Raw genomic sequence first — 129,993 nt, forward strand, 5'->3', positions numbered from 1 at the left:
AGTTAAATTACTAAACTTTTTACGCTATGATGTTACAATTTCATATACCTATTTAACTAGGGTGGAAAAATAAAAATTTTTTGAACAAAAATAAAATACTGTGAAATAAAAACTATCGTGAAACGTACTGTATTGTAAATCTTTCATCACCGTCATTATCATCGTAATTAATTGTTCACTGCTGAACATAGGCCTTTACCTTAAACGGAAATTTACCAGTTGTTACCATGTTTAGCAGGCGGATTGGCAACCGCAGTTAGGCTTTTGGTGATGTTTTAATAGAGACGCTGCTGCCTATGCCTCGATCATTAAGTTTCCTTAGTTGCCTTTTACGACAATCACGAGAAAGGAAGAGGAATACACAACACCCGAGTCCTCAGGAATGGCAACGCATGGGGGGTATCATGGGCGAAACAGTATACACTGTTATGTCTATGGTGCTGCTTATGTCTATAGGGGACGGTTACCATTTACCATCAGGTGGACCGTCAGCTTGTTTGCCATTCTAAGTTGTATAAAAAAAGTGGCCTATTCTATGTCGGGACCACACGGCAATTGTAATTGTTTATATTGGTTTTGTTTACGTATTTACATCGAGATTGTCCAACTAGTTTCGGATTCGACAGAAGACACAGTAGTATCTTCTGTCTTGATACAGCCGTAAACCGTGCTCATGAACAGTGGCTTCCATCGAGTAAGCGCAATCCCGAAAGTAATACGTAAAACCGATATAAATTATTGAAAAAAATAATGAAGTATAATATAATGATTTAAATAGGATAGATAGAATGATTTAAAATTTACTACAAAAAAAAAGCTACTTCCATGGTAGCAATATTATTTTTATTAATATTAAAGTACACGCATTCGATAATAAAAAACTTTTTTATAGCATGAAAGTAGCAAGCAAGTATACAGTCATAGGCCTTTTCGGCTACACTATAAACGCCAGCAACATTATTATTAAAATTGTTTCAAAATTGAATACAAAATTTCATGTACATATTACACAATATTTTCTCCAAAGACACAAAATAGTACGGGTGAATTGAGACGGACACGAAAAAAATCCCCAAATTTTCTTCGAATAAAATATTTGGCTCTGAACCATTCTGGAAATATTTTGTTAAGGGAATGTAGTATTATTTCCATATAAAATCCCTCGCCGATTTGAAATTAATGAACTTGAAAAATTCTTAGATGAAATTTCATGGTACATAGTTATATAAAACGATATCCTCTTAGCTTTACTTATACAAAATAGTTTTTCGTTATTCTCTTTGTCGATATACCTATATGAATATGTTTTAAAGGGAAAAGTTTTTCCAAGGTTCTGCGAATCACTTTGTGCTATGTTCATAACTACTTTAACTATTTCCGGTAGCTTCACCCACGCAGACTTATATTCCTCGTTCCTATGAAAGTTTCCAAAAATCCTTTTTAGATACTTATTTATTTGGGGTATAATCGAATCGCAGTACAAAGTTGTATCTCAAGATTCGAATAGTAATAACACCAAATAAAGTTGTCATGTATGTACGAGTATGTTTGTTTTTATGTATTTATTCTGTTTTGACCATACTACAAAAAATTTTTGGTACAAAAGGTGGAATTAATGCAATATGCTCGTAGTATTCTCTCTTAGTTAACTTTTGTTGCAATAAAATTCATTTATTCATTTATTCAATTAATTCATTCATTTGGCAAAACAGAAATGTAACTATGTAATGAAAAATTAAAAATTGTAGGTAGATAATCATTAATTAAGTAGATAAAGATTAAACAATTAATAGATAAACAATTACAGACATATACATACTTACAAATTATATAACACACACAACGGAGAACTATTGCATGTTATGATCATATGAATATACTTACATGAATACATTAAACAAATATTACTTACATATACAAATATATATCATAAAATCATACATACAAATATAAATATACATACACACATGATTATATACTATAATACCAATAAGGTACCTAAAGAAATCTAAGATGATGTTACAATTATAAAAAAAACTTAACAATTTACTCAGATAAAAAATTTCCCAAAACAAAATAGTAATAAAGTAAAATAATTTCAGTAAAATACCGAAGATATGTCTAAAAATACTAAGCTTTAATGAAACACGTAATTGTAGTAAATAGAACCAAAATTGCCGAAGCATTGCAATATGTAACCTTCTTACAAGCGGAAAACAAATGAGAAAAACCCGTCGAAAGGTTGGTGAAATAAAAAAAACCGCACGCTCCGTTATTTGACCCAAAACCTCTGAGGGATTACCGGACAGTATTAATTTCCTTCCCCCACAACTCAGACTCTTGGAAATTGAATCAGTGCAGATAAGATCGTCTTTTTTTCCATTACAAAGTGGTGACGAGCAACTCTCCGATCCGAAAGATTAAAATTTAATAGGGCCTTCATAATAATTCCGAAGTACAAGGTGAAACCAGAATATATAATATAACCATAAAATAAAGACACTGTTAAAATTTATTATTATTATTTTTTTCAGTAGTATTTCGCGGCTCACTTTTGGCCACAACAGAATATCAGTGTTTTGCTCTTTTTAGGGCAAAGCAAAAAGCTGAGTTGCGGCCATTTTGTATTACTGTGGCACACGCATGAAGAAAAAATTTTTACTAATTTTATGCATTCTGATTTTATTTTTGTTTGTTTTTTTTTTATTTTATTTTTTGTACACGTATCTTTTTTTATCTTTTTTCACTTTGCATTTGTGTCTGTTGCTGTTTGTGTGCTGTAAGTAATGCAAATAAATTATTTATCTATCTATCTATCTAAAATAAGGTAATTTTTATGTAGATAAAAAATTAATCTGTGTGACCAATGACACAGATTATCTGAATCTCAAATTTAAATAATAATTTACTATATAATAGTAATTTACAACATTATTTAGTAACTTATTAATAAGAGTGGACACATAAATTCGTATTCTTAATTGAAATATATAATGTTAGTATTTTTTGTTCAGAAAAATGTGTTTGTCAAAAATAAGTATATATATATAAAAATCTCGTGTCACTGTGTTTATGATCGAAATCCTTCAAAACGGTTTGACCGGTTTTTATGAAATTTTTTATATATATTTGGTAGGTATGAGAATACGTCATATATTTCATACCGCTAGTCTCTATCTAAAAAAAATATTTGTATGTTTGGCAGATCAACGTTTGCCGGGTCAGCAAGTTTTTATATAAAAAAACCAGAGGGAGACTGTACAAAAGTCGAATGCTTGGGTACCTCTGTCCCATTCGTGTTTCTACCGTGAAACAGTTGAGTTTGCATGGCTGTGTTTCAGTTTGAAGGGTAGGATATGGCGTGAATTTACAGGATATAGAGGAATAACACCTGAGTCCTAAGGAATGGTAACGCATGGGGGGGTATCATGGGCGAAACAGTATACTCTGTTATGTCTATGGTACTGCTCATATCTATGTTATAGGCGACGGTTACCACTTTCCTGTGGGCTGTCAGCTTGTTTGCCATTCTGAGTTGTATAAAAAAAATACTATTAGTTGTATAATTTAAATAGTTTCTATTACAAGCTGTATTTAGTTTAGACGACACTGTATAAAATCTTAAGCAGTATTGATTTCTTTATATTTCTTAAATATATATTTAGCAATAGGCCCCGGCTTAAGACGACTAGATAGAATTTTTGAAAATAACATATAGCATATGTTACTCGCTGGCAACGTGGTTTTATAGGTGAAAGAATTTTTAAAATCGCTTGAGTACTTTTTCGGTTCATTCATTACAAACAAATAAACCGTCCCCTCTATAATATTAATATTGTAGATTAATAAGGAATGTTTATCTGATGTAAAATAAACCTCGGTACATATCAATTGATTAATACTTACAGGTAAGCAATTTACAAAGCTTGTACGTTACACAAGAACATATGTTTTCACAGATATTTAATATCGGTCGGGTTTTTGTTGATATATCGATGAAAATTACTTTCGGAGACCGGTAGAAAAACCGTAACCCAGAAAATGAAAAGTAGACACACGTAAATATGGTTGTTTAAATATAAATAAGTATGTTTGAATGTATTTTTTTTTTATTTAACCACCGTATTCACAAGGGAAATCACCGATTTTAACAGAAAAAACAGAAAACAAAAATGTTTATTGCTGTGCTGTAATTGTACCGACTGGTTTTGGATTAAATATTTTTTCAATAGATTCGAATAAAGTAATTTATTGTAAAAATTAAGAGAGAAAGAGAAAGAGAGAAAACTATATAAATTTCTCTCTTTCTTTATAGAATAAACATAATATTTACATAAATCAATTTGAATGCAAAATATTTAAAAATCGCTACCTTTTTATGATTTAAATTCTCGAGTTCGAAATGTTGTTTTTTGTCGTGAAGAACTACCAAGAAATTCGACAGTAGATATACAATTTATAAATTTTGATTTCTATTATTTACAATATTTCTCGCCAAATCTTTGACAGAATAGATGACGAGAAATAAGTGCCTATGAATAAAGTAAGTACATATATTATACTAAGTCTATGGAAATAACTCGCTTTGTTCTTTGGTTACTAGTTTACTATATCTCATAATATATAGATGTTTACTAAATAAGTATATTCCATAATTATGTTAACTAACTAGCTATTTTATTTGTAGAACTAGCGGCCCGTCCCGGCGTCGCACGGGTGGACTTATTTTACATTTTAAAAAGTGGTCATTAAGGCTGCAGACGCGACGGAAGCTTAAAAATGGAGTAACTTCTTCCGTTTTCCCAACATTTCCTTTTACTGCTCTGCTCCTATTCATCGTAGCGTAATGAAAAGTACTATAACCTGCTCAGGAGTATGAAGAATAATTGTACCAAGTTTCGTTAAAATCCGTCGAGTAGTTTTTGTTTCTATAACGAACATACAGACAGACAGACAAAAATTTTACTGATTGCATTTTTAGCATCAGTATCGATCACTAATCACCCCCTGATAGTTATTTTGGAAATATATTTCATGTACAGAATTGACCTCTCTACAGATTTATTATAAGTATAGATAAGAAAAGTATCCTATATGTTTATCTAAGATATATTCTATGTACCAAATTGAATTCAAATTCATACAATCATTAAGCAAGTAATTAAGCGTAATGGAATAACAAACAATCATACAAATAAATAACTATATTATTATCTGAACCTTTAAATATGTTTATACACATATTTGCACCTATTGTTAATGGAATTAACCATATTATCTAGAAAATTTTTGTTTGCGCGCCATAATGGACTCTTTACCGTCCATGCTGCTAGATTGTAGAATTAGAGAGTCAATCTATTAATTAAAAAAAAAAATAGACTTAAAAACATCCTCTATCTTTATAAACATATTTATTCGTATGTGTTTATATGTATATATATAATTATGTCTATGTATGAATGTGTGTAAATATAATGTTATAAACTTAAGTTTGTCTGGTTTTTTGTCACAGTATTGTACACCTCTCTACCCATTAAAATTGATGCTCTTTTCCACTTTGGATTTGCTCGAAGAGAACTCCTGGAGAGTTAAGCTCGCTTTTGTACATTTGCTTGCCTCTGTTATATTTTTGTTAATTTTTAGTGTGTACAATAATGTATAAGTAAATAATAAATTAATAAATAAATAATGCATTTATATAAAAATAAATTAAAAGCATGTCATGAATATACAATAGTCACGTTTTAGTATTTTTATTGTTGGTTTATTACGAACCAATTTCACGATATAGTTATTAATTAAAATACATATTTTGTTAAGTATAATAATACGTGTATAGTTTACAATTAAAAAATAGTTATATATAAAATATGTAAAATTCACAAAATCCTTTCATATATGTTGTGTTTGCGACTTTGTCGTGTAACAGGAATATACTCGTATTTATTGGCCGGGATAAAAAGCAGCCTGTATCCTTCTCCATGCCAAATACTAACATGTAGTCAAAATCTCGTGACAATTGGTTGAACCATCATGGTGTAAAATGTAACAAACAAATAAAAAAATATCCTGCAATCTATACAGATAGGGTTCATAATCACTTGGCATCAGGTGACTGTAAAGTTAATGTATCGTGACAGTATAAAAAAAAAAATAATGAAACACGCTTTCACTTCCTACCAACATTATAAACGTAAAAATTTTTAATAATGGAATAACAATCGTCCCCGTATTGTATATACAATGCTTAAAAAAGTCCGAACGAATTTGATTTAAATTTGGCGGACAGATATCTTAGACTAGCTGCATCCTGTGGTATCGCCTGCGTGAATCAGTACATTAAGTATCCTATATGCTAAAGGATATATCCTACCAATATACTAAATTTCATATTACATTTACATCCTTACCAATGTTATAAAATTATAAAATTATACCAGAGGGAGACTTTGTACAAAAGTCGATTGCTTGGGTACCTCTGTCCCATTCGTGTTTCAACCGTGAAGCAGTTGTGTTTGCATAACTGTGTTTCGGTTTGAAGGATGGGATATGGCGTGAATTTACTGGGTACGGAGGAATAACACCTGAGTCCTCAGGAATGGCAATGCATGGGGGGTGTCATGGGCGAAACAGTATACTCTATTATGTCCATGGTACTGCTCATGTCTATAGGCGACGGTTACTACTTTCCATCAGGTGGGCCGTCAGCTTGTTTGCCATTCTAAGTAGTATAAAAAAAAAAAAAAAATAGTATAAATAAGTAAGAATAATTTTATATCCATATTCATAATTAATAAAAGAAAAATAATTTACTTCAAGTCTCAATAATGTGTCCCAGTGGGACAATTTGGAATGAACAAATGGATAATGATGCACATTAAGGGTAAAAACAAATTATAATTTGAAACAAAACATAAAATCGTATAACAGTGAATGACTGCTTTGAATTTAAATAAAAATACTCTATTTCTTATAATCTGTGACTATTTCGTTTAAATTGATTTACGTGCGATAAATTAGCAAATAATCAAACAAAAAAATACATTGAACAATCATTAGATCATCAAAATTGATATAAATCAGTAAGATATATTATTATTATTATTATTATTACAATCCGATGCAGGAGATTTATGAAAATTTTATTCTAAATATTTTTTATAAGAATTAATCCTAAAAATTATTAATGTTATATGAACAAATTTAATAGATATCTTGGATAAATTAAAGATAATACAATTAGACTCACCAAATCCAAGCGTAGAAGGAGATTCGAAATACGAACTTAGATCGCGACCGTAGGGCGGGCGGCAGAACGAACGGCACGCCCGCACCGCTCGATAGACCGAGAACGTCTGCCGCCCAGGCGCCCACTGGCAACTTGCATTCGTAGACAGTCTGCCGCCCGCCTTAACGCGGCAATATTTAGGATTATCAAGCAATTTCTGCTATTTTTAAGCCACTTCCAAAAGAGGAAGCTTCGCAATTCGTCTACATATTTAACCGACTTCAAAAAAGGATGAGGTTCTAAATGTGATTGCAATATTTTTTATATGTTTGTTATCTTCTATTATTTATAAATCTATTTGGCTTTTTTTTCTAAAATTGGAATTAATTTTCGATTGCTCACAAAGAAATTTTACGAAAATCGGTTGAGTTGTTCAGTTTTTTAAATCAAAGTAACTGGTTATGTCTGTTATATCTATAGTATCGTTTACGTCAATAGATGACGGTTACCACTTGCCATCTGATGGGCCGTCAGGTTCTTTGGCATTCTAAGTTGCATAAAAAAAGAATCATGATTATCGGCACTTGGTGGAACTTTATACGCATATTGATATTATTAGAAAAAACAAACATTTTGGTACGCAATTACGTCACCAATTCTGAATCAAACTCCAAATATTTTTTTTAAAATCATCATCATCATCATATCGGCCATTAACTGTCTACTGTTGAACATAGGGCTCCCCCATAAGGGAAGGATTTAGCAGTAGTTGGCCACACTTGGCAGACGAATTGGCAATCAGAGTTAGGCTTTAGTGAAGTTTAGAAATAGGGACGGTGCTGCCCATCCCTCGACTACTAAGTTCTCTTAGTACCGCTTACGATACCCACGGGAAAGGATATTTATATATAGCCTATTCTATGCTAGGACCACACGGCGAACGCGGTTTTTGTTTGTACGTACAATGCAACAAACTGATAATTGCGAAAGTAACTAATTAATTGTAGACATACTACATTTTTTTTATACCACTGAGGTGGCAAACAAGTATATCGTATGGCCCACTTGATGGTAAGTGGTTACCATAGCCTATGAACGCCTGCAATACCAGTGGTATTACGCGCGCGTTGCCGACCCTGAAGAAACCTCTACTCCTCTTTTGAAGAACCCCATGCTGTAGTCTCTTGGGAAAACCTCAGCAGGGAAGCTCATTCCATAGCCTGATAATCAACATATTTTCAATCTAATGTTTTTATAAACATTCATATGTAAACATACTGTGTGTTGACATAAACAATTTGAATGCACGAATTCACAATTAGAATTATACTTACAGAAAATAGGGCGCCTTATTGCATACGGAATTTAATTAAATAGCAAGCAGGACTTATCCGAAACTTATTGACGCCATAAAGAAGTGAATCGAATGGGATGTGTAAAACTTCGCAAATATTGTACAGAATTAAATACTTGTTTGCATTTTGAAATAAACTTTCTAAACGGTCCAATAGAATAATAAAAAAATTACAGCGCCCCCAAAGTTTTTAATTTTTTATTTCATTCTTTAATAGTCTTTAAAAATATAATTAAACATTAAGTCCAACAAAAAACGACACCAAATATGACAAAACGAGTTATATTGATATAAAAACTAATATAGTAATCCGATTTTAGTAAAATTTCTATGGGATCGATCTGTAAATTTATCCTTTAAGAAAAATAAATTATTTTCCAAATCGGTTTAGAACTGAAGAAGTTATGAGGTTACAAACATAAACAAAAGACAATCGAATTGAATACTTTCTTTTTTTCGAAGTCTATTGAAAAGTAATATATTATTAGAGAAGTAAATATTTTTTAATAGAAGGATTTTTTTAAGTGCCAACAACCAGTATGACATTTTATGCTTCTTATTTATAAAAATTACAAAAATGCCATACAGTCATACCTCCATTTATTATTTAGAGCCTATAATTACGCGGGCCACAGTTAGTCAATCAATAAATGTATATATACCGGAATTTTTTAATTTTTATCTACTAAGAACAAAAAAGGCAAAGAATATTTTTTTGCATTTTATTATTTCCTTCGGCCTTGTACCGTTATATACATTATGTTTGATATACAAATTCCTACCTTATTTCATTTGACATCACATATCATTACAAATCCATAACAGATGAATAGACAACGTTCCAATAATTTTACGGAACCCTAAAAGATCCTGAAATTGTAGCTTGTGACATTTTTTCGTATCATCGTAATTAAGTAGGTACAATAAAACTGTCCTTGGAAGCAAGGACCGTATCACAAGCGGTACAGCCATTGTCCTCCTATCTTTGATCGTTATTATTGTCACTTTTTCTTTTGAATTTTTTTTTTATATAACGTAGATGAAGAATCGTTTGAATAGATATTGTTAAGGACTGGCACTGTTAAATATTAGGGGGAGGAAATATTCACACCCATTAGACCGGGTTGCGGCCATTTGAGCATTTCCTTACACGGAAAAATATTATATTTTCACATTTAAAATATTTAATAACTCTTTTTTAATGATTTTACTGTAACTTCAGAAAAATGTCTGTTGGGAAGAAACTACAAGAACCTGATGATAATGGAATGGTAACCCCGCCTGCGCTACCGGTATATGCTGGCTGGACACCAGTGAGGGATGATAGGTGATAATGAAAAAGCAGGTGATGTAAAAAATATAATGTAGAATTATGTAAATTTCTCATATTGTTCATAATTTGCACGCCGCCATAGAGGCAGAATGTATATGGGAAATGTAAACCTCTTCCATCTAAAACCAGTTACATTCTAGCAAAATAAATCCATTTCATTTCACTTCACTTCACTTCGCTTCGCTTCACTTTGCTTCACTTCGCTTCACTTCACTTTACTTCATTTCATTTCATTTCAGGTCAGTTAGCCCATCGTGATGAATACATCTGGAATTCAGCACGATGGTTTCCAGGGGAAACCACGTAGAGTTCGACCTGATAGGGTATAGTGTTTGCAATGGGACTGGTAGCCCATATTATTAACAATCCTTTCCCCCCTCTCAACGGATAGTTAATACCTCGGCATAATGCTAAGTAGGAGTTCTACTTTGTATTCACTGAAGTATATGTATTGTTAAATGTTTAATAAAGTTTTTTTTCATAAGAAGTCATAACAATTGTTTTCACTTTCATTCATATCAGCCGTTAACAGTCCACTGTTATTTTTTTAATGGATGATAATGAAATGGTAACCCCGCTTGCGCTATCAGTATACACTGACGGGGCATCAATGAGAAATGATAGATGAAAATGAAAACAGGTCCGTTGGCTCATAGTGACATATTAAAAAATAAACTAATCACAATGATTTCCAGGAGGAACCGCGAGAAGGTCAACCTGATAGAATAGAAATTTAAAAAGAAAAAGAAAAATAGATATTTTTCGTTCTTAAAATAAAGCATTTTGTTTGTGTTACTGAGCTTATCGCGTGAAATTAAAAAAAAATATGTTTCACTTATCCCACTTGTCCTTAGTGGTAACTAACTAAGCCAATGATAGGTATTGTCCACGTGACCCAGATAATTACGTAAAATTACAGGACAATTCGCTGAATTGACTTGCTAAAACGCTAAGCGATAACAAATGAACAACTCATGATAATAATACAATTTTATAAAAAAAAAATGGTTATGAATAAAGAGATAGTGGATATACAAATATTTGTTTTAAAACTTAAGTTCCTTTTTTTAAGAATGGAACGAGATTAGATTAGTCGCTACTTTTGACACCCAAGGAAAGAAAGAGATGACCTATCCTGTGCCGGGACCACACAGCCAATAATCATCAAAAATATAAAACAATAATTGTGAAAGTATAGTGTTTATTGTCTTTATAATGAGAAAAAAAAAATGTTATAAGTAACTACTGTGTGCGGTTAGTAAGTATTTTATCTTCCCCAAAACCTTATCGGCCTAGCATTCAGATAATCCCTGCAAATTAACAAACTCTCTACAAACGAGCTTCACGAATCCCCAACCATCCCGAAATGTCAGGGATTAGTAAATGAAGAGAGCAATTTAAATATTGTTAATCCCACTGAATTATTTCAAACTTTGCTTTCTGTTTGTATTTATTTTATTTATTTTTAGCGTTTCATTTCAGTGATATTACTCTTATGACCTTAGATTATATTTATGACGTATTTGTAACTATAACAAAATATAACAAAAATTGTGGAACAAACGGACGCGTTTTAATTTGTTTGAGCAATAATTAGCTGAAACAATAATAATTATTATTATTATATCGGCCGTTACTTGCCCCTCCTCCTCCTTTCCATTCCCACATAAGTCGCTTATTCCTCTTATTTATCAATTTCCTTTACCCATTTTCCGTAGATGGCGGAAACCATCCAACAAATGCATTCCCAAAGAGGCTTGACGACAGGCAGGCGGCCGGTCGTAAGACTATAAGCCAAATCTTTTTGTAATATAAATAAAAAAACAATTATAAGTGGCTGGGTGGGTATTTATTTATTTATAAAGAAAAAAAATATTGAAAAGCAGTTATAGCAATATTTTAAAATTATATAACTTGTATAGTGATATGGTAATAAAATAATTAAACAGCCCCCAATTTCGTCTCTGTTTAATAATAAATTGATTGCCTAAATATGTTCGCCAAACATATTTTCAAATTTTATAGCATTTTTTTATACTTATAATTTTCGCCACTTTTCTCATCTATTTCGCATTTTTTATTAAAGCAAAGCAATATTTTAAAATTAAAAGCAAGTTTTTTCAAATTTTTTATTACAAAAAAGAGCAAAATTTTAAAGTAAAATTTGTATGAGATTTTATGTTCTCAATAATAATAAGATGCCTTAGATTATCTTTCAAAAAAAGCGTTCACGCTCACTTTTTATCTTTATCCGAGCAGTAAGTGCTTTATATTATTCCCAAATTTGTGTATAATATAGTATATATCATATATGTGTAAGTATATTTGTTATTCATATATATCTATTCGTTTATATATGTAATTTTAGTATGTATGTATATCAATAATTAGTAGTACCGCATTCGAGTATTCTGACACTTCCCTATGGTTGACTGGGAGAGAATACTTTTAGCATCAAGTCCGTCATGTACACATATTTGTACTAATGAATAAACAGTATAAATAGTATATACGAGTATTCTCAGTATTTATTTCTCACAGGCTTACATTTTTAAAGACATTTTTAAAACACCAATTCACGCAAGTAGGAACAAGGTAAAGTATTAGGTAACAAGGTAAATTTAGGTACTTATGACATAATTTTCGCTCTAACTATGAACAAAACTTTGCTGACCACTTCTCATCATATTTTTAACCTTATCGCAATGCTGTAAAGTCCACGTGTCGAGTCCTTTATGGCTGGCCCTAATACTCACCTGGAACCTAACTCTATAGTCTTAGGCAAGTAAACATAGGCCTTCATTAACTACGAGTACACCGCATTACAATGAACATTGCCCTTAATTTCTTTGATCTTTGTTAAAGTTTGTTTCTATAGTTCTCTATTTACTTCGGTAGTAAGTTTTTTTTATTGATGGGTTTTTTTTCAATTAGTGAAAATGGTATGGTAACCCCGCCTGCGCTAACGGGGTACGCTGGTGGAGTATCAGTGAAGGGTGATAGATAAGAATGAAAATAGGCCAGTTAGCCCATCATGATGAATTCGTCAGGAATTAACCATGATAGTTTCTAGGGAGAACCGCGAGGAGGTCGACCTGGTTGGGTATATTTCTAGCAATGGGATTCTCAGTCTCTATTACTAACAATCCCTTTCCCCCCTCATTGATAGGTTTGGAGTTCCTACCTGGTAACCTACCTGGTATCCGCTGGATATTCTCATCTTATAAAAATTACACATACCACATGGGATGGTAATAGATAAAAATTTAATCGGTTTTTTCCAACCTCCTTCATGAAGAAGGAGGCCCTCAATTCAACTAATTTGAGAACCTCCTTTTTTTGAAGTCGGTCAGAATACAACCGTATTAAGATTTTTTTCTTACGTTTTTTTTATTATTACTTCATGACTATGTCAGTTCTAAACCTAGTAACTAGCCTGCGCTATCGGTATAAGGTATATCGGGTACTGGCAGGGCTTCGGTGAGCTATCGGATGATAGATGAGAATTAAGTAAGTCAAATAATCATGACGAATTCAACAATAAATTAGCTACGATGATTCCAAGGGAGACCGCGTGGAAGTCGACCGTATACGTATATTGCTAATAATGGAACAGTTTTCTAACTGTTTCATTAGTAACGAAGACTAGCCAACAAGGAAAACCAACAAAAACTTTTATTTTTTTATTATAAAATATTCAAGCTTTTCGATTTCTTTTTAACTAGCTTTCTGCCCACTGTTTTGTATGCGTGGATTTCACAAATAAAGCCAATGAAATAGACTACTCTTAGATAGCGTATCCAACTTAAACATACATCAGTTTTTAAGTTACACTTTAGAAATACAACTGCGAAAACTGTATTTAATTTTGTACAGTATTTTTCAAGTCATACCAGAACAAACAACAAACATACAGACAAATAAAAATTTTAAGAATTATTATTTTAGTTTCTATTCCTCTTATAATGTTATAATTTTTTTTCTTCCATGTATAGACATTGTCTAGTTACAATTTTATTATATTAGGTAGTAAGTAGTAAGATAAAAGACAGTCGATATGAATACTAGCTAGATATCCAGATAAAGAGTTGTTGCATACAAAAATCAACGAATTAATTTCAATGACATAGCCAATAAACTAACATACAAAAATAGGGGGAAAGGGATTGTTAGTAATGGAGACTGAGAATCCCATTGCTAGCAATATACCCAACCAGGTCACCTCCTCGCGGTTCCCCCTGGAAACTATCATGGTTAATTCCTGATGAATTCATCATGATGGGTTAACTGGCCTGTTTTCATTCTCATCTATCACCCTTCACTGGTGCCCCGCCAGCGTATCCCGTTAGCGCAGGCGGAGTCATCATACCATTTTCACCAATCAAAAAAAAAACATAGAAAAATATTTTAGTACGAGTTAGAATTTAGTTGTTCGTTTCTTAACAATCGTTTATTTTGAACAAAAGATTTGAAAGAATCTTTGTCTGACGCGCGTGACTAAATTTAGATAGGTAAAGGTAAATATTGCCCTGAATAGAGTTATTTATCTAAAGATAGTAAGTACTTACTGACTGGAAAATTTTTATATTTCAAATGGAGAACATTTGCATTTCAATTAAATTGTACTGGCCAATTCGAAGAAAGCATAGAAAAGAAGCAAAACTCGCGGCTTTTACGTCAATGGTCAATAAAAATTTTAGTTTTTACTTTTATTATTAAAATTTTGTCTCCTTATGGAGACTTTAATAATTATATAAATCTACAATAAGATTCCTCAGACGGTTTTCAATGCGCAATGAGCAGTGAAATTTTGGAATCGTGCTATCATTTGTACGTGCTATCAAGAAACGTCATTATCCATTCTTGGGATTGTCCTGACGGGTGGTTGAATCAATTTCGAGGGCCGAGTAAGTGCTAGTTACGTATCTACTTTATAAAAAATAATAAAAATATTTATTATTTAAGTAAACTTAATTATAAGCATTTTGAATAGTCAGTCCTAGTTCAGAATGCAATCTGTTCAGTAGTTTTTGTGTGAAAGAGTAACAAATATATACGAGGACTAACAATATCATTGCTAGCTACCACGACTCCACGATCTTCACATGGTATTTTCTGGAAAAATTAGTTAGTTAAAAAACTAATTAATTTCTGGTGAATTTGCCATGATAGGCCAACTAGTTTGATATTATCCTCGTCCATTGTCTCTCATTGGTACCCTGTAAGCAGAAACTCTATTGCTATTTGTTATAACATTGTATCGTAAAGACTATTCATTTACAGACCAAAATCAGACGTCACGATGTTTCAGGTGGAATTTCCTATCATCGATATTAGCTCGCATATTGGAGAAATAGGTACGAATAAGTAGCTCACATAATTTTATTAAGTAATGCGGTCATAAAAATAGCAATAAATCTATAAAATATTTTTTTTTTTATACAACTTAGATTGGCAAACAAACTGACGGCCCACCTGATGAAAGTAGTAACCGTCGCCTGTAGACATGAGCAGTACCATGGACATAACAAAGTATACTGTTTCAGCCATGATGCCTCCCATGCGTTGCCATTCCTGAGGATTCAGGTGTTATTCCTCTGCACCCTTTAAATTCACGCCCTATCCCACTCTTCAAACCGATACACACCCATGCAAACACATCTGCATCACGGTAGAAACACGATAGGGACAGAAGTACCCAAGCAATCAAGTTTTGTACAGAGTCTCCCTCTGTGCAGCTGTATTTAATTGAAACAGGTATAACTATAGGAATGATCATGTACAGAGTTTAATGCATGTCTACGCGGGTTCTATACGATTAGTGAACCTTGTAAATCATGCATATTTTTTTATAATGTTGGTCATTGTGTTGTTTTGACATTACGAAGTATGACATTTGATTGATGACATTGCTTTTTGCTTACTGTCGTATTTAAAAATGGCTGCTATTGGAATGTGTGAAACTCCTGGTTGTAAATCAATTGCACAGTTGCAGTGTCCGACTTGTATAAAAATCGGTATACAAGGGTCGTTTTTCTGTAATCAAGATTGTTTTAAGAAGTCTTGGAAGACCCATAAAATAATACATTCATTGGCGAGTGAGTTGATTTTAGGTTATGTTGCGGTCTTAAGTTACAAATTGTATTACTTAATTTTTTTATTGTTATAGAGGGTGAGAGTACAGATGGGTCTAACGTGGAGTATAATCCATGGCCGTCATACTGTTTTACGGGGAAGCTAAGACCTTTTCCTGCTGGGCCAAAGCGCACTGTGCCTTCTCATATCGGTCGGCCTGACTATGCCGATCATCCAACTGGTTTTCCCGCCTCTGAAAATGCAGTAAAGGGTTCTGGCCTGATCAAAGTGCTTGATGATGAAGAAATTGAAGGGATGCGTGTAGCGTGCCGCCTTGGGCGAGAAGTACTGGATGAAGCTGCAAAGTATTGCATTTCATTTGTTTAAATAGTTACTATAAAACATCCTTAAATTATCTTAAGAGTTTATTACTTAAAAGACAATACGAACATGATACAGATATTTTGAAATATTATATTCAACTTATTTTATTACTTAACAAGTTTAAAAAAATGGTATTATTTTGATTTCTACAGAATATTATGTGACAATCAAAATACTAAATTAGCAATAAGCAACAGTTAACGGCTGATATGATGTGATAATCATCTAAACATCTGTGCATTGTTTTTTTATATTTATTTATATTTTTACACAGGCTTTCATATTAATCATAGGGTAATTTTTCTCAGTGAAATAAAATTAAGTGAAAATTGAAAATAATATAAGCATTTTAATATTTAACTAACTCTCATGTTTTAGAAAATAATGATAACAAACCATCAAATTATTGTGATTGACTGAGCTGAGTCTTATCCTCACATTGGATTGTAATTTGATGAAATGTAGGCATATCGAGTGTCACCCTCCTAACATCAATTATAATCAACAAAAACATTTGACTATCCCACTAAAAATTACAGTCATAAACATATTTTTTTCAATACATGTAAAAAAATATTGAAATTCTGTTTGTTGATTAAAATACAATTGATTTTATGTTTTCAGGGTGTGTGATGTGGGAGTAACTACAGATGAAATTGATCGTGTAGTGCACGAGGCATGCATTGAACGGGAGTGCTACCCTAGCCCCCTGAACTATCACAACTTCCCCAACAGCTGCTGTACATCAGTCAATGAAGTTATATGCCATGGGATACCGGATTTACGTCCATTACAGGTCTGTACTTTAAATTCATAATTGAAGTTGCAATAATTCCACTAATATTATAAATATGAAAGTTTGTAAAGACGTGTATTGTTACTTATTTACTCTTATACTATTAAATGGTTTTTGGATGAAATTTACTACATAGATTGGTAAAACCCTAACTTAGCACATATGATATTTTTTATAATGATTCATGCAGGCAAAATTGCAGGATAAAGTCCTAAATAACTGATATTTGCCAGGCTGTATCCAAATTGAAAAGAAAACCATTGTGGTGAAATGCTTTTAAATTAATTACAATATGCCAACTGATCTGATTTCTTTCTCTCATTATCCACTAGTAATCTGTGGTAATAATAATAAAAGAATTATCAAAATCTAGTAAAATTTGTTCATGTATATATGATGCTGTGTTGTCCTGGCATAGAATGGGCCACTCCTTCATTTTTCATGGATGTTGTAAGAGCCTATTAAGTATTTAATTGGTGAGGTATGGGTAGCAATGGATACTTAACAGTTGGAGAGATATTGTTGATATATGATACACAAATACTTTTGAAAAATGTAATATAAGATGTAATGTATTAAAAATTACTTAAAATATAAACCATAATTTTACATGATAATTTGACATAAAGAATATTGTAATTTGGAAAATGTTTGGACTTTATAATTGTAATATAATGTAAACTTAAAACCATTTTAACATTTGCATACCTCTGCGGGGTGCTGTATGTTATGTACCTGTATATGTATGTAACTTCTTATTGTACCATGTAGCAAGCGAATAAATATGATTTGGTTTGAGATACTTTGAATGTCTGATGATGTAGACTAATATATTTTTCCTTGGCATTCATTTTATTGTCATTATAGAAATTAAAAAAAATTTTGCAGGATGGCGATATCTGCAATGTGGATGTCACCGTCTACCACAGAGGCTTCCATGGTGATCTCAATGAAACATTCTTTGTTGGCAATGTCCCTGAGACCAGCAAGAAACTTGTTCAAATTACATATGAGTGCTTACAAAAAGCTATTGATATTGTGAAGCCTGGTGAGAAATACAGGGAAATTGGTAATGTTATTCAAAAACATGCTCAAGCTAACGGATTCAGTGTGGTGAGATCATACTGTGGTCATGGGATACATAGGCTGTTCCATACTGCACCAAATGTACCACATTATGCTAGTGAGTATAATTTTAAATAACTTTTCTTTCTTATACACCATTTGTAAGAAGTCATCGATAAAATATAAAAATACAATGTGTCACCTGTCATTCCTTTTCAAGATGTTATAAGTGGTGACTGAGGAATTAAAGAGTGAGAATATATCAGTGCAAGAAAAGAACATATAGCTATTAACCGTTCACTATTGAACATAGATATCTCCCTTGAGGGGTTTTGCCAGTAGTTGTGTTTATAGGTTGGTAACCACAGTAAGGTTTTAGTCATGTTTTAAAAAAGATACTGTTGCCCATCCTTCGAGGCTTAAATTCCCTACATCGCCTCTTACTACATCTCTGGAAAGGAAGGAGAATAATCCATCTTGTATGAGGAAAATTATTCATTCAGTTTTCGTAAATTATAATGTTAGATTTCTAATTGTCAGGACTATGTTGTTATTTCTAATATATTAAGTATCCTAAAATAATGCAATACTAAATGTATCGGTAATAAATTATTTAAAAAAATATGATGTTTTATAGAAAACAAAGCAGTTGGCATAATGAAACCCGGCCATTGTTTCACCATCGAGCCCATGATCAACGAAGGGGGCTGGCGTGATGAACAGTGGCCAGACCACTGGACCGCCGTCACTAGCGATGGCTCACGGTCAGCTCAGGTATGCATTTTTGTTTATTCTATGATACTCTGGGTAACAAATTCTTTTTAGTACCTATGGAACTACATGCAGCTGGAATTTTTTAGAATTAACAAATGACACGTCATTCTCACTCTTTGTCTTCCAAATTTTCCGTAAAAGTATCTAAAATGTTGACTGGGGTGTAAGGTACCACCATGCAAAATTTCATTTAAATTGATTAAATATTAAAACAAAAAGTTTGAAAAAAGAACTGGATGTGTTTTATTTCACTTCTAAAATCCCACTAATAACATTTGACTCTACAATTTTATTATTTGTATAGATAAGGTGAAAAATTACCATCAATAGTTTCGGAACAATGCTTTTAAGCATTATATTGAATAGTACACAACAGGACTTTGAATTTTTCTAAGTCAACTTTTTCTTAACCAAACTGATTTGGGCCCTTCTGGAAGAATTGTTTAAAAAACTGCTAGGATGGAATTATTTTATAAATATAGCTGGGTAGTATATTACTTGGGGGGAAAGGGATTGTTAGTAATGGAGACTGAGAATCCAATTGCTAGCAATATACCCAACCAGGTCGACCTCCTCGCGGTTCCCCCTGGAAACTATCATCATCATCATCAATATATCTGGAACAAATCATGAATTCATCAGGGTAATTCCTGATGAATTCATCATGATGGGCTCACTGGCCTGTTTTCATTCTCATCTATCACCCTTTACTGGTGTTCCGCCCCTGTTCTGTAACCCCGCCTGCGCTAACAGGCGGAGTTACCATACCATTTTCACTTCTTTAAAAAAAAAAAGTATATTACTTACTATTCACGTGTCGCCATCTAGTGTCACATTCTGATTTTTCTACAAAAGGGGGATTTTATATGTTGGTAGTTCTTAGTAAAACAAAGACTTGATTCAAAATTGGCAAAGTCACAATATATAGTTGTTGGCATATTTAAGATTATTTTTGAGAAAGTGTGTAACCACAGTACAGTAGTGTGTACTTTTAGACTTAACTCCAGAATTCTTTGTTAATGTTACCTCTAAGATTTTGCTGTGGTCCCGGCATAGAATGGGCCTTCCTTTCCCAGAGTGTCGTAAGCAGCAGGGCAGCAGTGTTCCTCTTAAAACATAGCCAAAGCTTAACTGCAATTACTAACTTGTCTGCCAAGCGTGGCAACTACTGGCTAAAGCCCCTTATGTGGGAGACCAATCTTCAGCAGTGGACAGTTAACGGTTTGATGAAATTGGGATATAGATCTTGTTTTTTGTAAAAACTCTTTTTTTGAAATTGGTGTTTCACTAAAACCCATTATAACAATTTGAAAAACTTTTTTTATGCAACTTAGAATGGCAAACAAGCTGACGACCCACCTGATGGAAAGTGGTAACTGTCGCCTATAGACATGAATAGTACTATGAACATAACAGAGTATACTGTTTCGCCCATGATACCTTCCATGCGTTGCCATTCTTGAGGACTCAGGTGTTATTCCTCTGTACCCTATAAATTTACTATTAGTTATAAGATTCACTATTAAATATAAGAAAATTAAATATAAGAATAAATATATTTCAACAATTTCTGAACTATTTATTTCTATTACAGTTTGAACAAACGTTGCTAGTAACGGAGACTGGCTGCGATATACTGACGAAGCGAACTGCCGGCCTGCCCTGGTTCTTCGATCAACTTGAAAAACTAAAGTCCAAGTCTTAGTTGATCCGCTTTCAATCCACTGAGGTGATTTTTTAGATTGTCTCGTAATTGTAACGCACAATTGTCTGCCCTCTTACTTTTTTTATTAAGTACCTATATTTATAATTTATAATACTGTCACATAATGAATTATATTGTAGTATTTTTCCTTTGGTTACTTGTCACTACATTTTAGAGATGAAAAGAAGAAGTGATACATTTTTTTTTGAATTTTATTATTAATTTTTCATCTCTAAGATGTAAAACCCACTAGAGAAATAATTACAATACACCAGTACAAGAGTGAAAAAAAAAAATTGGCATTACTAGATTTACAATTACACAAAATATTGTTAAACTTACTGATATATTAGTCAACATGTGATAATATATAAAAATATATTACTATCTAATAGTGTAGTAATATATTATATTATTTAGGTCATGGCAAAATTAAATTTTTTTAGAATTTTAGCAACAAATTTTTGAAGAATAAAATTAATTTATACCAGTATTGTTTTTGAAAGATTGTTTTAAATATTTTATAAAGCCAAAGAAATGGGTCACTTAATATTCATATTGTATCATTAATTAAAATTTTCACTTAGTGCAATATACAATATAAATTGTGCATAATATGTATTGTTATAGATTTAGAATTATTTTCCTAAAATTAATAATAATACATCTCAGTGGGTGTCCTAGTTTTTAAATTAATATATTTATTATGTGTATATATATATACAATATTAATAAAGCTAGTAGGGTTTTATAAATTTGTAATTTTCACATTTGAAATTAATAGTTCATAAAGTGAATAGATAAGGAACTTGTTTTTTTAAGTATTAATCTTTACTAGCAAATTGCTGTAATTGTCGATTTGTTTTTACATTTATACAATTGAACGCTTACCATAAAATTAGAACAAATATGGCATTATTTTTAAATGCGAACTTGACTATTGTGAGTGATGATAGCTCGATTTAACAATAATATTGTGTCAAAATTGATTCAATTTCCATTTGTATTTGGTTCAATGTATAGTAATATATTAATTTTAAATTATTAACTGAGCTGCGAAGTGGATTTTGGGACGTATCAATATAAAAAATAATATGCACCATACCTCTGTACATATTACATGAGCGCTATCGAATCGCAAATTCTGCGGGACATATATTTATATACATCTGTTACGCTTGTCTCCTATTAGGGTAAACAGAAGCAATGGAACGCCAAATGCTTCAAGCAAACCTGTTTCGCTTCTTTCACATTCATCAATCTTTTCATTCAATTTTAATTAGGCCCTTCTTCAGCATGCGGCCTATTTGATCGAGGGCGGCCCCTACCCACATCTTACAATCACATCATAAATCTCTTTCGTAATTCTTCTTTCATCCATCCTCTCTAAATGGCCAAATCCAGCAACATCAACATCCCTTTTCATTTTTTGTCACTACATCGTCTTTCACTTCACACTTCTCTCTAATCATACTGTTTCTTACTCTATCTTTTAATATAATATCACACATACTTCTCAGAGCTCTCATCTCTACAGCATTTATTTTACTTTCATGGTTCCTCTGCTATACCCACGATTCTCAGGTATGGACATGACTGTTGGTGTCAGTACTCCCTGAATTTATGACAAGGCGAGCTTTGTACCGTTCCCGCTTTCACTCTCCTTTCATTATCTGTCTTACGCTTTCCATCCCTCATAACCCAACATAATCCAAATATAGAAACTCACTCACTTTTGCTCCACTTTTTCATCTCCTATCTTTATCTGGCGTGCCATTAAACTTCATTCATCCCTCTTAAAAACCATTACCTTCGTCTTCTTCACATTTATTTTCATACCTTTTCTTGCATGCGTTATGCATGCAATTATGGGGAATCTATACTATGAATGCTAAATTATTGATAAATATACTGCAATTCAAATTGAGAATTATCATTATGTAACAAATTGTAAAAGTATTCAATACTATTGATTGAGAAAAAATATGTTCCCTATATAATATATCTCGTCGGAATCGAAAGTTTTACCGTAGTAAACGATTTCCTACATGGCTCAGATACTAATTTATTACCGTACTGTGTTATTAAAATTCTATACACAAGAAATTGTTTAGACATATAAATTGTTGCTTGCTGCACTGCCATTGCAAATTTAAAAATATACCATGTATTTCGTAATACAGTTTTATAATAATGTATAGGTTTCATTTATTTGGCTCAATTTTTTTTTTTAATCCCTTAAAAACCATGACTGTATAACTAAGTTATTGAACTGTATTAAAATTAAATTAATTTTGTAAATGGTTATAAGAATATAAATCAATAGTAAATAAAAACTTTATTACATTTATATATTTCTTTTATTATAATAATTATTACTAAAAATAACAATTTGGCATTTTATACTAACATACTAAATTGCTAAATGCACTTATAAAATGTAATCTAATTATAGAAAATAGAGAAAAAATATTTACATTTGAATCTCAATGAATAATATCAATTTTATGCTACGTAAATCAAAGAACAAATGAAATAGATTAATCAAATCATATTATATCTCTTTATACACCCAGCACAGATTTTAATTTGAAGTTCATCCAAAATAAATGAGTATTTCATATACTATTTTTATCATTATTGTATCAGTTATTGCCTGTCCATTGCTAAACATACGCCTCCCCTTATTGGGGGATTTGGCATTTAGTATCCACGCTTGGTGGGCGGATTAGCGTGTAAAGAGGAATGGTACTGCTCATCCCTCGATCATTTATTTCTTTTAGTTGCCTCTTACCACCCCCGCTGGAAAACAAGGTGGCCCATTCTATGCCGGGACCACACGGCAAACCTTGTGATGAAGCATCACCAAAGGCCTGACTGCGATTTAAAACCAGCCCGTTAATCATGACTACTACTTGCAAAACCAATAGGGGGAGGCTATGTTCAGCAGTGGATAGTTTACGGCTAGTATATAGTACGTTTGTATCAGATTTATACTTTGGACCTCTACACATTATTTACATTTTTCAAAATGCTTTCCTATAACTTTTTAATATTTAGAATTTAAGTACAGAAGAAACGACTTTATTTAATTTTTCTTTTCATTAAACAAAGTTTTATTTCCATGCGTGTCTGATATATTGGTTTGGTGAAATACGGATAATGGAGTTCCATTTTTTTTTTTTATGAACAAGCATGCCTTTCGCCTGATATTAAGTGATTACTGCTGCCCATTTGTCTCCGCTACATAAGAAATATTGCAGGCCATCCCTTTAAGAAGGAATGTGCTCTAGAAGCTTTTAGAACTTTGGCTGTGTCTAGAAGAACATGTCTACAGGAATGTACGGTGGAAGATCGCCGCACTTCCTCGTCGGGATGGAACTAGCTTGTGGCAGACAGTGATAAAATACAACAGCTGGTATTAATCTAAATAATTCCCATTCACACTCAAAGAGACGTGACATCTCTACACATTGCCAGGAAATTTATACAATAATTAGAATCACTATCAATTAATTACAAGAACCTAAAACTATTCTTCATATTCTTCAAAGAGTGGTATGTAATCATCACTTCTAGATCTAAGTTTGAGTCCAAAATTTGTCACATAATTAGGCTCTTGAGTTTTATCAATTGCTTTAACTGTGGCAGCTTTCCAATCATTGACACTGTCCTGTTTTCGTGATATAATTTCATTAACATTCTTTATGTTAGCCAATTTAGATGCTATTATTTCTTTCTGAAAATTTATAATACAAATATTTAATAATGCTTTTTAGACAAACAAGACGTAAATAGTAATACAAAGCTTTTAATAATTGAAATACAAAATTTGCACTTACCTGCAAAGGGTTGTTCATGTAACTGGCGTATATTCTCAGAACTGGTTCACCAGTTTTATCGTCAAATGTCAATTTGCTTTTTGGAGGTATTTTTGCTTTTACAACAGTGAATTTTTGTGGAGTATTTGCAGCTGGTGTCGTATTTTTGTTTTCTTCTACTGCAAATAGACGTAAAGGAGCTCTTTTTGAAATAAGACTATTCTTCTGTTTATTAAAGTCGTGGTCTTCACTTATAGTAGCTTCTACCAATTGTCCTGCATAAACGGCTCCTTCTTGTGTTACTTTTGGTTCTTTATCACTTGTTCTCAATAATGTATAAGCAATGTTAACAGAATCTGCTGTTTTTGTAAACGGAATACCCAAGAGAGGTTTTACTTCACTATGATTATTTTGATTTTCTGATTTCTGTACAAAGTACGCTTTTAAATCTGGATTGATAGTGGTTGTAGTTACGTTCTCTACTTGTGTAGTCTGTTCTTGTGGTTTCTCTACTTGTACTAAAGCAGCAGCTGCTCTCACGTCATTTATTGCCGAATAAAACCCTTTAGCGACAGATTCGCCAACACTTTGTCCAATTTGAGCATAATAAATAGGAGTCGTGTTTTGTACTGCTTGTGGTTCCTTAGTTTCAATGACGTATTTAATTGTTGTAGTTCCTGGTTGTGATTCGGCCGCTACCATTTCGAAACTTACATTTTGGGGTTCCGTAGCTGATATAACTTCGATTTGATTTTCTGTTACGTTACTGACTACAAGAGCTTGAGGAACTAAAGTTACTATAGAACCTTCTTGCGTTTCTCTTTGTACAATATGTTTGGATGGTTCGAACGACGTTGGCGTCTGCTTAGTTATTTCTTCTTGTTCTAACAAATAAAGTGGCGATGGAGTTTCAGTTTGCACTTGTAATGGAATTGGTGATTGTGGAAGATCGGCAGCGTACGGAATAAATTCCACAGACGGGAATCTTTGCATAAGTTGACTTTGCAATTTCTGCAAGAACATTGGATCTGGCTGGTATAACACTTGCGGGGGTATTACTATTCCTTCCGCACCATTGTTAGTAAGGTCTTGTTGTGATGGGATACTGTTAAATCCCTGTAATGGAAAATATTTTGAAAGTTTTATATTCACCCATATTTTACAAACTTATTACAAGATATTAACATATCGGGAAATCATTACGTACAAGAACAATAATATGTGTCTTTTATTAGGTTATTAAGATAGTGATATAATGTTCTGTATTTCGCTATTTGGGGTCAGCTCTACTAATCGGATACTTATATACTTTGTGTAACGTACTTACGTTCATAATCTAAGCTGTATAAAACATATCAGTCATATACCTAGAAGGATTTATATTGAGTGTGTTACGTTCACCACAACATCCAACAAATGCTTCTAACTATGGGGTAGTTAGAAGTATTTGTTTGGGATCATAGTTGTAAACTTTTTTCAACATACCTGTATTGTAAATTGATGAGGTAATCCTATCGCAGACTGAGGTATCGGAGATTGTGGTAGAGCAACAGCGGGTAGACCATAGTCTGATGCAAACTGTAGGGCTACCCCATTCCTCACTAATCCCTGAATTTCTGGTTGGGTTAACGACTGAAACAGATTATATATGCAGATTGGGTGTGATATTCTTATTAACTGTCTTTATAATCATGGAGCTTTTCGTTTTGACTGTATTCTTATGTATATTACGATATATTTTAGCAAAGTTTTTAACAAACTAATTGAATTGTATGTAATTAATTTTACGATGATTTAATATAATTTTTTTATCATAATGAAAAAGATTCCTTAGAATTTATCACTGATAAAGTCAAATCGGCTGAAAATAGTTGTCATTGTCTCTTAAAAATTTATTTGTAATTCATATAACATGTTGTAATTAAAATCGACTTTCCATCAAAAACAATTATTATGTAAGTTTACTTACCGTTGCTTTAGAAAATCCCACGGGAAATTCAATTTTTGGACTCATTTGATACATGGGTGGGTCTACGGGTTTTTCTGTAACTTCGTACACAGGTTTAGACTGTAACAATAATTACGTTAACAAAAATAATAATAAATATAAGAATCTGAATTGACAATGTATAGGGATGAAAGGTTCTTAAATGATGATCCCATACAAGTAAACACAATGTAGGACGACCTTCCATTTGCTAAAGAAACAACCTCAAGACTTACTTGAGGTCCATATTGCAAGAAGAGAGTAGATGCAGGTAGCATAGGACAGTTCTCTGTTGCTTTTAAAATCCCTTACGCGTCTATTATGTCTTAGCGGGAATTTAAAATTATCACTGATTAACGCATTGGTGACGACGTCTAATGGCCTCATTATTAAAGCAATATTTTAGTTTAACCTCCATACGGTTTTCTTTTTACCTTTTTATTAATTCCTAATACATTCATCAATATAATCTAATTCACCTAACTTCATCTTCACCTACCATCTCTTACTAGTACCCTATCAGCGTAAGCTGACACCATACTATATTAGCCATTAACTGTCCACTGCTGAACATAGCCTCCTATTGGGGGTTTTCGCCAATAGTTGCCACGCTTGGCAGGTGCAGTCGGGCTTGGTAATGTTTAAGAACAAACTGCTGCTCATATCTCGAGCGTTAAGTTCCCTTAGTCGCCTCTTACGACATCTACGGAAAAGGAATTGCCTCATTTAATTCCGAGACCATACATCAGGTAAACTGATAGCTCAAGCGTTATCAATTCAAAAATAACTCACCTGATCTGGAGATTTATGGTTTATCAAACCATCAGACGCTTCAATGACCACAATAGGTTTCTCCGACAGGCTAAGGTTCGGTGCTGGTATGGTGTGGATAGCACCTGCCGGTCATAATATTCTGAAACAACTTGCGCCCGCCCACAGCGTAGAAAGATGTCACAATGTAATATTTAAAATAATAAAGGAGTTTTTAGTACGTCTGTATTTTAAAACACTTCTAAAAAGAGATTCCTAATTCGCTAATTCTGAATAGATTTGAATATTTTTTTACGAAAAGTCGATAGGAACTATTGCCATGTGAACTTGTGTCACGATTAAAGTACCGAACTTTTTTTTACAAAGCAAACTAATTATAGGTCTGTCCGGAAAGTTCGTTAATGGAATGCGAGAAAGAGGAGTGGGGAGGCCAGGTAAGCGCAGGACCCCTTCCTTATGTCCCTAACAATGCTTCAGTTCTGGTCTGACCGCCGTGCGGTGCGAACTGGCTTGTCACGCCATCTGTGAAGTTACCTCTTAACGAAACCCCGTCGGCATGGAGCCCGCTTCCGTTGAAGAGCAGCGCGTCGTAATATATTAAGACACGGGGAAACGAACAAAAAAATCGAAAACCAAATTCAAGATTGAGTTTTTTTCGATGTTCGATTGTCCATCAAGATTCCAGGCCAGACAGTTGATGGAAAATTCTACGTCGATGTTTAAATGTCGTAATTTGACAATTGCCCACACCTCTCTTGTTGTCCGTGAGTTTTTGAGTAAAAATTCCATTACGGTGACCGAAAAGATTGATGTTCCCAAAAACCAAATTGGTACTTCGGGGGCGGCATTTGGGGGACATAAATGAGATAAAAAAAGCTACGACGGGGCAGCTGAGAAACCTACAACCAGAGGACTTTCAAGGAGACTTCTCACAGTGGAAACGGCGTTGGCACAAGTGCATTATGTCACAGGGGGAGTACTTTGAAGGGGATAAAATTGATTTACCTGAATAATTGTAAAATAAAATTTTTAAAAAACTTTTATACGTACTTTCCGGACAAACCTCGTATTTAATAGATCTGCATATATTACAAATCGACCATTGATTAGCCGATTACGATTCGCTTTTAAATGTTTATTGTTACTAAATATTATAATTAGGTATCTATATCACCACTCCATTTAAAGGTTGCCTGGAAGAGACTGTTTTTAGCGATAAGACCGTCCATTGTTTTCTCACTGTGATCGTTTCTTGTAATTGTTTGGTATTTACAAGAAGTTTAGTATTGTAATTTTTTGAGGGAAATATGTCTATGTATATTTTTTAGGAAGTCAAGTATTGAATACTCTAGACTAGATGATCGATGAGTTTATATTTTCTAAAATCAAATTTACTAATATGAAAATTGTAAGTGACATCTTATCATTGCTTGTGGGCGGAGCAAACAGTCTATCTGTGCACAAAAAAAGAGAAAAAAGAAACAATAAACAGATTACCATATTGTAAAATAAAAATATATGTTATATTATTCGTATTAAATAGAAATGACAGAAGATAATGAAATACCTACAAGTTCTTATTTAAGTAAAGCGTGCCATAATTTGAATTTGTTCCATTTTACTGGTAGATTAAAATGATTCATATGATTTCGATTATATATAAGTAATTTAGGTGTAAAGATAAAAATAATAGAAGTGCGACGGTGCACAATAGTTAGTCAACCTGTACCACCATCAGTGTGTAGCGCTGGGGTAGCGGATGCTGCCCGTATGAACTCGTATTCCGGGGTCACGGGCGTTATCGGAGGCAACTTCGCTGTGGTCTTCCACGGGCTGCTGGTAAATACTTTGCGGGGAACTGTTTGGTAGTGTTTTACTGCGTATCTGAAATGATCATCTCATTTCATTTAACAGTTAAGCATGAGTTAAGTTAGCCCCCCTTTTATCCACAAAATATATAGCAATGGAGACGAAGTCAGGTGGCATGATTTTATTATAATCTATTATTTGTTTCTGGTACTCCATCAGGGTATATGGCACAGGCGGATTTACCATTTCATCTTCATCTTTAATAACGAAAACAAAGTATATGAAGATAGAAACTTTAAAACTATTCTTTTTCAAAATTGAGACTGGCTGATCGTTAAAAATGGCGGCAAATATTATTTCTAGTGTGGCAAAACGCCAAATTGGGCACTTGTCTATTGACAATATTGTTGGAATATTTAAAGGTTATTGAAAAAAGTTACCATCATTACCGTAACAACCCACTAACATCCCAGCACTGGGCACAAATCTCACACTTAAGAAGAGGATTTGTTGTCCTACTGCGATCACTTGATCCGTGTATTGTTAGTCAAATACCTGTAACACGGTATTAGGCTTTATTTTGCCTTTTCCTTATCTTATTTTATGACATATTCCTCTGATTACTTTTTACAATATCCAAGGCCAGAAAAGGATTGATTTCTTACTCTGCCAAAATACCAACCAACAGAAACCAAAAGTGAACCTACATACAGAAAACGTATTTCTACCTGTGCGGTGGATTTCTGTAGATCACATAGGGTACTCTGTGTGAAGCTGCCTGAACGAGCCGTGGATGCGTCCATGGTCTGGACAGCGTCACTCCTGGTCTGAAGGGTACTACTGGTCCCCGGATCCTGTTTACATTCGCCATACGGCTGATATATGCCGCTTGTGTAAGCGAGCATAACGTGAGGTAGACGAACTGAAACTAAAAAGAAAAAAATTAACTCTATGGAATTTTTGAAAGATATTCTTAATCAATGGGATTCAAAAAGGATAATATCTCAAATCGACTACATATTTTGTGATTTTTATGTTTACTCTAACTAAGAATCAATTTAGTTCAAGTTGATTTTATGGTGCTTACTAAAAAGCTTTAATTTCCTATTTCAATTTTGACACCTCCTGATGAGGGCCATATAAATTTAGTCAATATTGAAATCAACAATTTTTACAAGATTTTTTTATAATTTTATATTTATCATCTTATCGGCATAAATGGCTGTATGTGAACTTAACCGGTCCAACCTGAGGCTCCAACCTTACTGCGAGAAAACGGTTCTTGGTAAACATTGCAGCGATAGTTTAGCATTATTTACAAATTGCTGAACGATGTTCGAGAGGCGACTGGACGACAAATTATAGTTTATTAAGCACGCTAAGTATGGTGAGTATCTGTACAACTTTACGTGCCGCTTTGAACACCTATCATTTAGCATCGTTTTCGAAATAGACACGTAACCTGTGATGACCTGTGAAATAGCTTATTTTCATTTTACTTAATTGCTTATATCATTTCAATCATAATTATTCTCCACTACTAATTGTGATTAGGCTTCCTTTTGGGGAACTACTATAAAGAATATTCCTGAGTCACCTGAAACCTTGCAACACTTTTTATGTCATTCCTTCATTTAGTGGTAGGTCGTCCTACACTGAAGTTCCTTGCATGGGTTCGCTACTCTTGCACAGTTCTTTGGTTGACAATTCTTAAAGAAATAGGGCTGGTTATTGCTGCTTAAACTTGATTATCGACCACTTTAAATCTTCTGCGGATATCATTATTTCAGATCCTGCTACGCAGAATAACTCCAATCATTGCTCTCTCCGTACTGTATTACACTTTAATTATTTAGCTAATATAGGCACTTAGATGCCTGTATATAGGTAATTTTACTCTTTACTTGATTCTACTTGATTTTTTAAACAGTTTCACTTTCGACGCATTTAGAGAGACCGGTCTTTGTTTTAATTATTCCGATCATGCGACTAAACCTGGCGTAAAATGTCGCAGTGAAACACATGGTGACGGTCGAGTGCGGACGAAAACGAGTTAGGTATAAACCGTATCGTACTATGTACTGAAGCTTCATACCGTTTAGTACCTCCGTGCCTCTGATCTAATATACTGATGGTTGGAAGAGATTGTTAACATTTAGAAGAAAAAGCGGTTTCTATAAGAAATACCAGAGGGAGACTTTGTACAAAATTCGATTGCTTGGGTACCTCTGTCCCATTCGTGTTTCAACCGTGAAGCACTTGTGTTTGCATGGCTGTGTTTCGGTTTGAAGGATGGGATATGGCGTGAATTTACTGGGTACAGAGGAATAACACCTGAGTCGTCAGGAATGGCAACGCATGGGGGGTATCATGGGTGAAACAGTATACTCTGTTATGTCCATGGTACTGCTCACGTTTATAGGCAACGGCTACCACTTTCCATCAGGTGGGCTGTCAGCTTGTTTGCCATTCTAAGTTGTTTAAAAAAAAAAATTACTAGCCATCCGTCCTGACCCCGCACAGGTGTTAAACCTATTATGCTATTATGCCTATCGTACCTTTGCCGTGTGGTCCCAGCATAGAATGGGCCACTCCTTCCTTTCTCATGGATGTCGTAAGAGGCGACAAATGGAACTTAATAACCTAAGAATGGATAGCAACGTCCCTCTTAAAACATCACCAAAGCTTAACTTCAGTTGCCAACCCATGGCCAAGCGTAGTAGCTACAGGAAAAACTCCTCTTATGGGAAAGGACAGTGTTCACCAGTGGATAGTTAACGGTTTATTCGACGATGATGAATGATAATTTGACTAGACTTGTGTTATTATTTCAAATTTATAATTTCATTTTAATTAAAACCAAACGTTAACATGTATTTTGTTAATAAACTACAATTTTCACGGTCAATTTAATACTAATTGTATTTTTGTTGTTTACAACACTAATAAAATTATCGGTATTTTCCAATAGCGTTCAAATTATGACGTGGCAGAGCACTGACTTATGTTCACGCAAAGATGATTAATTAAATGTGCAAGTCAGTATAAGTAAAAGTAGTTGGTACATGCAAAATCTATTTACAATATCACATTAGATTAGGTACAAATTTATTTAATCACAATTAGGTTTGTAAAGCTCTTAATATCTATACAAATTTATATATATTGTTGTCAAAATTTAAAGTAGGCAAATAGTTGAGTTTTCACTACGTTTACTTATTTTTGTTTTGAGAATGCAAAATTTTCGATCCTGAATATTAAGGTATTGTTTGTTTGCCATACTTTTTTTTATGCAGCTTGCATGAAAAAATTTTATATAATTAGAATTCATTTGTTTACTAGAAGAATGTACATTTTAATAGGTATTACATTATAAGAAAATTAGTCCAATCTTACTCTGCCAAACTGTAGGTGTACAAATATTGAAGCTTATTTATACAAAAAATAAAAATAATCTCATTAGAACTAGACATACATATATCAATAATATTTTGGTACTTTTTTTATACTTTTTTATTATAATTAGAACTTTTTGTATACTTTTTTATTATAATTAGAACTAGGTAGTTATTTTCTTTTCGTTCAGTTTATTTAGATATTTGTTTATAGTTTATTATTTATCAAAAAATTTGCATATGCAACTCGAAATGCTTACATCGGTAGTTAGTTTTGTTTACGCCAAATTTTAGTTTTAAATTATAATGTAAGACTGGGTAACTGTTTTGAGGAACTTCTATTACCATTAACCGTTTGAAAATATGACTTGCCATGCGTCAAAATATGAGAGACATTAGTAGAACTGTTAACTTTATATTACATATGTTCTATCTAGTAGACAGCGGAATAGTAAATGGAAAGATACAAAAGTACACGCATATTGTATACATTACGGGCAATAAATAAAGCAGAACGTTAACGGTGCTCCTCAGTCTAATTGCTGAGGTCCGCTAGAAAACCATCACACACATATCTCGTTGTTACTTGGAAAATTTGCAGTTGGAATGTTAACAAAAGCCGACTGCAAATTAGACAAGATTAATATGGAACCAACTGTAAATGTGCGTTTTCCGTATTGATTCTACAATTACTATTTTTGTTCGAATACTATTTTACGGTTTATTCGAATAGATGACAAAAATAATATAAGGCTTCTGCAAAAAAAAAAAAAAAAATAATAATAATCGTGAAAAAATGATTGTGAGACTTGCTCATCGAAGTACATCCTATGTCTATTGCAATAAAAGTGACAAAAAATGGCAAAGTCCAAAATTAGCGAAAATATCTCGTTATAGATACGAGACTTTACTGGCACAAAGAATATAGATAAATTTAATACTTTTTTCTTTTCAATGTCTCTTAAAACTACTACAAAATTGAAAATCTTCTCTTTGCAACGGATTAAAAAAAGGAGAAGGTCCTACAGAAATTTTATGAAACAAATGTCAGTAATATAGTTTTTAAATGAAAAATAACTAGTTTTATCACGATTAAAGATTGTTTTTAACTGACGTCAATAAGACGAAGGTTTTCAATTAGCTTGTTTTATTATGTTTGTTACATTATAACTTCGTATATTGTAGACCAATTAGGAAAATTCTTATTTCATCTGAAGGGATAAACAGTTTAGTTGCATAGAAATTTTATCAAAATCGGTTCAATAATTTAGTTTGTAAATCAAAATAACTGGTTTTGCTACAAATGAACTCTGTTTTTTTGTTGGAAACAATACATTTTATTTGTGAAACATTATGTTAAATTATTTAAAATTAAAAAATATAATATAAAGAGAAAATATTATTTATATCACAGATAGGTACCTATATCAATTTAGTCCTCTTTAAATCAAATGATTAATGTTTTCCTCGAGTAGTTAATGTTGACCACATTCAAGATCTGAGGATGTGGTCAGCATGTGAACATACAGTACTATAATTAAAACGTCACTGGTATCTATAATGAATAACACAGGTAACATGAGGCTAGTCCGAAGGTGTGCTCAGTATCCAGCCAGACCGGTCTATCTACGTTTCACATTGTGTGCTAAAAAGGCAATAGTAGCGCACACACGAGAGATAGGTGTATGTTTTGTAAACTTTTATTTATCTTCACTTGTCCGTTAGTATGTTTAGGATAAAGCAAGTAAATATTAGACAATTACTTGGCCTTATTATTAATATATACTCTTATATTTGATTGATTTCATACACTTTTTTTTAAGAAAAGAAATCGACATCTCTTAAGTATACAATGCCAGTGCCAATTTTACTAACATAATAAAATTGTCTGTACATTACAAATATTTACATACGTTTTGGCATCAAACAAAAACTACTACACTAAATTGAATGCAGTTTTAACAGTTGAGTCTCTGAAAATCTAACATTAAATCTGCAAGTCAACTCTTGAATTCAATATCAATCTAATCTATTGCCAAGGACAATTTTATACTGCACTCATGAAACAATGGTTAAGGGAATTAAGTTATAATTGGGATCGGTTACAATAGTTTGCATTGGCAAATTACACTAATATAGGTACATCTAGGGGGAAAGGGATTGTTAGTAATAGAGACTGAGAATCCCATTGTTAGCAATATACACAACCAGGTCGACCTCCTCGCGGTTCTCTCTGGAAACTATCATGGTTAATTCCTGATGAATTCATCATGATGTAGCCCATGGCCTGTTTTCATTCTCATCAATCACCCTTCACATATATATATATATATATATTATATATATATATATATATATATATATATATATATATATATATATATATATATATATATATATATATATATATATATATATATATATATATATATATATATATATATATATATATGCTAGTATTGCAATTTGAGAATGCGAAACATCTCAATTTCAATGTCAATTTATTGGAATTTATTTCAAGAGTAATTCCATTAATATATTCATAATACACACTTCCAAAATCCACACGTATGTACATAGTTACGGGTAAAAGCTAGTGTTATATATAATAAGTAATAATAATTATTATAATAATTGTTATTCTATGAAATAATTGAAAATTGTCTATAATGTATTAAATAATAAAAAATATTTAAATTGAATTATTGATGTTTAGAAATAAGAAGAAAACACCTGTCATATCTAAATTATTTAAAATTATTGTCTTTCATATACATATTGTTATTCAACCATCGATAAATATAGATGTGGGTGTTTTAAAAAAAAATTAAGTAATACCTAATTTAACGCGTCAAATTGCATATACAGTTCACTAATCCTATATTATACAAAACTAAGATTCCAAATTTCTAAAATTATAAACACCAGTGTCCTATAGGCGTTTAGATAAAAATAAATATAGTAAATCCGCAAATGCTAATACAACTAGATAAATATTAGAATAAGAAATGGGTCTGGTATGCAATCAAGGACTTCGAACGGCCTTGGATATGATAGACTATCTTGAAGTGTCGATATGCATATTAACTTTCCCTTACAACTTCTCAGAATGGTCAGGCACACTAATAGGTACGATATCTTGTTTTGCTATAAATACCTAGTAGGTACCTCCATACTATTTAGACCAATGTTTCTCATCTTACTTCCACTTTGAAAATATCGAAGAAGACGAGGTAGATGTTATAAAATAATAATGAACTCAATACTTCCTACGCCACTGTGTTAGGTTGACTGGAAGAAATCTCTCTTAGAGATAAGTTCGCCTTTGCTTACTTTGTTACTAATTTGTTATTATTACAGTATGTTTTAGTGCAATAAAAATATATATATATACTTAGCAGTAGTACTCTGCATATTAGTCAGTGAAAAGGAATTGTTCATATGCTATCAGGTCGACCTCCACGCGGACTCCTCTAGAACGCATCATAGTTAATTCTTATTGAATTCCTTACGTGGTGGGCTGAATAATCTGTTTTTATTCTAATCCATCATCTCTTACTGGTGCCCCGCCTATACCGATAGCAGGAGTTACCATTTTATTTCCACCCATTAATAAAAAAAAAAAATATCTGTAATGATAGCATATCAGAAGTAGTATGGCATCGCTGCATAGAACCTTATAAACATATTGATGCCATGCTACCCCTACATTGCAGGTAGTTTTTGGTGTTGCTCACATTTAAAGGTAAATAAATAGAAAAAAAGTAGTGTTTTTACAAAAATACCACTTTAAAATAAGCATACAATAAATCGAATCCATAGAAAATACTGCGATTATTACACACACAGAGTACTTACTTCTGTAATGTGATAGACATGTTTATTTATTAGTAAGAAAATACTCATTAATTACTTAACTATAATAAATATAATTTATGCTAGTAAAGGACTAAGCAACTAAACGAATAGACTAAACAAATATATATATAGGTTGGTAAATACCAACCTATATTTATTTTTTAAGTCTATTAAGTTATACTTAAAAATTATTTGAAACATGCAGTTCATAGCACAATGGGTACTTAGCATCAATTCGTTGGAGCGATATACTACCTAGAGTTAACGATCTTTTTCAAATTGCTGTAGTATAAATATATTTTTATATTCATTGTTATTAGTTAATATTATTATTTATTTATTTAAATTTTTCTTTAATTATAGTATTACATAATTACAGACAATTTTACCCACGGATTATATATATTTGCAAAGATTTATTCTATAGCTTATAAATTATAATTTATATGTGGACATTTATTTGAAATAGATAACTTACCTTCATCATATTGTAATTCTTGTAATATTCAAGCCGTGTACACGAAAACAAACACGATCACAAATATAATTTCACATTATCCACCAAATTATAAAGTCCGAAACAAACGTATATGTAAACAGAACAAACGTGGACTAGAATTCGCGCCAAAAAATCTATGTTTTATTTTAAATATTTGAATTTCGAACAAGTAACTTTTTAATACAATCGATAGAAGATCGAGTGCTGATGCACAGCCGTCAGCGGTGTACTTGAAGTGAGAAACGAAATAGGTCACTCCGCTGTTTATATCAACTCCCACTTGCCGAGAATTGAATGCGAAATTTAATCGATTTTAAACTCTATTACAAATTTCTTTTTCAATATTTCTGGCGTTATATATACTATAACATTATTTTAAAGTTCGTATGATACAAAACAAATAATAAATACTTAGACTACGACAATCAAAGTAAACATAAAGTCATACTTAGAAGCTTATCTATATTATTATTATTTTTGTTCGTTAATCGATTACTTTATTCGATTTTTAAATTAAGATTTTACTTTATTACAAATATAGTAAATACTATTTTCAAAGGACTTCAAAAACAAGGAGGTTCTCAATTCGCTTGTATTTTTTTTTTCTGTTTATTACTTCAAAATTCCGTCAGTTGTAAATCGATTAGAAAAATTCTTTTTTATCTGCAGAGATATACTTACAACGAAATCTTTGACTTTGATTTGGGCCGTTTGATTGGGGCCGTAGATATTTTATCAAAATCGACTCAGTATTTTAGTTTTAAATCAAAATAACTCGTTTTGCCACAATTGATGTCGGTTTTTTTTTTGTGGAAACAATTATAATTATTTTTATTATATTCTTTTTTTTCTTTAAGTAAAAATAATTAAGTATTGTGAGTGAGCGAATGTAAGTATTATATGTGTAAGAACAATATACCTGCAAACAATATATAAATTCAAATAGCTCGATGAATAATTGCATCACTTAAGGTTAATAACCAACGTCCAGTCGTAGCTCTAAAGATGCATTAGGTAGTGAGAGCGGTGCAGTTTTTCAACAAAGTCACCGACTCTTGCGCACGCGACTTATAATGATTTGCTGAGCATGACAATATTTATCCAATATTCATGTTTATTTCGGTATACATAATTTCAATTCTTACCATTTTTAACGAATATAATTTTAAATGGTTTATATTACTGAAGTCATGAATTTTTATGGACGGAAAAATTACATTTGACAGCGACAATTTTATTAACTGTTCAAACAGTAATGAAATATATTTATAACAGTTTTTTATGAGGTAGTTAGATGCATCTGTGGATGTTGCATTCGGCATGTCCACATTTCGCCGAAAATATTAGTATTCAACGCAATAATGGGCAAACCAGAGGGAGACTTTGTACAAAAGTCGATTGCTTGGGTACCTCTGTCCCATTTGTGTTTCAACCGTGAAGCAGTTGTGTTTGCATGGCTGTGTTTCGGTTTCAAGGGTGGGATATGGCGTGAATTTACAGGGTACAGAGGAATAACATCTGAGTCCTCAGGAATGGCAACGCATAGGGGGTATCATGGGCGAAACAGTATACTCTGTTATGTCCATGGTACTGCTCATGTCTATAGGCGACGGTTACCACTTTCCATCAGGTGGGCCGTCAGCTTGTTTGCCATTCTAAGTTGTATAAAAAAAACCAAAGGGGGAGGGGAGGGATTGTTAGTAATACGGACTACCAGCTCTATTACTAGCGATGCACCCTGTAAGATCAACCTCCCCGCGGTCCTTTTTTCATGTGTATTCGTCATGATAGACTAATTGACCTGTCTTTTCAATCTCGCCTATCATCTCTTACTGGTGCTCCGTCAGTGTATACCACATATATAAAAAAACGGGCTAACCAACGACCATTGATTAATTTGGTTTGTTAACAGTATTTTCTATCACTGAAGTTTAAGTTAGTAAATTAAAAAATATAAAGTCATATGACGTAATTTATAACTTAACTTGTTGTCATAAATGCTCTTAATCTAGTTGTTATTTTTGTGGTACATTCTATGATACTGCTTATGTCTAAGGTTGGCAACATTGTTAATTTGATATCTTGTAAATTTTCAACAAGTTTCAAATCCGTAATCCTATATTAAATTCAATTTCTGTTAAAAGTGTTTATTAATTATAAAGGAAAGTTATTAAAACGTACAAAGCACATTTCAATGTTCGGCAATATAATATTCATCTAAAATCTGACATCAAAAGAAAATTTCTATCTCAATAATATAAAACCATGGAAACCATAAACACCTAACCATGGAAGTGGACGCTTCCTGGTGTGTTGAGGCTCATTACGCTCACTTTCCAATCAATGATTGAAGTCTTAGATCTGTCATTAGGTGCTCGTAGGTTGCTGACCTGTGAGGTGCGTGGGTGAGTTGGAGTGAGTATTGTATCAAAGGTAATAGTATAAAATTAAGTACATCAATATGTACTTGGTATTTTTTTTTTATAATGAAATAGTAACCCCACCCGCGCTATCGTTATACACCGGCGAGGTACCAGTGACGGATGATAGATGAGGATGAAACAGATCAGTTAGCCCATCGTTACGAATTCAACGAGAATTGTTCACGATGGTTTCCAGGGGCAACCACGTGGGAGTTGACCTGATAGGGCATATTGCTAGCAATGGGGCTGTCAAACTCCATTGCTAACAATCCCTTCCCCCGTACTTAATATTTATACTATAAAACTTATATATAAATATTAGTATCCTTTTATAGAAGTAACTTTTAACCGCGTAACTAGGATATGTTTACTGGCCGGTGAATATAAATAACAAATAAAGTTATTTTTTAGTATTTTATATATTTATCTTAATGGCAGTACTCAAAATAGTAATTTTGGTATTTATGTTATTGCAACACTTTTTCGCTCGTTTACATTTTTTGTGCAATTTATTAAAAATCACAATGAAATTATACTACTTCGAAGTGCAAGAATCGTTTTTTATTCCTACAACCGGGATAAAAAGTAGCATATATCCTTCTCCATTCCATGTTATACGTGTATACCAGGTTTCATAGTGATTGGTTAAGCCGTTAAGGTGTTATAAGGTAACAAATATAAAACACATATTTAATATTGTTTGCAACAAAATATTTTCCTATAACTCGAAAATGATAAAATATTTTCTAATACTACTAGTACGAAGCCTTTAAAATAAAAGACCAGAAAAAAAAATAGTTTGACGTGCGTAAAAAAAACTAACCCCCTTATTCACAAAAACTAAAACCCAAACTAAAATGTCACTAAAAGTCAAACAGCAGCTGCCAATCCGCCTGCTAAGCGTGGTAACTATTAGCAAATTTCCCCCAATTGTAAACTGCCATAAGGAACAGAGCCGTTCCTTATGATAGTCTATGGGTGAGGCCTATATTCAGTAGTGAACAGATAACGGCTGAGATGATGATGATGATGCTAAATAGAGACATTACGAGCTAATGAAATATATACTAATGCATAATATCACCAAAGGGAGACTTTGTACAAAAGTCGATTGCTTGGGTACTTCTGTCCCATTCGTGTTTCTACCGTGAAGCAGTTGTTTGCATGGCTGTTTCGGTTTAAAGGGTGAGATATAGCAGTGAATTTACAGGGTACATACATAGGAATAACACCTGAGTCCTTAGGAATGGCAACGTATGGAGGGTTCTGTTATGTCCATGGTCTATAAGCGACGGTTACCACTTTCGTTTAGGTGGGTCGTCAGCTTGTTTGCTATTCTAAGTTACATAAAAAAATATTTATTTTTAATTAATTTAATTACTAGAAGTAATATATTTATGATGGCCTCATTATTGTGAATTTGTTCTGTTTCCTAAATTCACACGATCGATATTTAAACCCGGAACTTTATTATAATGTAAAATAGTGTGCCAACAGTTAGCCATAGACTTGTTCACTGAATGTGAATTAGTTTTAAAAAAATATTTGCTGTTTTACCATTAAAAAGTTAAACCTGCGATAGACAGGTATTCAATAGATACATGTTTAAATGTCTTACTACAAGAGCTTGTCTAATATCTATTTGTGTGTAAATAAAAAGAAATCTGTATTTTTTAAAATAAATTGTATTTAAAGTATTGAATTTTATTACAATAATTTATAAACTTTAATAGATAAAAATACATATAAATATTGGGGCCGATTCTGGGGTTCTTTATCTCTGAACTTATCTCTTAATCTATAATTTTAATTTACAATTTTATGGACGAATATAAACTAAAATTATAATACATTTGACATAAATGTATTAGAAAATCAGTTCATATTGGTCCTTGCAATAAAGATTTTGCTGTAATATCAAATTGAAGTTGTAAATTTAGAGATATTTGGAAATAGATATTGAAAATAGCTCATCAAAATTTACTCCATTATTACACCGACTAATAATATTTACTTAGGTAGAGTTTTGTTAAACACTGTTCAGTAAAGCAGAGTCTAAAATTATTTTTGTGGTAAGACCGTTTGGTGTTTTAATGTTTTCAAATAAGCTGCGGTATTCTAGAGTGGCATAGGTACGATTTCACAGTCAAGTAGCCCGTGGGCGTTTCTTAGAAGAATTTCCTTCCGCAATTAAACCTTTTTTTTTTTACTTTAAATTTGTGGATAGATAGTTTTTATTGCACAAAAAAAAATTACAGAATAAAACTTATAAAAATTACAAGAAATAGATCGCATAGAGAAAGCGATGGGCGTCTTTTTATTAAAATTTCTTTTAGGTAAAAAAAATACAGCATTTTTTTATTTCTTTTTTATTGTAACATTGGAACAAACGAGCATGCGGCTCATCTGATGGTAAGTGATTACTTCCGATCGTAGGCACTAGCAACGTTAGAGATACTGCAGGTGTTGCAGACTTTTTAGGAAAAAATATACTCTTTTCTTGAAGGTTGCAATGTCGTATCTATTCGAAAATACTGCTGCTGGAGGTTGGTTTCTATTTACAAAATCCACACATACGAAGTTGAGGGTAAAATCTAGCTATAAACAAGTACAATGATGAGAAATGAATAGCTATACCTAAAGTACAAGAGGTGGTTTTATTGCTATGCAACATCTTCCAGGCAACTTTTCAATAAAAGAAAATATACAATTCATTTATATAAATACACATACAATATTTTTTTTAGGTAAATACATCCAATAGTTACGATGTGTTAGAAGAAAGAAAGAACGAAAGAAAGAAAACATTTATTGACAATGTTACAGCATAGAGAAACAATAAAACACTCTATAGTTCTAATAACAATAATTTTAAATATATATTGTACCTACTACATGGAGAGACGGGTTATTAGCAAAAAGGTAGAACTAGAAAGCAAAGATAGAACTTAGATACCTGCTGGTAAAATTTGTTGTGTCTATATTTTAATGTAATAACTACCTGTTTAACTTACGTGTAATTTGGTCGAGTAATCTCGACTACTTTTAGGACCATTCGGGACCTTAATCTCGAGCGGCTATGACGCGAGCGCTCGAGAGCTTTCTCGACAAAATTACACAAATTAAACCGCTATTTATAATTTTAGATACTAGCTGTTTGTTTTTGTTATCTTCTATCCGGAATCTAAAAAAAAAATACAAATCTGAATACATGTTTTAAGTAAATACAATTAGACAAATAATGCTACCAATAAAGGATACACTCGATACCTCAACATCGCTGTATTTGAGATATGATAATGAGTAATTGCCTTAACTTTTTTTGCAGGCGCTTTCTTTTTTTTTATTATAAGGGCTTGTAACTTCTTCGTGTATATCAGCTCTATCGTACCCTAAACTGATTTCTCAGATAAAGTTTGATCTACTTTCCCTAGTCACGAAAAGAGACAAATTAATGGGTATCATTAATTCACAGAGATGTTAAATTACTGATTTTGGTTCAGCTAATATAGTGTGAGTAGTCCGAATAATATATAAATAAAATAAAATAAAATAAAATTAGATAACGACGGAAGCAGGCGAAGAAAAAAACAATAGCGTATATATATTGTCATTGACAAAAAATAAAAATAAAAAATGCAAAGAGGTTTCACAACATACACCCCACCTTGCGCATACGCATTACTACAGCGCAATAACAAAATACAAAATTATATGTCAAGTCGATGAGGAAGTTTCACAGGACGACCAGAACGTGTAATCTTGGCTGGACAATTTTCAACCTCAACTTTAGAATCAATAACTTTATCATTTGATCCCGATGGCCGTGGAAACTGAATATCCTCTAATTGTGACACCTCTAGAGGGTATAAACGTTGCAAAGGTCGAAGACGTTCGCCTTTAGCCGTTTTAATACGAGCTACCCTACCAACGTTATCAACACCAGGACATATCTGTAAAATGAGACCCAAGGGCCAATTTACGCGTTTTAAATCATCTGAACCAATAAGTACAATATCTCCAGGTTTCAGATTGTTCTTATTTTTGCCATACTTTTGCGTTAATAACGATAAATATTCTGATCTAAATCTTTGTTTTAAATCCCTATTGATTTTTTCAATATAACGATAACGAGTAGCAAGATTAGATGAATAAGCTTGGTCTAAATCACTTGTATAAGTACTGCCTACCTTAAGAAACATTGCAGGAGTAAGAGCTGTAAAATTTTCAGTGCTGTCTGCTATGTAAGTTAAAGGACGTGAATTAATAAGTGCTTCTGTTTCGCACAGTATAGTCATCAATTCTTTTTCTAATAGAGCAGCTTTACCTAAAACTCTTCTCAGAATTTCTTTAATAGTACGAATCATTCGCTCCCACCATCCACCCCACCATGGCGCTTGTGGTGGAATAAAGTGCCATGATATCTTTTGAACTGAGGTTTTGAAAGAAACGTCGTCCCAATTAATTGAATTTAAGACATTATTCGCTCCTCGAAAATTAGTAGCGTTATCGCTGTATATAATCCTAGGCCTACCTCTTCGTGCAATAAAACGTCTTAACGTCAACAGGAACTCTTCAGTACTAACTGAAGAGCATATTTCCAGGTGTAAGGCTCTGTAAGTAGCACAAGTAAAGACTACTATCCAGCGCTTCTGATTAGATTTGAGATATACTGGTCCTGCTAGATCTATACCCGTTACTTCAAATGGTACTCCACAAGTTACACGTTCTGCAGGTAATGGAGCGAAAGGTACAGTACTAGCCTTAGCATTATATCGTTTACATATAATACAATCTCGTACAACATTTTTTGCTAACCTTCTGACACCAACTATCCAATACTCTTCTCGTAAGTTATTTATAAGAGTTTGTGTTCCAGCGTGAAGACTATGAACATGTTTATATCGAACGAGTCGCCTCACTATTACATTTGTGCTAGGCAGTAATATCGGAGTTATAAAACTCTCAGTGTCACCACTTAGTGTCAATCTAGTTTTTACACGAATAATATCTTGACTATCTTGAAAAATATCCATTTTGAGTCTTAATTTTATCTCATCAAAACTTTCATAAGACTCCTTTTGTATTATTGACATCAATCGAGTTTCTGCTCTTTCATACTCTTCAGCAGTAATATCTTTATAACTTCTATACTGTCGATAGAACTTGGAAAATCTCAAGCACCATGCAACGGTTCTAACAATTTTTGAATACTTCCCAAAATGAAGAAGTCTGTCAGAAAATTTGGTACCTTCTTGCACAGTTAAACAGCTTTTCTTTACTTCCTTGTTGACTTCATTTTCATCTGGAGTAACATCAGAATTGGGCCACGCTGATTGTGAATTATGAAGCCAAGCTGGACCCTCCCACCATCGACTTTTCAATAAATTTTGAGCATTGCATCCTCTTGATGGAAGATCAGCTGGGTTAAGTTCACCAGGTACATGACGCCAAGCATCGCTGTTACTTCTTTCTGTAATCTCTTTCACTCTATTGTGAACAAAAACATTTAGACCTGATTGCCGTCTTATCCATGCTAACACAATGCTAGAATCAGTCCAGTAATATTCTTTGCAATTCAGTTGCAATGAAAATTTGGCTTCTGTAGCCAATCGTGTGGCTAACAAAGCTGCAATTAATTCAAGTCTCGGCATTGTAACTGGTTTCAATGGAGTAACTCTACTTTTAGCAAGAACAAGCTGTACTGTTACCATATTATCATGTTCCGATCGCAGAAAGACGCATCCAGAATAAGCGTATTGGCTTGCATCACTAAAAACATGAATGGTGTTATTGCTACCAGATAAATTTGATACACTCAATCTTCTTGGAATACGACATTTTTCGATAGCATTTACATGATGAAGCCATTCTTTTGCTGATTTTCCCAATTCTAAGGTAAGTTCTTTGTCCCAGTCCATAGACTTTTCCCAGCACTTTTGTATTAATAGTTTCGGTATCAGTGTGGTAGGACAGAGAAACCCGATTGGATCGAAAATACTTTGCGCCATTGATAACAATGTCCTTTTTGTAAGCTTATCTGTAACTTGTTTGAAAAAAGGAACTTTACAATAGAGTTCATCATTTTGAGCATCCCAAGTAACTCCTAATACAGAGGTATCTGCTTGATTTTTATCTAAAGTAGGGCCAGTCACCCAACATCTTAATTCAAACTTGCCTTCGTTCATTATGTGCAAAGCTTCATTCATGAATTTTTTCATTTCAGATTCATTGTTAACACTGACTACACAATTATCAACATAAAAGCTCTTTCTCAATTGACTGGCAGTATCGCCTACATATTTCTCGAGGTGGTATAGAATAGTAGCTGATAGAAGGTATGGACTCGTTTTAACACCAAAAACTACACGACGGTGTCTAAAAACTTTTAATTTTCTATCTGAGCTGCTAGGGTTGTCCCACCATAAAAATTTGAGAAACTTGCGATCATTTGGATGGATAGATATTTGTAAAAAGGCCTTTTTTATATCGGCGATAATACCTATCTTGCCTTTTCTAAATTGAATAAGTAATTTTGGTATTAATTCTATAAGATTGCTTCCTTTTTCTAGACAAGAATTAAGACTGACACCTTCTTTAGTCGTAGCAGATGCATCAAACACAGGGCGAATTTTAGTCGTAAGGCTAGATTCTTTAACAACAGCGTGATGAGGCAAATAATGTCCGGTTTGAATATTATCACCCATAACCTCCTCAATTATGTTACTATTTAACCATTCGTTGAACACCTCATCATAAGCGTTCAATAAGCCTAATTTTTTAAGCTTATTAGTAGTTGAGTGAAGACGTTTTATTGCTAAATTAAAGTTAGAAGATAAAATGTCTGCTGTATCCTTCCATGGTAAACTAATTTCATACCTATTCTCACCATTTATGTTTACAGTTTCTCTAAAAAAATTCTCAACTTCTTCCTCACGCTTCCGAGAACTTTTAACCTGCGCCTCATCTTTTATACCTATTGATTCAAGTTTCCACAGGTCATCAATATCAAATGAACAAGCGTGTATTGAAGTAAAATTACAATACGTACCAGAAGTAGGTCCCTGAATTACCCAACCAAATTTTGTCTCGATCGCCACCAAATTGTCACTTACATGTTCTGATCGCCCAGTGTACAACGAACCTAAAACATCAGAACCAATTAATAAAGAAATCTCTGTCACTTCATTAATACAATCAGTGATGTCAATACCTTTATCCTGTAGTTGTGACAAAAGTGAGCCTGACTTTATCTTTGGCAAATTATCGCATATTTTCCTCTGCTCAAGTGCCTCTATTTGAATTTCATACTTACTATTGAGGCTTTTGCAATTTAATATAAATAATCTATGATTTTTTAATTTAGTCACTACTCCGCCGAACAAATTGTGCCTTAAGTGTTCATTACCTGTAGGTTTAATATTCAATTTCTCGATTGCATCTGACCTCATAAAAGAGCGTTGAGCACCTGAATCCAAAAGGGCTCTCACTGTAATGGTTTTCTCTTTGTATACTAAATTTAGTTTGACAGTTTGCAATAAAACTGTACTCGGTTTTATAGACTGTTTAAGTACTTGATCTTCTGCCTTCTTTGAAATCTTAGGTAATTCGGCACACATAATGGGATAATGTCTTTTTTCACAAACAATGCATTTGGGATATTTTCTACATTTTTTTGCATGATGTCCAATTTTTAGACATATCAAACATGTATTCTTCTTTTTCAGAAAATCTTTCTTTTCTTCTAAATCCCATTTAATAGGCCTTTTACATTCAGAACTATTATGCGTGGGTTTATCGCACCATACACATTTTCTTATTTCATTTTTAGTATGCACGACATTTTTCTCTTTGTTTCTGACAGCTGTACTTAAAAAACTTGCTGACGGAATTACAGGATTTGGATCCACGCTAGAAAAACCTCCTCGTGATAAATTAATTTTTTCTTCAGATTCAACTTCCTTACGAACAAAATGTAACAATTGTGTCAGCTGACTCTTTTCTTTATCGTTAGTCGCGACGTTCGTCTGACATCTGTTCCATGCGCGTAATATGTCTTCCGGCAGTGCAGATTCCACCATTGGAAATAAAAAGGCGGCATACTTATCTTGCGTCACGCCGAGAGATTCTAAAGCAAGAATCTGAGTCATTAGTTTATCATATAGGATACGAGTGGCCATCTTAGAATTATCGTTTCTTTGAACGATTGTTAACTTTAAGAGTTCTCTAACGTAATATTCTATTATAAGTTCATCTTTTCCATACCTTTGTTTGAGCTGTTGCATTACCTTTGGGTAGTTTTCTGCTGAGGGTGGAAAACTTTCCACTAACTCCCTGGCGTTACAACCTTTCTCAATACTTTGTAGGAGATATTGAAATTTATCTTCATCATCTATGTCGCTGTCGCAGTCAATCTTCTTGAACTGTGTCCAGAATGGAATCCAACTTTTTATCTCTTCGTTCAATAAAGTAAGCTGTAACTTCGGAAGACGAAAGTGGCGACGATGCCTTTGGGAAGTCTCTCCACTCTCACTATCTGCTTTAATTACAGTATCAGAGGCCGAAGAGCGGGCTACCGCAAGACTGCAGTTCTCGCTGACTTTGTGTTTCAACAAATAGAATTTACTGGTGTAAGCCTCGGACAGTTCTAAATCATCATCAAAAAAATTTTCGTCCCGTTCCTCCATGTTCAACCACAAATCCATTAATTTGTTTTGGAGGAATGTTAATTCGTCGAAAATTTTGGTGATATTTAATATTTCCGCGCTCATACCTGTTTTATCATTCTTCTCTAGAAAATCTTCTATACGTTTAGCACACATAGTAAAACGACGACGTACTACTTTTCTTTGTAATAATGCCTGTTCCATTTTTACGCTGATCACGGTCGCCAAAATGTGAGTAGTCCGAATAATATATAAATAAAATAAAATAAAATAAAATTAGATAACGACGGAAGCAGGCGAAGAAAAAAACAATAGCGTATATATATTGTCATTGACAAAAAATAAAAATAAAAAATACAAAGAGGTTTCACAACAATAGATTGAATAAGATCTATATTTAATTTATTTAGGTTAGGCGCTTTCTTAGAATACAATATTGACATTGTTCGAAATATCCTTATTAATTGGTGTATAAATTATAATTTAAATTGTGAAAATAAATAAAACGCCATAATGGAATTCTCTCATCTTAATTTTTTGTATTTGTCATTATAACTTTACTCTTTTAAAGCTCGAATAGTATTATAAACAATTCAAAAAGATATATCGTGAAAAATTTGTGGCAAGAATAATTTTATTTGTATATTAAATTTATAACTAGACGATGCCTATGCGTGGGCGATATTTGGGAAAAAAGTATATGAAGAGTCTTAATAAGACCAATAGACGTTAAAACAATATTTTATAGAAAATTCTTCTATCTGTTTTTACGTTTGTTCCAGCTTCACGCAACAAACTATTGTACGTAATTATCTGCAACTTATATTATATTAGTACAGGGGCATAACGTCTAAGTCCTCAGGAATAGCAACGCAGGATATCATGGGCAACAGAGTATAAATTCATATCTATAGGCAACGGTTACCCTTGCCGTTTAGTGAGCCATCAGCTTGTTTGACGTTTTAATTTGTATAAAAAAAAGTATATTTCAAATATTTCCAAGAACTACAAACAAATTACAAAGACTCTAACAGCCAACTCTGGCCTCGTATTACATTTTAATTGTTTTTAATTCAATTCACGTTTTTTAAGGAAAGTAGTTTCATTTTGAAGGTAATATTTATTGCTGTGATCTCCTATGAATACGGGAGCAGGCTAACTTAACTAGTTTAATAATATACAATAAGGACGGATATATTATCGTTCCTTCATTGTCTTCGTTGGAAGCCCATAAACTAACTAGCTGGCTTATTATTTTGAAATAAAAAATAATCCATTTAATCCCATTTCTACTATTTGGTAGGTAGTATACTATGTACAAATAAAAAACAAAACTTATTACATTATTTACTAGTTTTTGATGCGATGTAAATATTTATAAATTTACTAACTTGAACTCACAACTTCGTTCGCACGACCACGATATGTTCACTGATCAAGATAAAAAGTAGCCTATATATGTACTTCTTCATTCCTTATGATCAAAGTGGCCTATGTACTTCTCCATTGGATATAACCAAAATAGCCTATGTACTTATCCGTAAATTTCTTACAGATTGATTCAGCCATTAAGATGCTAAAAGTTAAAAAACAAACTCACTTTTATTATATTTAAGAAGGATTTTTGGAAATATCTTAGATCCAAGAGAACACCAATTAAACGATATTTAAATAATAAACACAAATTATTTCTGATATTTTAATAATTTGAAAACCATTTCACATAATTTATTTACACAATTTAGATAGGTACACAACTTTATTACAATCTAAGTAAAAAATTTATAAATAATAACTAACTATTACTGAGCAATATTTACAGATTTTTATTATGATAAAATTTATTATCTTAAATCAATTATTTATTACTTTATTGTTTTAATTCTGACAATTTTTTTTTTATTATTATTTAATATATACTTTTCAATTACATGTTTTTTCATTAAAATGAAAATTAAATAAGCTCACAATTATTTTCCATAATGGGGTAGTCAGGAACTATTATAAATTGTTTTTGATTTGGTGAACTTAACACTAAACATAGAATACTTTATGTACCTATTAATTTTACAACAATTTTACAATTTTTTTCTAATTAATTAGTCATGTATAATGCACATAAATGGTAAAAAAAATGTATCTATTTATTTATTAACTTATTAATGAAACATGAATTTATTTCACTTACACAAAGTCATACTACTACATATTAGAATAGGTCTTTCATATAAAAACAATATAATATACAAAATAAATTATTGAGTTGAAGTCACGTATTTTAATTTTATTTTTATAATTTTTCTATTTTTTTTTAATGTCGTCACTCGACTTTCTGATCTCTAATTACCTCAGTCTTTATTATACATATTTACATTTAACTATTTAAAATTGCAACTCGCCATCACATAACTGGGTATATAGTATCAATTTATTTTAAAATTTACAAATATCTCAAATTTTACATTTTTTTTTATAAAAATACAAAATATAACATTATTTGTAACGATTATTAAAAAATTTTTGGTTATAATATTATATTATATAGATTAAAATAAAATCTCCTAAACTACATTTTTCAAAGAGCTATTTAAAAAAAAACAGTTACATATGTATACTTATAACATGTATATATAAAAGGAAATGGGTTTTCTTTAAAAAAATAATAATAAGTATATTATAATTAAAAGATACAATAAGAGGAAAATAAATTAAAGATTTTAAAACTATTTCACGAAATAATTTTCTATTAGCTTTAAAACCAACAAAAAATTCGAGGCACCAATTAATTGGACAGTTTTATTAATACTTACAAGGCATGGTATAATATGGATATCCTCTGAACATTGATTGCGTAAATAAAACATTATTTACCCACTTCGATATCGCACATACCAACTGGATATCTATATTTCAATGAGATTCTTTATTTCGATATTGTACATTGGATAGCCGGTATTTGAAATATCCGTTACTGGGCCAATATATAGATATTGTAACTACAATAGATCTACAGATACTGCTATATATTATCCACACCTAATTCTTACTGTCTAAAACTACAATCAAGTGATATACATTATAAACTGTACTTTTGATTGTTTTGTATTTCCTATTCTCTACATCACTGAGTTAGTCGGCAGGAGATTCTATACTCTATTCTATGCGTAGTAGTGTTGCAAGTCTTCTGAGTCCAATACGGTGCCATGGACAGGAAATTCTGAAATATATAAACATATGTTAATTTAGTTAATTATTATTATATATTTATTTCTTTTAAACCGTTTAATAATATTTATTTTAAGCTACAGTGATATTATCTTTGATTCGTGCAGTTTCTACTCAAGATAGTGAAATGCAGTAAGTAGTCTATATTTGGTTTAATCTAATTTTCAGAATACTTATTTTAACATCTGACAAGTAATACTAAATCTATCCATAGGTCAATTAATTCTAAACATTCTAAACAAAAAATCAACTTTCTATATTAATTTGACCATACTTAATATTTAAAATGTCAATCTAATTAATAGAAATTATATATATAAAGTGAAAGTAGATAATATGTTATTAGAATACACTATATAAAATAATTATAGATATATATTACAAAGAGTACATAATTCTTTACTATGTACGGATATGTTGTATCTAAAAGTAAAACTACTTAGAAGTAGTTAATTTAGAAGTATCTATTTCTTACTACTTCATGCAATAATTAATATATAAACAAAAAAATATATGTTTTAGGTATTATATATATAAGACATAAAATCAAACTACATATTACTGTACAGTTATATACATGTTTAGTGTTAGTTATGTGCAGTTACAGTCTTTTTAGTCAAAGTCGCCCGGAATTAATACCATTTGCAATACAGTAGGTATCTCCCTCTCGCTTAAGTGTTACATAAATAAACGAGAGGTGAAATATTATTTATGGTACTTCCAAGGAACACAAGCGTCAGTCAGTTCATCATCCGTCAACCTACCTTCAGTCAGTTATCGGTCAGTCGATTTCAAACTTGAACAATTCTGTTTCCGCGAAGATAGTATTTAGCGTCTTTGCTTCTGTTGTTGTTATTTGTTGTTGTATTAGTCTTTGTTGTAGTTTTAGTGGTCGTTGTTGTGACAGTACTACTTATAGTGGTACTCTTGGTAGTAGTACTACTTGTAGGGGTACTAGTTGTGGTAAGAGTATCGGAGGGAAGGAACTCAGCTGGGAGCACGCCAATTTCGTCATCAGTAACTACAGAAGTAGGAAATAGAGGGACTTGGCCCTTTTTTATCATTTCCTTATATTTTTCCAGTCCTGTAAAAGTGGGAAGGTCCTCGGAAGACCTGTGAATATGTTCATTCATGTACATTGCCAATTTATTAAGATTCCGCTTGATCTTTTGGATCTTAGCAGGAGTTAAACCCTGTTGGACTTTATGGGCTACATGTGGAGTGATTGACTTTTTGGAAGCCACTTGCTCGAAAGGTGGATGTGGGTTTCGAGGGTCATAATCGGAGTAAGCGTCAGCCATCGCTGGCTCGCCATAAGAATTAACTGCTCCCCACGTCATCGGCTTGAAAGGAGGGACTGGTTGAGGTGGAGGCGGTGGATGGTGGACCAGGGAGTTGTCATTTGCCGCATATTCTGGTGCAGCTGAGGAAAAAACGTTTTTGATCGCACTATAAACTTTGTGGAGAATCGACGGCGGTGGCTCCAGCGGTGTGTGTCCAATACTTGGGGCTTCTTGGGTCTGACTTGGTACGGCATCACCCAGGGGCGTCAGTAATAATACTCCAGCGTGCACCCCATTCAGTTTATCTCGTCCTGTCTCAAAAAGTTTTCGAATCTTAGTCAATAAGTCGGTCTAATTTTATACTACATAATTATCATAAATGTTGTGTGAATATTTATCCCGTTTCTACAATTTTTTTTTTCTCTAAATACAATTGTTAGTCGATTCTGTAGCTACGGTCCGTGTCTGTATTAGTTGTATGAGTAATATTTGTTTTTGTATTGATATAATACCTATCCTGCGAAAGAATATGGGTATAGTCTGGTACACCTTGAAACCTAGAATGAAGTTGAAAAAAAAAATTAAATTAAATTTAAGCGATATCAATTTGTAAATTATTGTATATGCACATTTCAAATTATAGAATATTAAATAAAATTATGTTTATCAGTTAAATAGTTTTAAATAAAATACTATACATAAATAGATGCCATTTTGGAAATAAGCAAAATAATGTCCATTAAAACATGTTGTAAATAATACACATTTTAATTGGGTTGACTGTAGTACATGGAAGTGATGAAAAACTCATATTAATAATAATAATTAAGTACCGTAAAATCACACTAATTGTATTATTTCTTGATCCTCGAACTAGGACACTCTCTGGTTTGAAAAATCAGTCAACAAACATCTAGGAACACAACCCTGAACCAGTTTAGAAATTTTCATTTTCTCGATTATGCTAACCTAGAGTTGATTTTTTTTTAATATTCTAAGACGAAAGAAAAAATAAGCAGGGCATTTATGGATACTGATACAGATATATACTCGATATAGATACTCAATTAAGGACTTGTTAAACTAAAAAATAATTCCACTTTATAAGCACAAAAATAATATTTTGTTAATTGTATTTGAAAAGATGTTACCATAAATATAAAAATTTTGCATGCCATTGTTTTGGCAAAACAGTCCTGTTCCTAACATATTATTACTAACATCTGTATACCGTGTTTTTCAGAAAATAAATTATATTATTATTATTATTATACCTGAATCTGAATATTTACTCTTACCGTTGTATGCCGTTTAGCCGTAGTTACGTTACATATTCAAGAGCACCGCTTGCTTTTATTATAGCAATTGTATAATTAAAACATTTGTATAAATTACCTATCCGTTAAAATACATACCCACTGACCTACTTCGTTTCTAATGTCTACGCAGTGGAGTTACATAAAATCGATGCATCGAAACGGTTTTGTAACAAAATTGAATGATAGACCAAAAGTGCCAGTTCAAACAGCACCTTTCACGGACTCCTCTTTTGCACGGTAAATAAGTAGTTGGGTAAGCATTATGCAATAAGCAGTCACACTTCCTAGTTCAATGTTATATTCGAAATAAATTAATTTGAGTATTTATTGATAGTTGCTCAACCGTAGTTGATTGGCCCAGTGAATTGGGCAGAGGGTGAAATGAACACATCCGTAGAAGAACCAAAGTGACCTATTTAGTCCAAAGGATAAATAAATTGAAATGGTAATGCATAGTGGTCATATAACTTCAAGAACTGTGCATTAATTCGAAAGAATGATGTTAAAATAATAATGGGATGGTAACCCCACCTACTTCTCACTTACACCTCCTCCTCACAGCGTATACTTATCGGTATACGCAGACGGACCAGTGAGGAATGATATAGGCGAGGACGAAAGTAGATCAGCTGGCCTATCACGACGAAATCGTCAAGATTTAACGATGATGGTTTTTTGAAGAAATCGCATGATGGATCTCTTAGGGTATATTGCTAGTAATGAGAACTAAACTCTTAATTACTAACAGTTCCTGCCCGTTATCGACCCTGATTAGGCAATCTCCATATAGAACGAGCCCCGTCTTTCTAAATGGGACTGACTACCTTCAATCCTTATGGCAATGTATGGAGGACGCCTATGTTTAAATGAAGGAAAATGAAAATTTACGTTCTTTTTTTTTCATATTATGTTTAAAATATTTAAAATCAATAGAGTTGAGAATCTTCTCAAAATCTGGTATAATATTTGACAGTCAACACCAATTTATTTATAATTTACAAACTTTAGTTAATTTGTAAAACATAAAGAAACTGCACACTTTTATGTAACTGCTCATTATATTTTTTAATTATTTGCTTTTTAAATAACACTTTCAAAATTAACTATTCAGTACTTTTTTTTTTCAGAAACGTCCGCATACATTTATTTTATATTTACATTGTGAAGTTACAAAACAATACGTTTTACATTTTTACATAACTAATATTAATTTTTAGTGACATTTCGTTGTTTCCACTTTCACAGAAACCAAGACACTACAAATAATACATATTTGTACGATATGCCTACTTAATATTTATTTGTCGGAAGTCAACACTTTATGTGGTTACTCTCGCATATAAAAACTTGTAACATTTCAAAGATGACTGGCAAATTATATAAAATATTGAGTGCGTAAACTATAATGTAATTGTAACAGGTAATTTGATGCTACCCACATTTAATTATGTTACACAAAAAGTATCCCGTGTGGTCCCGGCATCGAATAGGCCACCCCTTCCTTTCCCGTGGTTGTCGTAAAAGGCGACTAAGGGAGGGCGAGAAATAGGCAGCAGTGTACCTCTTAAAACATCTCTAAAGCCTAACTGCGGTTGCCAATCCGCCTGCCAAGCGTGGCAACTACTGGTAAACCCCCCAAAGAGGAGGCTTATGTTCAGCAGCGGACAATTATAGGCTGATATGTTGATGACGATGAAAAGTATCTTAAATATTGTAAACTTGAGTACATGTGTTTATATTTAATATTGTAATGTCTTTTATAAATAATTTAGTCAAAAGAAATTATTTAACTATTTACTAAGATGTATCTCCTCACCAGAGGGAGACTTTGTACAAAAGTCATTTGCTTGGGTACCTCTGTCCCATTTGTATTTCTACCGTTAAACAGTTGTGTTTACATGGTTGTGTATCGGTTTGAAGGTTGGGATATGGCAGTGCATTTACAGGGTACACAGGAATTTCCTCAGTCTTCAGAAATGGCAACACATGGCGGGTGTCATGGGCGAAACAGTATACTTTGTTGTGTCCATGGCTATAGGTCATGTCTATAGGCGAAGGTTACCTCTTTCCATCAGGTGGGCCGTCAGCTTGTTTGCCATTCTAAGTTGCATAAAAAATCTCATGGCTCGGCCTAGTTCAGTGGCTAGCAGATTTAACTAAATATAATTTATTTATTAAATACAGTTATTATTAAAAAAAAAATGTAAACTTAGGTGCACTAAGTCTATAAATAAGTAGTAATTATGAAGCTGATTGCTAAGTGAACTCGTTAAACAGTTTATGTAAATTTCTATTAAAAAAAGAGGTAATGGGTTCCGCGCGAGAGAATCCGTGGCATATTAGTCTAGTTAAAAATTACCTGTGAATACCCTACTGAATTAATTCTTACTAATATTATAAATGTGAAAGTGTTTTTTTGTTTTTTTATACAACTTAGATTGGCAAACAAGTTGACGGCCCACCTGATGGAAAGTGGTAACCGTTGCCTATAGACATGAGCAGTACCATGGACATAACAGAGTATACTGTTTCGCACATGATACCCCCCATGCGTTGCCATTCCTGAGGACTTAGGTGTTATTCCTCTGTACCCAATAAATTCACGCCATATCTCATCCTTCAAACCGAAACACAGCCATGTAAACACAACTGCTTCACGGTTGAAACACGAATGGGACAGAGGTACCCAAGCAATCGACTTTTGTACAAAGTCTCCTTCTGGTGTTTGTTGTTGTTTGCTTGTTTGGTGCTGGTTTGTTTGTTTATTACCTTATAGCGCCTTAACAGCTTAATCAATTACTATAAAATTTAATATTTTCGTCCTATGTGAGACACAGGTTATCTAAGTAACTAGGTTTTTTATTCCAGTTAGCAAACATATCTCGGTCACGTGAACGAAGTCGCGGGTAAAATCTAATTACCTGTAAGTTAATAATTTACTAACAGCAATGTCGAACTTCATGTAAAAGATTTGTAAAACATGTACATGGTTTGAGATCGTATGAACACGCACATTCGTACTGCGCTTCTGTACTCCTAAAAACATACAGAGATTCAAGGGTGTAGAGAAAGCAATGCTAAAGTATTATGGTATTTTTATAATAACACCATCGTGAGCGAACACAGAAACTATGTGGTCCATGAATGCAATCAACGGAAAAGAGAATGTTCAATGAACGCGTCTGATTTACGATCATATAAAAGTCACACCGAATAATTTGATGTCTATTCCATCTGATTTCGATTTAATCTCAATTCGATTGCATTAGACAGTTAATTCACACACGTATTTTATAAACTTATGTGGTTTACCAAAGGATTTTCCATTATGTAGTCGCGTTAAATGTTTATATAACAAAGGCATGTTCCATAAGGGGTGGGGGAGTGTTCTTAGTTGACCCTGCTGCCCACCTATTGACCATTAAGTACTCTTTTTAAGGAAATGTTCAATCACAGAAATAGGACTAAATAATTATAAGTCGAAAAACAACAAAAAGTTCTGAGTATCTTATACTCAAAACTTTTTGTCGTTTTTATAATTTTTTTTAATTTACTAAATTTTTATCTACTACAAGTATATTTTACTAGCTGTATAACAAAGCTTTATCTGCGTGATATATTCTATATATTACATAACTTGTGTATCAATATAAATAGATACATCTATAACTATTTAACCACAACAATATAGGGGGAAAAGGGATTGTTAGTAATGGAGACTGAGAATTCCATTGCTAGCAATATACCCAACCAGGTCGACCTCCTCACGGTTCCCCCTGGAAACTATCATGGTTAATTTCTGATGAATTCATCATGATGGGCTAACTGGCCTGTTTTCATTCTCATCTATCACTCATCACTGGTGCTCCGCCAGCGTATGCCGTTAGCGCAGGCGGGTTTACCATACCATTTTCACCCATAAAAAAAACCACAACAATATTCAATATTTTTGACCGCATAATTTTGTTTCTATGTTTCCAAAGGTTGCCAAGGAGAGAATGCTATATACTATTAAGTTCACTTTTTGTACCTAACTTTTTTCTGTGATGTGGTCAAAAAGAATAAATAAATAAAAGAACTAGTAAATAAAGTATACTACGTGCTAAGTTAGACTAAGACTTACTCGGGTACCTAATTTGGTTCAAATCTATCGATTAGTTACTTCGTGAAAAAGTAACAAATATCCATCCATCTATCCTTCTGAATTTTTATATATATATATATATATATATATATATATATATATATATATATATATATATATATATATATATATATATATATATATATATATATACATACATACTTATATATTATAATAATATAAATAATAATAATATTATAATTAATAATAACAACTTGGATAGAATCTTAATTCTATATACCGATAATAATATCTGATTCACCTGTATAGGTTTATAAAATGAGCAATGTATTCTGCTAGCAAAATTCAAAGATGTAACGACTTCTAAGCAATTATTATGTAATGTACAAGTATTGATAAGTTGGAATACAATAATTGCCTTTACTTCCCATGACTAACTGGATGAGTCCTCATAGCAACGCCACTGTCGCGTAATATTGGTCACGTCACGTGACGTTCGCTTCGTATGTCACACTGACGTATTATTAACAGCCTACTGATATTATGACACAATTATAAGAAAACGTTTGTTGCTATCTAACAGTTCTGTCGGTTTTTGTTTCTACCTAAAGGGTGTAAACAGTGGTACAACATAATTTGTATTGTGGCATAGTCTATGTTAATATAATAAAGAGGAAAGTTGTTTTTTTTTTTTATAACACAGGTGGCAAACGAACGAACCTAATGGTAAGTGACTATCGCCGCCTATGATCACCCGCAATACTAGAGGCATTGCAGGTGCGCTGCCGGCCTTTTGATTTGATTTGTTTGTATGTGTTTGTAATACATAAATTCAATGACTACTAAACCGATTTTAAAAATTATTTCGCCTACATGCTACATTATCAACAAGTAACACACTACTTACTAATACGTAATTACTCCTCTCCATCCAAAGGTTGCCTGGAAGAGATCGCTTTTAGCGATAAGGTCGCCCTTTGTTTTCTCATTGTGATTATTTCTTGTAATTATTTATATTTATAATAAGTTTACTATTATAATCTTTTGGAGGAAACAATAAAGAGTATCTATCTATCTATCTAATACAGGCTATATATTAGTTAAAAGAAATATAGAAATCCCTATGAAAATAAAATAATAATACAACCAAAAGTAGGTAGACTCTGACAAAGGAAAAGGGATTGTTAATAATGGGGAATAGCCCCTTATTGATAGCAATATACCCATTTAAGTCGACCTTCATGTGGTATCCGAAACCATTGTAGTTAATTCTGAAAAAAATCATCACTATGGGCCAACTAACTAACTTTCATTAGCATCTGTCATCCCGTAGTAATGCCCTGCCGGCATATACCGATAGCGCAAGCGGGCTTTCCTTATTCACACATTAAAAAAAAAACAATTATGACACATTAGTCTAACAAAGGATTTAAGTTATATAGTAGGCAGCTTGATAATAGTAGTCTAGGATTCTCGTGCCATAGGGAAAGACCCGTGTCTTAGTAAGACAACGGGATATGACGACTAGGAAAACTAAATTAGGTCCCGATTCCATTAAATGATTTTTTTTTATACGACTTAGAATGGCAACCAAGCTGATGGCCCACCTGATGGAAAGTGGTAACCGTCGCTTATAGACATGAGCAGTATCATGGACATAACAGTACACACACATACTGTTTCGCCCATGATACCCCCCATGCGTTGTCATTCCTGAGGACTCAGGTGTTATTCCTCTGTACCCTGTAAATTCACGCCATATCCCACCCTTCAAACCGAAACACAGCCATGCAGACACTCCTGGGGATGTTTGCCTGCCCTGGGGAATTTTCCCGTAGTTGTCACGCTTGGCAGGTGAATTGGTAACCGCAGTTAGGCTTTAGAGACGTTTTAAGAGCGACGCTTCCACCCATACCTCCCTTAGTCGACTTTTACGACACCCATGGGAAAGGAAGGTGTGACCTATTCTACGCCGAGACGACACGGCAGCATAATAAATGTAATGATACAGTAAGTGAAACGATAGTAAGGCGGTCTTATTGCTGAAATCATTTTTTTCAAGACAATCTTAGGCTCACGGACTAATTGTTCTACAATTAGGCATGATTATATTGTATAATTAAGCAAGTTTGGAATAACATAAAAGTTACCTACTGAAATAAAACAACTATTACCTGTTACTTAAAAAAAAACTTATATATTTTTCTGTTATATTTTTAACTACCTGTATCCCCCGGTTACACCCGTGGTCATATCATAGCCTCACGAAATGAGCTATCAAACGCAAAAAGAATTTTTCAAATACAACTGGTAGTTCCAAAGATTAGCATGTTCAAACGAACGGATTTTTCTGCTTTATTATATTAGTATTAGCTTTGATCCGCGACTTCATGCATATGACCGGAATATGTACTTGGGATAAAAAAATATATAAGCTTTCTCTTTCTTGATCCCATATACTAAATGTATACTAGGGGGGAAAGGGATTGTTAATAATGGAGACTGAGAATCCTATTGCTAGCAATATATCCAACCAGGTCGACCTCCTCGCAGTTCTCCCTGGAAACTATCATGGTTAATTCCTGATGAATTCATCATGATGGGCTAACTGGCCTGTTTTCATTCTCATCTATCACCCTTCACTGGTGCTCCGCCAGCGTATCCCGTTAGCGCAGGCGGGGTTACCATACCATTTTCACCCACCAAAAAAAAAATTTATACTAAAGTACATCATCATCATCATATCAGCCTTTAACTGTCCACTGCTTTATCAGTAGTTACCAGGTTTGGCAGACGGATTGGCAACCGCAATTAGGCTTTTAGAGATGTTTTAAGAAAAACGCTGCTACGCAGCCCTCGCCCTCCTTAGTCGCCTCTTACGACACCCACGAGAAAGGAAAAGGTAGCCCATTCTATGCTGGGACCGCACAGTGACTACACGGTAATTTATGTGATTCATTATGTAATACCAAATTACATAACGATTGATTATTAAGCCCTTAAAGCGCGAAAAGGTAACAAACAAACACACTTTCACATTTATAATATTAAGGATAGATTAGTGTGATAAAAAGAAACAAAATACATTAAAAAAGATCAAAAATAAATGTAATAAAATTCCTATAGATACCGATATGAAAATAATATAATTTGGTAGTAATTAATTTTCTAAATACAGTCTTTTCAAGTAGCAAGTTGACATCCGCGATTCAAATAAGACGTCAGTTTTAAATCAATTGAGCGTCGGCGCTTAAAAATCGACGTTAATACGACGAATAATTGCTACCTGGGTTAGCAACCTAATTCTAATTTCAAACAACCTCGTCAAGCTTCATATATGTATTTTACTAGTCATTACGTACGTATGTTTGCACGTATTATCTCGGGGATTGTGAACAAGTCCAACCGGTTCTGTGACATAATACACTTTCACTAAACTCCGCGATTATTGGTATAAAGGGAAGATTGTTGTGTAGAGCTATTTTCATTTTTGATTGCTTTACTGCGAATTCGAATATATGTAATGATAAAATTTTAAATCTGTTAATATTATGTCGATGATATTTACTCTCACCATTGACATAACTATACATACTGGAGAGAAAAGATTATTAATAACGTAGCCTTACATCCTCACTGTACCCTATCAGATCGACCTCCATGTGGAAGTCAAAGGAGAAGAAAATCATCGTGGTTAATTCCTGAATCCATTACGATGAGCTAATTGTCTAGCCTTTATCCTCACCTATCATTTGTCACTGGTGACCCGCCAGCATATACCAATAGCGTGGGCGGGGTTACCATTTCACCATCACTCATTAAACAATTCATACATAATCCTTTTGGTATTACTTTTTCCAATTTATATTTCATTTATATTAAATTAATTATTTAATTAAATATTAAAAATTATCTTTAATTAAATATTTTAACTGGATCGGCGAGATCTTTAGTCATGAGCGGCCGTGATGCGAACGGAACTCTGGCGGATGATCCCGAAACTAATCGAATATTCTCTATTTAATAATACACGTAAGTTAATTCTGTTATTCTTACATTAAAATGTAATGTGTTAGGAAGCTTTTAACAATAAAAATGTTATTACTTATTTGTATGTACAGAGTACAGGAAGTGCTAAAAAGACATGGATGGACTGGGTGAAAGATGATATGGCCAGAATGGGAGTGAACATGAATGAAAGAAAAATGAATCAAATAACAATTGGGATAAGGGTAGGTAAATGATCATTTCTATGTATACAGTAATTTATTACAATAAATCCAATAATACTGAATGTATATAGAACTATTGTCGGTTCTGATTCCATTCTTTGTATGTAGTGTATGAGTAGAACGTTAAAGGTTTAAATCTTTTATAAAATTATATATCGTTGATGCCATAATAAAGGTTTTCCTTTTTTATATCTATTTTTGTTTTTATTTTGATTGTCATTCCGAATCGTATCTGGTACAAAGGATATCTAATAATTTTTTCTCGAACTGCATTGGGTTGGCTGGAAGAGATCTTTTTTAAAGATAAGCTCATCCTTGCTAACAAGTTGTTACACTTATCGTTGTATCTTTTGTTTAAATGCAATTAGAAATATATATATTATATATCTCTGGCAATATAAAATGCTGGAAGCGTTATGCGGATCTTAATATCGGAGTACAGGACGAAAAGTTAATTTTTAACTATCAATGTAATTAATTAATTTTTTCGTTGAAATAATATTGTCACATGTATTAATTTTACTATTTAATTAATTTATTTTAAATATTATTTATCTTCCTAAAATGGTAAAATTCTAACTATATAATATCTGTACATGGTATATATTAAAGAAAAAAAAATATATATGAGGGGTCTTAATAAGAACTATAGAAGCCAAAGCAATAATTTTTAGAAATTGTGTTTATGTCTGTATGTTTGTTCCGGTATCAACGCATAAACTCCTACATTAAGTTGCTTGCGGTTTATACAATTGTATTTCTGAAGGACTAACTTACAAATACCATGCTATTATACTATATTATACATACATACAGATAAATTTATTACTTATTTATTATTATTACCATTATTTACTCAATGTATGTCGAATACTTGTATTCATTAATAAATTTATATACTGATACAATAGTCAATTCTACCCTGTTATAATTATCTAAGACAACACATAAACTAAAACAACTAACAATAGCATCATCATCATCATCGTAATCAGCTTTTAACTGTCCACTGCTGAATATAAGCCTCCCTCAAAATAATCACATGCGACCTGATATTTGATATATAAATGTAACGTTTTGCAATTTAAAATTGTACACCGTTTGACAAACGGAAATTATAAGGTAAACAGTAAAACATGTAGCAAACAGTTTAGACGTCATAGCGGTTTCGTCATCGAAAAATTATCGTTTCCACAGAAGAGGAAAGTGGACATTTATGCAAATAGGTTTTTGGACATGCATTGAAGACCTTGTGAACTTACCGCCAAACTGGGACATGCGAAGTGAAATCGGAATAATAAAAACTTTATAAAAAAAAGGATATAAGTATTCATAAATGAGATGAAATAGAATGAGATAGGAAAATGAAGGCGCTGAATTCAGCAACAAATCCAACACATTAATATTAGCTCTAAGATTTTACTATATCGTTCCAGCATAGAATGGTCCTTCTTTTCCCAGAGTGTCGTAAGAAGCAGGGCATAATAATGGCGGGGCAATAACAAGCAGGAATAATAAACGTGTTCCAAATTCAAAATAATGAAAAATTCGAAAAAAAGAAAAGTTTTTATATAACAGTATTTATGGCCAGACTAGTTATATTTTTACGAATTTAAGAATTCATAAGGAAGACAATCGAATAAGCTAAAAGACAATCTAACTACAAATAATGTAAAATAAAAGATGATTATTAAAATCATCTTTTATCAATTAATGATAAACGTGTAAAAGCAATAGAAATATAAAAATAAACGAAGAAACTAAAGGAAACCCATAAGATATTTAAAGATAAATCCTGTGAAAAGGAGAAATAATATGAAAAATAAAAGTCTAGACGACAGAAATAATGGATGGTTGGACTTTAGTTCCTTACCAGAGGACATCAACTAAATCGAAATATCTCGTTATGAGTTTCATTGACGGTGCTGGCGGTGGTTCAGAATAATCATCGTCAGTAGTTACAGATGACATGACTATTGCTTCTGGAAAATAAATAGATATAAATATTATAATACGTTCATTGACCTTATTTCAATTGTATTGTTTACTTGAATGTAGTATATGGAATGATAACACTTTTTTATTTAAATTATACCTATCTCAAATTTGTTATTGGAATAAGAAATTTTGAAAATATTGTTTGAGAAATAAGGTACATGGCATTTTATTTGTTCCAATTTCCGCTAAGCTGTTTTATCACATTTTTTATGTTTAGACACTTGACAGTTTTCAAATTAAAGTTTTGATAGTGTTTCGATACGGTATTTTTATTTAGGTCTTAATCCATATATAAAAATAAATACATTGCTGCTTCAAGGCAAGACAATAAATTCATAAAGCGTTTCTACCTATAACCATATGTCTTCCATTCTACTGCATATTTATCCATACTAGTGCTCATATCCTACTTAATCTTCTTAAATTTAAATTTGCATGTAAAGATGTATGTATCTTACACACGTAATTTAATTGCTGCTAAATAGATTTAATTGGAATGCCATGATTTAATATGTTCAGGATATTACAACTAATGAAACATATTTTAATTTAAAAGTTCGCGAGTTCATAACTCCAAGAAACTCTAGACCATTCCATATATGTATACTTATTTATTTACATGTAAGTATTATTTTTATGGGTGATAATGGAATGTCCACCCGCGCTATCGGTATACACCGACGGGGCACCAATGAAGGATGATAGGTGAGGATGAAGCAGGTCAGTTAGCCCATCATGACGAATTCAACAAGAATTGTTCACAATGGTTTCCAGGGGGAACCACGTGGAGGTTGATCTAATAGGGCATATTGCTAGCAATGGGGCTGTCAAACTCCATTTCCAACAATCCCTTTCCCCTCTACATGTAAGTATTACAACTACATTACTCTTACACAAGTAATGTTACCATTACATACTCTTGTATAAAATAAAAACTATATAATTTCTTCTCAGGTATAGTCCTAATATAGTCACTGATTTCAATCACTTTGAAACAATACTAATATAGGTTCGAAAAATTCGAATATATAGTCTAGATTTAAACTTGAGATCTACAAACCGAAATCTTGGAACTCTCGAAGTATCGTCCAATTGTCTGTAGTTTGCTTAAACTACATAACGCTATTGTTATTTCAAGTTAGTTATGAGCCTCATTTCTTACGTCATAGCCATTTGGCCTGGAGATAAAATCACAACTTTCCACTAGTATTTATTGTTAACTGACAATTTAAAAAAGGAGAAGTTATATGTTTGGCACGTATGTTTTTATAGTTTTTTTTATATGATACATAAAAAGATATATCGATTTCTAGGCCGTTTTGAATACAATTTTTTTTATTAATACAAGTTACTTTCAAAATGGTTTTATGCTAATTTTGGTAATCTTAAAATCGGTCTCTTTATCTAAATAACTGCGTCCGTGACTTAGTTTGGGTAGGCGGTCCCTCTAGACAAAAGGCAGACGAGTTACAAGCCTACTGGTCAGTGCAAGACATCGGACCTTGTTATCTCGTCCAATTTTTTACATGCAGTAGTAACAATATACTTATCGGTAAACACATTTTTCATTTATTTAAGAATGTCAGAGTAGTCTATAATCGTTTATTTAATTTTCCGAGACATTAAATTTGAAACATGATTTTCTAAAGTTATCTCACAAATTTTAGGATTAGGTAAATGGTATTTTCCTTGTATTACGCGCATGTGTGCAATTATGATACCTAATATGCTTATTACCTATATATAATTAATTACACGACTGTCCAAATAAGGAGTGTAATATTTATAGGTTGGATGTACTCGTATATGTGGGCTTCTTATTCCACCATAATTTTCGAAATGCCTAAACAGATTTGGATATTCTTTAATGGCTGAATCATTCCTTCGAATGTTAACCCCGTCTACGCTATCAGTAAACACTGGTAGAGCAGAAATGAGAAATGATAAGTGAGAATGGAACGCAAGTTTGTTGTCACAATATGACGAATTCAACAAGAATTAACCATGATGGTTTCCAGGGGGAACCACATAGAAATCGATGTAATAAATATCCTATTAGTCACCTAATAGGTCGACTTTCTACTACTGCTAACTGTTTTCCCATCGAGTCGATAAAAAGAATGGGATTTTTATACCCCATTACTAACAATCCCTTTCCCCCAGATTTGGGTGTGTGAGATATCGTTAGAATGTTTACATTATCTCGAGTGAAACTGCTTATATTTTTCACAAGGAGTCACAAGTAGTGGATAAATATATATACGATGTATTTCAAAGATACGTATTACCGGATACTATAAACAGGAAAATCCTACATCGCACTGAAGCAATCACTCCCCAATCTGTGTCATCTTTAAAAACATATAATAATTTATACTGAACTAGTTCACAGCTCCGTTAGTTCCTTTTACCGATTGTGTAAGCTCAAAGGCGCGTATTACGTTACCGGCGCTTTGGTTCCGGCGCACATCCAAATGTTTTGGGAACTTTAACCTCGCGTTGCGTCACGGTCCGTCCCACTTTTGGGGCCTATTCATTTACTGTCTCTACTTACATAAAAACTTGCATATTTTACTATTACAAATTATTTACATGTTGACATTATTCTCTCCGTGTGGTAACAATACAACGTGCCACTAAAAATTATACAGGGTGAAATCGAAAGCTTTAACATAATTTAAAAAAAAATGTTCATCAACGAAATTGAAGATTTGTCTAATAATGAGAAAAAAGTTGAGCCTCCCACATTAATTTCCCAGATGACCGTGCTGTATTAGAAGATATATGAAGCTTAACATTTTTGTAATTTAATAAATCACATTTTTTTTTTGGGATAAATATATAATACATATATTCCAGAGGGAGACTTTGTACAAAAGTCGATTGCTTGGACACCTCTGTCCCATTCCTGTTTCTACCGTGAAGCAGTTGTGTTTGCATGGCTGTGTTTCGGTTTGAAAGATGGGATATAGCGTGAATTTACAGGGTACAGAGGAATAACATCTGAGTTTTCAGGAATGGCAACGCATGGGGGGTATCATGGGCGAAACAGTATGTGTTACTGTTATGTCCATGGTACTGCTCATGTCTATAGGCGACGGTTACCACTTTCCATCAGGTGGGCCGTCAGCTTGTTTGCTATTCTAAGTTGTATAAAAAAAAACTTACCCTCATATATCATTTCAGTTCATTTTGATGAAACTTTGTTATATCCTTTACTACCAACTAGTTGTAAAATAATTATAATCAAAGCCATTATTCAACAAAATTACAATTAATAAACCGCGATTAAAATATAGTAACAACCTACAAATATAAAAAAAATAAAACATTTACAATTATGTTGAACAAAAATATTTTAATTGTTCTACACATTTTAAATGTGTGCTTGGGCATTGTTAAATTTATCATAAAAACCATTCACATGAAACAATAGAATTGTTAAAAAGAGAGTAATATTTCATTTGAAATTATCACTAATGGTAACCCACAATTAAAATATTAAATAATATTTTAATTGTGAGTTTAATATTTGAATAATTATAATATTCATTATTCACTTACTAAATTATCTACGTTTAAACAATAAAATATATTTATAACGAACGATAATGAACGTAGTGTTAGGTACATTAAGTTCATTTTTGTTTGTTTATTCCTTACTAATATAGTGTATACCTTGTACATTATGTATTACTTGTATATTATGAAATATACATCCTTATATAATATAATGCAGGTAAAAGTGAAAGGATTGTTAGTATTTGTAATTGGATCTAGCGATCCTATTGCTAGTTATGTACCCTATGGTATCCTATCTCTACGCGGTTTTTTCTCCCCACCTCCGTTCCTGTAAACTATCATGCTTAACTCCTAGTAAAAAGAGAAGAAGATTGATAGTAATGGGTACAAACAACTCCACCACTAGAAATATACCTTATCAGATCGATTTCCACGTTTTTCTTCCGGAAAAAACATCGTGGTTAATTCTTGTCGAATTCATGACGATGGACTAACTGACCTGCCTTTATTCTTGCTTATCATCTATTACTGGTGCCCCACTAGCATATACCGATAGCGCAGGCAAGGTTACCATTCCATTAACATTCATTTAAAAAAAACTCCTAGTGTAATCGTCACAATGGGTTAACTGATATAACTCCATCGTTATCTCTATCATCTCTCACTGGTGTGTCGCCAGCGTTATACCAACAGCACAGATATGATTGCCACTCCATTCTCATCCGTAAAAAATGTGACAACCAGCCCGTAAAATAACAACATTGGTTACGTAACACATTCAATTCATTCTTGTTTTATGACGTTATTGATATTACGTTATATGGACATGTTTTTGTAACAAACTAATTTACACTATATGACCACCTATATTGTTACGGAACTAATAGAAAATTGTCTATAATAATAACAATAATACGTAATAGTTGAGTGTATGTCACATTTCCTAACAAGTGTCGATGAATAGAGTACTTACACTTATTTAATTAGGAAACAATGAGTATTATTTAATGGACATTCATATATAATTTATGTACAAAATTGGACAATCATATACTACGTAAATGTATAGTATATTAAGTTACCATGTAGTTCTGGTATAAAATGGACCATCCTTTTCTTTCCTATGCATGCTGTAAGAGGCGACTAAGGGAACTTAATGATCGAGGGATGGGCAGTAACATCCCTTTTAAAATATCAACTAAAGCCTAACTGTGATTGCCAACCCGCCTGCCAAGCGTGGCAATAACTGACAAAACCCTCTTTTATGGGGAGACCTATGTTCAACAGTGGACAATTAACAGCTGATATGATGATGGAGCTATGTAAATCGTAATCATCATGCTAGTGAACGAATGCTGCTTATGGGGACTAGTCTGCTCGTTTGCTTGTTTATATTCCATTTAATAATACATATCAATAGAATTTAATTCTAATTGTCGCAGTACCCATGAAAATGCAAAATTATCTTGTACACGATAATGGGAGACCTATGTCCTATGGTGGGCAGATAATGGCTGAAATGATGATTGATAACAATCTAGAACCTAGAAGTACAATCGTAAAATGTTAATGATTTAAAAAAGATTTGTAACCAAGTCCATTTGAATGACGATTACTTCTATTCGGTTCTATGATTATTTAGATATATTTATACCTCTATCCGCTATAGAATGTCCGACATATATGTGTGACGCGGGAACCATTTCATCACTATCTTTGGTGTCATAGTTTATTTACTTGATCGTTTTTTTTTAAAATAAAATATAATATATATATATATATATATATATATATATATATATATGATTGTGTGCATTATATGTGACGACTCATTATTGATATACTTACAAATGTTGCTATGTAAGTGTGATGTAACACATATGTTGAAATTGTATGTTTAATTACAAATATGTCTTAGTAATAATACACAAATAATAGATATTATGTGCGTATTTTTATTAACTGATTTATATTGATTGTTACAGTGAAAAAAAAAAACAATTTTTTTTTATTACCTGCACAGACAAGTGATAATTTGTCTGCGGACTAATTTATCTCTATATTTGTCTCTTCTTTATAATTTTTTAACCTCTTAAAAAAAACAATGCCGCGTAAATTGCAGTCACGTCATGACAAAACCCACAAAATAGCTAAACGCATGCGCGTTGTTGAAATACACAGCCTCACACATTATCATTTCCCAGCCCTTATCCCATCTATTTGTGGTCGACGTAATATATTTGTCCCTTTCATTCATAGCCATATTATATTTGAGAGTTTTTTAGGCACAGTCAGATTTATATCTTTTAGGTCTTTCTCTGCCTTTATCTTTATCCACATTTACGCTTAATTAAAACGTTCTCTTAGAATTTATAATACAACTCACCGGGAGACGAGTCCATAGAACTTTTTTTATTTAATAAACAAGCTAACCGCAGGATGGATAGACCGTTTTCTACAGATGAAAGAATACTCAAAGATCACAGAATACTCTGTAACGCCATGATATTCTCACGTGTTTCGATTCCTGAGGACTATGGTGTTACCCCTCGGCACCCTATAATATCACTGCCATAATTATCCCACTTTTTAAACTGAATCACAGTCATACCAGTACAGCTACATCATGACAGAAATACGAGTGAGACAAAGATATCCAGCAGACAACTTATTATACAGTCTTCCTCTGGTGACTGGTGTGACACGACAACGTTATTATTATCGTATTTTGACACTTACCGTCCAAATGAGCTGGATATTTGTGTGCAGCGAACCCTGTCGGCGCGGCGGGGCCGGTGTGCGTGAAGTGCGCAGGCGCGGTGGGTGCACCGTATCCAGTTGGGGGGCCGTACTCAACGTGCGCGGGCGGCGCGGGTGGTGGACCGTACACGTGTCCTGCTGAATATTATTAAATAAATAAATACCATTTCACATATTGCACAGCGCCATCTAGCCCCAAAATATGTAAGTAAAGATTGCAGAATAGATTATATGCCGGCTGAAAACCCTGTGACCCGGAGGTCGTCGCCTCCGGAGTAGAAGTCGGCGTAATGGGGTACGCCCCGAGGCCTCTACCTCGCCCGCCCACACATCATCCGACGGGCAAGAGAAGACCGTGTTGTTGTTGTTAGAATAGATTAAAAAAGTATTTATTATATACGAGTATATTTTACATAGGAATACAAAATAAAAAATATTTATTGACTATTTAACATTACATACCCTTCAGTGAATACCAAATGGGACTAGGCATATAATGTAGTTTTTATTAATACCCATATTTTCAGTAGGGCCATCGAACATGAAACAGCGTAAAATATGATAAAGAAATGCGAAAGAAATTATTTCAAATACATATATGCATAGTATTCTATATATCTCTAAAGTGTGCTATATATTGTGCTTTGGCTACTAAACACCTGACAGAAATATCTATATGAAATCAATTGGAAATTGATTCGGAATTGGCAAGGTAACCGCGTAACACAGTTACAAAAAAAAAATGTAGTCAACTTCCTTTTGAAAGTCTATTAATTAAAATAATAAATAATCCTGATAAAAATAATATAAAGATTAATATAATTTACATAAATAATACTTTTTTATATGTCATGGTTTTATTATAAAAATATGTCTTATTAGAACTTTATATTTATGAATAACATAGTATATCTAAAAAATTTAGGTTACAGATACTGTAAATATTTTAGAAAAATTTAAACCGCTATTTCAAATTTTATATTAGATACCTAGAAATTATAAAGGTAAATTATATAGGTATCATAAAATGTTCATATCGACTAATAAACAGTTTATATTATTTGTAATCGCCGTTTATATTATTTTCTATCCTTTGAACACACTGTATCGACATAATTTCAACAGAAATATATTACTTATTAATCAGTAATTACTAAATCTTTAGAGAGATTCAATGACGGTCTATGAATTAAACATAGTAAACTTTATGACAGGACTTTGGTTTCTCGCAAAGGAAGTGAATAATATAATAGTAAAGTAATTTTATTGCAACTAATTAATATTAAGTAATTCAAAAGAGCTCAAAATGTCACCATTATCATTTTTGTTTAATGATTCAGAGCAAAGACAAAAAAAAAATACTTTATACAACTATATAGCAATATTTGGCTTTTTAGATGTTCCCTGCATTTTAAATATATTAGCTAACATAACGAGTCGCCCTAAATGCACCATTAGACGTATTTGGTAGCTATATTTGGCGCCCAACGTGGGACTAGTCCAATCTCGTGCTCCGTTGATAAATCGAATGACTAACTTACGACTTATTCACGAAGCGAGCTGGCATTCTAATAGTACGTTTAGGGCGACACGTTTTACTACTAAATCTTTTAATAACCCATTATAGGTGCATATTATTGCTAATAGTGGAGTCTAATGACATTGTTTATATGTACTGTATTACTTATAAGCCTTTTTTAATTCGACTTTCCTCCTGGAAACCGTCATGATGTTTTGCTAATGATTTTTGCACGATGGATCGATTAACAAGCTTTTACTCTCACCTATAATTCCTTACTTAACCAACCAATATCCACTAATAATGTATATCGATTTACCATTTATTTGAATAATAACGATGATTTAAAAGTACTCGTAAACAAGGTTATAAATTTTAAAGATGATTTCAATCTATTAAAAAAAACGGTGGAAATACACTGTCAACTGGTAATATTATATAGCAGCCCTTTTATTCTTATCTCGTCATCAAATGAAGAATTGTCCACAAAGATCTCTTATTTATTAGCAAAAAATATTAAGTTGGTATATTTCCCTTTTTTCCCATGGCTGTCATAAGAGGCGATTAAGGAAATGGTCAAGAGATGGACAACAGAGTTCTTTAAAATACACTAAATAAAACCTAACTACGGTTTCCAATCTGCATGCAAAGCATGGCACCTACAGGCAAAACCCCTCAATAGGGTCTATGCCAGCAATTGATAATTGATACATCTGATAAATAAAAGATGATTAAGTTGGTAGATACTTACAAGGTTTCTTTTCAACCAATGCAGCCGAGCTGACGATTTTCTTGCCAAGGTGACTAACAGCGTCGCCCTTGACCGATATCACCTTTCCCAGGGTGCTCGCTAGAGCTCCACCGCCCTTTATGAGTTGACCTTTCAAGATGGTCACACCTCCAGTGATCGCCTTCACTGCTTGGAATAATGTATATAGGATAGACTTCTTCAGCCCCCAGTAGTCATATTTTTCTTCATGCTGCGGAGAAATTATTATAATATAAAATATTTTATTTTATTTATTCTATTATATTAATTTTATTATAATTACAGTAGTCTATACGTTATGCTGGACATACACACAAATATACACATATATAGATAAACAGACACATAGATATGGCTCTTGTAATGATCTCTCACAACAATTTTTCTTAATTCTCATGTACAGACATCGGCAAGTTACAGTTTTATTATATTAGTATGATTATTTACTACAGCAAATAGTAAAATATAAATAGTGTACCAATAACTCTCTGTACGAGAAAAATATATTAGTATATTATTAGTACAATATTATATATTTTAAAAATGATGTAATTAATTTGATTGTATGAACTCATTTGTTAATTTAAGTGTAGTTTGGTACAGAATTTTATTTCGAGGTTTTCCTTTCTTATACAGTGTATTACCTTTGTTCTTTTAATCACTTCTAACCATATTATAGGGATAAAATTATAATAAAATAGGTAATTGGCCTGTGGTTACAAAATATTGTGTAATTGTATGTCTTTTCAGATATTTATTAGGTGGCTAAGAGTGTGACTCAAACCTTTTGAAATGTTAGACATACCTCCCAGACTTTACACAACAGTTTTAAAATATTTAGTCTAATGAAGCATTTAGCATATTCTAGACATTGCGAAAATAAAAAGACATTGGATTCGTATGTCTTTAGCATAAAAATAGCAGAAGGTAATGAAGAAATGTCTCATATTTTGTTTGAAGGCTTGTATTTAACTCTTCTCTCTATCCAAAATTTGCTTAGAATAAATCACTTTTAACCTTAAATTTTGTCCTTTTGATTACAATGACTTAAAATAGTTTTAAAATCAAGTTTCTATGAACTTTCAAGTTTCATTGATTAATCCTGATCACCGCCTATCATTAAATATATTTGTCATTAAAATTAATGCAAAGAATTCAAATAATTAATCACTATGGTTTAACAAGTTGATGCAATTTTACAAAATGTTTATTCATTTCACATTAAGTATAAGTGTTTATGTTTATTTAGTTAAAATCTTGCAAGAGAAATTTAAATTTGACTTACATAAACATACATAGGAAAATAAAATACGAATCATCGATCTTCAAAAACCGAATTAGTATAAAATAAAAGGTAGGTTTTAGAAGCATTTGAAGGCCCTCTAGGACCAGAAGTTCGAAGCGAGCCGCACCTTAGTTAGATCTCTACTACTTTTTACTTATGGAACTGTGGATAAGACAATAGACTGAGTAGTAAAATTGGAAATAAAAATATCCGCAGAAGAATGAGAGTAAACGACACAGTTCCAAGTATTAGAAAGATAATTATATAAGTATAGTTTAAATAATACTGATGGTGAAAAAAGAGCTTTAAATTAATCTATATAGACAAATACAATGTAAGATGAACTCTACAATAGTGGTTAGGCATAGATTTTTTATATGGTCTTGGATATGTTGCAGAGAATCAGTAAATTCGAATGGCTTATAACTGTGGGGGAAAGAAGGTTGTAAGAAGGTATAGACTGGTACAGAAACATTGTGTCTTAGGATAGTAATATAATTAAAAAAAAAATTAAAGAAAAAAAAAAGATAAATAATATGACAGCTAAATTAACGTAAAAAAATGTTCAAAATATAAAAAAGAGAACGATTATAAAGGTACGTTGTGCTCAAGGCCGTTACTTCAATGGAAGAGAATTCAAGCAGTAGACAAGTAACAGCTAAATTGATGATGATCATTTCCATTTAATATATTTATTTATAATACTTACATAAGTATATTAAATTTCCGTTACGTAAATCTGATAACGGAAATTATTCAAAGACCCTTGTAATATTTGATGCATACTATTAATCAAGTTACAAAGAATATCGTAATTATTAAAATTTTGTTTAACGTAAAAAAACATGTTTTTAAATTTAGAAATACGACTATTCTGGCAATTTTTTTTTTTTTTTTTGCTTCTTAAATAAAGACATACAGACGTCATATTGAATTCTTTTTTCAAAATATTAGTAGCCAGTATTACTCAGGATGATACAAGAATTCTAATGATACCCAATAAATACATGCAAATCTATTCAAGCATTTAGAAGTTATATTGAAATAAAAAGAGAGTGAAGAGACTCGCTGAAAATCTTAGTGAGTGGCAAGAGCTCCACCGACAAGAGGGCTGCTCTAACTCGTGAATAGGATAGATAGATAAATTTAAATAAAGAGCTTTCAGCACAGCACAGTTTTGGGCAGTCATATATAGTCTATTCCAATAGTACTTAATGAAGCGATAATCAAGTTTTGTCGAAGTTATCACAAGAACATTTTGAGACAATTATAGTCTGAATCAACTATTAGATTTTTTATTTGTACCAACTACTGTTGGACATCAACAAACTAACATATGGTCTATTAACTAATTAATATATTTAAATTATTAATAAATTCTATCAAAATATACTGCAATAAAATGTTCTTATATAAAAGTCTTACCGGTTCATATGAATATCCGTGGTCGTGACTGTCGTGACCTGTTTTGCTGGACGCTGACGCGATCAGGGTAGCAGCACCGGCAGAAGCTTGTCCCAGCAGACCAATCTTGCCTTGCAAACTTGATGCTGATGATGCTTTAGACACCACTGACGTTAGCGCTTGAGCTGATGATCTCTTCGTTCTAGTTAAAATATATTTATTAGCTAATTAAAATAATTGACATAATAAAAAACATCACGCTCCTTTTATTGGCAGTCAGGTAAAAATAAAACAGATAATAATTAAAATGCTTAAATAGATAAAATAGGATGAAATAGATAAATATATGTAAACTAATAATATTAAAGACTAAAGATTTGGTTTTTTGGTTGTAACACTTAAAAATACTACACCAATTTTTAAAATTCTTTTTACCTACAGAGAGTTTATGGAAATGTAATAGTGACCCTACTATATATATATATATATATATATATATACTGGCGAGGTACCAGTGAGGGGTGGTAGGTGAAAATGAAAGCAGGAATGAAGTACGATGGTTTTCAAGGGAAACCGTCGTTAACCTAACGGGATACTTCCCCATCCCTTGCCACCCATTATCAGCTAAATTATCAGCCAGTAATTTAAGCTATTTTTTTTTAAAGTGAAACATATCTTCCCGTGCGAAGCCTGGGCTAGTAGTTTATACTGTAAAGTACTCGTAATAAATTTACCTCATAATTTCTTCAGCCGCTAACCCCTCCGCTAATATTTCTAATTGTTGCGGTGACATCCTGCTGATGGCTGCCATGTCTATGATGTCCAGAACTAGCGGCGCAGGTTGCTGCACTGGCGCCGCTATCGATGTAGACAGACAGAAGACGAACGCCCAGACCTGGTAGACAAATAAAAAAATAATTATAGCAAAATATATACAAAAAACCTATATGAATAAGTTAACCTCTCTCATATTTTTATGTATTATCAATGCATACAATAAGGTATAAATAAATAATCTAAAAAAAATATTTTAAAAGTATAAATTATGGTAAAGATACCATGAACGTCAAGGTGTATATTTATAATATTCGTGATTCTGTTATTGCAATGTAAAGGTGATGGTTATAACTTTCCATACGACCCGCCATCAGCTTGTTTACCATTTCAAGTCTCATAAAAAACTCAATTTTTTTTTATACATTAGAAAGTGAAATAAATGTTTATATAAAGTCACTTTTCAACTTAACCTAAGCATATTAATTATATTCAGCGAATATTCATTTATGTAAAAATATTACAGTAAAAATAGTAATTTTACTCACGTTGGTATTTAAAATTGTATAAACAAATTAAAATTTTTTAGAAGTACTCTTAATAATAAGGATTTTAGTTTTTCGCAGGGCAAAATTAGGAAATGAAATGGCAGAAGCTTTTTATTATAAATAACTTAGGAATACGATGATATGGATTCGACCCCGACACAATCTCCTTTCTATGCTCGCTAATCGCTAATTAATTAAAAACACAAAAAAAAAAAAACCACGGGTATTATCTTTAATTTATGACTATAATTCGTCATAGTCATAGAATACTGAGGGATCTGACAAATATTACATATTAAGATCCGTCAGTATTCTACGACTACGACGAAATATATGAAAAAGATTCAAAACCATTTAATTCTTTATACCAGTTTCTTCGGAAATTATTTTGGAAAATGAATGAAAATTATTTAAAAACATTTAATTATATATTTACCGGTGATAGTTTTGGGCAATATCAAATTTTGAATATAGCATATAATACTAAACATTTTCCTGTGATGTGATCAATAAAAAATAAATAAATAATACTCAGTAGAGTTTATATTATGTAAATGTTATGACAGCATTTTTTGTATGTAAATATTAAAAAAAAAATCATATACAGTTTCAGACACAATGTACATTGTTTTTGTGAATAAATTACTAAATGACTAAAAATCCTTAATAATATTATAAATTTGAAACACACTTTCAAATTTATATTTATTTGCTTGTTTGTTACCTCTTAACGCTTAAAGGGCGTAACCAATCACTATGAAATTTGGTACACACGTCATATTATATATGGGATGGAGAAAGATATAGGCTTCTTTTTATCTCGATTAGTATACATATCCCAGTCAAAGCGGATCGGTTAAAAGCTACTATGATAAAGCTTAACAACTAAATTTTATTGAAATTTGGAATCATCAAACGATGTGAATCACTTACTTCTATTTTAGTCTGTTGATTTCTCTTCTTTTATATTTTGTTTGTTTGATAATATCCTACCAATTCTTTATAATCTAGATTATCGTTATAAATGTGAAAGTGAGTTTGTTTGTTGGCTCTTGGCATTTTAATTAAACCTTTTAAAATTTGGCATACACATACCTAGTATTCGTAATGGAAAAATACATCGATTACTGTTAACTGGGTCATGCGAAGTCACGGGCATAGCTCGTATTTACTAATGCAAAATATTTGATTGTAACGTGTGAATAACTAAATGAAATTTTGTACAAAAACTGTATTAATATTAATACATATAATGACCTAGACGCATTTTATAGGAACTGGTTTGAGATGGCGTTGAACAGGAAGTTTTTGAAGGACATTGGAAAAATTTTTGGCCAGCAGTGGGGCATTATGGGGTAATAATAAAATAATAAAATAAATATGAAAGCGAGTTTGTTTGTTACCTCTCAGCGGTCCACGACACCAATCTTTATGAATTTTGTTTTACACAATAAACGTAATATTTTAATAGTATTTAGAATGAAAGAATACGTTTAATTTCAATTAACTTTTATATAGTTATATTCTGGTCACAGACGAAGTAATTTGTCATCCGACTTTAAATAAAAAGGGGATTCTCAATTCAGTTATATATATATTTTTTTTATATTTGTTACCTCAGAATTCCATCATTTATAAACCAATTTAAAAATTATTTTTTTATCTGAAAGAATGTATGTAGGTACCGTCAGATTGGTCCCATAAAAATTTTATCTAAATCGATTGTGTACTTTTTTATTTTTAATTCGAATAATCGCATTTCAGTCGGTGCTTTTATTTAAATAATATTTTAAATTATTTAATTACTAAAATCTAAATAAACAAAAAATACGTATTAGCGTGTTAACAAATAATATATATTTTTTTACAGACACTGTGTAGACATATACAAGTAGGTCACATACATAAAAATCGAATGATGAATTGGAAATATAGCTGCAGTAGCGAACAACATGCAAGTGGAGCCTTGGCAGTGAAAAGCGAAAGTTTTTATGCGCGCGCGCAGTGTGACGTCACCCACGCCGGCGCACCACTTCCGTGGATGCGGTCGCTGCTAAGCGAATGATCTATTAGTGGCACCACAGATAATGCTATACTAGTGAGGTACTGAGTATTATATTATTATCCATTATGTAATGTATTTTAAGCGTATACTCCAATACTAGAATTATATTGTTCTTTTTTACTGCGCTCGATGTGTGAACGTACTGTTTGTGGGCTACTTGTTTATTGTCTATTATTTATTAATATTAGGTAACGTTTTAAATATTGTTTTTATTGTATAATAAATTATCTTAATTGTAAGTGTTATTATCTATTAAAGACTAATAAATAGTTTTTTTGAATACATTAAAAGGAAGTGCGTTGATAATTTTACTCAGCACCTCTTTAGCACGTGCTTCTTGTGCACGGATTTGACATTTTCAATTTTGGAATGACCATCATAGTTCGATTAAGATTGTTAAGGTAAGAAAAAATTCTTATATAGAATGACATTTATTTCTTTTTAGAATGCTTATGATCACGTGATGTATGTATTTAGAAATGTTTCTGTTGTACATTTTGTTTAAAATTAACCTTTTTACAGACGATGACATTTGTAGACATTGTCCGGCTCGAAGGACCACTTATTGTGTTTATAAAATGTTCTGGTTCTTGTTATTTATTTATTATTTATTAATTATATTATTTGTAAGTAAAAATTGCCGTTTGTTGACGTGAAGTATTGTATATATTTTTTGTTCTATTTCAATTGTTTATCAATTTTCTTTTTTATAAAAAAACTACAAATGTCATCGTATGTAAAAAGGTTAATTTTAAACACATTTAAAATAATGTATAATTACATATTAACTTAATTACAGAATATTGTTTGTTAGGATTTATGTGAAGATAGAAAAATAAGCAGTGGAGAGTAGTAGTATATTAAGAAATGTAAGATAAACCACAAATATATAATAGATCAACAGAAATCGGCACATTAAAAAAAAAACATAAATTAATAAAAAGAAATATATAAGAGTAGTCCTCATTTCGGGCTTGGTCCTATTAATTACGTTTGAACCTAAATGGTCACGTACAATGTGGTTTCAGTGAAATTTTCTCCCACGAACACTCAAGCTGTGAAATGAGCTCCCTGCCGAGGTTTACCCTAGAAAGTACAACATGGGGTTATTCAAAAAGGGTATATTAAGGTTTTTTCAGTAATGGCTACGTGCATGTGATACCCCTGGTGTTACAGACGTCCTTAGGCTACATTGACTGTTTATCATCAGACGGGGTGTATGCTTGTTTGCTAACTTTGAGATATAAAAAAAAAAACATTCGAAACCCAGTCTCAGAACATTACAGTTCCTAAATTGAATTCTCCTAAAAGTAATAATAAAAAAAAAAATACAACCCATGTAAGTAAATAATAACAAATTTCATTAGTTACTTTATATGATATGTCAAAAGTAGCGTTTATAATTGAGAGCAGTGATGTTAGAAATCGTTTAGTTTCGATTCCATGTAGATTCTATAAACCGGTTTTGTATTAACTAATTTAAACGGAAATCGAAAGAATGGGAGAAATTTCACGGCTATTTTTAACGGTAAATTTTGATTTGTGTGTATTCGAATATTTATCTTAGACAATCAATATACATAGATATGAAAAACAACTATAGATTCCAATACAAAAGTCATATCGAAAAATATTTCGATAAGATTAAAAGAATTAATGAAATTAATAATTATTGTAGTAAAGGAAATGAGAGACATTCATTATTTTATCTTTAGTATAAAACTTCGTGTTTGTCTCGACGTTTTTATCCAACTTGAAAGTAAACAAACAATTTGAAGCGATTCACAGAAAGTTTTATTTTACTTTTAATTTTCACAAAATTATTATAAATTACTATGTAATTTGGCTGAATGCGCTTTATTTTCGACATTATTTTATTTAGTGTTCGATCGTGAATCTTGGGTTTTTTATATCGATGTTTTAATGTTACGGTCTAATTTAATTTAATTGTTGCTTCTTGAAATTTTTCTATAATAACTTTATTACATGAGTGTAAAAAAGTGTGCTGTTTTTAACGTTTATATTATGAATTCTCATATAGGTAATATGTATAATAATAATAATTTATTCAACAAAAAGTACAGATGCTTATAAAAAATACATATTTTCAATACTTATTGGTTCACAGTAAATATCTCTGGTCTCCATGTTAGTTAGTGTTATAAAGGTTAAGCTACCATACTTCATAACTAATTTTCTTATATAAGTTTATATATTTTTTAATAAACACACAATATACACTTAAAGGTTAAACTACAAAGGAAAAAACAATAATACTATTACAAAATATAGATAACAATAATAATAGATATATTATACGTATGTATGTAAAGGAGTATCTCTTAACGATGAAAGCACATGATAGATTTTAATCATTTTAATGATCTTGTGGTCACTGTCTAATGGTAATTATGTTCTTGGATATCTACTTAAGAATACCGTGTTCATATATACATATATCTATCAGTCAGTTTTCTACTATCCATAACATTAGCCTTGCTCAGTTTGTAACTAGTTAATACTATACTAGCTACTTGATAGGAATTTTATTACGATATAGAAAAATGTGTGTTTTTTTTAATGGATGATAATGGAATGGTAACCCCACCCGCGCTATCGATATACACCGGCGGGGCACCAGTGAAGGATGATAGGTGAGCATGAAGTAGGTCAGTTAGCCCGTCGTGACGAATTCAACAAGAATTGTTCACGATGGTTTCCAGGGGGAACCACGTGGAGGTCGACTTAATAAGGCATATTGCTAGCAATGGAACTGTCAAACTCTATTGCTAACAATCCCTTTTCCCCCAGAAAAATGGTATTATTTATAAAATAAATAGCCAACATGAATTTATCAAAAATAATTAGCCGACATAGGGCAACTGCAAGACGCTGTAATCCCGGCATAGATCCCCTTCATTTCTCGTAGATATCATAAGAAGCGACTAGGGGAATCTGATAGTCGAAAGATGACCAGCAGTATGCTTCTTTAAACATCATCGAGGCCCAACTGCGGTTGCTAATCCACTTTCCAACACGTGGCTACTACTGGCAACCCCCCCCCCCCCTCCCTATGAGAGAAGCCTATGGTCAGCAGTGGACAATCAACAGCTGATATGGTATGATAGGGCAACTAATTATATAAAACTTGTTTATTGTTCCCAAACTGGCTTCACTCCAAGCCATATTCTGAATCACCCTATACGAAATGAAACCTAGCTTTATCTGGTCCATTTAGTTGTATTGGTCATCTCTTTCCTCTCTTACCTTCTGCCTCTCATTAATGTCGTATAAGATGGCTCGATATTTGGCCTCTTCTGTTCTTTATTATTTTAATTAATTTTCTTCTCTCGTTCAGTGTCGATTTAGACATAATTAATTATTTGAAAATGCACTAAAATTAACACAAATATGTAACCAAACTGTATTGGCATCTGTATCTGAAAGGAGCGTCCAATAATTACGTACGAGCACGTAGAATGCACTTATTTGATGTTCCGTTAAGAAGAACAGAGTTGGCAAAGCAAGGTCCCCTCTCTCTTGCATTAAAACTGCTCTATAATGTTTTGAGCCCGTATCCACAACTAGACGTATTTGCCTCCAACTCGCTGGAGTTTCGTCGGATGGCCATTGAGTGTTTGTGTTCACATAATTAAAATGTAAAATGTTATTTCTATTATTATTATATATTATTTATAGTTATACAGTATATATTATAGTACTGATGCTTTCCTGGGTGAGCGTATTGGGAGACTTGAAAGCTCATCCAGTACCTCAAATAAATAAATAAATAAATAAATAATAAGAAAGCAGTTATGCACATTGACGTAATAGTAGTTTTTGTTCGCGGATTCAATGTAGTGACTATTTTGTAACGTAGAACCGTTTTGAATAATGTATTATTGTAGGCATACTACGTAACATTTCAGAATTTTGATTATGTAGTCAGCACATTTTTTAATGGGTGAAAATGGAATAATAACCGCGCCTGCGTTATTGGTATACGCTGGCGAAGTACCAGTGTACGATAGATGAAGGTGAAGCCAGGTGAGTTGGCTCATCATGACAAATTCCACAAAAATTATTGGTTTCCAGAAAGTACCGTGTGGAAGTCTACCTGGTAGAGTATATTGCTAGCAATGGGCCTTTTAGGTCCCAATACTAAAAATCCCTCTTCTCATTAATTATGTGGTTAGAGTTCGTTAACGACTGAAGGTTGTGACTAAGTATGAACACAGATGCCGGGTGATCCCAGTATAGAACGGGCCACTCTTTTCTTTCCTGTGGCTGTCGTAAAACGTCACTAATGGAATTGCGCACTGCTAATATCATAAATTGATATAACAAATAAAATTTTATATACTAAGCCGCCTTAAGAACAAAACTTGAATTCCACCAAAGCGATCCAGCATCATAATTTATGAATATTATAAATGCAAAAGTTTGTAAGAATTAACCACTAATTTGGTAAATGAGTAAATTATATTGTAACTTAGCACATAGGATACTTTGAATGTATATATATATATATATATATATATATATATATATATATATATAATAATGAAATATTGTATAATTTAAACCGCCATCGAATATCACTGCACATCCTATCTATATCTATCTATAGCATCAAGTCAACACTTTTGTTTAAAATTTTATTATCCAATAAAGTTTAAATAAATACTTTATATACTGATTCCTGTGAACATTGCCACGGTACACGGTACAGCTAGTATTTAACGTTGCACGGTATTACTCACGTCTACAGATGACGGTCGCCACTTTCCATCCGATATCCGTTTATCGTTGAGGTTTCACAATGAAGGTCGTGCAATATTTGCCAAGTACCACACTTATAAAATCATAGTACTTATTATATTCATTCATAATTGTATTTTTGCCGGAATTACAAAACCTCAAGGGTTTAACAATATCCGTCACACGTCGAAACTCGTGTAAAAAAATGACCACATATAACACAAAAGCAAGAAGTGCAGTGTGCCGTGAAATTATGTGTTGGAACTGAGAATATTGATCGCTTCCGTTTTTCAATAAGAACGCTTGCTTATTACTATGGTAAACATTGTTATTGTTTAGAAATAGTTTTTTTTTTTTATAGAGTAGGCAATAATAGACTTCAAACTGTAGAATACTAACATAACATAAATGACTATGTAGTATTAAACAACTGCATAGTCATCCTAGCAGTTTCTTTAGGCTATATTTTATTTAAAAAAAAATATAAAGGTACCTATCGACCTGTGCAAATCCGGGGCGATTCGTTAGTTCGGTTATGTAATAATAAAAAAATATGAGCGGTAAAGGAAGCACCCGAACGGCCAATGTGACTTAACCGGATCTTGGTCTCAATATGATCAAGTACCTGCAACTTTCTTTCGTTTTCCATTCCAGTTTAACTGTCTATTACATACATATTATAGACAGTATGTGATCTGCTAATATGAGCAAATGAAAAATACGTAAGTCGATATATATTAAATCTAATGACACGTCCTGACCTCAAGCAGGTATCTATTTTAGGTATATTTTTTTAATAAAATACAACCTAAGTCACACGATTGAAATTACATAACTTATTTTAAACAAAATGGCCATGTGGTCCCGGCATAGAATAGGCTATCTCTCTCTTTTCCGTGGATGTCGCAAGAGGGGACTGTGCAACAGCGTCCCTATTAAATTATCTCCAAAGTCTAACTGCGGTTGCCAAGCGTGACAATTACTGGCAAACTCCCAAGGGGGGGTTTTATGTTTAGCAGTGGACAGTTTATATGATGATTTATTATAAATACAATCAATTTGAGGAAAATATTTCTTTGGAAAAACAATGGGCGACCTTATAGTTAGGAGCGATTTTTTCCAGGCAACCTTTCCATGAAGAAGAATAATATAGTTAAATAAAAAGTTTTTTTTTTTCTTACATTAGTAAGAAGCAAACTCATTTTCAAATTTATACATTTTTTTTTATACAACTTAGAATTGCAAACAAGCTGACGGCCCACCTGATGGAAAGTGGTAACCGTCGCCTATAGACATGAGCAGAACCATGGACATAACAGAGTATACTGTTTCGGCTATAATATGCGTACCCCTTCCTGAGGACTCAGATGTTATTCCTCTGTACCCAGTAAATTCACGCCATATCCCACCCTTCATCGAAACACAGCCATGCAAACACAACTGCTTCACGGTTGAAACACGAATGGGACAGAGGTACAAAAAATCGACTTTTGTACAAAGTCTCTCTCTGGTAAAATAAATATTATAGTAAGGATTTCAGTTAGAACCACGTTAAATGAGTTTCTAATATCCTTAAATGTCACAATTTGATTAAACTATCAAATAAAATTTGTAATTTTAGAGAATGGTGTTCCTAATCGACCTCAATACCTTCTTATGCTTCTACTTTTAGCAAATACCTATTATTATAGTAACCTACATTTTTTTCGAAAAATAAAAAAGCCTCATAAATGCATATGTAAAAAAACCAAGGACTATATTTTTTTATACCATGGATATAGCAAACAAACAACAAATCACTGTAGCCTAATTTTAATAATAAATAAAAAAAACATGTTACCTAATCATAATAACCTTTCACAATTAGATAATTACACGAACGTAAAGCTGATTCTGATATATGAACACTTGCTTATCTTCACTAATAATTTAGGTTAATAGAACACAATAAAAAATATATATATAAACTCTGCTAACTTCATTATATAATCATAATGAACTTTGCTATGATTTCACTACATCGATAATTTAAGACTTTTTTTTATATTTAGAAAGGCAAACAAGCAGAAGGCCTACCTGATGCAACGTAATAACCCTCGGTGTCGTGTGTCAGGAAGAACAATAAAACAGTATGTACGTCACGTTAACTGTATATTTGAACTAATAAAAATAGGTATAAAAAAAAGAAAAAGTATAATATAGAAATACCTAATCTTATTATTCTATAAACGTAGACGATGTATGGATGGATATTTGTTACTCTTTCACGCAAAAACTACTGAATAGATTTAAATGAAATTTGATACACGAGTAGATTTTATCCTAACTTAGCGCATTAGCATATCGTTATATCAATCGTTAGCGTATTTATCATCATCAAGGAAGATTATATGCCATTATCGTTATCTATCAAAAGGGGGGGTTTTGCCAGTAATTGCTACCCTTAGCATGCGGATTGGCAACCGCAGTTTTTTTTTAATGGATGAAAATGGATTGGTAACCCCGCCCGCGCTATTGGTATACACCGGCGGTGGTATACACCAGTGGAAGATGATAGGTGAGATTAAATGCAGGTCAGTTGGCTCACTATGATGAATTTGACAAGAATTAAACATGATGGTTTTCAGGGTGAACTGCGTAGAGATCGACCTGAGAGGATATATTGCTACTAATAGGGTTATTAGACCCTATTACTAACGATCTCTTTCCCCCCCTGGCAACCGCAGTTAGGCTTTGGTAATGTTTTAAGTGGGACGCTGCTGTCCATCCCTCGACCATTGAGTTTCCTTAATTTTCTCTTAGTACATAGGATATTTTATATACTGATTTATGCAGGTAAAGCTGTGAAATACAGCTAGTAGTAAAAGTATTAAAAAAAACATATGTAAAAACCAACACAGACAATTGATATAAAAAAGCTATAAACTGGTACAAAAATCCGTAGGGCGGGGCGACTTTCTATCGATAACCAGTGGACGCGACACGGCAATGTCAATAGATACGTCAAATGTTTATAATTTAGACATACGGTGGTATTCAGAAAGCAAAACGGATTCACTTTCGATTGTTGTATTACGTTGTTGCCGGTCGTGTCAACGGCCATGCTGTAACAAAATGTAACGATACAGGTTCAACGAGAACAGTAGGATGGTATGTGTGTCAATTGTCAGGTTTTGTATGTCAAACGAAGGCGGCACGTTGAATGATTAATAATGACAATTGCCAAGAATTACGTTGTCGCGATCTTCTGCCAATAAATAAAAGAAATGGTTATTAGAATAGGAGTTTTATTTAATTCCGGTACCATTAGTATGCGTGTAACTGCCAACATTACAGGGACACAAGTGGGACAGCAGCGTTCTTCTTAAAACATCACCAAAGCCTAACTACGTTTGCCAATCCGCCCGTAGTGGTAAAACCCCAAAAATAGTGGGAAAATAGGGAGAGACCTATGTTTAACAGTGGACAGTAACAGCTGATATCATCATTCTTACTACTAGAAGTTGTGGAACTTGGAATTTACTAATAGTAGCAAAATTAAACAAAATAATTCTATTCAAATAAGAAGTGATATGAACTTCCACAAGATAACACCTAATTCAGAAAATAAAAGAAATGCTCACGACTATAATCCGCAACGTGGTAGTCAACTATTGTCATTATGATGAACAGACATTCGACATGCTCATATTTTGCCGTGTATATTAGAATCCAACGTAATAGTTGATGAGTGTATTGCTATTACTCGGATTAATTTGTTTTGTTATCAGTATTTTTATTGCTAAAGAAATATTTGAATTATTAGATTAAAACACAAACTATTTGTTCTTAGCCTGATTCAAATTACAACTCATGATCTTTGCGGTATATACCACTGGGCGACGAGTGCCACAACGCTCTCTCCTGGTCACGGCACGCTTAAAGATATTAAATACAAATGGAGACAACTTAGAAAAGATATTCGTGAGAATCTTCATTTATGATTAAAATTGAATGCATTAGATAGTTAAGGTAATTTATTTAGAGAATTAAATTTTTTCAGAAAAAAATATTAAAAAAAAAAGTCTAATGCTGTTTATCCATGTAAAGTTTATTTAATAATTAATTAGAATAAAAAAAAACAAGAAAGCAATAAAAAAATAGAAACGTTTACAATTTTTTATATTTAACTTTTTAAATATATTCCATATTTAAATAGTTAAAGATAAAAAAAATCTTTGAGATCACTACCAGCTGTAGGGTACCTAAGAGACTTGCTGCATTTCCACGCTGAATAGTAATTTATTTTAATAATTTGTATTTTTTTTAATATTTAGTTACAATAGATTGTTACTTCGTAATAGTGACATATTAAAAAGATATAAAATTTTGCATATTTGATTATAATACCTATGTGAATGGTCAGGAAGAGGGCACTTTAGATTGTAATAAAACTGTATGTTGGTAAAGTTTCTTAACATGAAATTATCTTCATTAACACATAAATATTATATATTGGTTAAGTAAACACTAATTAACAAGTATAAGATAATTACAGTATTAGGCAGTAAATGCGAAATATTATTTTTGATAATTTATTATATATGTAGGTACTAAAATTGCTAAATTTGAAAGTATCATTTAAAATTATATACTTGATAATTATGGCAAGGGAACGTAATGGTCGAGGGATAGGTAATAGCGTCCCGCTTACAACACTACCAAAGCCTAATTGCGGTTGCCAGCCCCCTCCCATTCTCATGGTAAAATACAAATACCAGGGCAGTTTATGGGGAATGACATATGTTAAAATGTTGATTTTTTTTGTGGATGTTAATGGAATGGTAACCTTGCCTGCGCTAACGGTATACGCTGGCAAGGCACCAGTGAGAGATGACAGGTGAGAATGAAAAGGCCGGTCAGTTAGCCTATCGTAACATATTCGTTTGGAATAGAACACAATAGTTTCCAGGGGGAACCGCGAGGAGGTTGATCTGACAAGGTGTATTGCTAGCAATGGGGCTACTAAGCTCGAGATAGACGCTTATTAGGTAGTTAATATAAAACGTTATTTTTTTAGATTTTTGTAATGTGGAACTAGTGACGCCAAATGTGCCATTAAATGGGTATATATGTATAAGATGTTATACCCGTATATTTTTGTGACTTGATGATGTATGGGATTAACACAAAACATCCATTCACACAAATGTTTGTATTCTCTTTTTATTACTACTATTGCCTTTTTTTATGTATTCTAAATAGTAGTAAAAATATATTTAAGTGTATTAGTTGCCTAGAATTTATTATATGTACAAGCTTTACTTAGTTTGTAAGCAGATATGACTACATAACATATGCTGGACTATTTATTTAATTAAGAATAGTTAAGCGATTTCGACCGCTTGAATATAGTATGCTATATGCACCCGTCTACCAAATTTCATTTAAATCCATTCTGTAGTTTTTACGTGAAGAAATAATAGACATTAATCCATTTATTTTAACAAAATTTTGCATTTGTACAATTTATAAGATATGAAATTTAATGGGTATAGTGAATGAAGGATATATATTATAAAATACTGACTACAAATCCTGGCTTGTCTTGGGTAAATTAATTCGTGTAATCCAGTATTAACTATAGTTTATAACAAGTTTTATTTAAATCCAATTAGTTACTCGTATTTAAGCTTGACTGACAAAAACTGTCATCAATATTAATACTCGTAATTTTATAACATCAGTAGAATCGAATAATATATGATTATATATTCGTACATTAGAACAACCGTTATTAGATATTTTTATTTTTATACGTACTAACTTTAATATCCCATTAGTTTGTTCGCTTCCAGTTAGAGTTATGGAAAATTTTATGTATGTATCATAATTGTTTTATGCAAATCTTTTCAGCAATTTACGCGTAATTAAATAACAATAATTTTTCATATCATAACGTATAATTAAAAATAAAATTTATATATATATATATATATATATAATAATCAATTTAGTATGATAATAAGGAACATTAGCAATGATATGGATATAGTGCTTATTACACTTAGAGACTCTAGTATTACATTTACGAGATAATGTCTTGAAGTAACTGCTTAGTGTTTAAATATTGCAAGGTCTGTAGAGCTTTTAACAAAAACGTTGCCCGTTTTACTTAAGTACCGCGACTAATGTTCAATTGTTATTGAAAAGGAGAACTAATTCTTAACAATGTATTGAGAAATATATTTTACATGACATTTAAAAATTTTAAAACAGATTTGAAAAATACACATTTCAATCATATGCCATCTAAAATCCATATAAATTTCTATTTGTAGAATAATTTAACTTACTATTTTCAACAATAATTTCTGATGCTGTAGAAACTTTTCTCTTCACTGTACATGTTAAAACTTGTAAAATATTTTGTTTAGTTTAGAAACTTAACAGCATTAATAAATAGGTAATCACTAGAATCTAATAATAAAAATAAATGTAATATCTATTTAGATATTTGAATATAATAACTACTCATTTAACTTAAATGTAATATAGTCGAGAAAGCTCGACTAGTTTCGGGACCATTCGGGACCTTTGATGTGGAGCGGCTATGACGCCATCGTATATATGTAGATATTATAAAAATATTATTTATACAATTAAATATTCATGTTAAAAATATGAAATCTATAAATTAAAGTAATACTATTGATACATTGATAAAAATGCATATCTTCTGCTTACAATGCACAGTCATTAAAATCATTTCTCGCTTAACTTTTTTACAATTAATTCACACCGTTTTATGTGTTGCATTGTTCTTTAGTGAAACTTGCTTTTATTTTCATCGTGCAATAATTATATATGTATAGAAATAACCATCTTATGTAATAGACATAATGATATTGTATAAGGAATATTTGTTTACAAAATGTAAAGACTATATATTATTTAATTTAAATCAAAAATTATGTCATCCTATTATATAAAATATATATAATTTATAAATAATAAACGAACTTCAGTTTCATATTTATAATATAAAGAATAGAAACTATCAGATTAGGTCAAAATATGTAGTTTGGCCTAATCTGGTTAATTTAACGAAAATAAATATATATATATATATAATATATATATATATATATATATATATATATATATATATATATATATATATATATATATATAATGATGTCAATAATTACCTATACATTAATTATACATGGATGGTATAAACTTTATTATATTTAACTAAATTTGTTTACCTGATATTAAAAAAGTATATATTAAGTTCTATTATACTTGGATATCTAGTTTGCAGTATTATTTAATGTTAATAACCTAACAAAATTCATAGTACCAAAAGCTCAACACATCTTTTAGTTTTTCAAAAAGAAGGAGGTTCTCATTTTTTTTATATTTGTTACTTCTAAATTCCGACAGATATAAACCGATTTGGATAATTCTTTTTTTTATCTAAAAAGCAATACTTACAGATTGGTCCTATAAAGATTTTATGAAAATCAATAGTTTAGTTTTTAGATCAAAATACCTGGTTTTGACACATTGAAGTTGTTTTTTTTTTTGTGAGACACAGTCCTTAGTTATTTATTAAATACTTATATAATAGTCTTATTAATAGATAAATAGTTACATAAATTTAATGTAGTAAAAGTATATAAGCAATTGTAAAAGTGAATTTCAACAGTTTTACTGCAAATAAAAAAGCAACTTAGCATATAAATAGTCTTCTTTTACATTTTTTTAAATAGATTTTAAAAGTTACTTCCGTGAGCTTTGATCATGTCTTTATATGTTTGTTTATATTAATAAGTGAAAGTTGTTTTATTTAGGTATTACTACTTAAATATATTAATATCTATATGCTAAAAAATATTAGCAAATTTCTTAAAGAATAAAAAAAAAACTTGAATCATATTTTATTATTATTTATTAGTTTAAATATAATTTATGCTTATATGATGAACTGCACCCACCTTCATGTTGCGTATATTCATCCTGCACGAACAGTAAGAGCGAAAGTCACTTAACACTTGCACTGACACAACACAACTACTTTCTCACTATCGACAACACATATATCGACAGGTTCCCGTCCCAAAACGCGGTCTCACTACGTGTCCAACGAATTTTGCAGCGGCTTTCTACAGCGCGGACGGTGCGTGCGTCTTTAGCTATTGCACTGTCACTCTCACCGGCGACGGTGGTGTTTTCTTTTATTTAAGCTTCAAATCCCCGCTCCGGCGATTGTGTATTATCGCATAACATCAGGTGTTATCGTGGCGTTATTTGGAACAAACGGAATTCTGAATTTAAATGTATTTCGTATCAGGATATAAAATTCCGTGGCGGATTGAGTAGCTAACTGAGTACGGCCCAGGTTGATCGATGCTAGAAAAATTGTACATAAGTTAATTTTATATTTGTCGGTTTAGATTGGTTCCTATGACTCGGCCACTTCCTTAGTAATTGATAAAAAAGCTTGTTAATACAGCTAGAGGCGATATTTGGAGGCAGCCGAAGTAGTAAGTAATTAATTCTTCATAATAAGGAAATTAAGATTCGGCGTTAGCGGACAATGAACTCAAAAAATAATTTGCTTCCTTAATACGTTTCACCCAGGTAAAAAAATAAATAATGTCTATGATATATTGGAAACAGATACCAATAGCAGGAACTTTTAACAGACGGTAGCAAAATCTAAGACAAACCCCTTGTGATACTCGAACAGTAAAAGCTAACTTAAGGAATCTAAAATGAACCTCAAGTCTAAATGTACAGCAGTACCGAACTAATGGGGGATTGAAGAGGGCGAGTCGCCCGGACCACTGGTCCTGAGGGGGCTCCAATTGCCTCCATTTTTCTCATACACATGTATATTCTATGTATGTTTATTTGTCTAATTTAAATTTCACTTGCAAGATTTGAACTAAATAAACATAAACACTTATAAACACAAATGTGTACTGATAAATAATGGTATAAAATTCCATCGAATTGCTTAAGCTGGGGGCTTCATTCGACTTTGCCGCCCCGGGCCTATGGCTGGCTTAGTCCGCCACTGATGTACAGACTTCCAATTTGAACTATTCGTCATTTTAGAAGTAACGGTGATGGCTTAGAAACAACCGCACACAAATCCAACCAACATTGAATTCGTCAAGATGGGCTTACTGACCTGCCTTTACGTCCTCACCTATTAACTCTCACTGGTGCCCCGCCAGTGTATACCGATAGCGCAGGCGGGGTTACCATTTCATTTACATTCATTAAAAATCCAACCAACATGATGAGTGACTTTAGGATCCAGCCTAAAAATATTAACCCTTCAAGAAATATTTTTCCAACAATACTAAAATATGTTTACTAATTGTATACAATAACATGCTTAGTTCTTAACGGAAGAGGTAAACAAATTACCAATAAAGATTATAGGTATATCGCTTGTTTACATGCATACACCTCTTACTTAATTAATTTTCGTAATTTGCCTAATACATTTTACCGCTAATAAACATCTTAATGATTTCATCACTTGACCGTTGCATTAAGGTGCTGTAAGTTATTTAACCGTATCCGTATCCTCTCGCGTATTCACGAATGCGCAAGAGTTTACGGTCGGATTTTCCGTACTTAAATGGAACACAAAGTTACTAAACTGAACACATTAAGTTCAAAGTCCGGTTAACCGCGACTTGGATATATCCACGGTGGTTACCTTAAATTTTTATTAGTATTATCACTGGTGGACTAGGGGATTGAGGGGGGAAGGACAGCGCGTCCCGGGGCTTTCATATGTTACCATTTTCCTCATCCATATCCATATTCTATATAAAAATACATAGAATACATAAGTCTAATTCAAATTTCACTTAATATTCAAGATTTTAACTAAATAAAACATAAACATACACATAAATATGAAATTACATCAACGCCTTAAACTCGGGTCCGCATTCAACTTTGCCGTCCCGGACCTCTGATGGGCTTAGTCAACATTAGTAATTAAACCAAGCCAAGCCGCCTGCCAAGCGTGGCAATTGTTGGCAAAACCCCCTCATGGGGGAAGCCTAAGTTCAACAGTGTACAGTTAACGGCTGATATGATGATGATTAAATATGCCTGATGTTTTTATTTAGGACACAGGTCGATTAATCATAATGGAATATATATATATTCTAAAATAAATAAATCGTCTCCTCTTAGATGAGCTTGCACCAGTCCTTTCTTACATTTTAAATTATTCTCTGACTATAAAAGGTTCGTTCCCTGCTGCTAGACAAAAAAAATGTCCTTCCTCTTACTAAAACCGATAATCTCACGTCCCTCTTCGAATCCATTACCAGAGGGAGACTTTGTACAAAAGTTGATTGCTTGGGTACCTCTGTCCCATTCGTGTTTCAACCGTGAAGCAGCTGTGTTTGCATGACTGTGTTTCGATTTGAAGGGTGGGATATGGCGTGAATTTACTGGGTACAGAGGAATAACACCTGAATCCTCAGGAATGGCAACACATGGGGGGTATCATGGGCGAAACAGTATACCCTGTTATGTCCATGGTACTGCTCATATCTTTAGGCGACGGTTACCACTTTCCATCAGGTGGGCCGTCAGCTTGTTTGCCATTCTAAGTTGTATAAAAAAAAACCTATATACCGTCATCTTATCTCTTTTAAAAGTGAACTTCTTGCTCTTTTAGTCTAGTTTTTGTACAGCTCATAGTATTGTCACTGCACTATTAAAAGTTACTGAGGATATTAGTTTCGCTAAGGATAGGAAACAGCTATGTATTCTCACTTTACGCGATTTTAGTAGTGCCTTTAATTCAATACATTTTGATATTCTTCTCGTATCCTTGACTCACTTAATATATTTCCACTGGTAATAGCATGGTTTCATTCTTATCTTGTAAGACGTATGCAGTGTGTTCGGTCAGGGGAAACCAACTCCGACTGGTGTGCTCTTGTCGCCGGCATTCTACAGGGTGGCGATTTGTCTCCATTTCTCTTTTCTATTTTCATTAAATCCTTATCAGAACATTTGTCATCCACTTCCATTTTTGCGCTGATGACTTGCAGCTGTACGGTGTTTTTGACATTTATGATATCGGTACTGCTGTAGACTTGAATAATCATGGTCTGGTAAATATTAATGGATTTATTATGGTTGATTTAGTATGAATGAAACATAATGATTTATTAGTGAATCAAACAAAATCACAAGTTATTATTATGGAAAGCAGATACATGACTTTTTTATTAGACAGTATGACTATCCCACCTGTGGTATATAAGGGAACAATAATATCTTACGCAATTGTCGTTAAAATCTGGACATACTTTTTGACAAAAATACCTCTTACATAAACCAGATAAGTAAAAAAGAACTTGCAACTGTTCACTCACTCAGGCGTCTACAAAATTGTTTACCTATAAAAACAAAGGCCAATTTAGCCCAAACATTATTATTTCCTCTTATGGATTATGCAGATAAAAGTTTACAAGATTTATATTTTGTTTGATAAACCTAAATATCTAATAGAGTTATTATTTAAAAGTCGTTATATGGTAAATATTATTATTATTTATAATACAAGATTTATGTATTCACTTTGTTAATGGTTTACGTAAATTTGGCCATGTTTCTAAATATCTAATAGAATTTAAATGTTTACCCTTACGTTTTCGATTAAATGTCCATATACTGACGCTTGTTTACAATATCTTGCATAATCCCTCCACTTCTTGTTATCTCTACGAGCGTTATATGGTAAATATTATTATTATTTATAATATTCAAGAGACAAATCACTTCGTCCACAGATACGATTACTTCTAAAAACTCCAACACATCATATTCAGGCTTTTAGTTTACACATAACACAGTTATATCCATGTTTACAAGCACTTTTATATCGTGATTTCATTTTTTAATCTACTTTTAGATGGAGAATTCGAAAGGCACTATTTACATGTCATAATTATTAGTCAATCTGTAAAAATAATGAAAGCAAACAATACTAGCATCTATCCTGCATGGCATAAGATGTAAATTCAACAGTTACTCTTAAATCTCTGTTAAAACCTTAAATCTTTTTAATTCTCTTTAATCTCTTAAAACCACCAACAAATGCATTCCCAACCTGCGTCTGTAGTTGAACGAAAAACCTATTTGGATAACTGACAAGTTGCATAAGGATTATTTTTTCAAAAATTTTACTGAGTGCTGGGAGTATGGATATAGGTCTATAATTTATTGGGTCACTCCTATCTCCAGATTTAAAAAGCGGTATGATTTTACTAATTTTCATTACGAAATTTACCTTCATCTATACATTTATTGAAAATAAAAGCAAGAGAGGGCGCAATAATTTCCATTATACTATCCAGTATTTTAACAGATATACCCCATAGATCCTCTGTTTTTTTATTATTAAGCTGTTTGAATATTTTCATTATTTCTACTGATGATGTATGTCTAAAGTTAAATACAGCTGATGACTTGCTAACATTGTCTGTTAGTAAAGTTTCAGCAGCAGACGGGGAAGATTTTAGAGCCTGTGTCGTAAAACTAAAAACCAAATCTTTTTGTAATATACATAATAAAAACATATTACTTTTCCGTCGACCCCTTTTATTTTAAATAATAATTGGGACCTTTTTAAATATTTTCGAATAAGATTTTACATGTTCATGGAAGATGGATATATACTCTTAAATCTCTGTTAAAACATGATACACAGTGAAAATTTACGTATGTTCAATTAAATTAAAAATATGTTTACGAGCACATTATAAGACCTAGTATGGTAACAGGGATAAATTAAATTATATATATTAAAAGTAATGTTTATGTATTATATGTGCATTTCTTATGTGTATATTATATTTATATTGTGTATTGCCTTAATGTGTTACTATAATTGTCACATATTCTTCACTACATCTGCCCTTCATATGCTTTCTGTTTTTACCCAATGGTTAGCTGGTAGAGAATGCCATATTAAGCTCGCCATTTGTACAAAATTTTATTGTGCAATAAAGAATAAATAAATAAAATAAAATAAATAGCCCCAGTGTTACCAAAACACCCAGTCAAGTCCCTGAAATAATCACCGTAAATTCCTGATGAAACGAATCAACGAAACATGAATCAACTGACTGATTTGACGTACAACTCTCAAATGGAAACCAATAGCGTTGTTGGGTTTACCATAGTATTTTCATTCATAATAAGACATGTATTTATTATTGTATTTTTATTTATTGAACAGTGAATTTACAGAGTATAATACCCGAAGAAGAATAATACCCGAGTCCTCAAGAATAGCAACGCATGAGGGGCGAAACAGTATACTCTGTTATGTCCATGGTACTGCTCATGTCTATAGGCGACGGTTACCACTTACCATCAGGTGGGTCGTCAGCTTGTTTGGCATTCTAAGTTGCACAAAAAAAATATTTGTTTATTTATAGAATAACATTGGAGTCATTATCATTATCATCATCATATAGGGGGCTGCCAAGCGTGGCTACTGCCAAGCGTGGCAACTGCCATGCTTGGCAGTAGCCACGCTAGTAGTTGTTACTAGCAAAAATCTCCTTGGTTAAGTTCTGCAGTGGACAGTTAAAAGCTGATATGATGATGATGATGAGATATTTAAAAAGTCGTTAATGAATAAATAAGAATATATTGCGCGCAACAAAATAACTTATTTTAGTAGTTGAATTATTAAGTTATCAGTCTTACTGTCCACTGCTGAACATTGGCCTTCCCCTTGGAGGATTTTACCAGTAGTTTCTACGCTTGGCAGGCGGATTGGCAACCGCAATTAGGTTTTGATGATATTTTAAGAGTTGGTTGTTGGTGCCCATCCCTGGATCATTAAATTCCCTTAGTCGCATCTTACGACACGCACGGGAAAGGAAGGGGTGGCCTATCCTATGCACAAACCACACAGCAATATAAAATATTAAGTATTTAATATACTCGTATGTAGATAATAAAATAATAATTGATAATTCGTAATGAATATTTAAATTATTACGCTTTATTTTTATTAAACAATTACAATTTACAACGTAATTATCAATTCATTTTTATTTATTTATTTAAATCCATCATTATTTCTACTCTATTACAAAAGCTGTGGTTATTATGTAAATTTATTATACAATATAATATGTTGCTAAGGAAATAAAATAATCTGTGACGAAATGTTACGCAAATAATAAAAACCAATTAAGTGTCATCCTGAAAACATATATCAGGTAATTTGTACCTACTGCAATAATAAATTTATTGTAAAATCGTATATATATATTGTGGTGGGTTGAGCTGACGTCATTATACAATTATAAAGTACAAAGCGTGCTCGAGTTTGTTGTTGCAATAAATTATTAAATTTAATATAAATTGGGACTTCGTAAAGTGACGAATCAGTGGAATCGATCAAGATGTCTCGTGAACTAATCGTATTATATGTAAGTTTTATCATTTTAAGTGTACCTACATGTGCCAGAGAGATTTACGCCGCGTCCAAACTATCCTTTCCTATTCCCATAGGATCTTCCATAACCCTATAACAAAATTATTATACAACATAAACTAATACTACATAATGATCGTAGTGAAAACACTCTTCTTCGAAACCCCAGTCTCCTAACTATTTAAGGAGTAAATTCCAGTATCTTTTTGTAACTCGCGAACGTAACCTTCGTTCCAATAATACTCTCCAATTATCTTTCCCCTCTCACCGTACTGGTTACGCTTCAAACGCTTTTCTCCTACATTCTTCACGACTCTGGAACGCGCTTCCTGATGCCATTAAGAGACTACCGACTAAACCGTCTTTCAAAAAAAGCGTTCACTCTCACTTTTTATCTTTATCCGAGCAGTAAGTGCTTTATATTATTCTTAATTTCGTGCATAATATAGTATGTATCATATATGTGTAACTATATTTGTTATTCATATATATATTTATTCGTTTATATATGTAATTTTACTATGTATGTATATTAATAATTAGTAGTACCGCATTCGAGTATTCTGACACTTCCCTATGGTTGACTGGGAGAGAATGCTTTTAGCATTAAGTCCGCCATGTACACATATTTGTACTAATGAATAAATAAATAAATAAAAAATAAAATAATAATTAAAAATAATATTTAAATTGAAGTATCTTTAAAATATCAAATTTATAAGTCAAACATCATCGTTTTCATTTAACAACAATCAATTCGGTCATCAATTCCGCAGCGTCCCTCTTAAAACATTTATAAAAGCCTAATTGCGGTTGCCAACCCGCCTGCCAAGGTAATTACTAGCAAAACTCCTCTTATGGGGGAAGCTTATGTTCAGCAGTGGACAGTTAAGGGCTGAAATAATAATAATAATAATAAATATTATTTTTTGCTGACGTACTGGCAGCCACAAAGTGTATATTTTTTTTTTATATATATTTTTTTTTATTTTGTATTTTACTAGAGACCCTTCTCGACTTCGCACTTTATAAATAAATATCATTTAATTTTTATTTCAATAAAAGTCTATTTTTTTTTATATTTATAAACTTTTGTTAAAATGGACGTACTTATTCTATTTTTTGGTCAATTCTGACACCACCATGTTATTTCTTAAATATTTAAAAGAAACAGTGAAATATAAAATACAAAATAAAAAGAAATATGAAAAGGTATACAATGTGTAGTTACCTGTATGTCAACGATAATAATAATAGTATAAAATAGCTTCTCTCATGAATTCATTCCGATTCCAGTAAATCTGTGGTAATGAAGTACCTAATATTTTTTTTTCAGATCGTATTGTTAGTTGCTGTCTCAGTTCACGGTAGACCTAAGAGCTACGTCTACAAAAATGGTATAATATTCTTTAAAATAATTAATTTCATTTTTGTGAGTTAGGATAAAAAATACCTATTTTATATCTCTGTATATTCCTCTTTCTGTGTACTTAATGTCATTCAAATCATCCGCTTGAACAACAATTATTCAATCATTAAATATTGAGACATTTTACCAAACTTTCCTATTTATAATTTTACTAATTTATAATATATATATACAATTATTGCACGATAACAAAACAAACACAAGAAAGAGAGAGAGAGAGAGGGAAAGAAAAAACAAAAGATCTTAAAAATATAAATAAAAAATATGAATATATTACAAGTTACTTTCATTATTCAATTACGTCATTTATTTTATTCCATTATGTTACAGCAACTATGCCAGAAAATTGCCAGAGGAATTATTGCTTCGACAAGAGTGATGAATATCCTTCTGCAGATGTAATAAATAGCATAGTGAACGATTTCGTAAGTACCTACTTTATTTGCTTAATAACTAAAAAATTTAATTATTTATCGCTACCAAAATTCTTTCATCTCTTTTACTGTGTATGTCTGTATTGTGTGTATGTTTGTATTGTTATTTGTGTGCTGTAAGTAATGCAAATAAATTATCTATCTATCTATCTAATAGTATACTAGTGGAATATGGATAAACAGCACCATGCTACTATGCCGTCTGGTCTTTATTTAATGACATATAAACAGGATCCTTACCGTGGGTATCGAGGAGCGACTACTTTATAGTCGCGGGATGGGCTGGTGTCCCTTTTTTAACGAGTGGCGGTCTTTTACTGCGACACTTTCTTACACACCATTCTTTGGAATCAACTTCCAGCAGCAGTATTTCCGAACCGATACGACAACATAACCTTCAAGGAGTATATTCCTTTTTAAAAGGCCGGCAGCACACCTGCAATGCCGCTGGTGTTGTGGGTGATCATGGGCGGCGGTAGTGTTACCATCAGGTGAGCCGCATATCGTTTGGCCCCTGTGTTGTAAAAAAAAAAAAAAAAATCATCAAAAGTCCAACTACGGTTGCCAACTTGTCCGCCAAGCCTGGCAACTACTGTCAAACCCCCACTTTTGGCGAAGGCCTATGTCCACTAGTGGACAGTTAACAGCTGATACGATGATATGATGATGGGAGTAGAGCTCCCAAACATTCGTCACTTGATTCCTCACAGCACAGAGTATTCCAACTTGAGGACTAGGCGATTGGTGTGATTGTCTAGCAAATTTTGTTTTTATACCACTTAGAATGGCAAACAAGTTGAGGACCCACCTGATGGAAAGTGGTAACCGTCGCCTATAGACATGAGCAGTACCATGGACATAACATATAACATAACATATTATTACATATTATTAATAAATAATATAATAAAAGTTTCAATCTTTTCAGAACATCACTGTACATAGTGCATACTTTAAACAACGCATAGGCTTTTGTAGCAGTGAAAATTCTGATTGCGAATTAGATTCACACGTAAGTACCTCTTTTTCTCACTCCAACGAGATTATGTTTGTTATATCCTTAGATTATATAGATAGAGTGTCTCCATATAAATGCTTCGAAAAAGCGGGTCAACTTTTTCATACAGTTTTGCGTCATAAATAATTATGAGTGATTCCTTTATAACTCCTAAATTTATTTTGTCTTATATATTCTGCAGCTTTGTAATGCGCAAAAAATCCAATTTATTTATTAAATAATTGAATATAGATACATCAAGATATATTGTGTGCGTAAGTATATAGAATATTAATAAAAAAAAACGTGTCAGCCAGCTAATTTGATAATTAGCTAACAAAAAGTTGACCCATTTATGTAGCTTGATGCTCTATCTATATAATCTAAGATTATATCATACCACTAGTTGAGCGGATAAACTTTATTTTGCCCCATTTTTTAACCGACTTCAAAATAAAGGAAATTGTCAATTTGGTAGCATCTCTTTTTTATGTTTGTTACCTCATAACTTCGTAAATTCTAAACCAATATGGAAATTTTATCAAAATCGGTTCAGTAGTTTAGTTTTTAGATCAAAATTACTGATTTTGTTACAATTGAAGTCTGTTTTAATCTTTAATTGTTTTTAAAGTTTACATTTGATAGAACGGTGAAGTCAGAGTGTAATGATTTATAAAGATGCTTATCGTCACCAATTAGTCTGAGTAATGTCTGAGAATTATATATTTGATGTCTAAATCATTGATACTGGATGCCATATTTATTAAACATATTCTCGAATTTATATTACATAAAGAAAATTGTTCTTAATTCAAATTGAACAACCATTTCCACTTAGGAAATTTTTTTATCGATTTACTTGCAACATTAAAAATTGTCGTGTTATATTTCGTTTTTAAAAAAAATAATGGTCAGTTAAAAGTTATCTTTGGTTTACTTACATTATATATGTATAGTACATATACTAAAAATTAAAGGTATATAAAATTTCAGAACGAACCCATATATGAAATAATAGACGAGGCCGGAAATATTCGATATGTTGTACAAGCAGAGAAATTGAAACAACTCATCAATATTATTGAATGCATGTGAGTATTATATTAAATTTAGTGAAATTTTAAATACACAATCGGGATATACAGCATACGAGTACAAAAATACACAGCATTGCACCACATCGTGTTCACGACGTAGTGCAATCCACGTCGAAACGTCGACAATAAAGAAGTAGGCATGTGGGTACTATTTACCTGCAAAAGTTTTTACGTCGCGTTAAGCCCCGAGTGTGTGTTTAAATTTTTTTTTCAACACGGAGGCAAATGAGTACGCGGCTTACCTGATGGTAAATGACTACCCCCGCCCATGATCACCCACAACACCAACGGCATTGCAGGTGTGCTGCCGGCCTTTTAAAAAGGAATATGCCTCTTTTCTTGAAGGTTATATTATTTAAAATAAGTATAAACAATGCGAAAGTTGAAAATAAAATTAACTATTAGTGAAATTTGTTTAGTAATTTTTTTTTAAAAGAGTTCTTCTATCATTATTTATTAGTTTCTATTCTTGACTTTACCGGGAAATGTTTACTGACCGGGATAAAAAGATATATGGGAAAATGTCTGTATATCGCATTTCATGATGATTGTTTGAGCTGTTAAAACTCTAAAAGATTACAAACGAACTCGCTTTCATCTTTATAATATTAGTAATAACTAACAAGAATTTTATTGTTCTATACTTATATGTCAACTTACTCCAAAGTAAAGTAAGTTCATAAAAAATCTCAATTCAATTGTATTTTTTTTTTGTTTATAACCTCAGAACTCCAGAACAGTTTATTGGCTCAGAATTTATAGATTATTTGGATTTTTTTTTATCTAATAAATTTATTGGATAATAAATTGAAAGGATATTGCTTTTATATCAGTCGAATAGAAATTTTATTAAAATCAATTCGCTAGTTCAATTTTTAAATCAAATTAACTGATTTTGCCACGCTTGTGGTTTTTTTTTTCGCGGAAAAAATCTACTTGTAATAAAAATGTTATCACTGTGAAAACTTTGTATACTCAATTTGTTAAAATAAATTCTATCTATATAAAAATAAATTCCGTTTTTTTCTCACAGACGCCCTGGTCGTCTGACAAGTGATGACGATGCACTCCACTTCAGCGCAACCGACCTGAGTAAATTGTCCTGTGAAGAAACGTACATAGAATACGAATTCTTGGTATTCACACAAAATGGCGGAATCGAAAATGCTAAAGTCAAAGATGGCTTACCAGTGTGTTGTTCTTGTAGATATATAGGAAACAATAGTTAATTATATAAATATCTGTTAGATATGTTATTGTAAAAATAATAGGGAAATAAATGAATACTCCAAAGTAAAATATAGAGTGTTTGTATAATGCCAAAGACAATATGGTTTTATGTTACTAGAAAACCTACTCGAAATCAAAAAAATAGGTTAGGTTAGGTTAGATTTGATGAAAGGCCAAAAAATATGTTTTTTTTTTTATAAATTTCTTACATTTTTACTTTTTTGCTAAATAATGATATCGTTTTTGTCATGTTTAATTCTGTAATAATTATTTGACATACAATTTAATTATTTTTATTGATATTTTTACATTTTATTATTATTATTGACATTGTTTTTATTGTTATAAGTTATTATTACTTTAATTTTATATTGTACATGCCGATATGGTAGAATGTGGAATAATGGACATGTAAATAATATTTTCATCTAATATATGTACCCATATTCGTGCAATAAATGATTTGAATTTGAAAATTTGTAAAATTGACTATACTTGTGAAACATTGTGTCTTGATAATCCCTTTATGGACTCTCGCGATACAAGTTCGCCTAGTGCGGGGTCCAATGTACTTCTATCGTATATTCCTTATGTTTAATAAATAAATAAAATTTTTAACTCATGTTGGAAAACCGTAAGATTTACTGGTAAAATTTATTTATTTATTTAACACTTTATTGCACCAATATTATTGGTAAGTCCAATTTGCAGAATTTTCAATAAACATAATATAGTATATAAAACCAAAGACTTACCAATGTACGAGCTTTTACAGTGACATATATACTGCATTATTATTACACAATAATTAATTTAATTTAAATTAATTTAATTAAGTTACTTATTAATGCCTCATAATATAAATGCACCCAATATGATGGGCAATGTGCAACTCAATATAATTTAAATGTAATTATATTTTAAATTGTTTCTATTTATTTTATTTAAAAAATCAATCGTTGCACATTACATCTAGTAATAATTATATTTAGTATAAATATGTATGTATGTATGTATATATGTGTATGTGTGTGATGTGTATACATATATGTACATTGTTAATAGATAATAATGTACATTTCATGTAATAACAATTGTAAACTCTTTGTATTTTGTCTCTTAAAATATTTTGTATTTAATTTATTAAAAATTATATAAATAATGATTATATAGGTATAACAGAGTGCAACAATATACACCTAAAGACTTTTAGATGAATAATACATAAGCCACTGTACATTTGATACGTCCTAATTCGCGCAAGCTTCTCACAACTTTTAAACATAACTAGTAATACCTAAGCTCTATATTATAATAAATATTATTGCATATCAACATTGGTTTTTTATTGATACTGTGCAGGAATCAAACCCGCAACCGTTGATAGGGAAGCAGTGTGTTAAGCTGCAAGATGACAAAGGTCGCCAATTGATAATTAAATAGTATGGTTTTCCTTATAATTTTTAACAATTTTTAAATAATTGTACTAATTAGGTATTATTATAATTAAGTTATATTAATTATAATATGAATTATATTATTTTAAGTTGTATTAGGTAATCATCATCTTCCTACCCTTATCCCAATTATTATTTGAGGTCGGCGTAATGTTTTCCTCTTCCATACTTTTCTATCTCCAGTCATTTCCGCATTCACTTCCATTCTGGCCATATCGTCTTTCACGTCTTCATCCATCCATGTTTTTTTAGGTCTTTCTCTGCTCTTATAGCCATCTACATTCATTCTTAATACTTTTTTTAAAAATAGTATTAGGTAATATTTAAATATATTATACATTTTAAAATAAACACAAATAATTATATTTTTTTTTTCTAAGACGATATTATCCATAAGTTGCTTAGTTGATAATATTATTCTTATTTAGTTTAATTCCGCTACCATTAGTATGCATACGATTGCGAACATTTAAAGGATTACTAGTATTATTATTACTAGAAATTGAACAACCTTTCATATTAGCCATCAATCCCCGACCGCCATTCCATCCACGCATATTTTGCGGCACGTGTTTCACCTCTAAACGAGGTAACTTCGGCAAATTGATAGATCGCTAATCGGAGCCTAGTGTTTATTATTCGTATCGCCGATCTGTTAATACGATAAGCATGTATGGTAATTACACATAATAATTGTAGCGGAATTAAACAAAATAATACTAAACCACTAACTAGTGATATGGACTTTCGCAAAATAATACCTAATTCAGTAAAAAAAATCTATAATGGTAACCGCTGACTGTATATCGTTTCAGATAAAAAAAGGTTTTTCTAAATCTGTTTATAAAAAAATACATCTAAATAAGATCGTCCTCCTGTTTTTGAAGTCGGCTAAAAAGATTTTTTTGTGGAACTTAGAATGGCAAACAAGCTGACGGCCCACCTGATGGAAAGTGGTAACTGTCGCCTATAGACATGAGCAGTACCATGGACATAACAGAATATACTGTTTCGCCCATGATATCCCCCATGCGTTGCCATTCCTAAGATTTATAAATCAGATAAAATTACGTGCAATAGACCCCCGACCCGTGTCTATAAAAAAATCAATATCATCAGTCAATCAAATGTCATTCAACTTGTTTTATACTTATTACATTATATGCTTTTTCTTGACTGTTCGTATCAAAAATGGAAGAACGGCTACTTTATAGATTTTAATTCAGTTCTGTCTATCATAGATCAAGAAAAAAGCATATACGTAGCTCTACCTACTAGATTAGTTACGGAAAGCATTGTTTTGAGCATATAAGTATGTAGTCAAATCCAATACATATAAATGTATATATTTATAATGCTTACAATGACAAACAAGCTAACGGTCCGCCTCATGAAAAGTTGTAACGTTCGCCTAATGGTGTGGAGAACAGTATGAGCATCACAGATTATTCTGTGACAACCATGAAACACCTTTTACGTTACCTTTCCATACCCTGGAATTCTACTGCTATAGCACCTCAAACCGAAACACTGTCATGCATGGCATGCTTTACAGCAGAAAAAAGGTATCTAAGCAGACTTTTGTATAATCATTCTCCGATAATTGTAGTATATTGATGTACATTTCGAACAGTTTGGGCTGTTTAGGCCAATTAACTAGCGGTAACATAAGGCAAAAATGTAAAAAAAATTGCTGCAAATCTAAAACCTGGTATGGTTGTTTATTGACTTGATCCCACTTTCTTAGGTGGAGTTTTTTTACGAAGTCATCTTAACCTAATAAATAACTATGCCAAGTTTCAAGTTTGCGACAATTTTTTCCACTTTCTATCTATTTTTTTTTGTACTAGTTACATCATATGAAGAATGTAATAAACACGAGCAATGTGATAATATTGCATGCAATAAACATAATGCAAACAATTTTGTATGTAAACAGTGCATGTAGACGACAAATGCCTCGCTAATTTGTCACACCGATGTGAACTTAATGCTTATAAATATAAGAATCAAAATGGATGATGTTCATTGTATTACAAAAGTGTTGTGCTAAAACAATTTTTTAGTTCAAGTCCTTATCTTCACATTATAATGACATAATTTGACATTTTTCTACGCAACGCCTGTGTGTAGTCTGTAATTAAATTATATTTGCCATTTAATATATATTTTTCGCAATATTGTCTAAGTGCAATATGAAATCATCAATCATAGAAATAGCATCTGGATCAGATCTATCTAAATCAATGTATGAAACTACCTATCAATACATTTACCATTTTAGAGTTCCCAACTTATATAGCATAATATTCTGCTTGTTTGTTTGTTTAAAACAAGAATACAGAGATAAATACATGAGACATCTGTCTTATCTATTTAATTTGTTCTGTCCTTAGATTTTCATTTACATTCTTTATTTATTTACCTAAAAGAAGAGGTTTTGATTGGCATGTTTTTTCTACATCTATATATACTTATATTTTACTCAATAATTCTGGATTTGTTAGTTATTTTTAAAAAATGTAAAATACAAATAGCTTTATTTTGTTTAAAAAATGGTATAAAGGATGGTATATAATATTTAAATATTGTTCACATTTTTCACCAGAATCTGGCGTACAAAATTTATTTAATTATGCTACTATACTATGGTAATACTATTTTACTTATATCGTCATATTATATAAATGTCAACATATATACGTATTAATAATAAATTATACAGATTACAAATTACAATCATTTTACAAATTACAAAGAGAAAAAAAAGAGAAAAAAAATTCATAGAGTATAAACTTAATTATTTATAGCATAGGGACAATATGGAAACGGTAATTGTTTTAAAAAATAATAGGATATAATAAAACCTAACAGAGCATAATCTAATAATGAGATGCAACATTTAGAATTTAAAAAAAAAATATCATGTTCCAAATTTAAATACAAAAAAAAGAATACAATAAAAGAATTATTCTAAAAAAAATATTTTAGAATAGGCACTAAAAATATAAAGAAAATAAAAAAAAAGTTTTAAATAAACTATTGTTTTAGTTAATTGGTTTTATTGACTCATTCATAATTTGTGTACCATTAATTTAGTATATTTCATAAACACGCGTCGAGTAATAAAATTAAATATTAACGGTAAAATAAATTATTTTCTCAGTCGCGTGATATATTCACGTCTTTTTAATAGCACATTAAAATGAAATAATGTAAACAGGATAATCTTGTAATAGAATTGTTTGCTTCCAAAGTTTTGACTAGCAACAAAGTAAAATTTGTTTCCAAGAGATTCCTCCAACGTTGCGATTAGATGATTTCATACTACGGATTGAAGAATAAACATTTCCTATGTAATGTTTCATGTACAATGAGTTATCCAATAATTAGACAATTTTAATCAGCTTCAAAACAAAGCAGGTTATCTACTCGACTTTAACTTCTGGCGTGTATGTTTTTTCTAAAACTTAGGCTGTCCTGATGAAAAGTGGTTATGTCTAATCAGACGAAAACACAGTGATACCCATGCCATGCCCAATAATTTAGAAATGGCAAAGCAATTGATGTACACATGCGTTGTAATCTCTGAGTTATTTAGATATAAATAAAAAAAAAGACTTAATTTTATATAATATGTTTTTTTAAAGAGAGGTAGAGTCACGATATCTAAAACTATTCCAAATTTGAAATCGATAGCATTTGAAGCAGTCTGGCGTAAAAAAACAACTTCGTTTTCAGGTAGAATAGGTATGCGGGAGTGGCAACAGTATCCTGAACATGTTTGTAAATAAATTAGATAGTCCTCTCGTTAGAATAAATAAATACTCGACGAGAGGACTAGATCATTATTAGTGATTAAAGTATTAACATAGTTTTTAAGTACGCTTACTAACAAAAATGGATCCAAGTTGTCCAAAATAAGTAAATAAAAATAAAAAATAAAATTAGTAATCGCTGAGATATAAAGCTGTAACAGATAGATGGACAAATTCGAACACATTCGTACCATTTTAGTGCGGAACCCTAAAAATCATTGACTATTTTACACGTGCGAAAACATCGCCATGTGGTTATTTAACTAAGCGGACATAGTTCAGTTTTTTCGTAATTTACAGGGCCAAAGTCCTAATTTATTTTTGTTGCAAGATTATAAGTGCTTTATTAAAATAAATGAGCACAATCAGTAAATGTCATGGGGAAATACGCTTGTTATAATTTGGGAGTGCTTCCTTATCATGTTCAATTTTAAATTTCTTCTAAGAATAAGTCAATCGATTTTAAAAAGGAAAATGTTGGCAACTGTTATTCTTTTTTATACCACAATGGTGGTAAACAAACATACATCCCGTCTGATGGTAAAGGGTCACTTTAGCCTATGGACACATGCAACACTAGGGTTGTCACGTACGTGTTACCTGTTGCAGGTTATTAAGGTTTCTTCAGGGACCTTAATATCTTTAATACCCTTTTTGAAGAAGCCCATACTGTAGTCTCTAGTAAAAATCTATATTCCTTTTTTGTGCATTTATTGTGTGTGCATCGTTACGAATTTGTCCAATTTCAAAGATATGTAAATGATCTACGTAGACGAGGGACCTTTTATCCAAACAAAATAAAATGGTTTTATTTGCTTTGTCCATTATTATTCTACACGTATTATCAGCAATAAAAAAAAACTAATCTGACTTCATCTTAATCACTTCCTCCTTTAGTGTATCAATATTATATATTGTACATTAGTATAAGTGGCAGCCAATTTTATCTTTATTCTTTAAAAAAAAACTCAATAGATGGTTTTATAATGGTACAGAGGAATAACACCTGAGGCCTTAACAATATTAATTATTAATGGCAACGCTTGGGGGGTATCATAGGCGAAACAGTATACTCTGTTATGTCTATGCTACTGCTCATGTCTATAGGCGATGGTTACCACTTTCCATCTGGTGGGCCGTCACCTTGTTTGCCATTCTAAGTTACATAAAAAGAAAATTCCTAGAGACTTCAGCATGGTGTGAAAAAGAGAAAAAGGAGGCCTTATTAGTTTATATAAGGATCGGAACGGTCGATAACGTGTGTGTGATATTCTTGGCGTTACAAGTGTTCATAGGCTATAATAACCCCATTTAACAGACGGGGCGTATACTTGTTTATCACCACAGTAGTATAAAAAATAATATATCCTACTTGGAATTAAAACCACAATTGAATTACATTTACCTCTATAATACAATTGTAATTAATACGTCACTTTACATAATATGATAAGCTTTGTAATTATAAGCCTATTACAATTATTATGAATATGTATGTGACGTAGATTTACTTATGTCATATATAACATAATATATTCAGTACCTATATTAGTACGTCCCTATACATACATACATATCTGTCACGCCTGTCTCCTATTAGGGTAGGCAGAAACAATGGAACGTCAAATGCTTCGATTCAAACAAACCTCATTCGCTTCTTCCACATTCATCAATCTTTTCATACATGCTCGCCGGTTATGGGTACTTTTAATTTAGCCCTTCTTCAGCACATCGCCTATTTGGTCACGATATGCTTAAATTATCATGAAAAGTTAACTGCGGATGCCAACTCGATTGTCGAGCGTGGCAACTACTATTAAAACCCCCTTTACAGGAGTAAGTCTCTGTTCAGCAGCGGACTTTTAACGGTTGATATGATGATGAAGATAATTGTCAGGGTATACTAATAGTGAAGGTGGGGTTACCATTCCATAAGCATCCTTTAAAAAAATCTTGCTCTATTCTTAAGAGTTAGAACTCGGGCTGCTTACATATTTGTGTTTTATTACTGAAATTATAAGGTACAGAGGTATTACATCTCATTCCTTAAAAATGGCAAAATCATTGGCATCATAGATACACTGTGACGCTTATAGCTATGGTTATTACTTTCAATCATATGGGTCGTCTCGTCAGCTTGCTTTCAGTACCAAATTGTATAATAAATAATTTTAAATTGTCAATTTTCTAGGAGAATCTGTAATATGTAAGGTAAATTTACTTCTGAGTCGTTTTGTTTCCTCTCGGTGCTTTAAAGGCTCAACTAATTATCATAACATTTTGTAGGTATATACAAAGTAATAAAGTGGAAAAGACTACTTGATATCCGATCCAGTCACGCGAAAGAATTCGGAGGCAGAATTAGTCTGTAATTAATTAGCGTAGCGCCACTTAATTCATTTAAATAATCACTTATGAATGAGAGGTTATCTATATAATTATCATTGTAAAGTTAATACAAATATACAATTAATTGACGTAATTAATATATATATACGGAATAAACACAATTTGTTTTTGTCCGCTACTACGTACACGGGGTTTCAGAAGTAGGAAAACGAATTAAGTAAACCATTTCTAGATAACATATCAATTTTATTTGCATAATAAAGAATAAACAGGTTGACAGATTTTTGTTTTGGTCTGTATTGATCTTGGTTAAGACTCCTCATATTATATTTTCTTAAATATCTCCTATAATAATAATAATAATCTTATCCCAACCAGTCTGGAACAACATCTCAGACGGTTGGGATTCCGAGGCGGCTCACTCCCGGGAAAGATGCAGAAAGCGGTGCTCTTAGATTCTGCCCGCATTGTACGCCAGTTTCTCTCCCTGGGGCCCTGAACCCCGGCCGACTGTGCTTCTGCCGGGGGTTAGTTGCCATCTCCTCTCCTTAAGAGGGGAGATGAGAATTTTGGTAAAATTTAAATAATAATAATAAACTCTTTATTGCGCACAGTAGAGATGTATACAAGGAGTATTTATACAGAATGTGCATATACAAAATGCGGCCTTATCGCTAAAAGCAATCTCTTACAGACAACCTATGTACAGTCATATATGATTACAATTTTATTATAATTGTAAGATTACAGAAATTGATTACTAAATAGATTAATACATACATTTTCCCCATCACCATCATCATCATTGTCATATCAGTCGTCAACTGTACACTGCAGTATATAGACCTCTCCTGAAGGAGGAGGGAGGGATTATCATAATTGCCACGCTTGGCAGGTGAGTGGGCAACCGCTGTTTGCCTTTAGTGACGTTTTAAGAGGGAACCCGTATAGTTTTGAATAGTAATATTTATACTGTCAAACATCAATTTGTACTCGTAATATGTGAAGAACCTAACATAATATATATATTTTTTTGTTTTATATTTTATATTAATAATTAATTTATATATAAGTTTTTCTTTTGGGAATTAGACACTACTGGAATCAACAATCGTTTAAATTAATCGACTATTTGTTTATTTATTTTTTTCTAATTATTATGGCAAAAACATGATATGAATTACTTAGTAATGAAACAATAATTTAACTAAAACAAATAACGATGATACTTGGAGTAGAAATTATTATTAAAGATTGTTGAAAGACTATTCCAGCAAAATATAAAACAGAGTAACATCGAAATGTTTATCTGTACGCAAAACTAAAAATCTATTCTATACAATAGATATATTAAGAATTAAGAATCAAAAATTATAAAAATAGCAAATTAAATTTAGCTTTCCAGTCTGTTAATTACTTAGATACACAAGCAATGCCAGTATGGAAGGCCTAAAATTTATTAGCATTTTTTTATACCAGAAATCGTCATAGTCGTAGAATACTGACGGATATGTAATCTTTGTGAAATCCGTCAATATTCTACGACTACGATGAAATGTGACAAACAAGCATACAACCCGCCTAATAGTAAAGGGTCAATCTAGCCTATTGACGAATGGTACACTAGGGTCTCCTTAAAATATCCTTTTTTAAGTACCTCAAACTGTAGTCCTTAAGGAATATTCATTTTTTTATGCAACTTAGAATGGCAAACAAGCTGACGGCCCGCCTGATGGAAAGTGGTAACCGTCGCTTATAGCCATGAGCAATATCATGGACATAACAGAGTATACAGTATACTGTTTCGCCCATGATACCCCCATGCATTGCCATTCCTGAGCACTTAGCTGTTATTCCTCTGTATCCTGAAATTCACTGCCACATCCCACCCTTCAAACCGAAACAGCGATGCAAACACAACTGCTTCACGTTAGAAACACGAATAAGACAGAGGTGCCCAAGCAAACGACTTTTGTACAAAGTCTCCCTCTGGTAAAATCATTTATTGCTAAAAATGTTAAGTTATAATGGTATAAAATTTCTGTATACAATTAATGTGTACAATTAATTATAATGTTATAATTTTAATATATAAAAGACCTACATTAAAATTATCAAAGGACATCCTCGGGCTTTCCCTACGGGAAACCCGTTATCTCCAATTCCCCTGGTATTTTCCATAACCTTATTCACAGATAAAATTATAAATTATAAATATATATACAGATATAATTACTATAATACCTACCCTATAGAATTCCACGCTCGCATCACATAATTTTTTTTTATGCAAATTAATGAAATCTGGACGTTACAAAAAAATTTTGTCGCTTGCATTCTATTGTTAGTTTTAAAATAAAACTAAAAATAAATTACTAAAATTAAAACTACTAAATTAATACACCACTAGATTAATATACAGCAATGTCAAAATCATTTCAAAATTGCATAGTGGATATTACACACACTGCTATCATCTAATCCAAAACTATAATCATTGTTGAGAGATGGAATGGCAACGCATGAAGGGTATCATAGGCGAAACAGTATACTCTGTTATTTCCATGTTACTGCTCATGTCTATAGGCGACGGTTACCACTTCTCATCAGGTGGGCCGTCAGCTTGTTTGCCATTCTAAGTTGTATAAAAAAAAAACTTTCTTTAAACCTTTTTATGATCTTTTGTGCTCGCCTTTTTTTAAAGTTCGCTGCTAATTCCTATCAATGATAGGAAATTAAAGATGTTCTTTATAGCAATGCTATTTATCTTCTCAGGATATAAACTGTATTTTACAAAGGAGATATATCGTTTATGTACGGACTACAGCTAGAAATTAAATGCTGTGGCGTTTCTTCCTCATTGAGTCCAAAAGTACTTACTTACTTACGTACGTACTTATTTACTTACGTAAATACTTGTAATATAGAGACTAGATAACAATGATAGAAATGTTTCAAAAAAATCTGTAAATTCATACATACATAAAAGATACCTACCTAAAACAATACAAACAGACATATTCATGAAAGTGTTTGTATTATATGGAGATCGAACTTACAACCATCGAAAGGTGAAGCGGTGTAATCAACTGCTATACCACTAAGATTGTATTTTTTTTTATACAACTTAGAATGGCAAACAAGCTGACGGCCTACCTGATGGAAAGTGGTAACGGTCGCCTATAGACATTAGCAGTACCATGGACATAACAGAGTATACTGTTTCGCCTATGATACACCCATGCGTTGCCATTCCTGAGGACTCAGGTGTTATTCCTCTGTACCCAGTAAATTCACGCCATATCCCACTCTTCAAACCGAAACATAGCCATGCAAACATAACTGCTTCACGGTTGAAACACGAATGAGACAGAGGTACCCAAGCAATCGACTTTTGTACAAAGTCTCCCCCTAGTAAGAAGTTGGTATTGTTAAAAAGAATTTCAAAATTCAAATTCAAATCATCTTTATTCAAATAGATTTGTTTTCAAGCACTTTTAAATCGTAATTTTTTTTAATCTACTACAGGGTTCGGAAGGTTGTTATCTGTTGAGAAAAGCCCGCAAGAAACTCAACAATTATTCTTTTAAATCTCTGTTAATATTATGTGTATTTATATATATATTTATATATCTATCTATATTATATTTATCTATAGACAAAGTACATTTACTTTGTCTAAAAATACATGGTCGTTAAAAGCCCGACCGTCTCATTAATATTGTATTATTATATTAAGACCGATCGTTAAACAATCTATGGAATGAGTTCACGAATGCATTTCACTATACTCGTTTAATCTTTGCTGACCATTGCTCGCGGTTTTCCCCACATATTATTTACACGTATTTTCCTGTTCCCATAGTAATTCTGAAAAGAATGTTTTAATCTATTATTTTAAGGTTCCGTAGCAAAAATGTAAGAAGGAACTTTTATAATTTAATTTTGTAATGTCATTTTGTCCGTCCATTCTACTAATGCTATCAATTTCAAATTTGGAATAGTTTTTTTCTGACAATTAGAATATCAAACTTCCGGTCATATGACTGAAAGAGAAGACATTTTTTTTAATAATTGTTGTATCAGCCATTAACTGTTCACTGCTGAACATAGCATCCCCCATAAGAAAGGTTTTGCCAATAGTTGCCACGCTTGGCAGGCGGGTTGGCAACCGCTGTTCGACTTTTGGTGATGTTTTAAGATGGATGCTGCTGCCTATTCTTCCACCATAAGCTCGCCGCTCTTACGACACCCACGGAAAAGGAAGGGGTGACTCATAATATGCCGGGACCTACACAACGATAATTGTTTAATAATAATAATAATATAAAAATAACACTGGGCATGCTACGCAGCGCCATCTAGTCCCAAACTAAGCAAAACTCGTACTATGCTTAGATTACAACTAATAGAAATTCATAAATAGTTTTATCTTTTTTTTGTAAATATATATGTAGATTTATTTATAAATCAAATATTGTAATAAGGGAAAACTGTGATTGTTACAGCCTATGCTGTAAATACTGAAAATGACGTAGTGGGGTAACTTGAAACAGTCATGCTCGCCATAAAGTTTAAACTTGTGGCGGCATGGTGGGCCGGGTCGATGTGCTCCCTCTAATACGGTTGAGTGCAATGATGGCTGGCTCATCCGTCATACTCGTGAACGGGTGCTGCTTGTGGGGGTCTGTTTGGGGTACAAACACTGATTAAACTATTTGCTTTTGCAATGGCATATGCTGGTGGTCACTCTATTCTTCCAAATTTGATTTAAAAATGAGTCTATATTATTCTAAACATGCATAAAATTTATTTGAAAAGAAAACGAGCTCAGTTTCTTGTCAATTCTCCTCATCTCGAAATCATTCCGAACTGACGGTAGATTTGACATAATTATAATAAGAGTCTGTAATAGGCCTACATGAATAAAGATATAAGAGGTTAAGTTAGCGCGCGCCATCATCCGGTTACGTTTAATGTTCCGCCAGTAAGAACTAACCTACTTCAGCACGCTCCCTTAACTCACGCACTACGGTTACTAAATAATATTATATACATCATTGATATATTTAGTAGCAGCCTGCCAAAGATATTGGAAGCGACTCAGAATTATCTAGAGTCGCGTTAAATACATTGCCGCTGCCCATCCCTTGCCCTCCCTTAGTGGCCTCTTACGACACCCACGGGAAAGGCCCGTGGGTGTCGTAAGGAGTGGCCCATTCTATTCCGGGGCCTACACGGCTAGAATATCATTTAATTTCATTTCAGCCATTATCCGTCCACTGCTGGACATAAACCTCCCCATAGATTGCCATAAAGAACGGCTCTGAGCCACCTGCATCCACTGACTTCCTGCAACACATTTCAGGTCATCACTCCATCTAGTGCAGGTGGTCCTACACTGCGTTTGCCCGTACGCAGTCGCCACTCAAGAACCTTTCTTCCCCATCGGCTGTCGGTTCTTCGAGCTATGTGACCAGCCCATTGCCACTTCAGCTTGCTTATCCTTCGGGCTATGTCGGTTATTTTGGTTCCTTTGCGGATATCCTCGTTTCGGATTCTATCACGCAAAAAGACTCCAAGCATAGCCCTCTCCATAGCCCGCTGGTAGTAGTTTGAAGCTTTTACATACATTGCAGGGAGTCAGTGGATGCAGGTGGCTCAGGAGCGTTCTTTATGGCAGTCTATGGGGGTCTTCTTATATCCAGCAGTAGATGGATAATGGCTGAAATTATGATAATGACGATTTTAATACGCGATTATTGATGATTTGGTAGATAGACTTCATAGGCTATATGCCTTTCAGGCATTTATAAAGTATGAGCATTTTATCTTAAATTAATAAAATAATTATTAAATAAATTATATTATATTTATATAAATTATTATTAATAACATTGCAACTACACGATGTTCAACACGGGATATATAAGAAAAAAAATGATAAATCTTATTAAAAGAAATGGAAGCCAATTTTTTTTTTTTTTTTTAATATTTTCTGTCTATTTTTATTGTTCCGGCGCAGTTGTTTTTCAGAAGGTCTAACATAAAATTTAAATATGGTTTATCTAAAAGTGATCCATTTCATTAGTTTACCTAGTTAGTGTTCCTAGTTATATGCTCTTTTAAAAATCTCGCTCATTAGAAAAATTAAAAATAATAAATGACATTATAAATAACAATTAATTAAAATATAAATTGAATGTTCATTTTATTTTAAAATTCATTTATTAAGATATATTAATAAATGAATAATAATAGTGACGAATCACAATTATTATAATCATAATTGGTCACTATTTCTTATATAATAAACTTATGTATTGTAAGAAAAATATAATAAGGATTCTATGACGAATATGTATAATTTAATTTATCAGTGATGACGAATATCACGTCACAGATAGAATATTTAAACAATTACATTTTATGGACCACAAAGTATAACCACAGTATAGACAATTACGTTTCATACGTTTATAGATAATACTGGACTGGTAAGTACATAGCGTTCAACTTGTATTGCATATATAAATCGAACAGACTTCGGTGAACGGCATTTTATGATTGCAAGCGATAGAGTGAGCGTGTTTGTGTTTCATCTATAACTAGTATATTATCTATATTCAGAGTGCAGTTTTCGTGTGCGAATTTAAAAAAAAAAATGTCCGTCAAAATACTCTACTTAATCGTAAGTTTATTTTTTTTTTTTAATTTTTATGTTATGAAAATTTACCTAAATATTATGTTTTAGTTAGAAAAAAAAAATTTATGTTTTTAACTAATAATACGTTGTTTAATTTTTAATTTCGATTTTTAACTACCTTAAAGAAAACAACTTTATGCTTAATTTGACTGTATTTTTTTTTTTGAGTGCGTTCAAGTGATATGTTCTTCAATAGCGAGCTAATTTTTTTTTAAAAGATTTTGTTTTACGAACTAAAAACCATTTAAGTAGAAAAGGTAAAATCAGTAATTTAGATTTCAAAATTAAACTACTGAATCGATATTGATAAAATATCTATGGAACCAATCTATAAGTACCTGTATATTTCCAGATAAAAAAGAATTTGGCAAATTGTTTTAAAACTGACTGAGTTATGAGGTAAAAAATATACAACTGAATTGAGAATCTCATTCGTTTTGAACTCTGTTGAAAAATGAGAAAAATGTTTAGTTTCATTAGTAGATAGTAGATCATTCTTCCCTTTAAACGGATACTAGCGACTTGGATTATACCCTGTATAGTCGTAATTAACGATTTCATTGATTATTTTTAGATCTGTGCGATTGCCGCAACCGCTCATGGGAAACCCAGCAACTACAATTATGTTAATGGTAACCATGCAAATCTTCATGCATATTATTACCACACAACAAACGAATACCCTGGTCCTTAGCTATAATTGGTACACGATCACACCAATTGCCTGCCTCTGAAACTAGGAGAGCCTGTGTTATGAGAAAGCAAACAACGAGCACCTAGGAATACATTCCAGGACATCTAGACCTGAGCCAATTTAGAAAAGTTCATTTCCAAAATTGGCCCAAACAAGAACCGAACCTGAAATCATATTTACAAAGCGATAGGCATACCACTCCACCACGGAGCCTTATACTTTTTTGTAATGGATGATGATGGAATGGTAACTCCACCTGCACTGTCGATATATGCTAGCAGAATACCAGTGAAGGTGATAGGTGAGGATGGAAGCAGGTCAGTTGACCTATCGTGACAAATTCAAAAATAATTAACCACAATGGTTTCCAAGGAGTACCGCGTGGATGTCGATCCCATAAGATAATTTCTAGTAATGGGGTTGCTAGTCCCCATTACTAACAATCCCTTCTCCCCCGAACTAATATAGATGAAGTAAAGGTATTAAACATACATATAAACATATCTGTTACGTCATGGAACACCAAATGCTTCGATTCAGACAGGACTTTTTTGCTTCTTCCATATTCATTAATCTTTTCATATACACCGTTTACAGGTACTTTTGATTCTTTTTAAGCACGTTGCCTATTTGTTCGGCATACGTCCATCTAGAACGACCCTTGTTGACGTTTCCATTCATTCTTGCTCGATAAATCTCTTTCGTAATTCTTCTTTCACCCATCCTCTCCAAATAACTACAGCAATATAACATTCCCTTTTAGATTTTAAAACTACATCGCCCTTCAGTCCACTCTTCTCTCTAATTATATTATTTCTCACTGTATATTTTAATCTTAGATTATATAGATAGAGCATCGAGCTTCAAAAACGGGTCAACATTTTGTCAGCTAATTACCAAATTAGCTGACGCTTTCTTTATCAGTATTCTATATACTTACGCACATAATGTATCTTGACGTATTATTTAATAAACAAAATAATTATTTACGCATTAAAAAAATACATAATTTATAAAACAAAATAAATATACAAGTTGTAAAGGAGTTAATAATAACTATTTATCACGCAAAATTGTATGAAAGAGTTAATCCGTTCTCGAAGCACTTCTATGGAGAGACTCTATATAAACTATATAATCTATCTTTATATGTATCTACCACACATACCTTTAAGAGTTCTTATCTCTACAGCATTTATCTTACTTTCATGGTTCCTCTGCTATACCCACGATTCTCATGTAAGCATGAACGTTGATGTCAGTACTCCCTGACAAGGCGAGTTTTGCTCGATACATATTTTGCTTGCCATAATTGAGAGCAGTGCACCATTAACACTGTTTATTTTGAGTATTAAATAATGTCCCAAAAAAAAGTATGTTGCGTAATATATTGTTTTTCACATTACGTATTCAAAAACTCGAAAGCATTATCAGTATGTAAATGTATGTTAAACACAGAAATAAAATTATAATTGTTATTATAAAAATTATAGTGTAGTCAATCACTATAAGATTAAAATATTTTTTAAAGCACACCATAAAAAAATAAGCTATTTTATTTAAATATTAATATGAAGATAATTGGCCCTGTAGTTCTGGAATAGAATAGACCACCCCTTCCATTCCTGTAGGTGTCGTAAGAGTCGACTAAGGAAGGGCGAGGGATGGGCAGCAGCATCCCTCTTAAAACATCTCTAAAGCTTGACTGCGGTTACCAATCCGCTTGCCAGACGTGGCAACTATTGGCAAAACGCCTCAAAGGAGATGCTTATATTCAGCAGTGGACAGTTCAAGGCTGATATGATATGATAGAAGTCAAGATATTACTGTCTAGTTTAAAACAAAAATGTATTTTTTTTTTATTTATTTATTTACTCTTTATTACACCGCTTAAAGAATAATACAAAGATAAATATATATTATAATATATAAATACATATGTATTCTTATGTTATCACCTGTATGTTTTTATTTTATTGTTTTGTTGCTGTCAGTTTTGTTAACATGTAATCGATGACTTAAGAAAATGTTGTGTACATCTGTAATTAGTGTAAACGCAAGATGCAAGCCCTGTATATCAATTAAAATTAATGTCTGTATTTACACTGTTGATGTACCTTTTAAAATAAATAAATGAATAAATAAATATATTACACTTATGAATTACAAAAGGCGGTCTTATCGCTGAAGCAATCTCTTCTAGGCAACCTTTAGGTAGATGAGAAACAAAAAGACGGTAGCTATTTAACGCTAGAAATAGAACTAATAAAAAAAATGCTAAATACTTTTAATAATATATATTACATAAACAAATAAATACAATACATAACACACATTTACATAATATGTATATTCTAATATTGTAATTTTTGGTAACTATTTTTTATTCCTTATTCCAGCTACCCTGCCTGAAGACTGTAAGAAGAATTACTGTTTCACGAAAACTCAACACTATCCAACAGAATTAATAGATAGCATGCTTGTCGACTTGGTGAGTAGAAAGTGTTCTATTAATATTAAAAACTAGTTTTTACCAGCGACTTCGTTCTTGTATCCTGAGTACTCAGGAATGGTAACGCATGGAGGGTGTCATGGGCGAAACAGTACTTTGTTATGTCCATGATACTGCTCATAAAAAAAAAAATTTTTTAAATGTAGTAACTATTTTTATGATGCACTATAGTGTAAAGTAGCTGTTGGTTTCCTTTTATATAATTACTCCTGCCACGATAAATTTATATTGCTAAATCGGTGAGAACCTATTATTTGCTTTTTACATGGATAAATTGTTGTTATTTTTAAGTAATAATTTGTAAGCAGTTGGTTTTTCAACAAAGAAATAAATAATGTTTTGTACATTTTCAGGACAATAGTATTTCTGTGGACACGGATACAACGACTAAAAGAATTGGCGATGATATTGACAGTAATGATTGCGAGAAGAATAGCTATGTAAGTTTTATATTTTTATGTACAACTCAATAGTTGTACCATTATAATTCCCAGTTTATTTATTTATTTTATTTATTCATTAGTACAAATATGTGTACATGGCGGACTTAATGCTAAAAGTATTCTCGAATGCGGTAGCGTATTTAAAATATTTTTATATCTATCTATCTATCTATCCTATTTAAGAGCTGCGTTCTTGTCTGTGGAGCTCTTGCCACTCACTACGATTTTCAGCGAGTCTCTTCACCTCTTGATACAACACGACACCAACTCCTTCCTTGATCTGCCTGATGTAACTATTTCTTGGTCTCTCTCTTCCCCTTCTTCCTTCTATCTTACCTATCTATTATAATGTTCATAAGTTCGTCGTGTCGTATCAAGTGTTCCAACATTTTTCCTCTTCTGTCCTCAATAGTTCTAATAATTTGTCTTTTTTTCTTAATCCTAAGCAGGACCTCCTCATTTTTATATATATTGTTAATATTTCTTATTTATACTACTACATTCTTCAGTGGATCCAGTATCTTTTACTCGATCGATTTAGTTTCATTTGAAAGTAATTTCACATCGCACATTTCATATTCATGAAACAGTTTCATAAAAGTAATGTGTTCCACAAAGAAAAGACGAATTTAATTGTGGCATAATTTCTTATTTTGATTTAAAAATTAAACTGCTGAACTCATTTTGATTCATTCATTTAATTTCAATTGAGTGTCGTAAGAGGCGACTAAGGGAACTTAATGGTTGAGAGATGTGTAACGTCCCTTTAAAATATCACCAAAAACCTAACTGCACTTGTCAAACCGCCTGCTAAGCATGGCAACTATTGAGAAAACTCCCCAATAAATGGGTATAAATGTAAATAATTGTAGGCCACATTCAGCAGTGAATACTTAAGTATTAATGACTATCATAATAATATTCTAATAATTGTTTCAAATTTGTATTTTGAATAACTGAAATAGTACCTTAGTTTTATTTACCGAAATAAATACAAAAGTACTTTTATACCAAATTTTACGACGATTGGGCGATAAGACACCAAAAATTAACAATTATAATATTAGTAAGGATTGTCTTTACGTTAATTTTTTACATGTTCTTCATTTGCCATATTTTTTTTTACAGTACCAACCGATCTACCAAATAATCGACGAGAACGACCGCGTGCGGTACGTTGTACAATCGAAAAAATTCAAACAGGTTCTTCGTGTCGAGGAATGCATGTAAGCAAAGTGCAATGATATTTTATTTCAGTTTATTTTTTAATTTAAATTGACTAGAGCTAGTTATACAGAAAACCACTTACCAGGATGAGATAATGGGAATAAATGTGTTCTGCTTGGGTACTCTCGTGTATTTGCTTGCATAGTTGTGTTTTGGTTCGAAAGGCTCATTATACCAGTATATATCAATACGATAGTGAAATTACAATGTATGAAAGCATAACATTCTTCAGTAATTCTTCAACGCTGTGCTGCTCATTTTTTTTTTTGGGTAACAGTTACCACTTTCCATAAAGTAAGCCTTCAACTTGTTCACTATTAAATTAAGTATTATAAAAAAGTCATATTATAAAAGATGGCTGTTCTGTATAACTAACACCAATTGCATCTGATCAGGAATGAGTTAGAACGGGGGTTTCCAAACTTATTTTGTCTACTGCTCACTTTGAGAATAAATTATTTTTTAGCGCCCCCATTTTTTCACCTACTTAAAAACCATTATTACTTCAAGATCAATAAATAACCCGCCAGACCCCTACACAACGCCGCCATTTTTTATTTCGGGTCTCTTACCGCCCCCCTTTAGCCCTACAGCGCCCACAAGGGAATGTTATCACCCAATTTGGGAAAGGCTGAGTTAGAAGAAGAAAGCTGAAGAATTGAATTTTAAATAGATGATAATGGAATGGTAACCCTGCCTGCACTATCGGTATACGCTGGCGGAGCACCAGTGAGTGACGATAAGTGAGAATAAAAGCGGGTCTATTGACCTCCAGTGACGATTTCAACAAGAATTAACTGCTATAGTATTCAAGTTTTCGCTTGGGCATCGATCTGACAGAGTATATGGAGATGGGGCTCCATGACCCATTAATAACAATCCATTCTCCGGAAAAATACATTAAGTGAAGTACTAACTCAATTTTATATCTAATAACGCATAAATATCCCAACCAAGATTACTCATCATGTTAACATTTGTTGGAGGAAAAAACATTTTCACGTGAATAGAAATTTGATCGACGCGTAAAACAAAAAAAAAAAAAAATTTTTATTTAATGAACTTCTGAGAACAAGAGTACCATTTATCTTGACCTTTTGTTTATCTTTCATAAGGAATGGGAAAAACTATGTTAATGTAGATACTAAAATAATCTCGACGTTTCGATCTGGTTACTCCGGCCGTAGTCGACAGTAGACTGGTAATTCAGGTATCATAATTTACTTAAATGTTCGCGATAATTCTCGTCCCTTATAAAATATAAAACATGTAGTAAGTACTAAAATCTAAAATTTAACACCTTTGTTTATCACTATTTTAGTCACATTGATATATAGAGCATCGCTTTAGAACAGCTGTACCTTTTTGTCTTATTTTTTTTTTTTGTTTATTAATGCCTCGGTAAGGTTTTTATGAAATAAAATATTTGAAAAATTATATGGAAAAAGAAAAGCTGTGCGAAATCGAATGTAATATCATCTTAAATTGTGGCTAAACTACATAGATATTCAGAAACATAACCTAAACTTTTGACAAAAAAAAAAAAAATTTCCAATTCGGTTTTTATAATGACGGTGTTCTGAGGTAACAAAAAAATATAACCGAATTGAAGAAGAGTTTTGAAGTCGGTGAAAAATAATTAGTGTATTATAATTAAAGTATATGTATATTCGAATAAACATTCAAGTGCTGGCAGTACCATGCATACTAATCGTAGAGAAATTAAACAAAATAATTATAATCTATGGTTACTAACCATATGGTCTTTCGTAAAACAACTAAAAGTAATTGTAATTATATTTTAATTATAATAAAATTCTCTTCTATAGGTTGCCGGGACGTCTCACCACTGACTCGATACACTTCACTGACACTCAACTTCAGTACATCCACCTGGCTTGTGAGGAAACCTACCTCGACTACGCCTTCTTAGTTCTCTCTCTGGACAGTACTAAAATCGAGAGCGTGAAGACAAAAGGTGGAATTCCAGTGAGCTGCGCTTGTAAAGTTAGGAGATTATAATATTTATAATACAACGGACATAACATAATATTGACACAGTTAATCTTTTGCTGTGTTTAGTGAAATTACTAAAGGTTGTTAGTGAAGACGTTCCTATCACAAGGGTTTCTTATTTATTGAACCCTAATTAACTATCAAAAAGTGAAGAGACTCGCAGAAAATCGTAGTGAGTGGCAAGAGCTCCACCGACAAGAGTACAACTCTTAAATAGGATAGATAGATATCGGTAACGGTATCACTAGTATAACACTAAAAATGGCCCTAGACAAGATACAAACGAATCTATCGGTTAGTGCGCACGCGAGAAAGTACAAGACGGCGCATATTTCCATCTCATTCTATCTCATGGGGTCGCAAGCGATAATGATTCTGTCAATAGACTCGTTTGTACTTACTGAGGCGGTAGACGGCAAGTTAGCTATCATAGTCGTCTGCACTATTATGATGAATTTACCAAAAATTAATGGCTATAGTTTCCAGTGAGGACTGTTTGAAAATCAACTTGATAGGATATGCTTTACTCGTATTGCTAGCAATAAGTGTTCGTTACTAACACTCCCTCCGACCCCGACATATGGAAAGGAAAACAGATGATCGATGTAATGAAAAATGTTAACCATAGCCTAAAGACATTAACAGCACTGTGGACGTCATAGAATACACTGAGACGCCAGTATTAACTCAGAAGTGTTACTATTTCATGACTTCAAAAACTGTGATGTAATTTGTATACAATTATAGTTTTTAAAGTCAAACTATACAAGAAATACATTATTTTGTACATACAAATAAAGTGAAATACGTCTGCTTTATTTTCTAATCGATGAATATGGATAAAACGATGAAGATGATGATTTATTTGTCAACTGACCTTAATTGACCAATACTCGTAAATCAATTTAAAGGGTATCGTAGTATATTCATAGTACATAGTATAAGGCCATGTGGTTCCGGCATAGAACAGGCCACCCCTTCTTTTCCCATGGCTGTCGTAAGAGGCGCCTAAGGGAACTTAATAGTCAAGGAATGAACAGCAGTATCCCTCTTAAAATATCACCAAAGTCTACCTGCGGCTGTCAACCCGTCCGCCAAGTGTGGCAACTACTGGCAAATCTCCCCTTATCGGGGAGGCCTATGTTTATCAGAGGACAGTGTTCATAGTGCTATTCATGTCTAGCGACGGTTACAACTTTCCATCAGGCGGGCTGTCACCTTATTTGCCGTTCTGTGTATCATTAAAAAAAAAATCGTGACTAATTTACTAGGAATTAAACACGATGATTTCAAGAGAGAGACCCCGCGGCGAACAATAGATGTGTATGATAATGATCTATGTCGTGTAGGGGAAATATAGTTTATCACTGACTCACCTAATATGACTCACTTACTTATGCTGATTCAGGTTCAGTAGTGGTCAGTCAGGGGTGGCCAATCGGTCGATCGCGATCAACTGGTCAAACGATATAATATTTCGCTAATCTAGCGAAAGATGCTCAGATGCAATATTCACACTTTAATAAGTAATTACTAAGAATAATTTTCAGTTTAAAGTTTTCCCTCTTAATAAAATAAAAAATACTACATTATTGTGTAGTTATGGGTGAAAATGGAATGGTAAGCCCGCCTGCGCTAACGGGATACGCTGGAGGAGCACCAGTGAAGGGTGATTGATGAGAATGAAAACAGGCCAGTTAGCCCATCATGATGAATTCATCAGGAATTAACCATGATAGTTTCCAGGGGGAACCGCGAGGAGATCGACCTGGTTGGGTATATTGCTAGCAATGGGATTCTTAGTCTTCATTACTAGTAATCCCTTTCCCCCCTAATTATTGTGTAGTTAACTATGTTGTTTTATTTGAGGTTTCAAGAAATATGTAATTAGTAGATCGCACAGGGTTATTGTAAACAATAGATCTTGGGTCTAGTCAAGTTAGCTTGTCCTGCTTTAATACATACGTACTAGCATACGAATAATCGCTATGTTAAAGAAAATAGTTTTCTATAATTGGAACCGATACATATTAATGAAAATGTAATAATAATAAATAATAATAAAGGAATAATTGATACGACCATAAAAGACTACTGATGTTTTTAAATAATCAATAAATCCATTGACAATTTCGATTTGTTACTAAATTCATTTAGAGAGTATTTCTGTGATATTTTTTAAATTTATTTCACAACACTTAGTTTCTCTTACGAGTAACAACTGTATTACCTTTTTTTTATACATTAAGTAAAATCTAAGACATGAGTAATAAATATATAGATAGATATTTAATTGTATTATCCGTTATCACAAATTTATTTTGGTGCATTAATATACATATAAAAATACGTATTCATGTATTTAAATGATGCAATAAATTAAATTAAAAATTATAATATGTAAACCTTAACCTGAAAATGGTCAATAGTGTGAATATTATTTATATATATATATATATATATATATATATATATATATATATATATATATATATATCATTATTTGGGTTGTGACTCCTTGATGAACTTTTATTGTATTTTTTTTATATACCAATAATCGTTACAAATACCTGTACATATTTTTTATTGTATAGTATTTTTATTATTTTTTATAAGGAAAAGATTTCGATTGTTCTAACATCATTATAAGGTGTATTTTAAAACAATATTTACAAGCTGATCCGACAAACGTGTCATTCTCTAAAAAGCTATTAGAAACAATTTGTTTGATAAAAACTTAGATAAAAATTAAAAAAAAACAATAGTTTTTAGATAATTTTTCCAATTTATCGCTTAATTTTAGACCTTCCTAGGACTATAATGGATATTAATAGAAAAATATTTCGTTTTGTGTTTAGCAACATGTTTAGCGAACAATTTTTATTTATGTTGATGTGTGTTTGAAGATCTATATTGGAAATATGTCCATTAATTGCTACTGGTTGATATTTATTTTCAGTATTAGAATATATTTTCTAAGAAAATTTTATATTTTAATTTTATTAAATAATTTTCTATAATTTATTTTTAATTTAATTTAATTTTCTATAAATTATTATTAATCAATAATAGATACAAGAAAATTATTAAAAAGCGAATCAATTAAATAAAAAATATTCCACAAGTAAAAAAGTGGAATATAAAAAAGAAAAATTTTGTGTAAATATAATAGTTATAAAATTTCAAATAATAATATACCTTTTATGAGTACTGTCGCTGAATAGCTGAATAACCTGTACAAAGTTATATTTAACTTTTAAATTGATAATTTATTATACCATATCGTAGATAAACTGATGGCTGTATTTATGATAAAATTATTGAATATTTTAAATAGCCCTAGCAATGTAATAATGTAAAAACATTATTTGCAATAATGTTTGAATGCAATTAATTATGTATTGCTGCATAATGTTAAAAATTATAATAATAATAATACATAGACACAATACTGGCTGTAACTAGAAATATATTTGTATTTATTACAATATCAGTTATCAATTATTATTTTTACCTATCATCAATAAAAAAAAAAACTTTAAATATATGCCAGTCTTTCGCTGTATATTTTATACGAAATTTAAATCTATTATTATATTACCAATATCAATTGAGAAATAAATACATATAAATATATAAATATGTCAAGTTAAATCTCCAACTAATATTTCAATGATGTATAAGATGATTTAAGATTGTATTACAAAAAAAAAACCGATTTCAATTTTGATATAACCAGTTATTTTCGTTTAAAAACTATACTGATCCAATTTTTTATTACATTTTCACAAGACTAATCTTTCAAATAAAAAAGGAATTTTTCAAATCGATTTATGAATGATTATTGAACAATGAGGTAACAAACAGAAAAAAAAAGTACAATGGAATTAAGAACGTCCTTTTTTTGAAGTCGATTGTAAAACCAAATAAATCAGAATGGTCGAGATAGCACAGTATAATTACTGAAGCAGCACTAGGCAGATACTGTGCGTTGGATTCTAATATGCTCGTCGAAGTGTGGTCATGTCAAATTGTCAATTTTACGTTACAGTACAACCTCAAAAATCGACAAAAGACTCCGACTACCTGTATTTAACATAATTGTAACCATATTAAAAAAAGAATAATCCATAAAAGTGAGTATTTTCCAGATAACTCTGATATGAGTATAGTTTTATGTCTTACTCTCTACTTACACATGCTACTACTCGTAACTATCACGTTGAAGAAGGAGAAATTTAAAGCCTGTTTTTAAGCCTATGTTAAAAATTCCTAAGCAAAATATGATGTAGGTACAATATTTTATTATATATAAATATAATAATATTTTATTATATATGGCAAACTGGCAGTCCACCAGATGGAATGTGGTAACTATCGTCTATAGACATAAACAATCTATCCTTAAACTAAGGTAAAGGAACTAAGAGCCTAACAACATAACCTTCAAGAAAAGAGCATATTCCCTTTCAAAAGGCCGGCAACACACCTGCAATGCCGTTTGTGTTGTGGGTGACCATGGGCGGCGGTAGTCACTTACCATCAGGTGAGCCGCATGCTCATTTGCCCCCTATGTTGTAAAAAAATATATATATGTACATATACTCTAGATGTTTGGTGCTTAGTTCCTCTCTTCATAACACTGAGGTAACCTAACTCGAGTTTTTGTTGTATGGCATTTATTATTATTCAATTAAATCTAAACAAGGATAAAGTTCCCGTTCTATGAACACACATGCACGCCAAACGCCTGCGCGTGAGTGACATACGCCCTCTGGCGTCCGATTTGTAGTCTATGACATCATTCTACATTACGTCACAGATAATATCGTACTATACGTCACGTTTTTCGTAAGAAACCACAGATAAAGAATAATGTATGAAGTGCCGTTTATTTCTCATATATGTAGATTTTTTTTTAAAACGCAAAAGCTACAAACAAACATACAGCCCGTCTGATGGTAAACGGTCACTAGTCTATGGACACCTGCAACAGTAGGAGTGTCACGTGTGCGTTTCCGACCCTGAAGAAACCTTAATTTACCCTTTTTGAAGATTCCCATACTGTAGTCTCTAGGATGGAGATTTTTTATGTTTTTTTTTATATTTAACCGGATTTATATATATATATATATATATATATATATATATATATATATATATATATATATATATATATATATATATATATATATATATATATATATATATAAAGTCTGCCTTTATACTGCCTATGTGTATTGAAGTTTAATATATATCCCACCTGCACTATAGGAATACTCCGGCAGTATTAATATAAGTTGGCAAAACACCAGTGAGGATGAAAGTAGGTTAGTAAGTCCATCGTAAAAAATTCCCACGAATTAACTACAGATTCTATGAAGGAATGAATCATTTATTCATTCCATCATAGAAACTGTAGTTAAAATGGAATAGTAACTCCTCCAGACAAAGACTGCTGCACCAAATTTAATGCGAATTTAATGGTTGTGTTCTTAGAAGTTTTAACTTAAAATCTGGTGTTTGTTTTATTTTAATACGCCATATAGAGATGAGATTAAATAGGTTTCCTATTGGA

The 129,993-nt window shown here is 32.1% G+C and overlaps 7 protein-coding genes across 11 annotated transcripts; 3 read left to right on the forward strand and 4 right to left on the reverse strand.

Moving 5' to 3' along the window:
- Positions 1–15,824: 15,824 nt before the first annotated feature.
- On the forward strand, positions 15,825–23,064 carry LOC113515488 (methionine aminopeptidase 1). The gene is made up of 6 exons (XM_026899715.3): positions 15,825–16,013; positions 16,085–16,355; positions 16,999–17,170; positions 18,059–18,353; positions 18,873–19,009; positions 20,604–23,064. The coding sequence occupies exons 1-6, from the start codon at positions 15,854–15,856 to the stop codon at positions 20,712–20,714; spliced, it is 1,146 nt and encodes a 381-aa protein (XP_026755516.2). The 5' UTR covers positions 15,825–15,853; the 3' UTR covers positions 20,715–23,064.
- Positions 23,065–23,160: 96 nt separating this feature from the next.
- Positions 23,161–37,088, reverse strand: LOC113515653 (uncharacterized). Of its 5 annotated transcripts, none has more exons than XM_031912315.2 (8): positions 36,834–37,088; positions 29,831–30,030; positions 29,026–29,177; positions 27,315–27,397; positions 26,505–26,603; positions 26,021–26,167; positions 24,557–25,651; positions 23,161–24,453 (listed from the first exon to the last, which is right to left on the reverse strand). In XM_031912315.2, the coding sequence occupies exons 1-8, from the start codon at positions 36,840–36,842 to the stop codon at positions 24,247–24,249; spliced, it is 1,992 nt and encodes a 663-aa protein (XP_031768175.2). In that variant the 5' UTR covers positions 36,843–37,088; the 3' UTR covers positions 23,161–24,246. The 5 variants fall into 5 exon arrangements, with proteins under 5 accessions (XP_031768175.2, XP_031768171.2, XP_031768169.2 ...); XM_031912311.2 differs by having other exon boundaries at positions 29,023–29,177; XM_031912309.2 differs by having other exon boundaries at positions 27,315–27,418; positions 29,023–29,177.
- A 5,899-nt stretch (positions 37,089–42,987) lies between these two features.
- On the reverse strand, positions 42,988–45,984 carry LOC128200300 (uncharacterized). Its single transcript, XM_052893362.1, has one exon. It carries the CDS (start codon positions 45,982–45,984, stop codon positions 42,988–42,990), a length of 2,997 nt encoding a protein of 998 aa, XP_052749322.1.
- An 82-nt stretch (positions 45,985–46,066) lies between these two features.
- LOC128200301 (uncharacterized) lies at positions 46,067–48,147 on the reverse strand. The gene is made up of 2 exons (XM_052893363.1): positions 46,157–48,147; positions 46,067–46,094 (listed from the first exon to the last, which is right to left on the reverse strand). The coding sequence occupies exons 1-2, from the start codon at positions 48,145–48,147 to the stop codon at positions 46,067–46,069; spliced, it is 2,019 nt and encodes a 672-aa protein (XP_052749323.1).
- Positions 48,148–49,689: 1,542 nt separating this feature from the next.
- LOC113509295 (integumentary mucin C.1) lies at positions 49,690–91,700 on the reverse strand. Its single transcript, XM_052893414.1, has 7 exons — positions 91,495–91,700; positions 76,099–76,259; positions 75,386–75,566; positions 72,658–72,886; positions 70,367–70,525; positions 51,933–52,762; positions 49,690–51,160 (listed from the first exon to the last, which is right to left on the reverse strand). The coding sequence occupies exons 1-6, from the start codon at positions 91,513–91,515 to the stop codon at positions 51,960–51,962; spliced, it is 1,554 nt and encodes a 517-aa protein (XP_052749374.1). The 5' UTR covers positions 91,516–91,700; the 3' UTR covers positions 49,690–51,160; positions 51,933–51,959.
- A 6,161-nt stretch (positions 91,701–97,861) lies between these two features.
- On the forward strand, positions 97,862–104,528 carry LOC128200323 (uncharacterized). Its single transcript, XM_052893413.1, has 6 exons — positions 97,862–98,001; positions 99,343–99,403; positions 99,766–99,860; positions 100,798–100,881; positions 101,860–101,957; positions 102,997–104,528. The coding sequence occupies exons 1-6, from the start codon at positions 97,975–97,977 to the stop codon at positions 103,190–103,192; spliced, it is 561 nt and encodes a 186-aa protein (XP_052749373.1). The 5' UTR covers positions 97,862–97,974; the 3' UTR covers positions 103,193–104,528.
- Positions 104,529–117,349: 12,821 nt separating this feature from the next.
- Positions 117,350–127,905, forward strand: LOC113514053 (uncharacterized). Its single transcript, XM_026898034.3, has 6 exons — positions 117,350–117,508; positions 118,098–118,155; positions 120,617–120,708; positions 121,083–121,169; positions 122,301–122,398; positions 124,229–127,905. Exons 1-6 carry the CDS (start codon positions 117,482–117,484, stop codon positions 124,419–124,421), a joined length of 555 nt encoding a protein of 184 aa, XP_026753835.2. The 5' UTR covers positions 117,350–117,481; the 3' UTR covers positions 124,422–127,905.
- The last annotated feature ends 2,088 nt before the right edge of the window (positions 127,906–129,993 follow it).

This window comes from Galleria mellonella, unplaced genomic scaffold, assembly GCF_026898425.1.
Source record: "Galleria mellonella isolate WM207_F2 unplaced genomic scaffold, CSIRO_AGI_GalMel_v1 utg173, whole genome shotgun sequence".
NCBI classification, from domain to species: domain Eukaryota; kingdom Metazoa; phylum Arthropoda; class Insecta; order Lepidoptera; family Pyralidae; genus Galleria; species Galleria mellonella.

Bases quoted from the DNA above. Each gene is read 5' to 3' on its own strand.
- LOC113515488 (XM_026899715.3), top strand. From the start codon at position 15,854: ATGGCTGCTATTGGAATGTGTGAAACTCCTGGTTGTAAATCAATTGCA. The intron at 18,354-18,872 runs GTGAGTATAATT...GATGTTTTATAG, and splicing joins AAATGTACCACATTATGCTA to AAAACAAAGCAGTTGGCATA. The intron at 19,010-20,603 runs GTATGCATTTTT...TTTCTATTACAG, and splicing joins ATGGCTCACGGTCAGCTCAG to TTTGAACAAACGTTGCTAGT.
- LOC113515653 (XM_031912308.2), bottom strand. The intron at 26,168-26,504 runs GTAAGTAAACTT...AATCTGTTTCAG, and splicing joins TGGGATTTTCTAAAGCAACG to TCGTTAACCCAACCAGAAAT. The intron at 25,652-26,020 runs GTATGTTGAAAA...TTTCCATTACAG, and splicing joins CTCATCAATTTACAATACAG to GGATTTAACAGTATCCCATC.
- LOC128200300 (XM_052893362.1), bottom strand. From the start codon at position 45,984: ATGGGTGATAATATTCAAACCGGACATTATTTGCCTCATCACGCTGTT.
- LOC128200301 (XM_052893363.1), bottom strand. From the start codon at position 48,147: ATGGAACAGGCATTATTACAAAGAAAAGTAGTACGTCGTCGTTTTACT. The intron at 46,095-46,156 runs GTATGAAATTAG...ACTTTAATTTAG, and splicing joins AACATAAATGGTGAGAATAG to CAATAAAACGTCTTCACTCA.
- LOC113509295 (XM_052893414.1), bottom strand. From the start codon at position 91,515: ATGAATATACGCAACATGAAG. The intron at 76,260-91,494 runs GTGGGTGCAGTT...TTTGTCTACCAG, and splicing joins TGAATATACGCAACATGAAG to GTCTGGGCGTTCGTCTTCTG. The intron at 72,887-75,385 runs GTAAGACTTTTA...ATTTCTCCGCAG, and splicing joins ACGGATATTCATATGAACCG to CATGAAGAAAAATATGACTA.
- LOC128200323 (XM_052893413.1), top strand. From the start codon at position 97,975: ATGTCTCGTGAACTAATCGTATTATAT. The intron at 99,404-99,765 runs GTATAATATTCT...ATTATGTTACAG, and splicing joins GAGCTACGTCTACAAAAATG to CAACTATGCCAGAAAATTGC. The intron at 100,882-101,859 runs GTAAGTACCTCT...ATAAAATTTCAG, and splicing joins ATTGCGAATTAGATTCACAC to AACGAACCCATATATGAAAT.
- LOC113514053 (XM_026898034.3), top strand. From the start codon at position 117,482: ATGTCCGTCAAAATACTCTACTTAATC. The intron at 117,509-118,097 runs GTAAGTTTATTT...GATTATTTTTAG, and splicing joins TCAAAATACTCTACTTAATC to ATCTGTGCGATTGCCGCAAC. The intron at 118,156-120,616 runs GTAACCATGCAA...TCCTTATTCCAG, and splicing joins CAACTACAATTATGTTAATG to CTACCCTGCCTGAAGACTGT.